The 144179-nt window shown below is 40.1% G+C and overlaps 6 protein-coding genes and 2 long non-coding RNA genes across 12 annotated transcripts; 4 read left to right on the top strand and 4 right to left on the bottom strand.

Moving 5' to 3' along the window:
- Positions 1-24138: 24138 nt before the first annotated feature.
- Positions 24139-53505, bottom strand: LOC120747179. 2 transcript variants are annotated; one of them, XR_005699065.1, is made up of 5 exons: positions 53496-53505; positions 51275-51351; positions 46842-46952; positions 46215-46309; positions 24139-30428 (listed from the first exon to the last, which is right to left on the bottom strand). It is a non-coding gene; the product is annotated as an uncharacterized LOC120747179 (long non-coding RNA). The 2 variants fall into 2 exon arrangements; XR_005699064.1 differs by lacking the exon at positions 53496-53505 and adding an exon at positions 52765-53478.
- Positions 53506-56895: 3390 nt separating this feature from the next.
- Positions 56896-61737, top strand: LOC120747177 (nuclear receptor 2C2-associated protein). Its single transcript, XM_040052848.1, has 5 exons — positions 56896-57018; positions 57166-57256; positions 60473-60578; positions 60694-60761; positions 61214-61737. Exons 1-5 carry the CDS (start codon positions 56981-56983, stop codon positions 61334-61336), a joined length of 426 nt encoding a protein of 141 aa, XP_039908782.1. The 5' UTR covers positions 56896-56980; the 3' UTR covers positions 61337-61737.
- On the bottom strand, positions 61583-64271 carry rfxank (regulatory factor X-associated ankyrin-containing protein). The gene is made up of 9 exons (XM_040052847.1): positions 64029-64271; positions 63845-63949; positions 63621-63719; positions 63454-63519; positions 63246-63346; positions 62371-62496; positions 62186-62252; positions 62020-62100; positions 61583-61931 (listed from the first exon to the last, which is right to left on the bottom strand). Exons 2-9 carry the CDS (start codon positions 63942-63944, stop codon positions 61879-61881), a joined length of 693 nt encoding a protein of 230 aa, XP_039908781.1. The 5' UTR covers positions 63945-63949; positions 64029-64271; the 3' UTR covers positions 61583-61878.
- Positions 64272-64299: 28 nt separating this feature from the next.
- On the top strand, positions 64300-70583 carry borcs8 (BLOC-1 related complex subunit 8). Of its 3 annotated transcripts, XM_040052849.1 has the most exons (6): positions 64300-64451; positions 64682-64794; positions 66412-66476; positions 66572-66679; positions 67795-67882; positions 69179-70583. In XM_040052849.1, exons 1-5 carry the CDS (start codon positions 64415-64417, stop codon positions 67862-67864), a joined length of 393 nt encoding a protein of 130 aa, XP_039908783.1. In that variant the 5' UTR covers positions 64300-64414; the 3' UTR covers positions 67865-67882; positions 69179-70583. The 3 variants fall into 3 exon arrangements, with proteins under 3 accessions (XP_039908783.1, XP_039908785.1, XP_039908786.1); XM_040052851.1 differs by lacking the exon at positions 67795-67882; XM_040052852.1 differs by lacking the exons at positions 67795-67882; positions 69179-70583 and having other exon boundaries at positions 66572-66683.
- On the bottom strand, positions 67548-71871 carry tmem221 (transmembrane protein 221). Its single transcript, XM_040052846.1, has 3 exons — positions 71289-71871; positions 69666-69751; positions 67548-69007 (listed from the first exon to the last, which is right to left on the bottom strand). Exons 1-3 carry the CDS (start codon positions 71588-71590, stop codon positions 68466-68468), a joined length of 930 nt encoding a protein of 309 aa, XP_039908780.1. The 5' UTR covers positions 71591-71871; the 3' UTR covers positions 67548-68465.
- Positions 71872-75841: 3970 nt separating this feature from the next.
- mef2b (myocyte enhancer factor 2b) lies at positions 75842-87060 on the top strand. Of its 2 annotated transcripts, XM_040052844.1 has the most exons (10): positions 75842-76038; positions 76121-76199; positions 80237-80316; positions 81799-82002; positions 82261-82389; positions 82561-82750; positions 83684-83832; positions 84110-84224; positions 84955-85066; positions 85289-87060. In XM_040052844.1, the coding sequence occupies exons 3-10, from the start codon at positions 80263-80265 to the stop codon at positions 85599-85601; spliced, it is 1266 nt and encodes a 421-aa protein (XP_039908778.1). In that variant the 5' UTR covers positions 75842-76038; positions 76121-76199; positions 80237-80262; the 3' UTR covers positions 85602-87060. The 2 variants fall into 2 exon arrangements, with proteins under 2 accessions (XP_039908778.1, XP_039908779.1); XM_040052845.1 differs by lacking the exon at positions 75842-76038 and having other exon boundaries at positions 76045-76199; positions 84128-84224.
- Positions 87061-89890: 2830 nt separating this feature from the next.
- On the bottom strand, positions 89891-95920 carry tmem161a (transmembrane protein 161A). The gene is made up of 11 exons (XM_040052956.1): positions 95785-95920; positions 95216-95319; positions 95047-95130; positions 94766-94857; positions 94426-94582; positions 93811-94026; positions 93448-93591; positions 93230-93343; positions 92926-93100; positions 92657-92753; positions 89891-91726 (listed from the first exon to the last, which is right to left on the bottom strand). Exons 1-11 carry the CDS (start codon positions 95785-95787, stop codon positions 91422-91424), a joined length of 1491 nt encoding a protein of 496 aa, XP_039908890.1. The 5' UTR covers positions 95788-95920; the 3' UTR covers positions 89891-91421.
- Positions 95921-102412: 6492 nt separating this feature from the next.
- LOC120747165 lies at positions 102413-143436 on the top strand. The gene is made up of 4 exons (XR_005699063.1): positions 102413-105376; positions 114675-114850; positions 127917-129411; positions 141191-143436. It is a non-coding gene; the product is annotated as an uncharacterized LOC120747165 (long non-coding RNA).
- Positions 143437-144179: the final 743 nt, after the last annotated feature.

Genomic DNA, 144179 nt, shown 5'->3' with positions numbered 1-144179 from the left:
AGTATCCTCGGGTTGAATCATATTTAGTTTAATCATTATAAACAGATTAAACATATGGCTACACTAGATATGTGGAGACACCTGAAGCTTTCCAGTTTCCACATGCAGTCCCTTTGCAGTCCGGGTTCTCTTGGCCACCCAAGTTTAAGCCGCTGTGGTTGTAAGAGCTAAAAAATGATTATTTAGCATTTCAAAGTCCTCATGCTTCATTTGTTTGGACAGAACTTGAAGACCTAAATGAAATTTAGAAGCAATTAGAGGTGAAATAACATTCAGTTAAGTAACTTAGTACAACTTTGAGACACGTCATTGAAGAAGCTACCAGTGAGCATTATTTAAGATATGAAGTGGTGGCAAATACATCAGAAGATTACCTACATAACTGAGCCTGGACTCTCCAACCATCCCACATGTGTCATCAGTGTTTTTGTCGCGGACTAACCAGTGGGTTGCCAGAATGTGTTTACCTGTACCTGGAAACAAAATATGAGGTGCAACCTTCTTCCAGTCTAATTGACTGTATCCTAATCAGTATTCTCATCTAACCTGCAAGCAGCCACCTCAGGTGTATTTTCCAAAACACCACACTAGTCCTTCAACTATACTAAGCATGTTAAGTGAATTTGTAGTGATGCCCTGGACTCAGGAGTCTTTTGGCAGTTATTTCTTTTGATGTTTCTCTTACTCCCTAAGTAAAACTTTTAGAGCAATATTTTTTTCATCCTTTAAATATAATATTTATATGGAAAAGATTGTCCAGATACGGACTGGACATTTTCTACCTCAAACATATGTTTCACCTCATTCATTCTGACAGCTACAAGATGAATCTCTATAACCTGACAAAAGAAAAAGTCAAAGAGGTGGGATGTGCCATGCTGTCGGGCAATGAAAATACTACTTGTCTGAATTATAGACAGTGGTAAAAGATTGTGAAAACTAGTGGAAAGACGCAATATATGTTGCGACAATAATATTTATAGAGAAATAAGATCTAAAAGAATGAAAAATATTTAGATTTTGGGAAAAGTGCCATTTGAAGTTAAGGAACTATTTTTACTACATCATTTTCTTGTGTAATTTCATTCATTTACTGAGTATAAGAGGTAAATAACACAAGTGTCTTTCTTTATAACATTTTGTTTTGCATCTTGACAAATAACTCCCATATGGAACAGGAACAGCAACAAGACATTTCCATGTCGAGGCTGTGAGATAATTATGCACGGTACTTACGTAGGTACTGTATAATTAATGACAGTGAACATAAAAGTAGGCACTCCAGCAAAATGAGTCATAGTGGAAGCTGGCTGCAAACCGAGGTTTGAGATCAAGGAAGGAAGATTTACATGTTACACAGTGGCCACAAAAAGCACTGAGGAAAGAGAAGTCCTAAATGAGACACAAGAGCAAATTCAAAGCTAATCAAAGGTGACGGTGATCTGTATGAGGGAATTTAAAGCTTCACGGAGTGTGTGTGACGCACTCTTGTTCCTGTGGCGTACCTTTGCTCTAAAGAAGAAGGCATGGCAAAGCTCATTTATCTCATCAAACAATGTTTACTGAAAGAGGAAAAACAAACACTTGGCGCTAATTCAAAGCACATTTCCATGCAGAGGCTGGGTGAAGTGATGGGGGGTCTGAGTAGGAGCTATGTTAAGTAAATGATCATGGGAGGATTTACTTGAAAGAATCAGAAGAGGGAGGGCAAATACAGAGCTGTCTATAAATGGATGAGCGGAGGATCGGTGTGGTAGAGAGAAGTAAAAGAATACAAAACATTTGCCTACTGAGAAAGATGTGCAGGCAGAAGGCACTGGCGTAATAAAGAGATTTAGTGTATTCCTTGAGACAGATTCGTGAGCTGGATACACTGGGCTTCGACCAGTCTGACCCATTAACAGAAAAGATATCCTCTAAACATGTTTGTGGTTTTGCATATCACATTTCTTTTCCTTTTCAATTGTCTGGGAGCTTTGAATCTGACTTCTGAAGCCAGAGACCGATGCTGCATGCCAGCTAACTGCAGTACATGAGCAAAAGAAAGCAAAAAAGCATAGTTTAGACAGACATCTTACAGTTGAAATGATTACAGCAGAGGAACATAATTAGAGTTTGGCATCTAGGTGCCAAGCGTGTCGCTGCAAATATGTTACATATAAAATTGGGGAATGATGAGTAATTATTCACATGGAGCCTGAGTGGATGTTGAGGTGGTAGAGGAGCTGAAACGGCAGCCAACAATGGATGGTAGCAGCACTGGCATGTCAAAGGGAGAGATGAGAAATTTGCAGCTTTAAATTTGATATGTTTTGTGTACATAAGGAGACTTAGACATGCTACCTTTGTCTGGGGTTGCTCAAGTTCTCTGCTTGAGGGTTTTTTTTTTACGTGAATTACAGATTCACATTATCTATAACAATCCGTAATAACTGTAATAATATTGTACATTATATAATAAATGTTTTTGTCTGTAAGACATTCATCAGACATCAAGGTAACTATCTCGAATCCTATCCTGATTTTTTTTCTTTTAAGACTTTTTCTTTTAAAACTAAACACTCATGTGCTTTCACATTAAACTTCTTTCTAAACTTCTTCCTAAACCAGTACACCCTGTACTTTGCCATGGCTTTGCTTGTATGACTGTCAGAGCTTGCTATCATGCATTTCCCAGTCATATAAAAACAACAAAAAGCACATACTTTTCTAAAATACTAGCAGCTCTGCAAGGCTGTTCATCAGCTGCGTTTTGAGTGTAACGTTGACACGTTCACAAAAATGGTAATACTAGACTGCTCCTGTTTGTGGGTATAATTTTTTCACCAGTAAAAGCATTTCCTAAATGGGACAGAATGAACAAACTGCCGCTGATGCCTGGTCTTGACGCCTGGTGAGAAATGTGAATACTGCATGTTACTTAAAGTAATGGTCAGATATCGAAGAAGCTTTTCATTTCCTTTCTTTTAACTGAAGTCTCCAATAGAAGCTCTTTTGATCTTGAAAACTTCACTTTATTGTGGGAAGGGACTACAAACTTGTGAGAGGGGTAGGGGATTAATCATTCTGATAAATTTGAGAGGATTGAGAATTCTACTGTATTTCTGGTAGTTTTCAGTAGCTACAAAATCTACAGCCTGCAACCTTCAACAAATGGAACAAAAGAGGTTGGACACAAAGAGGTTTCATGAACTTAATGCTCACCCTGATGGATTACTAACGTCAAGAAATATTAACTTTGCTGTGGGATAGGTAAAGCAAAGAAATTTATGTAAATACCTAGTCGCCTTTGGGAAATGGCTGGCAGTAACCTATAGCGTATATGATTTGTGTTTAATGGGCTAACACATTCAGAACTACTTGTCCTTAAATATCAACAGTGTTCACTTTCCCTGGTGAAATCACCCTTACTGACCTTCCAAAAGGTACTGATGTGCCAAAGAAAAGCAAACACCTCATTTATCTGGCAGCCAAATGCAAAGAGCAGATGTCACTGGGGGCCTGAGGAGCTGGCAGTTGGATCCACGGTAGTGACAAGATGAGCAGCCCGAGCTCCTGGCTTTAGGAAAAGGCAAAGCTGCTCGGACAAACACTGGTGTTGGACAGCACACAGGCAAGCAGTTTAAAACAGAGCTCGGCCAAAGCTTAAGGTCAGCCAGGTCAGGGGGAACATAAAACCCATAATGAACTGGAGCAAGACCTTTTAAAAAAACACAATTTAAAATCAAATAAAACAAAAACTGCAGCCAAGCCATAATCTTGAGAATTCATTTACAGAGCTAATTTCAGAGTCTGCATTATGAAAAAGGGCTATTAATCCTGAGTGACTTCGTCAGCAGCAGCGGTAGCGGCAGCGTGGTCCAGGGAGATACAGCAGCCAATTAAGGGTGTTTGTAGTAATAGACAAGAAATGACAAATGCTGTGATTGCTGTGAGGTGTGATGATGGGCTGTTAAAGATGTTGGCCTTCCTGAGATCTTGATTGAGAATAAACACCCCAATCAGGAAGCGTGATTGCGGGATCGGCCTCTTAAACGTGCTAAAGTTCAAATGTGACCTTGATTCAGCGAGATGCAAAAAAAAAAAAAGCAGGAGGAAGAAAGAATCAATGATTTCCTTGTGTGGAGATGTAATATGTTTGTAGTAGTCGTACTAAACACAACACACATTATGCATAATCAGTTAGACACATTCTTTACAATATCCATTAGCTCTCCATCTATGTGGAAAGGATTATGGGAAATCAGTAGCAGGTTATAACAACTATTGTTCATAAATTGTGCATTGACAGTTAATAAAATAGAAGTTTATATAAGACTTCTTTCATTTGTAAACAATCAAATGATAATTAATTATAAATAGTAAGCATGAGTCAATCCATGTTTATGTCATAAGCAAATCAGTAAACATTATTAATTATAATTTGATTATGTGTCAACAGTTTTAAAAAAGCCTTACTATTTATTTAATTTACAATGCCTGTAATAAAGTGTTAGCAATGTAGAGACTACAAAGACTGGGAATGATACCAGAAATACCAGCTGATACTCGTACAAGTAGAATTACACATTACTCAATAACCAATTCTTTTACCAGAATGAAATATAAAGAATCATATTATCCCATGTTCTTTAAACCACTTCAAGGTCACTTTAAATCTCAGTTGTAAATTGTAAAGCTAGACTGTGATTGATCCTTTTTAGTTTAAGTGCATATTGACTCCCTTTACCTTAGTCTTAAAGAGTATATTTATTTCTTACAATTATATTTATTGTTGTTTTTTGCACTGAATGGAACCGGAGCCTTGTCGTTTCGTCTCTATATATACTGTACTGCATATAGCAGAGATGACAATAAAGTTTACTTTGACTTTGATAAACTCCTTCAGTAAAAAGTTTTAAATGTTTAACCATTCAAAATCAATGAGATGGTGATGGAAAGCCATAAAATGTTAACATTACATGGTTCCTGGATAGGCTTCCATTGGTTGATAAAACATTATCCATTAAAAACCTTTTAACTTAGGAATCATGCATGATTTCACAATGGCAATGCCCTCTGCCTCCAACGAAATGGTAACTTGTATTTTGGGATACGAATGACATCCAGGCAGAGCTATTCTGAGAGTCCATGTGTAGTTTTTCTGATAGTCTCAATACCAACATTGAACTGGTGTCAGATTGATGCTAGCACGATAGGATCAATGCTTTCGTTTGTTTCTCTCAGCTATGTTCAGTACGTTGTTCCCATTTCATCACACAGTACACATGTCTGTGCAAACTTCCCTTATGCAAGCACCCTTTCCCCTTCCCCGTCCTCGGCTGTGTTTTGCTATCTTCATGTGACTCAGTTGCACTAAGCAGACAGATGCAAGCTTCAGTGAGTGAAAAAAAGGAGCATCACGTGGAGATATGTTGCAGCTGTATAAGAAAATTTCCCAAACGATGCAGAAAGAAATTCTCTACTGAGGTAGCAAAACCAATTTATAGAAATATACGAAAAAACATGAAAACTTTGGAACTTTTTAAAAAAAATTATTTTTTTTTTGCTGGAGTGAAGAAAATCTGAGGGAATCTTTCAGATAAACCCAGGTCGACCCGACTGGGTTTATCTGCCCACTAGCAAAGTCCTTTAAGAGAAGCAAAGAATAACCAGGTAGCTCATATAGCGGTGAAAATGATGATTCAGTCATGACTCATGTCAGATCTGCATTAATCAAAGGTAATTTTCAAAGTGTTATTAGTCATCATAATTGGTACTTCAGCACACTGATTATAAAACACATTCAGAAATTCACATAATATATTTAGCGCACTGACATTTGTTAAATGAATTATTTTATTGGAACTGAAAACCATACATAAACATGAAGTATGAAGATATCCAGATATAATAACCCTTTTGTGTTAAACCTAGTTACTGTTATTGTTATTTTTGCAGGAGACACACCACTGTCTCTTACATAAGCTGTCTTTACAAATTAAAAGTTTTTTGTTTTGTTTTGTTTTTTGTTTGTTTTTTTTTTTTTTGGGGGGGGGGGGGGGGGGGGGGTATCTATTATACTGGGCCTGTATTTACTTGGTATTCAGTCAGCCCAATTTTGCAGTAACACAAGCCAATCCAGCTTATCCCTGATTTGCAAATTTCCTTCTTCTTCAGGATGTAAAGTCAGACAAGAACACCAGTAAACATATGCTGCCCCCAACAGCTCTGGAGGAATTGCAGACTTGGTATGTACACTGCTAATGTCACCTACAGTACAAAAAACGGTAATTAAAAAAACAATTCTGAATGCTGAAATTTAGAAAAAAGTTATTGTAAGAATTGGTTCTGGTAGCATCTTAACAGACACGTGCTTGGAGTATTACCCAGCAGTGATGATGCTACCCACTGGCTGAAATGGCAGTTGGTCTAAAACTTGGAAAGGGAACAATCATAGCAGGAGTAACAATAAAGACAAAGAAGATAAAAGAAACAACAACAGAAAGATTATTGTGGCATGAATGAAAAGCAGAAACAGTGAACAATTTTGACTTTTCAGTTTCTCACCACTGCAAAGAAATTAATGAACATTAAGACATCTGTCTTCTCCACAGCACAGCAAAAGCTAAAGGATCGACGGGGGAGCACAAACGAAAACAAGAGTAGCTCACATTAAAGGTTATATGATATATTGCCGTACCCCAAGTGGGAGTAGACAGCAAAAACATGTAGATATTGGCACAAGCAGCTCTGTAAAGCACCTACCAAAGCACTACGATGACAGGACATTTAGAGCTCAGAGAAGAGAAAATCTAGTGATTTACTGTGAATCTCCAATGGCCACTTAAAATCCGCCCCAAATTGCTCTCCTGCTACTTCAGCATGCGAGCTTGCGATTGTGTGCACACTCTGCATCTATACGTTCTAAGGCAGTGAAGTGATTGCGGGTGGTCTAAAGAAATGTTTTCCTAATAAATCACAAGGGAGCTTTTAAAATCAGTGTGCAGTGCAGTGGGGAGTATTTCTTTTCCCATTCCCTCTGAGAACACCTGAAGCATACCCAGCTTGACTGCTAATGGCTCAGCGGTAAATCACATCACGAACTCGAAAGCCGACTCACTATTTGAAACTTGCAATTCTTGGGTGCTTGTCTTGTTGCAGTCGCAGGCAAGACACACACAAAATGTGCATTTAACAATCAAAAGGCACACACACACACACACACTGACTACCTACCGAGGAGAGTGCTAAGAAATAAACTCCAAAGCTTCAGACAGCGCTGACCCTTTTGGAGAAGCTTTGGGTGGCAGCTAAAGGTTGCTTTAACATGCCTCCTTACTGTTGAGCCTGATAGTTTGACATGGAGAGGAGAGGAATGTCTCTCTGCGATCTTTTCTCTGTGAAAACAATGAAGGTCAGACTAAGACAAGGTCCAATTAGAGCTTGGCCTCAAATACCTGAAGTGAGCAAAGAGAATCTCTGTGTTTTTCTTTGTCTAGAGGGTTTGCATGTGTGCTTCTGACCACGGGAGGGGGTGGCAGGCATTTGGATAGTCGAGCGTTATGAAACCATATGTCCCAACACACATTAAAGCAAAAAGAGGACACCAGTGAGAAGAGACATTTTACTACAATTATTATGCACCGTTTTCCTGGCTGCTCTCCACAAAGCCAATGGACTCTAATGTAACGGCTGGAGCAAGTCAAAACAGATAAGAAGAGTCAGACTAAAATGCGGATAATCTGGTAATGAATGTGTGCACATAATCACACACAGTCCTCAGTGCAGCTGCAGCAACCCCTTTGCAGTGCAAACAAGAGTGCACACAGAAGGGTCCATCACAAACAGCAACCCCAATCAATCTCTGCAGAGAACTGAACGCTTGGGGATACAGTGGCAGTGATCTCACACCAACCTTTCTATCACACACAGATCCACCAAGTCACGGGCATTCACAGTCACTAGAGGTGCCCCAGCAACAGCTCTGGGAGCAGTTGCCAAATTTATCAAAGAGGTCCAGGAGCAATCCGGAGGGCTCCAGCACTTCTGCACCAATGTGTAATTATTAGGACAGTTAGAAAGTCAGAGAGACAGCCCCTTTAATTACAGCTGTGGGGAAAAAATCCCAGAAAGAGTGGATGGGGAGAGAACATAAGGGGCACAAACTGAATGTGGCTTTTTGTTGGATGCAAGAGGCAGGGATGCAGGAAGCCTCAATGACAGAGAAACCAGATGTTGGGGTTGAAGATTTACACTTTGACATAAAGAAAAACAGCTGATTAATGTAATTCCTGTCTGACTAAAGATTGAGTGACTGCAGCAAGGGCTCTTCATTTTCTGCATTTTCCATGCTTTATTTTCTTCTCTATTAATTTAGCAGTGTGACAGTTAATTACAAAACAGTACTGGTATGCACCCCAGCAGCTCATTTTGAATTTGCCAGAGCAGAACTGAAAAGCTACTCTAAGCGCTGAGGGGAATTGGCCTGCAGAGAGTCTGTGCAAAGCCGCAACACGGTAATTGTTTAACAGCCTTGTCCATTAAAATGTGCAACCACAAAAATGGACCTCCACATGTAGTGTGACAAATTGGATGACCCGGTGAGTAACTTGGTTTCGTCATGATTTGGACAGCAGACAACAGAGATTTTATTTCTTTGTTTGATCAGTGCTTTGGAAAAATAAACAGGAAAAGCTATTTGAATTGAAAAATGTTCTTTAAACAAGCTGTGATCTTGCTAGCAATCCCATGAACACTGGGAAAATGAGTTCTTCTCTTCCCAAAAAATTGATTAAATCAGTTCTTCTAAACCAGGAGTCCAAATGCCACCACCTCATACCGTACACTTACTGTATAAACAGTATTATGCTTTCAGTGATATAGTAATGCCATGCGTTATGTTCCCTACTATCCACAACAACAACGCAAGCCCAAACATGCCTAAGAGCGAGTCCATCATTTCAGCATCCAATTACCTAAAATCCAAGTACCTAAAAAGGGAGCTACTTCAATAACAGGAAGTGGCTGGGATACAAGAGGTCAGACCTCCAACAAAGTTTGATACTTTGCAAAATATGAAGGAAACTGTTAAAAGTGGAAACTAATCTGTTTCACCACACAAGCAAAAAAAAAAAAAACATCATCAATTACAACCAAGCTGTGAAGGAGGAGATATGAGCAGCAGGTGATGTGCAACCAAAAAGTAAGTGAATGACTCAACCGAATTTCATATTAGAAGAAGAGCAAATGGTGGATGCAAAATTACTAAATAGTGTTATGGTGGGAAAAGGAGGGATTTAAGTAACTGGTACATCCCAGGTAGAAAGTATTTTTCAAATTCAATGTTATGATGTCACAATATAGTGCATACATAAAATTTCCAGGGAAGGCACTACCTAAGCAGCTTTTTACTTACCTATGACTTATGCTGTGTCACTACTATTGCACTATAGGATGGAAAACGCCATTCATTTTGCTTGCACTACTAAATCCTGCGGGCTGCAATTGCTGATAAAACTTTATTTAGTAAATCTTTCTACATATTTATTTGAAATATCATGATATAATTTTGACACTATTGTCCACTCCTATTAGCCACAGTCCTTGACCAAAGGTTTAACCCCCTGACTTCCTTACCCACACACATGCACAGTTGCCGCTACCCCCACCATCACTTCTACCATCGACTCTAATACCTCAGGGCTTTGAAGGCAGCATGCGTCATAGCTCAGTGTAAAAGCCACTTTGGTGGAGCATTGGCAATCTTATTAAGAACTGCCAAATAACTACGAACTCTACTGGCAGGACATCTGACCCGTTATCTGCATTGCAAATTCAATATTAGGTTGGTGTCTCCAGCATTTCGTTCAGCACCAGCGAAAGAAACAGAGAAGATGTGAAATATCACCCTGGAATCTGACACTGACTTAGACATAGACAAAGACTTTATTAATCCCACCCTGGGGAAATTCACACAATATTACAGCAGCACAAGGGTCAGCAAGAGGAAGTGAATTAGAGATATATTAGAAAAATAAAAACTAGAAAAACAAATAGATTAGAAAAATAGTGTACAAATAAAAAAAGAGTCCTTAGTATTATTTACAAATTGTTGCTTTATGCAGTAAATCCAATTACAGAGAATTTTTCACATTTACTTAAAGTGCAGTGAAAATGATAATATATACAGGTAAATTATAGCAGGTTTCTGTACACTTGTGTGCACTGTACAGTGTGACTGCTGTCGTGATGAAGGACCTGCGATGGCATGGCTGTAACGCCTACTGCTGATGGAGCTGCTCGGTGCCTCCATAGTCTCCTGCAAGGGAGTGAGAGGTGCTGTCCATAATGGACATTAGCTTCACTAACATCCTCCTCTCATGTTAGATGTTATAATTTTACTATCATATATGATTATGAGATAACTTGTAAAAACAGATAACAAACAAATTAGCAGAATAGATGTGTTGTGGTGAATGCCAAGAAGATGAACCCTGACCACATGAAGGTAGCTCTTGGTTTGACCTTTTCACCTACTTTCTAATCCTCTGGCACATTCTGTTTAGCTCAGCATATCCATGGATCCCACTGAGCTATGTGCGCACACACACACACACACACATACACACACACACGTACACAGGAGTGCTTGGATACAGCTGCAATACAGACAGGTCCAAACCTCTCCAGGAGCAGATTTGCTCATGTCGGTGGGTAAACCGTCATGGACGACAAATCCAAGAGTCACCTGAAGGCTGACTTTGGACACAATTGACTAAATCCACCTGGTGAGGGCTGGAAGTTGGCCAGCTGCTGCTGCTCACACTGACTGTTTCCCCATTTATCTGTATCTATATCCCTGTCTGTCTCATATCTCTCTGAATGTTCCTTGATAGTTTTAGTTTTAGTTTTTAAAGAGTACTTTACGAGCCAACTGGTGCACACAAATCTTTGCAGTCATCTTACTTATATGACATAACATATGAAGTGTGATTAATAAAAATACTTTTTGAAGGAGATTAAATGTGACCTTGAATGTAGCCCTTCACATATCTTCAAAAATTTCTTTTGAAGCAATTCAGTGATTAACACATTGGAATCAAGGATCTTTTTTGCTGTGAGGCAAAAGTGCTCTGTGCTTGGAGCACTTCTTATGCTTTTCTTAAATGGTTTAATCTCTGGTTTTCCCCACAAGTGCAAAATACATTAGGTTATTAACTATCTGGGACCAGGGCAAGACCAGGACATTCTCAAGAAAGAGACATTTTTTTATTTTTAAGTTGAACATTCTCCCTCAGACACCTCAAAACATTAGATCGGAACTCCATGTTTACAGTGTTATCATGATAATTCATGATAAACACTATGACAAACAGAGAGGTTGTCATGTCACACATGACACACGTGCCCTCTGGCTTGGAAAGCATAGAGTCTTTCACTTAAAACTACTTGTTCATGGATGGAAACCCAGGTCTCGTTACCAGCATGATCCTCCACACAAAATGTGGGTTAGTTTGAAGCACAAGATGACGTTTAATCTCTGTGGAGGTCTGCAGAGAAATTGCAGAGTGCACAGTGCAAGTGCTCAGAACAGGACTTCCAGTAAGACGCTAATGATAGAAGCCACACTCAAGGCTCCCTGGACATGCCTGAAAAAGATGACCTTGAATCTGAAATCGGACAACTTTAAATCAGGTAAGGCTTTTGACTTTTATGGACCTGTTCTCTGAATTTTTGATCACACCCTATAAAACACAACATAAGAAGGCTTGGTTTGGTCTTCCTGTCAGAGTAGATTTACATATTAAAGTTTAGACTATATTTTTAGAGTGACTTTTATGTGATTGTCATAGTCCAAGACGGTTATATTTTAATCTAATTTGTGAGAGCGTCTGGATTCATTAAAATGAGCAGCGCTGCTTCATCAGAAGAACTGTGAACAAGAGTAAAAGCCAATATTACCACAACAATAAAAACCTTTAAGAAAAATATGATTCACAGTTCTTTGCCTCCAGGGAGACAGACAGGAGGGTTACAGAAACCTATTTTTTCCTGGATGGGGAACAGAATAAAAAGCAGAACTGGTTTATTATTATTTTTTACAATGACAAAATAAACCAACAAGAAACCTTCTGAAGCCAAATAATTTTCCAGAAATCATGCACTAAGGACTACTGAACATAATAGTTTTTCAACATTTGCCTGAATAACACCAAGCAGGGAAAATCACATTGTGTCTTATTTTGTGTGGCTCAAAAGTGCTAACCAATATCAACAGCTGCAGAACTAGAATAATGTGCTACCCACCTGGCAGCAGCGTGCATGGATAAGCTTAACCTGGGTGCAAAGGTTCTGAATAAAATTAATTTTACTACTTTCCAATTCTCTCCCATAAATCCCTGTGATTGGTTTCAGGAACCCCAGAGCTAGATCTGTTATTAGCGAGGAGGGCTTTATAAGTATCATACTGGTGCCTCGGCTTCATAAATAGCCCCACTGTGTAGAATCCAGGCGGCAGGCTAAAGTAGAGGAAGACAGACAGAAATCACTCTTGGTAACAAGACGTCCTTCTTATTGTTCTCCCCACTTATGTCTTGTGTTTCTCAAGCTTTAGTTATGATCTTCCTGTCTGGAAATCAACGAGCAGATCCAGGGGACTCCTCTGTACCGCTACAGATTAAAATCGAACACTTTTGTTGTCACATACAACAAAAATGTGGGTTTCTCCTTTGGGAAATGGAGCACACATGAGTGGAAAACATTGACCATCTGTAGGCTTTCCAAGCACTCCCTGTTTACCAGCTCATCAGAGTCTGACAGATACAGTCTGTACAACAATAATTCCAGCATTTTACAGCTGATATCCTTCAGTAAGACGTCTTTCAGTTGTACACTATGTGCGTGAAGATGTGGGAACCCTGTTGAGTTTTTGTTAAGCAGGAAAGAAAAACAATGAGGTAGACAAAACAGGCAATTCTTCAGGCGCTGTCCAGTGCTGAAACCACAGAAAGAGCCAACAGGGAGCTTTTCATTTTCCGAAGATTAGCTCAGGCAAGGAAATGCAGACATAATGGTAAAATAAGCAGCTTCTTAGTATTTGCTTCTCCTCTTGGGTGTTTTAGAAGGTGAATGATAGAGACATGGGCCAATTCAGATTTACTGATGTGCCAAATGAGTTTAACAAAGGAGGCAACACACTGAACTGGCAAGACAAAGGGGAAAGGAAGGCTTAACAAAAATCCACCTTCAGGAATAATTTCTCCAATCACTGGAAGATACTCAACTGTGCTCCTGTCATTAATTCAGCAGACAAAAACTGTTACCAGATGTCATTACTTATTTATAGTATTTAATAGTGAAAATGCTTCTTTTGAATAATACATTTGGTGAGAGCGCTGGATTTGGGGAGGTGGGGATGGAGAGGTTGACTGATGAATATTCACAAGCTGCGTCTGGAGGGATTGTGCTAAACTACCTTTTTTCTGCCTCTGTGCCTCCTGGGCTTTGTCTGCTCTGCCACTTGCCATGATGGCCCAGCTGCGCTGCTCATTTGCTTGGCGCTACGCACAGTGGCTAGTTCAACATGGTTAATGCCAGGCTATTATATTATTAGCCAAGGCAAAGCTAGCAGCAGCCCACTTAGGCTCCGCTCCATCTGCTTGGTGGTGTCAGGTTGGAGGAATGGAGGGACCCAGAGCTGTCTATCAAGGAGACTGACGTTGTCCGGCGAGCAAAGGTACAGCATTCATTAAACCAATGAAATGACCCTGGGGCTGGGGGAACAGAGGTGCCAAGTGGATCCTGGCCTAAAATGTGATCTATGGTCGTGTGTGCTCAGGGTTCTGCTGCGACACACGTGTAACTTGAACAGACAATAGCAAGCGCACACTCTCATGATCATTTATACAAACAGAATTGAATATGTGCGTAGGCTGCTGTGAGCGTTTTCACTGCCTAATTGGATCCAGGTTATGTACTGTAAGTGTGTAAATTAGTCTCTCACTGCAGGAGTCTTCCAGTATCCCTCCTGGCCCTTCTCCCACCATGGGGGGAAAAAAAACTACCCCCATTTGTAACATACGTCGTGAGCCTACAGCTCTGAACCTTTATCGAAAACACACAAAAGAAAAAACATATTAATAAATGTTCCTTCCCACTGTAAAATTACACACAGCAGGATCACAGCTGATTCATAGCGCCACACTCTTCCAACTACAGGATTTCAAGCTGGAGGCCTTTGCCAGTCAAACAGTCTAACTCAAGCCCAGAGATCTTCTGTACTGATATTGTGCAGTTGCTTGGCAGCTTTCCCTTGTTTCATCCTGTGCCAGGGCGGCTTTGTTTGTTTTAAGCATAGCAGAAGGTTCATTGTAGGAATATTAATGTCTTACATTTGCGAAATCTCTGTAAAAATTCACAGTTTCCAATTTACTTGCTTGGACACTACTCAAGTGCAAAATTGAATTCTGGCCCATTCACGTCTTCCGCTACAAGTGTCTGCACTAAGCTGAGCGCAGCCAACCAGAAAAGACACATTATTGAAATATGTGACAACGCAACCTCATGCAAAGAGCAGATAATGCTGTAAAACTCCCACAGTCTGTTACATCCCTTCTTCATTCTCTTTCTTTCTTTCTTTCTTTCTCTCTTTCCTCTTTCGTTCTGTCTTGCTTTTCTGTCCATGCTCATGAGATGTGATGACAACATTTCCGAACTGCTTTTGGCCTTGACCGCAGTTGGAGAGGAGCCACTAAGAAGCGATGAACCACTCTCTAAAGGAATATTGTTCATCCATTGTAATGCCTCATCACACAGAAAATGTGAAAATGGGGGCAGTGAACTGGCAATGCCACAGAAAAAGAATACCTCTTCTGAGAACAATAGCGCTAACAGTAGAGCCTGCGATCCAGTGCAAGAGTGATGAGTGAGAGTCCAAACAGTGCAGGGCAAGAGAAAGAGACACAAAGACAAACACAGAAACCTTCTGCAATATGCATGAGTGGACAAGGCAGAAAGAAGCAGAGGGACTTAAACAGCAGTTTAATGTGCAGCCAGATACTAATAGTGCAACAGGAGCTGATGATGCCCACATCATCCAACAGCAAAACTCAGCAACTGGAAGCATCGGTGGCCATAAATACACACACACACACACACACACACACACACACACACACACACACACACACACACACACACAATTATCAGATAGACAAAGACCTACACATGGCTGCCCAACCAGTGAGAGGAGAATGTTTTATCTACAATCAGTCACAGAATGAAAATGAGGCTGGTCAGTTTGCAGACCTGGAGTATCAAGGATCACATTGCCAATGCTAAGCCCAAACAGATTCAAAAGATTTGTGTAATTGTGGGAGATTTGGAGAGATGGAATATCAGATAAAAATGGTGCATAATCTGTTTGGCTGAAGACTGCTTAGACAAATTCTAGGTTGGCTGGCTGAGTGAATGTGTGCACATGTATGCAAATACCTGAGACACACAATTATAAGACAGAATAAGAACCCAGCGAGAGTGAGAAAAGGGAGGGAGGGAGGCTAGTAACCATTTCACAAACAGTTTGGCTGAATTTCTGCTTAATTTCCCAGGGGGTCATGAGCAACTCCACTCCAGCTCCATTGCCGTTCTCTGACAAACATGAAAAACGAAACAAAACTTTACTTTCTTTTTCATCCACAAAAAACACTCCTCGCTGCTACACGGGCAAATGAAAGCCATGTTGCCACACAGGACTGAACCGTGGCATGCAGGCTGGGCTGGACCTCCTCCTTTTCAGTCAGTTTGTGACCTAGAGCTCCTTCTGCCAGATGCCAGCCTTTCTTCAATAGAAATAATTGAGAGACCCTTTCGGTGGAGTACAAGTGCCATCCAAGATAATGTCTCAGGTTTCCCTCCTTTGCTTCGCTGACAGCGCTGACAGCCCTGCCTGCGCTGCCTATCGACTTACACCCACTCCAAAAGCTCCCTCTGTCCCCATCTGCCTCACCTGAAGGCTTACCAAAGGAGAAGAAAATGGGATTTTCACTACAAAGAAGTGAGCTCATGGTCATACAGATCCAAATCGTACAGTAACCGGCGCTGTCAAACATCCTTTTGAACATAAGCAGCCTCAAAGGAGAAAATAAGAGGGAACGACGCTTTGCTACATTTATTACTTTTCAACAGATGCTGCATAATTGGACAATTACGACGTAATTCAAACAGACAGAAAACAGCAAAATCGCTTAACTTTTGTCAAAGTGCATTTTGGAGTCTTATTAAAACTAAATCACCAACACAGCAAAACCTAAAAAGATTAATTGAAAAATAGCCTTATGGAAGCAGTAACTAGCTTCAAGCAGTGACTCGCATGCTTGCAAAGACTACACACTTTTGCGATATAAAGCACATTTCTTTTGGTAACAGCCACATATCTTTGTCTTTGAATAGTACCGACAAGGACATTTCCAAATGATGATCGACTTTAAGTGAACAAAATTCGTGAAACACCCATTTCGTTTCGTGGAATTAAAATAATGTTAAATTGACTTAATTTTATAATACAGTCAGACAAATTCATAAATAAATAGATATGCAAAAACACACAAGACTACTCGCCTTCACCTTTCAGATCAAGTCAGGTCCCGTCTACAGGAATGTAGAGCGATGCCGCAGCTTTACAGGAGCGTCTGTGTGATACAGTGCAGGTGGTAGCGCCACAGTCAGGGAAGCTGAACCATCCAAGAGACGCGTAAAAGCCCCGCGAGTCCGAGGAATTTCTGTCAGACAGGGAGACAGGGTCTGTGTCGTTTCGTGTGCAGTGCGCCTGGATGCAGAGACGTGTCCTTGCGTCTTTCGGGGACTTGTCGAATCAGCAGCCGCGATGAGTGGATGAGCGCCAGCCAGAGTGGTGCTCACCTCTCCAGCAGCTGAGCGCTACTGAACAAAAGAGTGCTCCGCAGGCTCTCTATTCAAATAGCAGGAGAGAGGGATGAACGAAGATTGGGGGGGTGCTGGTGGTTGGGTGTGCGGAACGAAGGGGAGGAGGATGATGTGTGAGTGTGTGTGTAAGAGTGTTGGGGGGGGGGGGGGGGGAGCCTTTAGAGTTAAGGTTGATATAAAGATCAGAAGTTTGTACTTCGAGCATCTCTTGAAAACCATCTAATGTAACGCATGTAGACCGCCTGACAAGACGTGTGGTTGCTTGTAATAAATCCAGGCACACAACAATCACAAATCCATTAGTCATTATCTGTTCAAGGAATTTATGACAGGCGGGGAGGGAGAGGGTTTAGTTTAAGACGTGATTTGGCATCTCTGTCCTACTGTAGGCCCCCACAATCCCGTTTGGCCTTTGTCTGAGCGCTGTAATTAATGACTTTAGGGAAAGAATTACCTTGTTTGGCAGCGTAGCAGTGACCTCAACCTGAGATTTACTTGCAATGGAGCGAGCTTAGGCTATCAAATTGGATTAATGCCCAAATTGCCAAGGATTTAGTTGGCAGGCCTAAGCGGCAAACGTTGAATCAACATTTTTCACATAAGAGCGAATCTGACGTGGACATATAGCGAGGCTTACTGGCTTTCTACCCTGCACTGTATAAAGTCTGCGCGGTGGGAGTTTAACATTAGCATAATTACTGTGGTGCTTGTGAAATAATAAAAATAAAAACGGTCATTTGAAAGAGTTTGCAAAAGTGGTGCTTGTATACATTCATGGGCAGTTTGAAAGACCCACTGCTTTGTTAAAGAATAATGATCCCCCGTGAGACCCGTGCGGACAGGAAGATTAAGGCATTGTTCAGCAGAGTTGTATAATTTACGCATAACTGGGGCAGCTTGCATTTTTGTTGATTTTACATGTATATATATTTTTTCTATAGGCAGAGTGCGTTTTTACCATATGCCTCCAGTATTCTTGGCTGCTGTAAAAAGGGTCGCTAATGGAGACCACACGGCATCTAAAGACTAAAGGAGCTGTCCGTGGTGCTGAAGCTTTTGAGCGGCATAAAGTGTGAATAGCCCTGCGTTAAATCCCCACAACTGGAGGGACCTTGTTTCCATTTATACTTGTGCCCCGTGTCTGCCTTCCCTCTGCCTTCTCAAGTGAAAGTGAGCAGCTCATGTTGGACCTGAAGATAGTAAGTATTGAATGACGGTTGCTTTTACTGAAACATAAGAATGAGATAAAGTTCGAGTCTGTTTGAGTCTGTCTTGTGTAATGAGTACGATACATATAAATGTCACAAATTACATTTTGTTTATCTTGCTATCCTCGTGCTAATCAATACACTGTTTGCTGGTTGCATCTGTGGAAAGGATGCATGGCGGGGGTATGGTTTAGGCTGCTGCTTAGATTTAATGACATAATATTAAATCATTGGCATTACCAAAGCATGATTGCATGTCTGCTCGCCAAAGAGCTGGCAGTTATAAATCATTGTCATGCCACAAATATCAAATGCATAGCGAAACAATGTCTATCATCTTTGCTTTAAAATGTTTTTTCTAAGTTGGGAAGACTTAAATCAATATCTTTTTACAAGCAAAACAAGAAAAAGAAAATCTTTAAAAGGTTTCTCCATGGCTCACCTTTTTTCTCCCATTCTAGTCGCACTCACAGAAAAAGACACCTTGAAGTTCAGCTCTTAAAATCATCACACGATGATCAATAAATCATGAAACAGACTTTATATTTAATCTCATCAGACACAGCCAAAAATAAGGTCTTTCCTTTCACAGCAGACCATTAAAGCTCTCTGTTCCTGTAGTTAATGTTAAGTGTGAACGAACATAAGCAAAAGAAATCTTTGATTCATTGTTAAATTCTATTTTTATGATTACACATTACTTTTACCATTTCTTAGTTATTTTATTTTTCATCATTGGGTAGCTGTGCCTCAGGAGGAAGAGTTGGCTATCTCCCAAATCAGAAGGTCAGTGGTTAAATGTGGTCTAAACCAGCTCCATAGTACTTCCAGTACATTTTTTTTTTAAAAAAGGCATTAAATTATTAATTATAGCAGAAGCATAACAAGACAGAGAAAAGGCAATAAGAAAAACAATTCTTCGATGGTACTTAAAAATACTTCACGCTGACCCCAGCTGCTGTTTGCCATTATTTAAATACTTTGTTGACAAAGTATAACTTGAAATTCTGTGGAGCTGTCAGCAGGTTCAAATGCCTCCCGGTCTTTTGGATGGCTGCTTTAGAGGAAAGGGCCATGAAACTACAGCTTCCTCAACACAAGTGTTAGTCCTAGCCAAGGGAGCAACAAAAAGGCCAGAGAACATAAAGATGCAGACAAGACTTATCCAATAACCACAAGTGTTATATATTTGGGAGCTAGCCCCCTGAGTAATTAAAAATTGAGCAGTGTCATAAGGCATATCATAAAATATATTATAAAATAAAAGCCAAGAGTGAGACTTTGGAAAGTATATCATGTATTATCTTCTTTTGGCCAATTGTAATGCTGCAGGTTTGAAGGAGAGACCAGAAAAAGACAGTTAATCAAGAATTAGGAAGTTATAAAGTGACTGTGAGAGAAATGCTCAAATTAGAATTAAAAAATATTTTTGATTGTGATGATGTAATTTTCATAATTCAAATAGGGATGACAAACTGTAAGATACCTCATGAAATTCATAAGCCTTGTTTCTGTGCATCAAAGTTAGCTTGCTCACTATAAAATGAGCCTTACAATCAATATCATTCTTTTTTTTTGAAATTATTTTTATTTGCTCTCAACTTACATTTAATAAACAGGCATACAGCAGATTTTATTTGCAGGCATATTGGGAATATCATTGGATTTCAGAGTTGATGAAAAAACATGAGAGGCAACTCTAATGATCACTGGCAGAAAAAGACTTAAACAACTCATCACTTAGAGCAAATCATCTGATGCTTACAGACAGGTTGCTGATGGCATAATGGCTGTACTGTGGGGATGGCTGAAATCTTTGTCCTGTTCAAAGCAGTGCTCTTCAGCTAATCCTGGCTAAGTGCTCGAGACTATCCTCAGCTTTAAAGAATGGTTGAAGCCAGGCGGACTCTCCAGTGAGTTTGACACCAAAAGGACTGCAGCACCACCCTGAGCCCAAGCTTATCAGATCTCCTCATATCCCGACTTTTCAAAAGGGCAGGATCCTTTGAAGAGTTCTGATGATGGTGGCGATGATTGAGATGATGACGAAGACTACAGAGACATTGCTTTCTTACTCCCTGTTTTTTTGTTTTAATCTTTGCCTCTCTGTTTTTCCTGCTTCTCTGTTTCCCTGAAGGCAATCAAACTACAAATAAGAGAGTAAACAAAGAAATGGTTTATATCGATTCCTAGGCTTTATAGCTGTGGGTAAATGTGTTTATCTTCTGTAGCCACTACATTATACTTAGATTAAATACATATTTGATGGGGCAACTGGAGCAATGAGCAATGCACTGCTTTGACGCATCCTCTGGCAAGAGTTTATTACATTTTGTTAATACCTTAATTAGGCAAAGCATGAGAGAAATTAATCCCTGGAGAACGGGCTTCTTAAAACATTGTCCAGCCACCCCTGAAACCCAAAGGAATAATTAGACAGAGCAGAGAAATGCGTTCGTCCCTGAGAGGATTCTGGGATAAAGTTTACCCCCTAGTCTTTGACAGGAACTGGGCTTTTGTTTGCACACAGACTTAACTCTGAGAGGCGTAACAATCAAGAAGCATACATCAGCTTTAATGACAACAACACTGCATTTTCTATCCCCAGAAACTCACTGAAAACATCTCACGGTACTGTACGTGGGTGAGTATCTCGAGTGAAGTCAACACAAAGAAAAGCCATTGTATTTCAGTTTTAATTAACAGAACGTATATTTGTTTGGCAATTAAAACAAACTGATTGAAGCTTGTTTTTCTGCCACTGAGGAAGAGGAAATCAGGAAAAAGGTCAGCAGACATGCAGACGCCCAGACAGACTTCTGCTGTTAAAGCTTTGTGCTCATTGTTGTTTTCCCATCTTAAATAATCTGTCCTCTCTGTAGTCTCAATCAGACACAACAAATGTGTGTTTAAACTCTGACCCAGAGTGCAAGATTACCCAGTGAGCTACCCTCATCTTTAAAACAGTTACTTGAATGCATCAGTGACTCCATCTGGCTATAAATCACAGGGCCTGTTACACTCTATATCTCTTTTTGCATTCAGTCAGCTTTACATTTATAACACTAAGAACTACCATTTTACATATATTTAACATTAAATCCCAGTGAGATTAAAATCCCCTTTATAAGATAGCCCTGGCCATACACTAGACCTGATCATACGAAATAAACTGTAGCATGTATATAATGACAATCCACAAAAAACAGCTATTTAGCAGCCTTATAACAAAGCCATCTTTTATGTCATTACTCATTATGCCCTTAATTTCAAAAATAAAAATTAATAGTATTGCAATGAAGCACTTAGGAGTTTTTGCTTAAAAAAAACCCCAAAACAAACAAACAAAAAAAAAAAAAAAACTAACAATAGGATGCAAATCATACTGCTTTGTAACTACTATAATGTTTACCATGCTCAATATGTGAAGTCCGAGTATTAGCATTCTAACAATCAGCTCTTAACACAGAGGGAACCGAAGAAAAGTGAAAGCAAATGCAAAAGGATATCTTCATCTGAAGGTGGCACTGGACATTAAGTTAATGATCCATTTAAGTTGTTACATTCATAATGGGAACATCAAATCCGCCAATTCATTTTCTTAACCACTTATTAAATGCAGGCTGCAACTGTTGTTGTAGAAACAGGTTGCACCCTGGTTAGACAGCCAGTATGTTCACATCAAATATTTTTCCAAACAATTCATGAAAAACCACAAAAGTCAACTTTATGGTGCCTTTAGAAAGTCAGGTGTCCTCTCTTCTATCCTCGGTCTACCTGGGCGGAGCTCATCTTGGGCTCCGCCTTTGGCCCATGTACCTGGCCTGATTACTCACGGGCAGCTGATCTGCCTGATTACCTGGCCGCTATTTAAGATGGTAATTCAGCGCTTCTTGCCACTAGTTCATTGAGTAACCTGTCTTAGCGCAGCTCCGGCAAACCTGTTTATCCTGTGCGAATCTCTAGCTTGTTTCTGACCATGTTCTCCTGTATTTAGAATCCTCTGGACCTGTTCCGTTTTCCTGTCCCTGGATTATCTGAGACTGGCTGAGTGGCGAGATGTGCGTGAAGCGAGAGCCTGAGTGACTGAAGAGGAACGTTGCGTGTGTGTGGGGACCTTTTCCCTTCCTCCCCATGGATCCCTGAAAGCCCCGGGCCCTGCACATTGTCTATATTGCACTTGGTGTTTCTGTAAATAAACTGTTGACTTTCATTTTGAAATAAACCTGGTCTGCGCTTGAGTCTGTTTGGACCTGTGACATCATCAGGAAATCGTGAATATCTGTACAAAATGATAAGCCAATCCATCCTGAACATGTTCATTTTAGATCATGGGATAGCTTAATTTGATTTCAAGTTAGTCAGACTAACATAATTTTATTAAAAACCAATAAAACACCGTAAAATGTCCTTTATTTTGGTGTGAAGGCAAGTCCAAGGGCCAAAGTGAAGTTCTAAGGAGATTCTACATTTTACAAAAATTGGGAAGGTCTGTTGGAGTGATTTTTAAATAATGGTATATTCCAGGATCATACCTTCAACAATAATACATGAGTACAAGTTATTTGGATGTGTTACCACTTTGCCAAGGTCTGGGAGATGGCCCAAACTGTTACCTTTACATGAGGGGAAATTTGGTTCTGATGTTCAAGAACCCAGAAACCACCAAGGTTGAAGCCTGTCATAAACTGAAAACTGCTGGAATACCAGCACCACTGTCCACAGTGAAGCCAGTGTGCTCACCAAGAAAGAAGCCCCTACTTGTCACTATGTATGCTGTACAATCATTCCATCCTAGAAAAAGAAACGTTTAAAGAAATCTTTTAAAGCCCCAAATTACTAAGACATTAACGCCCATGATGAATGTAAATTTCTTACCAGAAATGTGTTAGGTCAGACAGCTGCTCTCATTGTTCATTCTAAGCATCTTGCAACACAGTGTCCCTCTATACAAAATACAGTGTTAAGTGCAAAAACACTGTTGCATAAATGGTCTAGATTGACTCATTTGGGAGGCTGATTTTGGCCTATGGGCCATATTTTTAACACCTGTATGTTCAAGTAAAGTTGGTGACTGCACAGACCAAATTAGAGAATTACCAAGGTCAGCAGGTTGTGTTCTCCCTGCTGTAACAACATTTTAGTGTCCCACAGCTAGCGTGGTAACAAATCACAATTAATCCCCAATGGTTTTGTTGCATTGAGTTTAAACTTGTTTAACAGAACACAAACTTTTTGCGCAGCCAACCTCGGCATTTTCCTGCTTCCAATTATTCAGAGAAATCCTCACATTTAAATGGTCACAGTGATGGAAAACAAATTTAATAAGTTACATAAGCATCCTGACAAACTGATGTTAATCTTTAGAATTGTAATACACAAACTCCCACCAGCTGCCTTCATTTAAAGAAAGCTGAAAGTGATGCACATCCAGCCTGAGTAAACAACCAAGTGAAAAGTGGAGGAGGCAGCAGTGGGTTTTATTGTGTTTCAAGGCATCTGTATATGTAAGAGAGCGCATGAAAAGACTTGATGCTGAGTGCATTCCCCATTAAATAATTTTCCATCAACAAATTCAAACATTTCAAGATTTCTAAAACCTTATTCTTCCTTTAACTCAAAATACACACACACATACACAGACTAGCAACAGTACACAGGTAGCAACAGTGATTTGGCCTTAAGCTTATTTTACGTTTGTGCTTGTTTGTTTTGTTTTTTCAGGATAGCTTGTCTCCTGAGGGCCAAACAAGGTAAGAGAGAAAGCAACTCAAGCCTAAACATACAAATAAAGGGAGCACACGCAGGTAAAAATCCGGTATAGCAAGGTTAGTAAATGCCAATCAAATAAATACTCTTTGGTCAATTAGCTTATTACTATTTAGACAGTACTACAGCGCGAATGGTTGTCTGTCCCTGTGTGTTGGCCCCGCGACAGACTGGCGACCTGTCCAGGGTGTACCCCGCCGCTCGCCCTATGACAGCTGGGATAGGCTCCGGCGCCCCCCGCGACCCTGAAAAGGAGAAGCGGATGGATGGATATTTAGACAGTACTATACCTTCACGTATAAGTAGACTAAGAGAAATAAGAAGGCAGCAAAAGGTTCCCGGGCCCAGCTGCCAATAACTTTTTGTTCTCTTTTGTTTATATGGCTTTGTCAAGTCATTAGACAGCTTTCTAGATAGGCTCATCGGTAAGCAGCTAAACAGAGGGAGGGAGTAACAGTGCATGTGCGTCTGACAAATAGAGAGGGATATTTGTGTGTGTCATATGTCAGGGTCACTACTGGTGCCAATCCAGGTCCTGCAGCTTACTGACCCAGAAATGAATGACACTAGCACTAAAAGGCTATCAGCAAACTGCACTCAGTCATTTGCCATCATTGCGAACGACTGCCTGCATGACGGTTTAAATTACCTAATGGATGAAAATGAGAACTCAGGATGGTCGAGAGAAAGGGATAGGAGGAGGAGAGGGAAGACAGACAAAGAGAGGGGTGATGCTGGCGGGGTTTGAAACAGCAGCACCAGGAGAGCTGTTAGGCACCGAGGAAAAAAAGAAGAGTCAGCAGACCAGAGAAGCTGTAAATGAGGGAGTAATGAAGCCATGCAGGTGGGGGCAGGTGATCTATAATAAATGAAGGTGAGAGGGGAGGAGACAAGAGGCTGTTAGCTGGGCTTTGCTTAGCCTATTATAAACAGACAGCCAATCAGAGACTCTCTGACTGACCCTGATGGAAGGCAGGGAGCAAGAAAGGTTTGGTTTGATGTTTAATGATGTTCCCAGTAAAGGCATAACACAAAGAATACATGTGCTTTTTTGCAGCCAGAATCTAGCGTTTTCCTGCTAATGTATTTTATCAGTATCTGTTTTTGTAGGGTAGTGGCAGGGAGGACATAATAAAGGCAAAGCGTCAACATACTAAAATCAATAAGAACTGGGATTAGAAACCATTATGTACAGATTCAAATTTCACTGCAGGGTTAAAACAAACATATCTAAGCCATCCTACACAGGTTTTATTTTTACTGACCTTGTATATTACTCAATTTTTGTTTGTTCAATATTTGCTTTTGTCTCTTTACTAACAGCTGGCATTGCTGGCTATGGTAAAAATACAGTAAACACAAAGTGTATAAGCCCTATCAGTTTACAACTCAAATCCAAAAAAATCAGATTAAAAATAGCGGCATGTGGTCCATGAAGACTGCCCCTTCAGCATTAAACCTGCAAATATCATAACCAGCAGGGGCCAACTCCTCTGCTTGCAAAAATACGTCAACTTGTATAGAAGCCTATGAGCAAAGACCCTACTTTTCTTCTACTTCTTGATTTATTACCTCAGTAAACATTTTCCTAATGAGTTTATGGTCTCAGTTTGTAATTTCAAGCCTTCTTCATTACAGGATATTTTTTATTCTATAAATAATGGTCACACTGAGGGTAAAATAGACGATACAGAAGGGTATGCTTTGTCCTCCATCTGTTTCTGGGTTCCCATCAGACCTATTCCTTGCTGTTTTTCTTCTTCAAAAAAATCAAGATACTGACATTAAATCTAAAGAAACCTAAGCTTTAAAACTGAAGTACACAGACCAACGGGTGAGGTCACAGTGACTACATTCACCTTTTATCTCCCCGTCCCATATGAATCAGACAACTCAGTGGAGTGGACTGATTCATATGTCTGGACCCAGGCAACATGCCATCCATGTGAACGACGTACTGAAATATTCTTTTCTAGTGTCTGTTTCATGGTATCACCTTTTGGTATAGCTGTTTTAGTTTTGGCCTTTGGGATTGTCTTGTCACACAGATATGGTCATGGAGGTCGAGAATGACAATTGCGCAATGTATCGACTTTGAGTGTGTTCCTGTATGTTCTGCTCATGAAATAGGCTTTTATAAGGAGGACATCATGACCATGAGATATTAAGTTAAAATGCCTTTGCCTGGCGGCCAGAATCAGGCAGCAAGGCTAAACCTTTAACTGTGGACTGGACCTTCGTCTCGTTTCCTGTTTTTTCTCCTTATGTTCAGCACTGTAATTTTTTTTGCCTTTAGTGTTTATAGAGTTCTCTTTTCATGTTTGGACTTTGTTTAAATTGGATTTACTTCAGCATTAAAGCTTTTTCGTTTAAGTCAATCAGCCTTTAACTTCCTCCATTTGCGTCCTAACCTTTTTTTTTGACAGTTGTGAATTATGGAAATGTTATGTTTTGGGATGTTTCATCAGCAAACCAGTTTACCAGATTTGTTTTTGTCAAATTCAAAAAGGCATGTGAACTCCATTTGAACAGCATTATTTGTGAAACCATATTTTAGCTGTGTTTCTACCGCCAGCCCTTCTCCAATCTGCTGACAGTTCTCCCCCTTCTGATCAAAGGAGTGTGATCAAAGAAAATCACATCGTGTATATAAATATTATACTACAAATAAAATTAACTCAAACACGAGACACTGCCATACAGATTTTCTTCATATTTTGCATTACAGTGGGGTGAGCTGATATTATTCTTAACCTTTGTCAATGAGGCCTAACAGCATATTGATGATGCATAATTGTAACATTTCCATTAAAAAAATGATCAAGAATGCATTTCCTTCATCATGTGAGTGCTTCTAAGTAAAAGGCTCAGTCAAGTGTGGCCAAAACTCTGTTTTCTTTACTGACATTCTGGCACACTGCTTCAGAAACTGCATGATTTGATCAAAGACTGTATCCTGGGACCGAATTACAAACTTCTATGGGAGCCACTAACAGCACCATCAGCACTGATACCAGTGACTTTTTCTTCTCTAGAGAACACAATATCTTTAGTCTTCTTCATTTCTTTGTACATCCAGAACCTATGCTATCACTTCCTCTTGAAAAGGTGCCATGTCATCCAAGCAAGCAACCAAAAAGGGAGCAGAACTTCTCCACTGCCGACATGCTGTACGGTTTTGAAGACTGACTGTTAAGGTGGAGATGACTGTTTGGTGAAAAAGCCTGAAGTAAATGTGTCTGCCATGGTCCAGAAGGCTGAGATGAAACACAAGCTTTAAATCCAGGGAGCATGCACAAAAACAGTAGGTAGGTCAAATGCCAGTTTTACAGTTTCTTTACAAATATCAGTATACTTGGCCACTCTGAACCTGCTGCCTGAAATAGAAGGTAGAATTGAATATATGTATAATCAATCAGCATTTTCTAGCATTTAGTGAAGTGTTCACAAGCACTTACTGATAATTTTCCATATGTTAGCCCATTAACTAGAAACTTACCAGCCACTTCATTAGGTACACCTTGTTAGTGCAAACACCATTCAGCCAATCACACGCCAGCAAATCAGTGTATTTAAGCATGTCCAATAGAAATGTCCAAGAGAACTGTTGAAGTTCATATCAATAATAGAATAGGGAAGAGAGATGATTTAAGTGGCTATGAACGTGGCATCATTGGTGTGTCAGACGAGCAGATCCGAGTATTTCAGAAACCGTTGATCTGTTGGGATTTTCTTGCACCACCATCTCTGGGGTTTACAGAGAATGGTCCACAAAGCAGAAAACATCCAGTGATCGCCAGTTCTGTGGGAGGAAAATGCCTTGTTGATGTCAGCGATCAGAAGATGTTCTAAACAAGGTATGCAGAAGTACATTTCTAAATACAAAGACATCAAATCTTGAAGCATATGGGCTACAGCAGCAGAAGACCATACCAGGTGACACTCCTGTCTGCTAAAATCAGGAAACTGAGGATAACATTTGCATGGGTTCATTAAAATTGGATAATCACAGATGTTTTCTGGTCTGCTACAATATTTGGATGGTAGTGTGAGAGTTTGGGGTAAACAACATGAAAGTATGGATCCAACCTGCCTTGTATTACAAGTTCAGATTGGTGGTGGTGGTGGTGGTGTAATGGTAGGGGGGAAATATTCTGGGTACACTTTGGGCCCCTTAGTACCAACTGAGGATCATTTATACAGCCTACTTGAGGACGGTTGCTGATGATGTTCATCTCTTGACGATCATGCTGTAGTCATCTTGTGATGGATGCTTCCAGGAGGATAAGCTAAGATCACCTAAAACTGGTTTCTTTAACATGATAATGAGCTCTCTGCACTCAAATGAGCTCCACAGTCACCAGAGCTCAGTCCAACAGAGCACCTTTAGGATATGGTGGAATGGGAGATTCACATGATGGGTAGCAAATCTGTAGGAACCGTATGATGCTATCACATTAATAGGAAATCTCAAAAGAATGTTTCCAGCATCTTGTTGAATCTATGAAACAAAGAATTAAAGCAAGTGGACCCAATACTAGTAAGGCGTATCTAATGAAGTGGCCAGTGTATTTCACATTATTGCCATTGATCTTTTGATATTTGGAGGCTTTAGATTTTTTCATCCATGCAATATAGACCCCATCGTTCCAACTTGCATAAAACTTGGTCATAAAAAATAGTTCCTTAAAGCTCCTCTGATTTAAATTTACATATTAATAATCAATCAAATAATAAAGTGTAATATTATGCTCTGATGAAGATACAAATAATGGTATCCTTCAGTTTTTCTCAGCTCTGCAATGTTGTTAAACATCTTTCATTCCTCTGGTTTTGATTTATGGTCCACAGTTTTATCGTTTCTGATCAAACTCAGCTCTGTCATTAACATATTTCATATATCTCTCTTTCTCGGGACATAAACAAAGCTAAAATGAGAGTGAATTCTGGAATTATAGTTCAAGCCAAGTGATGGAACTATAAGTCAAAATAATGCTAATGTTGCTACATGTCTGACAAATGTGAAAATGGGCAACTTTTGGTTAAAACTTGTTTGCTATGACTTTTTATGAAGTGATAGTAGATCAGTTTTGTGTTTCTGGCTTTTCGTACTGCTACTTTGTGTAGAGTTTAGGAGAAAGAAAAATAACAGCCTTCCATCTCATGTTTTGGTCGGAGATTTTTTTTTCTAACATAGCTAATTAGTACAAAATGCTAGGTAACAATGAAAACTTGAATGTCATAGGCCGCTATAAAAGCACCGCCACTCTATATTTTCAAACTTTTAAATGAGTTGCCATGTATACAGTAAAAGCTATGATGGATTGCCTATTTCGAGTAAGCTTCAAGTCTCAGCAAGTTGATGTATGTATTTTATTGAAATGAGGCAAGTGAATGAGTGACTCGAACGTAGGAAATCAAAGTTATGGTTTGGAAAATGGCCATCAGTAATGCAAAGTGGACATGATTTGCAGTTAATGGACTGAATCACATAGAGCTACAGTTTTGGCCCTTTAATGGTGCAGTATAAAAAAAAATTTATGACATAGATTTATCATGATCGCTCAAAAAATTATTCTAAGTGAGATTTTTTTTTAAAACAACGAGACACAGCTTCACCGAGCCATCCCGAAGACCACGCGAGAGTGATGCTAACATGTTTCAAACTGGGGTTTTGTCCTGCAGTCAGTCAACAGCACTCTGGTAGCCATGTTATAAATCAACATAATGAGGCATAAATCAGCATTAATTAGCATATGGGTTACGGGGGCGCTGTAAGATACATAATGGCAGATGACATATATTCTCCATTATTGACTTACACAGTGCAGCAGCAATCACCACCTCATCTCTCCCTCAGCCTTTCTTCACCAGCTCATCATTATTTGCAATCACTGTAGTGTGTGACTTCTACAAATCGCAGTGTCAGTGCAGGGAACCAGAGAGACGATGCCTGCAACTGTTTTTTCACTGCAGAAGTCTCATCCACGGACACAGTGTCTCTGATGAGGTGGAGGGCAGGAAAGCGATGACAGAAACAATCTGATAAAGGGCTGAGGTACGGAAGTCACAGTCGGCAGTATTTAATATTGCTCACTACACTGAAAGTAATACATCGGACCCCATTGAGAAGTAAAATCAAACATGTTTCTGGGCTTCTCAAAATTCATTACAATACAATTCATAAAGCATCTGTAATAAGTTCTTGTATTTATCCCTTTGTCTAAAGGTACACTTTTCCCTGTTTCTTCTAAATTTGTTTGTCCTGAGTGGTCTCTTCACCCATTTTCCTCTCATTCTTCCCACAGAGCTCATTCAGTCCAGGGGGGCCTTTAAAGAGTTGCCAGTCAACAGGGAAGCAGTACTATCTGTGAAGCTCGGCTACTGGACAGCAAACACACACCGCGTAGAGGCCCAGCAGTGATCTGTCTGCTGAAGCGTTTCCAAACGCCTCTCTCAGTCTGCCACTCTGCATAATCAAGCCTCCAAACACAGCATGCTGTTCCGGCTCCCTTGGCTTGGCTTTATCTGAAAAGACAGCATGTGTAGATAGACCAGCGCAGAGAACAATTTGTACAATTGGTGGCAAGAAAATGAGTGTATATATTTCAGCCTAAAGGCCTGGTGTCCACCTGCAGGGTCCCTCATGTATTGGAATATTGAGGCACTTGGTTCTTTTCATCTCTTCACTTCACAATCTCTAATTATCTCGTGCATATCATTTAACTCCAGCCCTCTTTTTACACTTTTCTTGCATGACACCTTTTTTCTTTTCTCCAACCTCCAGCAATTCCTGCTGCTAATTTAAGCATGTTGAGTGCCTTACATCAGCGGTCCCCAATCCCCGGGCCTCGGACCGGTATCGGTCCGTGAGTCGTTTGGTACCGGGCCACGAGAGTTGAGGCTCAGATGTGAAATGTATAGTTTTCAGGGTTTTTATCGGTTTTCAGCGTTATTTTGTTATCGCTTTTATCGTTTACTCTGTTTTCCTGGGTCTTTTCATGTGTGTTATGAATAAATCTTCTTTTTTTCGGTACCGGTACTAGTTTTATTTTGTTGTATTTATCCGCGACACCTTAAAGGCCGGTCCATGAAAATATTGTCGGGCATAAACCGGTCCGTGGCCCAAAAAAGGTTGGGGACCGCTGCCTTACATTGTACTACATGAATTCCCTAATAGCCACACTGCCAACCACAAAATGTTATATATCTGTGATGTGATGGCTACTTGAATAGTGAAAAATAAACAATCAACTATGTCATAAACCATCAAGAATTTCACATACTCTACATACATCTACCTTAACTTATAAAAAAAAACTTTATACAGCAGCAGAACTACTCTGATATTAGGCATCCTCAGCTGCATTTTATGTAGAACCAAATAATCTTGCTCCACTAGTTTCCATAGAAAGAGACAGGCATAATAATCACAGCCTCTGATGCATATTTTAGCATGGAAAAGCACGCCGGGGGCAATATGAATTTGCTTCTTTTTCATGTTGATCTTTCTCTTGTCTTCTGGAGTCAAATGAAACAAAAGAGCAGCCAAGCTGCTGTTTAGTGCCTTCGTTATGGTGATGTCGTAAAAGAAACGGTGATTGTGTTGCTACAGTAATGTATAATGTCAGCTATCATATAAATCTGTGTAAATGTTGAATTTTAAAAGCTAAAACATTTGCTCACATTTGTTTTGCAAAAACAAATCATGTAATTTCTAAGCATTCATACGGGTTAATGATTCAAACAGAATCCTGAGACTATGAACTGCTTGGATGTGTGTTAAAACGGTTTCAGGGGAAATTTGCAACAATTTTGCTGACTTTCAGATACAACTGTCTGTTCGAGACATTTCTCATAAAGCTGACTGTTCTGGATTTCAACAGTATTACCTGTCATTGTATATCAGCTCCCAATATGATGTCTTACTTTTACTTTCAGTATTGAAATAAAACTCAACTTAAAATAAACCATCTGAACACATTTTGTTCAAGTTACTGCCTTGCATTCTAGGTATGTGTTTGTGCCAGCAGATGGAGAAAGCCTACTGGTGGTGTCTACCAAGATCTGTATTTAAATAATGGACTGAGCTGAGCAGCATTCGTGTCCATATGGTTGCCTCCAGTTCCTCTCTAATGATCTTCCTGAAGAATAAATATCAGGATTTGCAGACATTTGCAGGGAGCAAGTTTATTATAGTTTTATATAGCGCTAAGTATACTCTTCTTTTTACGACACAATGGAACTATGACGGCTCAATAGGCAGCAAAGAAGGTGTAAACCATTTATCTAAGCAGGAGATGACATTTTTAAAGAAACTCACTTTGAAAAACATCTCTGCTTTAAGGAGAAATCTGGGTAATCAGAACATACGCTTCAGATGTGCTTTTTGTCTGTGGCTAAAATGTCTCTAATTTTTCTTCCTTGCATTCACACACATGTACAAACATGCCCAGTATGTAAATACACTCTATTTACATACATGTGCTCCCCCACATTCTCAGAAGTGACATTTTCCTTTTTGTGCGTTATCTTCACAAGGCTTTTGTTCACCTGTCGGTTTCCTTACAAATAACCTTTGAAACTTCCTGATCTTGATCCGATGTGTCTTATATATAAAGATGTGAGTGTGTTGGGAATAACATTTCTGTTACTGACACTGCTGGTTGCAAGAGTATTATGAAAGGTAGGATGATATATATCATTACTGTGCCTGGAGTAATAAATGTCATTCTGATAGCATTGTTATATTGTCCCTTGGTGACTGAATGTCCTATACATTTTAACGCACTTTTAAATCTGCTTCAGGTAATAACAGTGGTAAAGTGTGGGATTTTGCTCATTTTCCACTCTATTCTTGGACTCTTTTAAGCCTCCTCAAGCTAACTTTCCAATGACTGGCTGCCACTGGCAAACAAAAGATCTGATGGTAGGTGGGGTTTCTCTATTTGCAAACTAAGCTGTGTGTCTGAGATGACAATATTATTCATTTCTGGTCTCTATGATGCAGAGTGTAGAAATTCTCTGCAACATAGTTAAAGCAAACTGAAACCTCAGGTTGTTGCTCACAGGGATTACTTCTATATAGGCTGATCTCATTATTTTATATATGATCTATATTATAAATATGACAAAAAATAAGAAAAAGCATGTTAATAAACAGTATTCCGTTTTTTGGCTCTACAGTGACATGATAAAGCATTAACCAATCCTATGTTTTCATGGTCGTAGATATACACAAAAGAAGAGCTTGGTGAAAACTAGACCATCATTTCCACGGCAACTCTGCAACAAAGTAGTTGGATGCACTTTGCCATTGTGACTGCTGTATAAGAAGGAAAGATCGCTGCAAAATTAGTGCAAAGTCCTTCATTTATCCTATAAAAAGACAACTAATAGGGTCACTTTCTTTTGGGATTACAATGCTTCATCCATAAGGCAGGTGCAGTCACTGAACTGAATCACTGACATCATCAAAACACCAAGTAAGGGCATATATTTGGGAGAATAGTCTTCCATCCTTCCAGTAGAGTCCGAACTACTTGGAGAATCAATGCCACGATGAATTAGTGTTCTGGTGGCATGTGTCGGCCCATCACCTTACTGAGACTGGTTTTTCCTTCCTCTACCATCTATGGCAGACAGAAAATTTTATTTGTGACTCAAAAGACTAGATGGACAGAGACAGATAAGGAGACAGAAGGCTCGAGGGAGGCTGAGAGGGCAAAAAGGAGAAAAAACAAAATGCCTCTGGCTAAGAATAGTAGGTGAAGAGAAAAGGTATGGCATAAAAGACAAGACAGAAGATGAGTAAGAAGCTATGTGCCAGGGGACTTGGTTTGGAGAAGCAGAGGGGGCGAAAGGGAGGTAAAAGGCAAAGAGGAAGTGATACAGTAATGGCAGAGGGGAATCTACACTGCAGGTCCGTTGGGGAAAAAAATGTTTTTTATTGGCCTGTCCTGAAAAAGCCCCAGTCTTGCGAGTGTGAATTTCCCTGATTTGTTAAACTCCAGACAACCTCTGCTTGCTGACAAAATCAACATAGCTTTAATCTTGCATGCAGAGCCCTCTCCTCGCACTGTGTTTCACCTCATTTTGGCATCGCCTATCAGGAGAGCCGTCTGGCATGAGGTGCTTGTCAGGGAGAATTAGAATGAGGTTAAGATTATTTTATTATTTTAGGTCTTTACATCACAGTTTAAGTCCCGGGGCTTTTATCTGAACATCAGATATTAATTAAAAACACACCAAATTAATATAATATAACCAGTATTTTTTTACCCCTTCAGATTACAAACAGTATAGAAAGTGGCAGGTAATAAAACAAGGACTTCAGAGTTTTCCAGGTGAAAAGCTCTATTGGCTACATAGCCTTACAGACCATGAGTTTTTAATGTAACATTTTTTTAAACTGGTAGTAGTGGTTAACTTTAGGTTTTCAAAATGTGATCGTTTAGAAGTTATATTTTCCTTGTAGTAGATGTTGAAGGGAGGCTGGCTTGCTTTCACTCTGAAATTGATTTCTCTTTCATCTTTATATTTAGACATGTTTACCTATTACAATATATTAAAATTCGTTTTTAAATAAACTGCCTTTTAGATTTTTTCTTGTAGATAAGCTGCTGCCAATTAAAGATGGTACACATTTTGACTGAACCACATAAACACACTAATATGAAAACCATCTCTAAATTACACCAGTATCTACAGAAACAGATACATGTGCAAATAAAACTAGATGTGTAAAAAAAAAAAAAAAAAAAAAAAAAAAAAATGGAAAAAGAACTAAATAAAGAAATCTGAAGACGATTGTCACTCCATTTTGGTAATACAACTCACATCTACTAGCTCATGCAAGTGGAGAGAATTTGGCTGGAATTTTGTTTTAATTAAATTTTTGTATATTTTTATTTTTAAAACTTTGTTAGATGTACCTTTTCAACTATTGGTAACACAGATATCTAATCAACCAATCACATAAGAGAAATTCAGTGCATTTAGGAATGTAGACATGGTCAAGAAAACCTATTAAAGTTCAAACCGAGCATCAGAATGGAGAATAAAGATCAAATAGACTTCTCTGAGAATAATCTACTAGCATTTCCCAACTAAACTATCTCTAGGGTTTAAAGAGAATTAATCAGAAAACTAATGGCTTGTTGATACCAGAGGTCAGATGAGAATGGCCAGACTACTTCAAACTGATAGGAAGGCGAAAGTAACTTGTTATAACCAAAGTATGTAGAAGAGCATCTCTGAATGCACAACACATCGAACTTTGGAGCAGATGGGCTACAGCAGCAGAAGACTCATTTGGAGCAACAGCCAAGAACAGAAAACTAAGGCTATAGTCTACACTGGCTCACCAAAACTCAGTAACACAATACCAGAAAAACATTGCCTGGTCTCACGAGTCCCAATTTGTGCTGTGACATTTAGATGGTATGGTAAGAATTTGGTGTAAACAACACGAAAGAATGGATACATTTTGCCTCATCTCAACGGTTCAGGTTGCTGGTGGTATAATGGTATGAGGAATATTTACTGGGTACACTTTAGGCCCATTCGTACAAACTAAGGGTCATTTATATGCCACAGCCTAGCTGAGGATTGCTTTTGAAAATGTCCATCCTTTTACGACCAGTGTACCCATTTTCTGATGGCTGCTTCAAACAGGACAATGCACTTTATCACAAAGCTCAAATAATCTCAAACTGGTTTTCTGAACTTTACAATTGGTTCTCTGTATTCAAATGGCCTCTACAGCCATAAAATCTCAATAAAATAGAGCACCTTTGGGATGTGGTGCAATGAGAAATTCGCACAATGGATGTGTAGCTGACGAATCTGCAGCAACTGTGAGATGCTGTCATGTCAATGTGCACCAAAACCGCTGATGAAATGAAATCCCCAAGCTGTCATGATATTGTACCTTGGGGTAATAAAAAGAGAACGTTGTTAAAACTCATTACTGCTAACGGAAGAAAAAAAAACCCAAAGCAATTACAAAGAACTCCAAATCTTAAACAATGGGTGGACTTAGAGATGGAAATATTTATGATGGCGAGAATCACTTTCTTGCTAAGAGATGCCTTTTTACAAAAGTGGGAGCAATTAATTTGCATCCCAGTTGAAATTACATTTTAACTAAAGTAGAGATGGCACGATACCACTTTTTTATGTCCGATACCGATACCGATATCATAAATTTGGATATCTGCCGATACCGATATGAATCCGATATAGTGTTTTTTAATCAACAAAACTGTTTTTTTTAAATAGCTTGCTGCATTTTGTATAAGTTCATACTCAAGTTTAAAACAACAACTACACTAAAGCTATTCTGTTATACCTGTATGCAAAAAAAAATATTTCATAGTTCAGCAATACTGATCAATCTAATAAACTTAAACCTACACCATCCTCCCTATTCTGGTATTTTAAAGAGTACTTAGCGTAAATATTAAGCAACCTAACTAATAGGGTTCCAACTCCCAGCAACAACAAAAATAAATAAATAAAAAATGGGGAACCACCCCTCATCCTCCACCTCATGATGCTTAATCGACGTAATCAACCTTAATTTGATGCAGTGTGAAAAAAAAATGCACAGAAATCAATTATTTTTCAAGAAATATTAAATAGATTCAACATCTTTCTTCAACAAAATTGCAGACTGCACAGATGGTACCTTCCCAAAGGAAAAAGTACTATAGCTTACTAGGGTATATTAGACTCAATAGTTACTATATACAGTAATTGACTTCTATTCATTTTACATCAAATTAAAACTTTGGGTGTAAGATTTGGATAATTATTTATTAAAAGCTAGACATTTTAAATGAGAATAAGAAAGAAAAGTATGTCTTTGTGCCCCCTTTTCCCTGTTAATGCCCTATCGGCCCCCCTGGCTAAACTTTGCTAGATCCGCCCCTGCACAGTTACAGCCGTCAGCTGCGTAGAAAAAGATCCTCGAGTAGAAAGTAATATTAAATACATTCTAACAACAGCTTATCAAGCTTAAACGTGCTGCTGTTGTTCAGCCGCTGGTTTCCTCTTTCTGGTGCAAAGTGGGCCAAAAACAAAGAAGAGAGACGGACTCGCGACAGAAAAGCCGATCAGCTGATCGTTAAGCAGTTTCATGATTGAAGTAGCAGCAAGAAGAGGCAGTCGCTTGTTAAGCTTAAGGCAGGAATGCTTTACAAACATTCAGAGATGGACTTACACACTTGCTTTACTTCTCTCGGGATAACTTTGTCGGAGATGAAATGCCGGGTTGCTAGCGAAGCTCCAAATGCTATCCAGACCACCACAGGTCCCGCATGCTGCAGCCGCTCTATCACCTGATGCATAACGTTCTGAGGTGAGTTACGGCGTGTTGCAAGTTTTGTGAGGTGCTTTCGTGATATTTAATGGATCGGATTACATTTTTTATTTTTCTCCGATATCCGATCCAGTAATTTAGGTCAGTATCGGACCGATACCGATACGTAATATCGGATCGGTCCATCTCTAAACTAAAGAGTGCACTACCTTTCTGTAACTAAAATGACAATGGACATTTGGGACAATATAGTCCAAGAATGAAATATTCTGTTCAATACACCACCTGCTTTTTTTTAAATTTATTTTATTTTTTTTTATTGCAGTAGTACTAAATAAGAAGTAAAAAATAAAAAAATAAAAAAAAAGACATGGTACCAAATTAAAAGAGGCTCATTATTATCATCATCTATATAACCACACTGGCAGCAACCCAAGAGGGAAGTTGCCAGACGTCCATTAGTTTTGCACAAGCGGAAAAACAAATTCTCTGTTATTGGCAGGGAAATATTGTCTCTAGCTGCAGCAATGTGGTTCCATCGATTTGTATAATTTATAAATAAAAGAGTTGTTGAAAATCAGCTACTTAATACATCTATAAAATCTCAGCAGATCTTGGCAGACTTTTCAAACTCAATGACAGCAGGTTCAGAGGTCCAGCCATCATCAGTAACATGGATCTGAAAGTCACTTTCACTCACCAACACATTCACAGAAGGTTTACACAAAGAAAAAGTCAAAATTCAAGGCAAGCCTGTCATGGTAGAAAAGCCATGGAGAGTAATTACACACGTAAACAATCCTCTTTATGAATGACTGTACTTATCAGAGAGGCTCCTCTCTGTTTCACTTCATTATCTGATTTCCAAGTAAAAATTCACACTTAAGACTTAATTGAGGTTATATTCTTAATTGGCTCAGCCACTGGGGGTAATTAAACAAATTATTTCTTTGAAAAAAATCATTTCCATTGGGTAAGTGAGAATGGAGCAATGCCATATCTGAGTTATTGCATCATACAGTGCTGCATAATGTTCCTTCACTAAATTTTAGAGTACAGTTTAAGGTTAGAAAATAAGATCAACCACTTCCATTCATCATTAGTTTAAATTTTGGTGACGGTTTGTAGCTGTAAGCAGTTGAGGCCACTCTTGAGCAGTGCCTCATAACTTTTCCTTCTCTGTCTTCATATCATGTTTCCTCTGCATGTTATGTGTATTTTTTTTTTATTTATGCAAGTACACAGCACATTGTGGAGCTGCATTCAAAATTATGGATGAAGTCTCTTTCAAGATGCCACACACTGTTCTGTTTGATGTTGGCAGAGGAAGACAATTAAGGATGTATAAAATCTGCTTTCTCTTGTCTTTTATTTCCTCGCTCTCACTTTGTATCTGTCGCTCATTATCCTCTGTTGAAACACACATATCTACCGCGCAGCCAGTCTTAACACTGCAGATTTCAGAACAGTTACTAAAATGGTGTTTGACACTAGAATATGCAGTCTGATGTCTTTCAGCTGTCCAAACATATTTCGTACCTGTCAAAACATATAAGAATTTATAAATGAGTCCGTGAGCAGACAGTATCAGAGCCAGTGTCATGACTAATCTTTGCTGGAAACACAACTGCTGATCTCAACAATGTGATATGCATGCTTTGGACCAAGAAAAGAGACACTGCACCATATACACTACCCACATCAAACTGCATATATACATTCATGATCAAACCCTTGTAAGCCCCAGCACTTTAATACACTGGATTTCTAACAGACATCTAAAGTAATGCCGTGCCTTCGAGGAAGATAAAAGAAAAGCACAGCTAGGATGACGGTGTCTGGATGCTGTATCTCATTCGATTTGATAACAAAGCATATTTTCAGTGCATTTTGACTGATGACATTTTCCATTGCTTTTTCTACTAGAAGACCACAGAGTAACATTTATTATTTTGTTTGTTTTTATATTGGAATATGTTTAGATTTGCAACGTAAGACTAGCAACGTAAGAGGCAGTTTCTGAATGCAGGTAGGTATTCTCACTTTGGAGACACTTGAAGTAAACAGCGGGCAAAGCCACTGGTCATGTTTTTGGAAAAGGTAGAGACAGGTAGGTCTTACATAGATAGATCCAAGAGATGAGTTCTTGACCTGAGATTTCCAGAAGGCATGGATCGGTTTGATGGAATCAGGTAAGTGAGTCTGGAAGAATTGCAGCCATGCAGGACACAATCTGGTGAAGGTTGATAGAGCAAGACCTTATATGCAGGCAGGTGATTAGACTGATAAAAACATAACAAAACAGAAAAAAAACAGGTGTGCTGGCTGGAGCGTGGGAAATGGTAAATGGACTGATTCTTATATAGCGCTTTGTTAATAGAAAAAGAAATGTAGGCTCTACTCACTGGGAGTTTTTCCCAGAGCTTCTCCCTGAGCCTGGTTCTGTGTGAAGTTTCTACCTGTTAAAAAGGAGTTTTTCCTTCCCACGGTCGCCAAAGTGATTGTTGGGGTTTATCTGTATTATTATAGGATCTTAACCTTACATTATTAAACACTTTGAGGCGATGTTGCTGTGATTGGCGCTGTATATAAATTGAGTTGAAAATAAGTGAAATCTTAAAATGCAGGGAGTGCATGAAGACTGTCAGTTTGCTCCATCTGGATTAACTGAAAGAGCTGTTCATTTGTGTCCGTGTTTTAAATTGGAACATAAATAAGTAACACAAGAAAAGTCTGGACTATAGATATAGCATTTTAGGCAGTTTGGCAACATTTTTATGCAGGACAGAGATGCTCAATTTAGAGTGGACTTTTACGCGTATAAAAAAATTATATAACAGACTAAAGGACAGAAAAGAACCCAAAGAGCTAGTAAAAAGGGCATTTGAGTGATTATGAGTCACATTTTTTATGTGATCACAGCATTATTTTTGTAGAAATACAAAGACACAAAAGCTCTAGCAGGGTGTATTTCATTAACCAAAGTGTTCTTTTTTGATCACTTTAGCATTACAAGTATTATTACTGCCAGTATTACATCTAATTTACTTTTCATGAAACAACCCTGAGCAGAATTTGAACAAATTCACATGTTCTGTATGTATCTCTTCAACGTTGTATTCACAAAACAGAATTTCAAAATTCTAAATGAGAAGTACTGTGAATATCAAATGCACAGATACAATTCATCTTCGAATATGTTATTTCTAGGGCCACAAACAAGCTGAGGCTCACATTCTGTGAGGAAGGGAACAACTTAGATGAAGAGAAGTAAATAGAGAAAAGACCAACAAAGAAAGCTTAGAGTGTGCTTTTCCGTGTCCTCTTTAACCCCTGCTGCTATAGAAACAGCCCTGCAGTACAGAGTTCCACACATGCTAGTACAGCGAACAATTTTTGTATGACGTACGAGTCTAAATTCAACCAACACCAGATAAAAAGAGAAAATGAAAACTAATGTGTAGAAGTTATTCATCAAGTCAAATACAAAAACATTTAATTGTTTTAGCTTCTCAAATGTAAGACTCTTCTTCTTTGCTTTACTTTTATTTAATAATGTCATTTCCAACAACACATGTCTAGATACCACTTGGCAATCCCCTTCCCAGGAAAAATGTGTATTTTCTGACTGTTTATAGTTCCTGCCAATCCCTAGAGGAAATAGATCACAACACGGTGCACTGAAAACCTCCCTGTGACTGCTTTGCTTACTTGCAGGTTGCCGCATTCACCTACAGTTTACAGAGGCAGAAGTGAAATGGTGAAAAGTATGATGCAAACAAGAAAGGAAACCTGTTTCTCTTCAAAGTAAAGTGTTTGAAGCTTCTTGAAACATGCTGTTTGGCACGACTTTTACTGTGCGTTTCATGTTTCCTTTGCAGATTTTCAAGTTCCACTATGGCTAGAAAATTAGCTGATGTTCATAGACAAGTTAGTGTCTTACATGTAAACTATGGGTAACTGTAGCAATATGCTAGTAACTCATTTCACTGAGTAGCAGCCAACAACCTCTAGTGACTATTTGCCAACTGATTGGAGAATACACATTTTTCTCTACAGACTGGAGGTACCTAGGGAGTTCCTGACTCTAGGCCTGTGTGATATAATATCATGATACTATATATTAGAGAAAAAAGGACACTAAAGGAGGGCAAGATCAGGCTAGTCTTACCTTGCAATTGATAAGTAGTTGCAATATGGGCATGCAGCATCCTTCAGTGTCCCTCGCTCATGATGTTTGATTTCAAAAACCAAGAAAAGTTGAGCTCAAAGCCACACAAAAGACTTCATTAACCAGTGGGTAATGTCACAATGGCTATATCCATTTGTAATATTCACTCTATGACTAGGACTTATGACAAATGCTCAAGGCTGATTTCAGCAAAATAGAACTCTATTTTTCTGTGTATATTATCTAACAAAAATATCCCTGAATAATTTGTCTGTCAACATTGGTTTTGTATCACACTTTGCCTACCATGCACAAAGAGTTGTTAATATTCAATCTTTAGTTTATTACAGAAACTAGATAGCTGTTCTTGGAAGGACATAATATATTTTCAAGGTGTTGTCCAGCATTACAAAAAAGAAATTTGATTAAACAGCATAATGACAGGTGGAAATTGAAATCAACCCAGACAAGGACAAGCACGAGTACACTTGTATGAAGACTGCTGTCCTAAAAGCGATTTGTACCGTCTCATTTAAGTGAATGTCATTCAGGTTGCTAGCCCTTGTAAGGTTTTTACAGCCTGTACAGAGGAAAATAGCCTATGGCCAAGGTGATATGGAGAAGAGGTGGGCGACACTGAGCCAAACAGGTGCAAAGAGAAATGGCCATTACATCCCTTTAAGCTTCTATTACTTGACAATGTTCACTGAACATCAAGAGATTACATTGCCTGCAGTAATAGTTATTATTTTACAGCATTTTGCTGAAGGTGTTTAATGTGAAGCACAGTATAAGAAAAAAAGAGTGGAAATGGCAAGAAAGCTGAATGGTTCTTTCGAGCACTCTTTTTTTCCCTACTTAAAAGAGTTTAAGTGTTGGTGAGGTGGCCTCAATTTGAAAACAGATTCATAACCCGCTTTTTTTCATAATGCTTTTCTCTGAACTACAGCATGATGCTCAACCTCTCGAGAAATCAAATTGTAAACCTGATTTCTCTTTATAATCTTATTTATGAGTAAAGAATGTGGAGTTCTGAAGTTCCAAATCCATCTGTAATTTCCATCCCTTTTTTGTGGAGAAAGCATATTTTTGCTACTTCGTGTAGAAATAAGATATATACAGTTATTTCCTCTTTTTTCCCCCCATGTATCCACCATCCACATCCACCATAAGTAAGTGGGCTTTGGCTGGCAAATACAGCAGTTTATTTTCATTTAATGGAGTTATGGGAACTTATTTATACTGATAAAGAGCAAATCATATTTCACTAGCAGATCTCAGTCCTACTTGGCATTGATGTATTACTTTGGTCAAGACCATTCCCTATTAACTGCATTGGGATTCCAGGTTCTGCACACTGGAAGAAAAAGCTGAAATGTAAACAAATCAGCAGTATTCAAATTTGAAAACACTCCCAAGGGGTTATATATATATATACTATAACAATGTCTTGGGCAGTAATATGTGCCACAGGTAAAGCTCTCAATGACAGAAGGTTTCCCTTTTGGGGGCAAATGCTGCCTTAAAAGAAATGGGAGAACCCTCATGAAGTTCGTAAAGAGTCAACAAAACTGCCTTATTATGTTAGGAATAGGAGCAAACAGATAAAGATGTGTGATCTAAACAGAAAATTGGGATTGACTCACTAATATGCGTGCAAAAATGTTTATATGTGTGCCTGCAAAATCAGAATCATGAAATGTGCACCAGTGTACCATTCGGTTTTGTTTGTACTACTGTGCACATGTTAGTGAATCAAAATCAATATATATCAACCAGCTCATGGTCACTATCTGCAGTCTGCATATGCCCACACCCAGATTTCTCTATACAAGCAAAAATATTTGCCTTTAGGTGAAGTGGAGAAAGAGCTGTTGTAAGAGAGAAGCCTGTATCACTAAGAGAAAAACACCGAGAGGAAGACAGAATGAAGCCTGAAGAAATTAAAGCAATAGTGTCCGAGGAGGAGGCCAGAAAATATGCACCTTTCAAAAGTGTTTCACAGGAGTCAAGATGTTTAAAAAATAACAGTGAAATAACAGCGATTCTAAATATCCTTTCCACTCATGATGGCTCAAGTAAAACGAAAATCCTTGACAATACAAAAAAAAGGGAGAAGACCGGTGGAGACTACCTTGAGATAAGAAACTCACTGCAATAATAAACATCCAGATCCTCCAGCATTTGTGGGAAAGTGCCAAGAAATTAGACTATATTAGACAACATTTAGATAGGATGGGGGTCATCGTTAATGATAAGACAAGATGACATGAGAAAAGACATGACAAGATAATGCCTATAACAGTATGGTTTTACAAAGTTTAAAGTCTACACTAGTTAGCCCTTTTTATGTAATTTAATATCTCATGTGTTCAATTCAAATTATCTTGCTAAAACTGTAAATAATTACAAGTAAGAAATAATAATAATAATAATAATAATACCACTAATAATATAATAGTATTATTAGTAGTATTAGTGTTATTACTATTTTTAGTATTCATTTATTATTAGTATTATCATTTTTAGTAGTAGTATTGCATTTAAAGCTGTGTAATTTTTTTTGACTACTTCCAGGTCTTCTTCATTTGTTCACATGCATGTTCTGCATGAGGCAGTTCTAAATGTGTATGTAAGAGTAAGAACAAACTGACATAGGAACATTTGCACACACGGTTTTCACAGATGTTTTTGTCCGTTAGATCTGTCAATAAGGGTCAATGTTCAGATTTTTTTTTTCCCCTGAGAAACAAAGCAAGCGCTCTTGACACCACCCCCTTAAGGAAAGCACAAAGCCATCTGGACTCAACACAAAGCAGAGGCACCGCACACAAACACATGCGCACAGGCACAATGGTAAGAGCACAAGCACTCACACTCACTTTCTATAAGACAGTTTTTCAGTCCAAACCTTTTTGTGGTCAGAACGTATAAATCCTCTTCCAACATCGTTTAGAAACTTGGCTTTAATAAAAAAAAAAAAAGAAAGAAAAAAAAACCCCACTTCGCTTACAAAGAGGAACAGAAGTGCACAGAATCAAAAATCCTGCATGGCCACCTAACACTGGATCAATAGTAGAATTTTAGTATTAAATAGTGCCTGCTTGTATTCATAGAAACCTAAAGAACGGTCTGGTACTATGACCTGTTTTCTATCTTTTCTAAAAAAAATAACCTTGACAATTTTCCAGTCAAGATTGTGTAGGTTTAATTAATCTTTCTTTACAGCCCAAATTCCCTTCTGTCCCCTAGCAGACTGCTGTTAAAGCATTTGCATAAAATTTGCATTATTCATTGTCACCTGATATATTATTTTAGCGCCTACAATAACAATACTTAACTCATAATGCAAATTACTATATGCTTTACGGCACGTAGTTGTTGCAGGTAGTGATGTAAGAATTTACATCGTCTGATTGTACAATAAAATGCTTGGCAAGTGATACTGTTGCCAGACTATTTAAATAAATAATCCAAATATATAAACACTTGTATTAGCTGAAGAGAAAAATATCTGCCATCTAGCAGTACAGCCAGTTAAAGCAACCAACTCTTTAGTTATACATTACCTAAGGCGATCGAAACCAAAGCAAGCATTCTCCGTTTCCTCAAAAATAATTGTCTCAGTACTGTCACAAAGACCCTTGCTTATCAGTATATTCTGTAAATGAGGTGTGCATTAGTGTGATCACAGATTAAACAACCAAATAAATTCTCTGTTCTCTCTGGTAATGAATGACAGCAGAAAAATTCAGTTAAAAAAAAAATGACCTGTCTTAATAAAACAATTTACAAAGCCTTTAACGTGACATCTATTAGCCACATTAACTTCATGTTGTTTGTTGTCACTGTTTGGCAAGAGGCAAGTGCTTTACGAGGTGCCACAAATAATATAAAAGCTCTTAAGGTTGAAAATAATTCAGCTTCACAACTATTACATATGGCCATCCAATTAAGTGAGTGGAGCACATCTTTGCATTTCCAGTTTCGTCTTCCTACCATTACCGCACCACCTAAGCCTTATTGCAACAGTAACTAGGTTAGTTCTGCTACCTGTGCAATACAGATTAATTAAAACGTCTGACTGTATGTTCTGCAGGAACACCGGAGATGGATGAAGCTCTAAACCATTTCTCCTGATGGATAACAGATTTGATTTTGGATACAGCAGCTAATTAGGCTTGACCAAGGACCCTGTTAGGCAGCCAATATCTTTCTGCATACTGCCTGCCCTGATTATCTATAATGTCTCCAGAGTTGCTGATATTGGGCTCTAATGAATATAGGAAGTAGGTGCTTGCTTTAAAGTACTATAGGGTATTCTTTTCATGACACAGGAGGGCTGGGACTTATTATCTTAAAAACGGTGTCTTCTCTTTTTTGCTTGATAGAAGTATTGCATTTTTTAGGCCTACCTTCCTATTTTATGTCACATAAAAATAAGCAATACGACTGCAGTGATACAATTTGTGCAGATGAAATGAATACCTGCTGCCGCTCACCTGCATACGGACCAGTTTTTTATTACAACTTTTATGCTAGACAGCTCCCTAGCAGTTGCATAATATGCAATGCTTTTCCAATTTAAAATATGCTTCTATTGTGAAGACGTTCCGATGAAAGCACTCTCCTCATCTAGCTTTAACATTAAAGGGACTGACAGAAACAGAGAGAAAGGGAGGGGGAGGGAGGGAGGGGGAGGGGACAGGAGGGAGCTGTTGAGTGTCTGCTGATGGGCTAACTCAATTTCAGGGAACACAATGGAGCCAGAGGCTGATTTCCAAAAGGCAAATTGTCATTCTGGTGAGCAGTATGGCACCTGTCTGGTGAGTTCATCTGCTGTGCTCCTGTGCAGTGGGTGTACTTGGGGGAGGAGGCTGGAACCAGAGGAGAGGACCGCATTATGTTGGGGCCCTGTGATGGGGAGAATTGAAAGTGAAACTGTAATGTGTCTGAAATGCATTGAAATGAAAATTGGGCAGGCTCTTACTGCTGCCTTTGGAATCCATTCATACAAGCACTCAATTGGTTTTGACCAGATTGAGGGGGCACACAGGTGGGGATCGAGTGAATTGACCCAGACAATGATGCTGTTGCCCCGGTGACAAACCAAGAACCCCCTCAGCCCCGGGAATACTGCCACCAGTCCCTGGGCTCTCAACCCCAACCAAACACCCTGCCATACACCCCTGCACATGCACCCATCCTCCACCTCAATTATTTCTTGATCTTACACACTATGAGCTGCTCTTCATGCAGTGCTCCAATTACAAAGCTGTCTGCACAGATTAAAGACGAAGCCCATCTGACAGCAGCTAAACACTTTAAAAAACACACCAACATGCGAACAGTGCCGTGCAAGCAAAACATGTAACCCCATCAACTCACACACACACTCTCACACAAACATTTGTATAGCCCCTGACTGCATGGCATAACAACTTACCTGACATAAACACATCTGTCAGCCCAGCACCTCGACATTATCAGCTGTACACACGCCTACGCACAACTCCCTCACAGCACCCAGCATGTCTTTGCTGTTGTTGTCTGTCACCTTCAGGAGGAAACAACAAGCCGTAATGACAAGGAGAGCTCCTAATTGAAGGTGCAATTTTTCTTAATTGTTGTGGAAACAATTTAACAGGGTTAAACTATGTGGTCCTGCCTGTGTAGGAGTGTAGTCACATCTGCCTGAAAGCTTTTTGCTTTGTTTTTTCAGCTCATGTATCTAACCTTTGCTCGACTGAAGGTCCTCAAGTGGGCTGGTTAATATTCTCTCAGTTTACTGTAAGTCTTTTTTGTGCTCCTATCATTTACTCATCTGTTATGTGAACAGTGAACTCGTGCTTCAACCAAAAATAAGAGAACAGAAGAATGTAGTAAAAAACTGTCAGACAAATTATGACAAATTAGAAGGGTATAAAATGAAATGTAATATATTTGATGTCTATTAAAAAATAAATGCTTATCTGTTGGGTAGTGTATAGGGATGGGTACCGATAATGGCACCGGTTCTGACTTAAACGGTAGTAACCAGACCAAAAAGCAGCGCACATTTCGGTGCTTTTTTTTTTTTTCCTGAGCTGTGATACACTTTAGATTCTAGCCAATCATTTTACCTTTCCAAGAATAGTAGGCGGGCCCAGGTACATACGTTCTTTTAGAGCAGAGCTACAGATTAAAAATGCCCAAGGCGAAGCGGTCAGAAGTCTGGCTGTGCTTCACAGCAAAAGACGCAAACTCAACAGCCTGCAACAAGTGCTTTAAGGTGATACTGTGCAAAGGAGGTAACACCTCGAATCTGATGAAACACCTGGCGACGCATAGCGTTTTTTTAAAAGCCGAGAAATGCACCGTATTTGATAGCTTACTGCAAGACCTCACACCGAGCACATCTACTGTGTGCCTGTTATCAGACCCGGAGTTAGCAACATTCCCCAAGAACCTGAAGAGGAGAGTCCTGGCCCCTAGCCCTGCCAGTGTAGCACCGGTTCCTACCAAAGGAGGTATGTTGTATCAACAGAAAAGGCTAACTTGGTTATCATTTTGCAGGGAAAAAAAAAGAGACTGCTAAAAATAAAAACATAAGAGGTTTTTGGACAAAGTTTGTGTTCTCCATTCTTTAAGCACTGGTTTGAGCACTGTTTAAGCACTGGCACCATTTCAAAAGTACCGGTTTGGCACCGGTATCGGATAAAACCTAAATGATACCCATCCCTAGTAGTGTATAGTTGCCTTGGTTGTTTGAAGACAACAGTGAAGAAAGAGTTAAGTAATAAGCAGTGTGGTTGTTCCATATCATACCGCCCACAATAACATAATTTTCATTGGTTACATCATGAACTAAGGTGACTCAACAGATGGATTGAACTCAAAATCACAGCATTTATGGGCTGGCAAAAAGGTGACGAAAACAATAGCAGAACTGGGTAGGAATTGTCTGGTAAACAGGTGATGACAAATAGAAGTTACACACACCATGAAGTGTGAAGCTACACACACAACAAAAACTCAGAGGGAGATGCAGACAATTTACACAGAAGAGGGAAGTAAGGCACACCTGGGGAACACAGCTGAACAGAATCTGATCAAGGAGACAAGGAAAGAAAAACTAAAAAAAATAATGCACCTAAGATGAGTGACTATCAAAATAAAATAGGAAGTGACATAGAGACTGTGACTAATGTATACAAACTTGACAAAAAAGAGAAAACAGACAGTACAGGGAAGCCAGACAGACATGGGGGCTCGACTGGGGAGGCAGAAAGGGATCCGTAAAGTGATCTGTTTCCTTTTATAATATTGCTATCAAAGAGCATAGCAAAGCAAATACATTTTCAGAAATGTATAGTTTACAAAAACTTAAATCCCAGTTGTCTGTGAAGGTTCTCAGTCATCCAGGTCATCGTAGTCATCGTAGTCTTCAGTTCAGAACAGAAGAAGCTTCTCGGATGAGAAGTGAAAACGTCTTCAAGCAACTTAAAGAAGTCCAGATGCTTTTCTTTCCAAGCTCCTTAGATTAAATCCCAGTTAGATACTAGCTTGCTTCTTGGTATTTATTATTTTAGCAAACACTGTTTAAATCAAACTTCTCTATATAAAGTTTTTGACACACAACACACTGATCAATAATTAATTATATGTTGCGATCAGTTGCACTTATGGAAAAATTTAACACAGCTTTGACTCTTTAAATGAAGATAAAGCTGAAATGACTTTATGACTCTAAAAAGAAATATATGTTTATTTAAAGAGAGTTTTGAAATGCAGCCTCCAGACAGTCTGACAGTCTGTTCTGAACATTTTATATTGAAATTTCCTCGCAGTTTGTATTATTTATTCAAAATGATTCTCCAGAAACTTTACTGAAATATTTAAAACCAGTAACAGTTATGACATGTCTTCCAACATGTTTATCATTACTGGTTAAGTAGTGCCCTTTACCTTACAATATAAAGCATCTTGAGGCAACTGTTGTCGTGATTTACTCTATATAAATAAAATTGAAAAACTGAAATTGAATGTATCTTTTAAATCAAACTTATTCTGTCGATGATGGTGACAGAGTGGACCAAGCTAATTATAATTATTTTTCCTCCTTCATATTCATTGTTTCAGTTCATATTCCTGGGTCCACTGGATTAAAATCTTGCCTCTGCTCTTTAAATATCCGCTGCCATGGTGAATCGTGGTATCAGAGTGCCACTGATGACCGCTTCCTTTCTCTTATACATACGTGCTTAACAAACTGTGAACTGATTAAACTTATTCTGTTCTGGAAACAAAAGCTCAGAATTGCCAATCTTAGAGTTAACCAACTCAGGGTTTATTTTTAAACTCAGAGTTTGTCACTATAGGTAGAAAAAAAACAAATTTGTTTCACCACTTGAGGCAAAACACATCTTTGAGTACAACCAGGTATGAAGAGTTGCAATGAGATGCTACCAGCTGATCATGTGTAAACCAGCAAACATTTTATCCAAACATTGCTGGAGCACTCACTAGATGCGCTTCATATAACAAGAAGAGCAAACAGTGGAAGGAAATCAATGATACAAGATCCCAGGTAGAAAATATTCCATTTCAGCTTTATTATGAGACAATGTTGTGCAGCTCCTGAAGAGCTACAACCCGAAGTTCCTTTGGTCATTGTTAGCTAAAGTGTTACACAGTTATATCATACTTTTTTTTAAAAAAAACATTGGCTACTTTTGTGCTGACATTTGACTTGTGCTGTGTCACTACCATTGCACTATAACGCTGCTGCTGCTGGCACCCATTGCAATAGATTCACACTTTGAATTAGGTAGTCTGTCATCAATGACAGCAGCTCATTGGAAAAGAGGGATGGAAAATGCCTTTCATTTCATTTGCACTAATAAATGCTGCTGTCTGCAAGCTGCAACCACTGATAAAACACTCTTCAATATTTTTTTTACTCACCGTCTTAAATATCACTATTGCAAATTTCCTTGAAATATAGTCATGTAATTTTGAGGCTATATCGCCCACCCTTAATGGGCAATAAAACCCAAAAGATTTCCCAGTGCAGAATGGAACAGCAAAGCTGGGTAAAGCAAAGCTTTTCGACGTGCACATCTGATTGTAATACTAATGCCTGTTATTAAAGCTGCAGGACAGCAGTGAGCACAATAGAGTGTGGGCCTTCTTACTTCTCAAAATAAATTCCTGAGAGCCTTTGTAGGTGTACTCTTTTTTCTTTTTTTTTAAGACATTAGCATAACATTTAAGATAATAATTTTGCATACGACGATGTCAGTGTGTACAACATTACTTCAGGATTGTCACAGTATAACCAACACAGCAAAGCAGCACTGATTCTCCCTGTCATGAAGTGAGCTACTGCTGAATATACCGCTGCTCGAACACCCAGCCTCAGGGGATTTGCAGCAGCTGTAAAACAGCCTTTACTTTTTTTTTGTTATTGTGATGTTGTGACTGTGATTCTCTCTTTTTAATCACACACACTGTTTCCATGTTTCCCCCTGTGACCTCTTTTTGATACTTTCCATCCACTATAAAAGAATTTCTAGGAAAAAGCAGTTGCGGCAGAAATTAAAGGCATCTACATCAGCCTGTTGCCAAGGCAAGTATATCGCTATTCATTATCCACAGAGACTGATTAAGCTTCTCAAGGTGGTAAACTTGGATTACTATAGCTGCAGAACATCACTGTCATCACCAGTAGGTAAATAAAGCTAAAGGATCTGTACTTGCAAGATTTTAGCTTTATCCGACAGCAAGTACTTAAGAACTCAAATACCATTGCTTCATACCAGCCTCCAATGATTACAACAACAGCTGACAAATAGTGCAGAGTGATCTCTGATGATGTAGTACATTGCCTCCTCTTACCTTGAGAGAATGGGGAGGAGGACGGCTTGTGAAGTACTGCTCTGATGCTTGGCTGCTCATGTTCACGAGGTGTATTGCTGTGAATAAAGTGAGACAAAGAGATTAAGAGGATGGGAGGTTGGGTCTTGTATGCAGTGAGACAAACCCGCTGGAATACAGAGTATGAGGATTAGTTCTCCTCCTTGTCTAGACAGCTTGAGCCAAGGAGAGGTGAAAACAGCCATGTGTTTGACTTCAAAGAACAGAAAACAAGCACCAGTTGTACAGTCTTACATGTCAGTGCTTTGTAGACGGTGTGTAATTGCAAAATACACCAGCACCTTCCAAAAACAACAGAGTCTTACAGCTTTCGAATCCGCCTAATTTCACTTTTCTTGTTCTGTTTTCACACTATAACGTGAACCTGTACATTCAAGTGAAATTCCCTGAACTATAAGAGCCCCAGCTATTGCTCAGGACAAATCCCCATGACCTCACCATGAAATGATACACTCTATTGCCTCTCTTCACACTGCCAGATAGTTCTCCAGCCATTACTACAGGCCCATCTCCTTGCTCAGATACGGGTTGTGCGGTTGTGGTTTTGGTTTTGGTGAGACCGGAGTAGGAACAAGCAAGGATGTCCCGTGGTCTTCCAACCACATCACGAGCAAACAGGGATTCTGACTGCTGATGTGTGAAGCAGAAGAAGTCACACTTCATAAATCCCGCCTATCATGGGTTAGAAACGGGTTAGATGGCCTGGGAGGAAGAAAGCACAGCTATACACCTGTATTATAGTGTTTTGTCTTCAGGCAGTATGAATATTATGTTGCTATATCTTGCCATAAGCAAACATTTTCTGAGTAATCTGAAGTGTATGGTGTTTACTTGCTTGTCACTTTGCATTGCTTGTGTCCTCAAATATGCAGTTACATTATATTCTCTTTACAGTACTGCTAGTAAAGTGTTTTAAATCTCTTGTGATACCAGAACTCGACTATGCTCCAGCCATCTCGCAATCTCTCAGCAATTTTAAGCTGTGAAAACATGAATGGCCCCCTCTACACTGCCTGGAAGAGTAACACAAGACAAAGAAGAAAGTGAGCTCTCTCCATGTGTTTATACGAACTCATCTCCAACCCCGAATGAAATTCAACATTGCCTCATAGTGTGATTGAATAAATCACAACTGATTGTGCTTTGTAATGAAGGCAGCGGAGCATATTGTGCAAATGCTCTGCTTTTTAATGACTTAATTAGAGAAACCTCGCTCAAACTGGAGCAGAAAATTTCAGCATGGAGATGAGTGAGAAGCCCTGCCAGAAAACAGCACCATGACTCAAGATCCTGTTAATTGCTGCAGCAGTCGACAGATGTGCCTCACGCTTCTGCCCATTTTCTGCTTTATTAAAATTAGCTGGACCCCAAAGAATGCCAAATGTTGTCTCCCTAAACTAAATGATTTACGAGCACTAAGCACCATCGTGTCACTCTAATTTCCAACATACTCTGCCTGGTTTCTTCAGCTTTTAGGCAGTTGAGCTTCTTAAATCATCAACTACAGGTGTCATCAACTGCTGAACTGAAAAGAGAAATTGAGTAGATCCTTTTGAAGTTCCTGATACGTTTAAAACATCTTCAGTATACACAAGGAATACGACTCAGTCTACAGTTTTCTGACCAGCTGATTATCCCATCTCCCCAAATTTTAACTTTCTAAGCAGAAGTCCAGAAGGTCCATCAGTGCAGACGGTCATCTGAACCAAACAGGCAGAGCTCCATACACTGCAAGTTCTGCCCCAGCACGAATGCTGTGTCCCTCGGCTGACAGCAGCACAAGCATTAATCATCCAACTCATTAAGACAATCTGCGCAAGTGCCCACAGCTCATAAAGTCTGGAATAGACCATAGTGATTCTTTTACCTCCTAGTGTATCGGCTTATTTACCTCAAAACGGTCGACCACCTATTCAACCCTTTCACTTGACAGGGTTTTATGACGTCTAATATCCATCATTCTTATTCACAGTTTACACTTATTTCAAAAAAGTCATTCAAAATCATGTCCACTTTACTGCTGGCAAAATGCAGCACCGGTGAGTGGGTTGTTTAGCCCTTTAAAGCTGGTCGGAGAGGGCACGCCGTTTTGCGTAACTATTTTTAAATCCCGGTAGCACTGCAACCATGTAAGCTAGCAATATTTTTTTTTTACATATGAAACCGGAGGAATTGTACTTACATCTTATGCCATCAGCTTGTTCTAGGTCACAGTTTCCTTCTACATATAGCTTTGCAAAAACTGCATTAAAAGCACTTGCAGGAACAAAAACATTCCAGAAAAAACGCTTGCCGATCCGATCAGCTGTTCTTAACACTTCCTATGTCCATCAGCGCTATATCCGCCATGACCTGCCCAAAACCGGAAGTGACGTCATTCTCGCGGAAATGTAGTTTTTTACCATCAGGGCCTTGTAAGGCTATACTGGTGTTTTTAAAAGTTATGTTTGATTTTATGACTTTCTGTGTCGTTTCTGGGATGCTTAGAAGTCAAATTGCACTGCTGGAAATAGTTTATTTTGATGCATATACTATTTTTTTTTGCAAATTTGCATTATAATACTTATTTTCGTTTTTCCTGCAGTATATAAAAATTGGTGAATTTCAAAAATAAAACTACGAAGACACTCAAAATAAATTTCCTGTGGTGGGAAACTATTTTGTGCAACTTTTTTGTATTTACAGTTTTGAGGGATAAGCCTCTTAAATTTCTCTAACTAGAATTATATGTTAAAAAAAACCAAAACGATTTTCAATTTTTTGGTAGTTTATTGCACTTTTTTGCAATTTATGTAATTACTATGCACTTAATGCATACATATTATTAAAATTTGGTCTATAATGGTTGTATTGGTGTACAGCAACTTGAAATGCTCCCAAAAATGGCACTACAGCATGTAAAAATATAATATAAGCTCTGGCGGACTTGGTTCAATGGTAGGTCTTAAAGGGTTAATGAACCCTAAAGTTTATTAGTTTGTCTTTAGTGTTAAATCACCCAAGTGACACACTGTTTTTTGGCAGGTGAACACTACAAGAAAATCTTATTTTTCACTAACATTGTTGAGTTAAGAAATTGTACTGAAATGGCAAACATGGGAAATATGGCAAAGCAATGGATTTTTTCCCCCCAAATGCCGATGCTCTTTTCTCAAACAAGATCAAACTATTATAATGAATAAAAAATGAGCAATATATGTATCGAGGTTTAAGCCGATTCTATTGTGAAACCTAGACAAGACTGCTGGAGGCGAACTGCAGATAGTGTAGCCTAAATGTTCATCATTCCCAATGAAAAAAAACATGTCTCTGCATGGGGGGGGGGATAATAACAGCATAAAGTTTTGTTAATAGATGTATACTCTGGTATTTTAATGCAAAAGGAACCCTTTTAAATTCTGTGTTTCTCTGTCACCAGGAACCTTGAAAAATATCAGTGCTATTCTCTAGTATCACTGATGGGTGAGGAGTCAGACTTTTACATAGTTGGATCTGATAGCCTGCAGGTTATGGGAGCTGCCTAAGTTACCATGGTGATACACACAGAGTGAAAAGTGAGTCACTGCAGTGAGACCACAAAGCCAGCCAGGGTTAAGCCCAAAGTTAGTTTGCTAGCCACTAATCCTGCCTCGTGGGACATAACCCAGAAACAGAGGCGACAAAAAGTCAGAGAGCAACATCAGCCGCTGAGGTGAAAGAGAAAGCAAGGATGGCTGAGGGAGGGAACACAAGGATTTAAGTCGTATCAGTGACATGAGGTGAAGATAATCCTATAAGTTCAGGGGCCAGAAATGTTTCACTGTGGAAAAAAGAATACTGAGATGTTAGAACGGAGACACGAACAAAAGCTGATTATCCACAAGCGGGGGGGGGGAATCAATGAATATTTTTAGAGATAAGCAGTCAGAACAGCTGCGACAACAATAACAGGTCTCCCCTTTGTCACCCCACCTCTAGGCCACAGTCACTGTCAGGTGGGAACAAATGCACTTTTTCATTATAATCATTAAGCTTTTATGTTGATAGTTAGATGAAGAGATCTAACATATGTCCATCCGTTAAATGTGACTGTAACCAGGAGCCACTCAGTTTAGCTTATAGTAAAAAGAAAAAGGGGGGAGAATGTTAAAGAAACAAATAAGCCTACAGGTATACTTTTCTTATTTGTATAATACCGTGTAGAAATGACAGGTTGTGGGTGTTTGAGAATTCTGTCTGGGCACACTGACTTCCTGGCAATGTCACAGTCTCTAACTATGCTTTTTAATGGATACAAAAAGAGCTCCTGCGGGTTCTGAGGATGACTGGCCACTTGCAGTCCACCTTGGCATTATTAGCAGCCAATGTGGGCACAAGTTTATGGGTCAATGCCATCTCATCACTCACCCAGCGAGTGATTGCCGGCCAGGTGGGCTTCCAGAATGGCTACGGGCCAGAAAATTAGTTTTGATGTGGAAAAATATGAGCACCTGCCAAATTAATTCAGGCAGTGTTTCTGATTAACAGCTTTACAAAAACTCCAAAGATATATTGCACATTCATATATGGATGGGTAATATATTACTGCAGCTTGAAATCACAATTTATTCTCAATCTCAAATACTCAACAGGGTTCTGCAGGAGCTGCTGCACAAACCGGGGCTATAACGTAAGGCTCACAAAGTCAAAGTGTGAGCGAGCATGCTGCTGGTTGTGCAGAGGGTAAGGGTGGTGGTAGTGGTGGAGGAGGGGGTCCAAACCTTATAATACAGTCCCTCTCCCCAGCCCCCTGCACAATTTTCACGGAGGCTGGGTTTCATCAGTTTTTGTATTTTAGACCTATTGATTATGTGCTGTGAAGGGGGGGGGCACTGTGACAAAACCTCAGCAGGAGTTCTCCATCTGCAGTGGACCATGTGCCAAAAACAGGCTCCCTCCTTCACTCACACTCACTCACACACACACACACACACACACACACACACACACACACACACACACACACACACACACACACACACACAAAGAGGGGGGAGAGGGAGATTTGCTCTCCTGTGTTATTGGTTCCCAGGTTATGAAACTGAGATATGGGGATATGCTCGCTAATAAAAGCACTGAGAGGCCGATATTGGTTCTTTTATAGGATTATCCCATCACCCAAACACACCTTCATCTTAACACACATGTAACATCTTTGCCCGTTTCTTGACGTCCTTGGGAGAAAATCTCAAACCCGGGTTAATACTGGCGGCAGCTCTATATTTAAGTGTAGGCCATTTCTAGCATCTATGCCTCATCTGTAGGTTGCTGATCAATGCCCCCCGTCCCAATCGATTCTCATTTCTCTGACCTTTTGCGTCTCGCCTGGGAGGACAGCAACGAGACCTGGGGGGACAAACAAGAAGATGAAGAGCAGTGCAGCCTCTCACAGGCCACGAAGAGCGGGATCAACTTTATTTTTTTCTGCGTTTAATTATTAATCATGAGCGCCCGGGACCTCAGATGAAGATTAAGAGACTTAACCTCCAGCTCCGTATAGCGAAAGACTGTCGTCTAAATATTTTTGACGGAGCGAGACTTCCACCTGGTGGTAGGAAAGAAAAGCGGTCATGCCAGAACGTCACAGTCGTAAAAACAACACAGCGAGGTTCCAGCGCTTTACGGCACGTTGTGATTTGAAGTTTTGACATGGCTTCCTCGTTGCTTTGCAGCGAAACACAAAGCAGGTAGAGAAAAAGCAAAACGAGAGAATGAAAATGAGAGAAATGTACTCACCAGTGCATAGATAATGTACTTGGCTGTTGTACGTGTTTGGACGGCAGCCTGTTACTGGTCCTTGAGTCGTGAATCTTGTGTTTCTATTCTCATTTCAGAGTGAGTTCAGTGCTAAACAGAGATGTTAAGCAGTATGGAAAGAAGTACATGTTTGACTGCAATGAGGAGACATGCTGGAACTCAGACCAGGTAAATACAAATATAGCAATGGACCCGTTCCTCACAACTTATTGCTAAAACTGTTACCAGAAACCTAAAGAAAGGTTCGTTTAGTCTGCCCTTTAGTTTTGAGTTGCTGGAAGACTGTGTAAGATGTAGATACAAACAAATTGCAGTGCTTTGCAAAGTTCACAATTCTATATCGTGTATTTTCTATAGAACAGAAAAACACCAGAATTTTAAACCGGAACCCTATTTTACTGTTTCATTAAGAATAATAGCTCATTTTAAACTTGGTGACAGCAACATTTCTCTAAAAAAGCTGGGACAAATGTAAGTGGTACTTACAAGAAAAAAAGAACATGAAGCTAGTTAATTGGCAACAGGTCAGTAACATGGCTAGCTATAAAAACAGCATCTTAGAGAGGACGTTTCTCAGAAGTAAAGATGGACAAATAATCATCTATATGTTGTGGAACAATTAATTTCAGAGACTAGTGTGAATATATGGTCATCATCTAGGGTACATAATGTCATTGAAAGATTCCGAGAATCAGGGAAATTTTCAAGGAGCATAAGGCCAAAAATCATTATTGGATGCCCTTGATCTTTGGGCTCTCAGGTGGCGTTGCATTAAATGCAAACATGATTCTGTCATGGAAATCACTGTATGGGCTCAGAAATCACAGTGCGGACAAGTTCGTCTTGTAATCCACCAATACAGGTTAAAGCTTGATCATGCAAAGAAGCAGCCATATGTGAACACTATCCACATAACTGCCATCATCTCTGAGCCAGAGCTCAAAATATGGGTTTATATCACATGTTTATTTTCTCAAGACTGGACTTCTGCAATTCTCTCCCCTGGCATTAATGAAAAGTTACACTCTCATCTTCAACATGCTCAGAATTTTAAGATTTTACTGATTACTTCCCAAGCTTTCCTGGGTCTGTCCTCAAGCTACATAGCAGAGCTACTGACCCCATATAAGCCTGCTCGCAGCTTGTGATCCTCAGGTGGGGCCCTACAGGCTGCTTTGAAAATCAAGATTTAAATCGAAAAGGTGACTGTTTTTTGCCATCAGGGCCATCTCGACTTTAGAATGACCTGCCTGAGAAAATTATGTTTATAGACTTGCTTTTAAATGATTCTATTATGCGTTTTATCTCTGGTCTTTCATTAATTTTATTCATGTTTTATGCCTTTGTGTTTCTGAGTGTATTTGTTATTTCAATGTCTGTCTACCCTTATAGTTTTATAATTATAATAACATTGTTATTATTATTATTATTGTTATTATTATTATTATTATTATTATTATTATTATTAAGAAGAAGAAGAAGACGATCAGACCAATTTAACAAAGAGGGCAAAACATTTTACCAGATCTTAAACTCCCTAACAACTTTAATTCATTTCCATCAATGCATGGCTCATCTAGTACTCATCATGTAGTACAGTTAGTAACTGTACTACAACTAACTAACTGTACTACATGATCTGCACAGTGGTATGATACTGGTTAAAATTGTTAAGCTATCCCCAGTTGTTTATATTTTGCTTGGAAAATGGGGGGACAAGGGGCAGGGATTTATTAAAATATGTGCAAACATATATACAAATGCAGGAATAGTCTTCCAAGAATTCTCCAGGTTTCAAGGATATTCAAAGTTGTGTAGTAGTGTTTTTTGGGGATCATTGTCATGCAGAGAAATGCAGGGTGGCTCAAAATCTGATCTCACGATACATTTCTGTGTTTATAATTCCATCAAGTTTAAGAAGACCCCAAAACCACTGGCAGGATTGCACACAGCATGGATCGTGTAGACACTCACTGTAGTAACTCTCTCCTGACTTTCGTCATACTTTTTAAATTCATTGCTTAGAAGACCCGTTGCCAAGGATTTTTTTCTCTTTCTGATAAGGGTTAGGTGAAAGCAAATGGATCTCTCAGGTCCTGGGCCACGTCTTTGCTGGATTTTTTTCCTATTGAAGATTTGACTTTCAGATACTTTTGGCCTGCCATAAATGGCTCTTTAGGTCTGTGGCTTCTTATTTTGTCCTTCACTTGTTCAGTTTCCCCAACATTTTGATACACTGCACACCATACTGAGATATGCTAATTTTTTTAACTAATAGTATGTGTGTAGATTCTCAGTCATCCAGATCATGTTTGTTTTGTTAAAAAAGAAAGCAATCGGACTTTAAGCTTATTGAAGACATTTCACCTCTCATCAAGAGCTTTCTTTAGTTTTAAAATGAAAGGGTGGAGAGTCCCTGGTATTTAAATCCTAGTAGTAGTTGTCCATTAGGAGGTGGTCGTTGACCCACTGTTATTCATGTGCATCATCACAAAATGATCATTTTTATCTTGACTTTTGATGAATTTCCCAACTTTCTATGTTCTTATATTTCTTATTTAAATGCTTTTGTCTATAAAATGATTAAATGCCCACTTTGTCAATACATGTTGTGATTTGTGTAGGAAAAAGCCTGAAACATGTTGAATTTATAATAAAAAAAAAAAAAAGATTGACACAATTCTTGATAATCTAATATATATTTTTATAAATTAATTAAAGGATTTCTATGTGCTATTAATTTATGCAACTTATGATTGTACTTCTGTCCTTCTTGACCAAGACACTCTTGTAAAAAAGATTCAGATCTCAAATTATTTTTTTCTGGTTAAATAAAGGTTATTAATAATTGGGGCGATCGTGGCTCAAGAGTTGGGAGGTCGCCTTGTAATCGGAAGGTTGCCGGTTCGAGCCCCCGGCTTGGACAGTCTCGGTCGTTGTGTCCTTGGGCAAGACACTTCACCCGTTGCCTACTGGTGGTGGTCAGAGGGCCCGGTGGCGTCAGTGTCCGGCAGTCAGTGCGCCCCAGGGTGGCTGTGGCTACAATGTAGCTTGCCATCACCAGTGTGTGAATGGGTGTGTGAATGGGTGGATGACTGGTTGTGTAAAGCGCTTTGGGGTCCTTAGGGGCTAGAAAAGCGCTATACAAATACAGGCCATTTACCATAAATAATTATAATCTGCTTACATGTACAGCATTGTGGACCCCAGGAAGAATAGTTGTTGCTGTGGCCATAGTTAGTGGGGATCTGATTAAAGAACGACTAAAAGTTCCCATATTCTTGGCGACAGAGACAGTTATTCTCGGCATCCTGTTTTTCACAGGCAAATGGATGTTATGATGTACACATCTCTGTGTCATTATGAGTATTATTTTTCTGACAGGGTGAATGTCAGTGGGTGTCCCTGGAGTTCCCCAACTCTGTCAGAGTGTCAGAGTTAAAGGTCCAATTCCAGGGAGGATTCTCAGCAAAAACGTGCAGACTGGAAGGTAAATCCTGAAGATAATATTAAAAAAATGACTTCCTGATTAAAATGTTTCACTTCAAATTCAAGCAGTAATAATGAGATAATGTAAATTACTTTTCCACTTGTGCTTTCTGCAGGTTGCCTAAAAGATAAAGACTTTACAGTGCTCAGCCATTTTTACCCAGAGGATAACAACTCTCTTCAGATATCCTTTTTCTCACTATACTGAATTTTCACAAGGAGATTTGATTGCATATAGGGCTTCGACCAATCTTTTCCTTAAATTATCAGTCAAGTGGGGAGCCATTGTTCTTTTCTATACTCCAAATTAGCAGTCACTGCTGAAGTAGCTATAAATGTTATATTTAACTATTTAATTTGTGCAAAAAATATTGTTCACAGCCACTGATGATGCTGTATGCCATTAAAAATATTTAAGCTCAGCTTATTCTATCAAGTAGTTGATGGTGTTCCTTTAATAAACATAATTCTGTTATAAAACATCAGTCTTGGTGTACGCCAACAACAGCTCAAAGCTGTACCTGTCACTACAGGAGCATGGTGCGTTTCCTGCTTCATAAAAAGCATTGGACAATATTTTCCTGGACATGCTTTTCATCATTACCACGCTTATCTTGTTCTTAACTCCACACCCACAGCTTTCCCATACAGGAGGCCTCTGTAGTGGACAAAGTAAAAATAATGTTTGAGAATAGTGCTGACTTTTTTGGGAGAGTTATTGTTTATTCCTTGGATGTCCTGGGGGAAAAAGCCTCCTGACCATTTTTCAGTCCTCTCATGAGAGAGAGGAAGTGACCCCCGAGTGAAAGTACAGGATGTAGGATGGTGTGGTGGCACTTGGGAAACATGTCATCTTTGTTGCCACCTCATGAACTCTTGTGAATGTGGCCTTTTTTGGTATGAAAGCTTCGATGACCTGTCATACAGTGACCCTTTGCACATTTTGATTGTGCACTTGTAATCTGCTTTTTATACCTTTTCTGTGCCTTCAAAATTAAAGCGCCATTCCAGTATGAAAATAATTTATTAGAATTTTTTTTTTTGGTCATTCTTCAGCCAAGCAAAATAATTCAGCTGCACAACTGTCACATTTCAGTCCTTGTTTGTAAAACATTTTGAACATTGCAATGCATATAAATGGAATAAACAGGTTAAAAATCGCTGTTTATCTGGTAAATGTTTGTGTATGCAATAATCCGTTATGACCTTAGCTTGTGACAGACATTTTTGTGAAAACCAACGAAGGTTTAAGATCAGCTGAGTGTCACACTGGCAACTCCATTAATGTATTTTAATAAGTGTCATGTTGATGGCTTGTAGAGTTTCAAGATGTGGTCCTCCAACACTTTCTGGACTATAGGAGAAAGGAAGTAAAAATCTTACCTTAGCAACACATTTTTATCTTAGTTTTTCAAAAAAGAAAATGTGCATTGTATACCTACTTTTCTTATGCCCAAGAGCAACTGCCAGCGCCATTGGACTGTATCCAGAGTCAGACTCTATGGTCATATCTGCTCCTCTGGCTAAATTAGAGAGCGATAGGAAATTAGTGACGCAATTTAAAAAACAATTCTAGAATATATAATGACTTAAAGACATGCACTGTACCTAGCAATGCCTCTACACATTTGATATGGTTCCCTCGTACAGCATAAAGAAGAGGAGTTCCACCATTCTGAGAATAATATACAGTGTGCAGTAAAATAAAAATGTTAAAAAATATAGTATTTAGATTTCTTGCTCCTTAAAAATGATAGATTTTATGATGGAAAGTCATAAATTCATAACTATACCCAGTCATAAGTGTTAATGTCCACTCCATGTCTGAGGAGGGCTTCAACGATGTCCACATATCCTCCAGAGCTGGCCAATGTCAGGGCGCTTTCTCGCTCCCTTGCAATTGTTTTGGGGTCTGCACCCTGGAAGAAAAAACATGCATTAACAATAAAGCACGATACCATTTCTTCTTTTGGCTGTTCCCTTTATTAAGGGAATCTTAACCTGTCCCTAACGGCCATCCCTCTGCATGTCGTCCCTCACTACATCCATGAACCTCCTCTGAGGTGGTCGTCTTTTCCTCCTGCCTGGCAGCTCCATATTCAACATCGTTGTCCAATATATCCACAATCCCTCCTCTGCACATGTCTAAACTATATAAGTCTTCACCCTCTAATTTTGTCTTTAACAAAGTTAGAGAGGTAGGGCTGAAAGAAAATATGATTTATTTTGAGATTTGAAAACAGTGACCATTTTTGTTAACACTTTTTATCATCAGTATGATAATTTGGCTTCTAACGGACACATTTTAGAATAAGTTCATTTTCTTTCTAATTAATAAAAGGTTTTTTTTTTAACCACTGCCTCTCATTCATCTTCTTAATCACATGTCATCAGTCTGTTGCAGTGAGAAATACATCCTATATATGGCCAATCTAGAGTCATTAATTAACCAAACATGCATGTCTTTGGCCTGGCAGGGAAGCTGGAGTACCCAGAAAAAACCCACGCAGACATATGGAGAATATACAAACGCCTTGCAAAAATACTCCAGGACCCTCTTGTTGTGAAGCAACAGCACTAACACCACACCATTGGGCCACCCAGCTGCCCTTCAGTAACTTATAACTTTTGTGTTCTTAAGTACCTATGTGCATGCCTTATTTCTAACCTTTTCCAAGAGAAAGTCCACCACTGCTTTCTCTCCAAACGCTGCTGCCCACATGAGGGGTGTAAAGCCTCGCTCATCCTGACTGCTAAGCAATGAGCTGTCTGTGAGACAAAAAAAAAGAAAGAAAAAAGGATTGGAGTCCTTAAGTAGGATATTTGTTTAGTTGTATACTGGTAATAAAAAAAAAAGCTTGTTAGAGATTTCTCACCTTTGCTCAGGTGTGCAGCTACTTGTGAAACCTCACCTTGAGCTGCAAGCTGATGTATGGACAGAGCTGATGGGGGTAGAAAAATCTCAATAAATGAACATGGTAAAAATAAGATAAAATAAGTACAAATGTTTCCCTAACACCTGAGTATTTTTATCAGATCTTACAGTCTAATGTTGCCGGGCGTACTGTAACCTCATTCCCACGCTGTTTGTTGGTGAGAGTGGTGGAGTGTTTGAACAAATCATCATCCACCTCCATGCTCTCTAGAGATATAATCAGATGAACCACAGCCATGTGAGTGGAAGCAAGACATTTACTGTTCAACTGATTATAACAAGAACCTAGAAATCAGGCAAATTCAGCTGTTACACAGAGCAGGATAAAGTACCATTGGCTTTTTCATCTCCTGATAGGGATGGACATGCATTAGCGTTAGATGGCTGAACACGTTGGCCATCTGCAGCCTCATCATCACCTCTGCCCTCCATGATCGCTGCAATAAAAACAAATAATCTGGTTTAGCCATGCAGAAAAAGTTTTTTAAAAATTAGGCAGTTCGTAAAGCCACTCACCACATTTAGCCTTCCAGTCCAATTGCGCTAACTTCCTTTAAGGAAAACTGAAAGTAAATAAGTTCATATCACATAATGGATCCTGCTAGTCTTCGATGTGTTCCGATAGTACATTAGCCGTCGTTCAGATGATTAGCTATTTAATAATCCCGTTATTTTCAAAACAGGCACTGAAAACACGTTTGATTCAGCCTGTGTAACGTATCACCGCATCTGGCACAATTTCAAGGGAGAAATGTTTTCTTTATTTTTTTTACAGCCCATATTTCTATCCGGAATGTTGTCCTGTGACACACTACAACGATAATACGGAAGAGGTGGGAATCAGGTGACACCACTCGCGTACAGCTGAATTGTAGTTCTGACAGTAAAAACCAGACTGCATTATGGAGGACCAGGAGATGCAACTGAAAGTCAGAAGGGGTAAAAATAAATAAATTAGCAAAAAATAAACTCGCGTGCAGCATAGCTCATTGTTGCCTTGATCCACTGCTGCCCCCTCGAAGCTGTTAGCTTCATCTAGCCACTAAGCTAATGCATTTTCAGTATAGAGTCGCAGGGCTCTGATTTTGGCTGTTTTCATCATTTTGTTTTAGCTTTCAAACACGGGCCATTTGTTTTATGCAATTGTCTTCCCTTCGTTTACACTACAGTGACTGACAAGTTCACGGAGAGCATGTACGTCCTGGCTAACGAGCCGTCGGTGGCTCTCTACAGGCTGCAGGAGCACGTCAGGAGGTCGCTGCCAGAACTAGTCCAGCACAAGGTATCGTTTATCCTCTCGATGACATCGCATTAACTCTGCTTGTAACACATCTAAGCGAATGAAGGGAAAACGACCTCTGCCAGGAAACTTTATGTTTGGAAACAAGCGGCAGTCTTTACTGAAAAACCTAACTGATGACTTCAGCAGATCAGAGGTTGGGGTGTTTACGTTATTTTCTCAGGAAGAAGAAAAAATGGCATTTGTATTTAGTTATTAAAGGTTGAATAACACCCGATTTTGAAACGTCTTCTTTGGGATAAGTGATATTCTTTAGGTATATACCCTCACCAGACACTTTATTAGGTACACCAGGTTATTACAGGTTGGACCCCTCTTTTATTTGCACCTGCACAATTAAATATTAATTTCCAAATTTACTATCTACCCTTTTTACTGAAGCCTTAGAGGCCTTTCTGTGAAACTGTCACCCACTTTGATAGTGAAGAAAGCCTGTCACAATGACTTGCGTTGCAAAATATATTGTCCCGTAAATAACAAATTAAAGAATGTTTTCATATATGTAAAAAGTAAAGCTGCAAAGAGTAAAGGTAGTGAAGGTGGCTGAGTGTAAATACCTCGGGCCAACTATCCAAAGCAGTGGACAGTGCACAAGAGAGTTGTAGAAGAGGGTTGAGATGAGTGTCATGGATGATTTGTGGCAGAAGAATAGCAGCAAAAGTGAAAGGGTACTAAGTCCTACTATGTTGTATGGTTTGGATATGATGGCAGTGACAAAAAGGCAGATATTAAGATTTTTACTGAGAGGATTAGAAATGAGTAGATCCGAGAAACAACTCAGGTTGAGCAATTCAGGAAGCAAGGATGAAATGGATGGATGTGTGTAGCGGATAGAGAGTGAATATACTGAACAACGGGTATTGAATATGGAAAGAAGTAAAAGAGGAAGACCTCAGAGGTGGTTCGTGGATGTCGTGAAGCAGGACATGCAGGGGGTTGGTGTGACAGAATTATGGTAGCGATATGGTGCAATGGAGGCTGGTGATCAGCTATGCCAACCCTTAAAGGGAGAAGCTAGGGAAAAAAAGAAAATTATACATCAAAAGACTGTGTTATTTCATTGATATAATTCTAATATAATAACATAATAATCCAAATAAACTATTTTAAAGCTAGGTGAACCTTTAAAATACCCTATATAAATTCTTGGCCTAGGTGTTGCTGTGTTGTGTGCGATCAGAAATAACAGTAGAACAGCTTTTTCTTTTAATTTTAAATGCATTTAAAAGCAAGCACTGTGTCTCAGTCTTGTTTTATTCATGACTTGGATACATACTTAGATTCGTGGAAAAAATGTAACTGGCATTGCTTCAGTTAAAACTGAGTAATATTTATTTTGTGTTGTTGGTAAAACATATCCTTTGTTCTGCTCTTTTTCCTGGAAAAACATGTTGATGATATGAACAGTTTCCCATAATGTTTTGATGTATGCTCAATAACCCAGGTAAGAAAATCCCAGAGAGCTGACAGAACCAACTTTCTGGGAGTTTACTGTAATGAAACACAAAACCTCACAAGTATCATAATGTCATTAGTCGCTCGCTCTCTCTCTCTCACTCTCCCTCTACTGAGTTTTAATGGGTTTCATTTCTTGTACAGACAGATATGCAGAGCTGGGAGGAACAAAGTCAAGGAGCCATCTACACTGTAGAGTACGCATGCAGGTGAGATCACGCATATTTAAAAGCTTTCATAAAAGTAGCTCACCATCCACCTGCCCTGACTGTTAATACTTGTATTGATCTGCTGGCTTTTGCAGTGCCGTGAAGAGCATGAACAACAGCAGCTTATATTTCAAAAACATTGACAGTCTTCTCCGTCAAGCCATCAGCATGAAGGAACAGATTAATAATTCTCAAGGGCGCAGGTAGGAGGCGGCAGTGAATGTGTTCACTGAGACATGGTGGTGAAAAAGCGCAACGTTGTTTTGATCACACTGAATGCTACAAAGTGGCTTTAATCTTCTCGTTAGTAGCAGTTTTCCCTCTCATTTTTTAGTTGCGCTTTACCTCTAGAAACATGTTACGTGGACATAACCTGACTCCATCTATTTTTTTTGTTTCAAATTCAGAAACTTTAATTCAAATGCAGAGCCTATAAGGGACAGGAAAGCTTGACTAGTTATAACAGCCATTATCATACACACCTTTGCTAAAATGCAGATCTCTACAATATGCTTTTTATCATCTTTATCACTCAAATATCTAGGTAATATAACAAAGTTTTTTGCTTTGTCTTATGCTTATGTCAGTATGTACTTCTCACATTTTTTTTAAAATGAGAGATAGTCACTGAACAATTATTGTTATCAGTACTTAATGTAAATACGTAAAGCCACAAAAATTATAGAATATTACTTTTTTGATAAGATCTCCAACGTCGTTAAGGCTATAAAAAATATACTTGTGGGTCTTTTTATGTTCACATTTTTACTCCCTCAGTATCTAAAGGATCATTCTTTTTACGTATTTGGGGTGACCATGGCTCTGGTGGTAGAGCTGGTGTCAGACGATTAGCTACCAAATGGAAAGGTGGTGGATCCATCCACGGCTCCTACAGTGTGTTAGTTAAAAGCACTTAAGTGAAAATAAAAGCACTGTATGAATATGTGTGTGGTTGGGTGATGAGACTTGGAGTAGAAAGCACTTTCAGTGTTCAAATTGAAAGTGCCAGTCCATTTACAATTTACGTAACTGTTTTTTACACTACATCATATCGTTCATCATTTGTTTTTGTTTTTATTTATTTTATTTATTATTTTATTTATTATTTATTTTATTGTATCCTTCATCTAATGTAATATATCATTTAATATGTTGCTTTTCATTAAAGTTTGTTTCTCCTGCAACTTCAAATTCGTAATCCAGACATTTCTGAAGACTTTGTAGTTACTAGAAGCGTCATACTTTCTGTTTGATTTGTCTGTTGTTTTTATTTTATTTTCCACCTTTTTTCCCCTCCCACACTGACAACTGCATGCAGCTTAAATGATGTGAGTCCCTGTCCCAGCCCCACTGTCACTGCTCCACATGCCCCATCCACTTCCTCATGACAGACAGAGGTGTCCAAGGTTAGTAGTTCCTTCAGACGTTACATTATTAGTATCTGAAATTAGTAAAATTAGCTTTTCAGATAACAGGCTTGTGTGTTCAAAAAGTTCTTATTTGAATTATATATACTTCTAGAATCAATTTATTTAATATTTATGTGAAATAATTTTACAAAGCACATAACAAAACACCTCTGCACATTGTGCACATATTTGGCAAAAAGCAGATATATACAGCAGAATAAAATATTTACATGATTATAATATGAGCGATAAATTCATCAGCTTGATATATGGATGGCATTGGTGTGCATAATTTGGAAATTTAGATCAAATTCATTAACGTGAAGCACTACATTTTTTCCCCCACCAGGTTAATAATACTTTTGTAACCTGTGTTGGAGAAAAGGAGAAAAAAGTTGCTAAAGATACTTTTTTTTTCTTCTTCCTTCTTCTTTCTTCTTTTGTCTGCAGTCATTCTGGATAAACTTGTCGAATGTTGACAGTATTACATCTGCACTGCACTTGTTGTTGTCACCATATAGTATTTGTAGGTCATTAGTCTTTTCTAGCCACCGATGCAAACTGCTAATCTTATTTTATGTCACACGAGAGTAGAGTCTTTTGCACAAATCCCTGACTTTCGTGCAAGGACGCTCCTCATCTCATTGTTGACCCCATTCCAGGGTTTAACCTGGGCCTGTAGCAAACCAGATTCAGTAGACAGTGTCCTGTGCATTCGGGGATAGCTGCCACCACTGCTGTAAGCATCTTTATCACTAGAGTGGCCCTGTGAACCTCCTGTAGGGGAGTACTGCTGCTGCTGATATTGTTCTCGCTGTCTCGGGTCGCCACATTGAGTGAAGGCGATATGATGCTGGAGGTGAGACTGGCTGCGAAGGATCCGCGGTTTGTCCACTCCAATTTTTAACTCGCAGGGCCGAGAAACTGGTGCGCTGCTACTTCCGTGGTCGTTACGATACAGGGTGTCAAGATGGTCGCTGTGATAGTGCTTCCCAGTATGGGAAGCTTTAACCAGAGCGTGTATTACAGCCACCAGCAGGATCAGGATCCCAGAGGAAAGTACACAAGCACTTGCAATTCCAGTCTCCATCTCGAATATTAGGAGCATAAAAATGGACATGGCTGCCAAGAAAGAGAGTAGCAGGGAAAAAATTAGAATTTGTATGTGCAGAAACACCAAGTGCTTTTCTCTGTAATCAGCTAACAAGTTGCACCTCTACTGGGCCAAATAACTTAAAGCAGAACACAATGAGTGTTACAGTTTATATTACAGTTTCCTATGTTTTTCTGCAGGAAAAGGACAATGGACTCAGGCATGCTGAAGGAGGTGGGAGAAAAGCACAGCTCTGGGATGTGATGCGACTTCCTAAGTTGGTGGCGTTGCCTTTAAAGTCTTGCCCTGCTACCTATTGACTGTGGCTGAAGTGGGTTCAGAAGGGCAACACCACCTCATCACAATAGAGTGGCTGCCTACACTGACCCCCCACCCCCCGTACAAGCCTCTCAGTGGAACAGAGCATACCAGTGCTGCTAGGTTCAGCATTAAAAACACTTAAGTCATGGCTGCTCAAAGAATGCATTGTTCTGTTGGACTCACTGGTCGGTTCAGGGAGACAGCAGCACTGCTGTTTTGCCACTGCTGTTGAAAGTCCACTGCACAGCCAATGTTTTTAAAGTTAGTTCTTTTTTTTTATGTGTTTGTTCTGTTTAACATTTTGCCAGATGGTACAACATATGCTTATACAAAAATACAGATCCTTTTTTTATTGCTCAGGCTTACCTATTAAATAGACAGAAACCCCCAGACAGAAGAGTCCAATAGCCACATGTCGTACAGCTCTGCTGTCCAGAAGGAACCAATCTGCTCTGTTAAAAGAAATCTGATCTGTTTAGTGCACAAGGACATTGCATTACTTAAAATAACAACAATATATTTTGTTTTGTTTTTGATATGTTCATTTTCTTTGCTACATAATAAAGTTATAACTTTTTGTCCTGCAAAATTAGGGCTATTTGTTTGTTTATTTTTATAAATGCTTGGTCATTTGTGCCATGGATTTAAAATTTCTAGGAATGTCTCCATTGTCAGGGAGGTGCTGTGGTATGCCGTTAGATTTGTAAACCGACGTGGGAAAGGGCCAGCTAGAGGCTGTGTGTTGGGTACATAATGAGAGGAAATCCATTGTTTAGCTGGGATTCATAAAGGGTTAGAGAGGTGTGTGTGTGTGTGCGGGGGGGACCAACAGCACTGCAATGCGGGCCTCTGCACTCTTGCACAGGACACCCATTTTATCCTTTTGAAACGATGTTTTCTTTGCACGAAACCTAATTGGTACATTTACTATTCAAGATAGGACTGTGGTTTGCAGGGTTAACAATTGAAAAACATGTGGGCACAAGGAGAAGTGTGACATGAGCACCTCGACAGTGCACTATCCTCAAAATAGGAACCCATATAGGATGTTGTGCAAAGCAGCAGTCTCATAATAAGTTACCGCACCTGAAATGTTAAGCTTTTTGAAGCAGCTGATCTTAATTCCATACTTAGATTAAGTGTAATGCTTTGCACCTTATTAAAATATATGTCGTCATGTTAGTTTTACACTTTGCATGTGTAAAGGAGAATGAAAGTAAAAGTTGAAATAATCTGCAGCCTTAAAACCTTGGACAAAGTTAAACTGAGATCTCTTACACCCTGCAAAACACAAAGAGGGAAATGAAGTTTAGTAATGGTGTGTTGCATCGTATTGGATTTATTTGGCACGCATTTAAGGGTTTTTTTGTTTTTCGTTTTTTACTCTTATTGCCATTTATTTCGTTTTTATTTAGTAACACATCACATCACCCATAAGTGACTGAGACAGGACTCTCTTCTAGACACTCTAAACCCACCGGCACAATGTACATTTCAAATTCCTTTAATTTTAAATATGTTCATAATGTGTATTTTGTAAAATAGTGAGATTGTCTATTCTTATTTAATTCACTTAATGTACAGAATTCACCTGCTTGCTGCAAACATGCTACTACTGCACTTTCACCTAATGTATATATTATATATAATGTTCTTATACTTGTATAAGTATGCATGTGACAAATAAAGAACCTTGAACTTTGAACCTTGCTTTGCGAGCAGTACTCGACTACTTTAACAAGGCCTAGGGGTGAGGGGGCAAAAAACGCGCAGTGCTGCTTCAGAGGTCGCCTTTCTGGGTAAATAGTGGTTTTCTTAACTGTCAAAGGTGTGTCACAACTGACCGGAACTGCCTGTTTGAAAAAACCGGATCGAGATTAGGAAGGAAAAAAATGGAAATGAGCACAGTGGCTTTGAGTGCTACCACAGCTGCAGGTGCTGTCTAACAGGTGGTCGAAAAGAAATGCCTTAACGCGCAAGAACAAATACCTTTCTGTATCCTGTTCTCCTCTGCAGACCTCGGTTGAAAAATAGCTGTGGAGGAGACACACAACCACAGAGCTCAAGTTGAGAGTGAGGGACAGAGCGGAGAGCACTGTGGCCACTGGCAGCAGGACGGCCCAGACATGAGCGGGTATGACCGAGGAGGTGGACGGGGGTGATTCCTTCACCGCCGTCTGCTGTGACTGCAGCTGGAAAATCAAAATCACCGATAAAACCGACATGATGGCCGATAAAATCCCCAGTAAAGACAGAACAATTAAAGATCGCTGGCTGTACTTTTGCGTCATGATTATCTTTAAACGTTGGTGGTCAGATTTCTCCTGGAAAAGGGGGAAAAGGGTTTCCTCGGTTCTTAGCTCTTAAACACAATCCTCCAGCGATCCTAAAGTCCAGAAAAGTGCGCTTGCATTGCGGTGTGAGGATAAAGAACGCCTTTCTTTGCACTTCGGCAATAGTTTGCCTGTGTTTCGTGGAGTGCTCCGCAGTCCGGTCTGAGCATGTGATGGGCTTTAAATCCCCAGATTAAAAAGTTCGCAACAACAATGGACTTTTTTTCTCTCTTGGATCAACAGAAACAATGCCTCGACGTGCTCAAGGGAGACGCTGAGCTCACTAAATAAAGACAAAACACCCCGAGAGAGTAAAGACATATTTCCTGTTATCCCATTATTAACCATTAAAACAGGTTTTAAACTTAAGGTGTGCACAAAAATGTATGCTTTTTTAAAAATATATATATATATATTCTAATCAAGTTTATTTCTTGATATTTAAATGTAGGCAGTGTAGATATGATGATAACAGGGCTGTGTCTCTTTTTAGATTAACCTACTTCTGCTGAAGCCTCCTGTCCTCATAAAGTGATTAAAGGATTACTGTATGTCTTTTAAACAGGCAATTGATTGTCATAAACAAGACACAGAAATAAAATAAAAAGATATGCAGTAAGTTAAAATTAATTATACAAATAATAAGAATAATATTAAAACAAATGAAGGAGGAAAAAAACTTGTCTAAAGTTATTCTTGGGCATGCTAAATGGGACCATGGCAGGTTTAGGGGAATTTGAAAAAGGATAACCACCCAAGATAACCTCTGTTTAATGCGAATATTCTTGCCACTCTTAGTTCAGCTCTGCAGAGGATGAATCTAATTAACTTTTCACAAGTAGCTTTGGAAGTATGCACAGCTTGACAGAGATGCGCCTAAACTCTCATCTGCCCTTCCACTTTTACGCCCACTTTTATTGCCTTGTATAAAAATAAATTACATCTCCAGAATTTGATCAAATTAATATTAAATATTCACACACTTCATTCACATGCTGCTGGACCACAAGCACCCTGACATACTTTTAAGTCCGTGACTTGAGTTACAGAGGCCTTATTGTTCTGTTAGAGGTTGGGGGTTGGTGGGGAGTGGTGGGGAGGTAAAGGTGTAACCCTTATTCTGTTGAGATGCAGATAAGACTGTAGCTATAAAGGTACTCAATGTGAACAATTGCTCTCACACATGTAGACTGACCATGAAGGCTATTTCTGAATTCGACAGCCTCACCACATGCTCTAAAAGGGTCGCGGCTGATCTTGTCGAAAGCAGAAGTGAGAAGTTTCAGGAAAATGAAAAAAATGGACTTGATACGGAAAGTTCTCAAAGGGCAAAGGCACCTTTATCTTTCTGCTGCTTCTCTCAACTTCTCTTGTCTTAGACATTTATCAGTAATTCTGACTGTGTGAATGTGAACGCAGTTCAGATTCCACCTTCAGTGCCTACACCGACGGCAAAGCTCTCGCTGTGTTTAAAAGAAGAATGCACTTTCGCAAACACAGCGCATAGCAAAGACATAATTTCCCCTTTGCTGCAGGTGATTAGCTTGCTTTATTTACAGATGGGGATTTGCTGTATTTGCCGTCAGCACGATTGGGCCCCACACAAATGAATCCTGGAGGTGAAGACTGTGGTAGCCTGCAGGGATGTTACTAAGTATTGCATCAGATGCACAGTTTAAGCTATCTCTTGGGATCTCAGACTGTGCATGTGTGCTTGTGTCACTGCATCTCCATGTCTGTGTTGATGTGTTTGTCTTTGCGTGAGAGAAAATAGAGTTGTTATCCACACTTGCAAAGATGATCTGTGCTAATAAATTGCCACCATATTATATTTAGTACATTGTGTAACAACCCCAAAATAGTTAATAATGCAGCTCATGCAGTGATTCAGTTATTAACTCTAAATATACCTATTAAGCTGACAGCATGTCTGCTTTCTGTTAGTTTTTTTCTTTGCTTTGATCATTCTCTGTCAGTTTCCTCTCCTTTTTACACCCCATTTACTTTCTATCAATACTACCCAGGTTAGCTGATGAACATATATCCAATGACATCAGCTCTGCATGGGCTACAGTGCACATGGCACTTATGGAATTCTGACTGAACGATTTTACGTGCCATGGTTGATTTGGCAAAGGGGAATGAACAACTTATGAGTAAAGCATTTACAAAATAACAGCACGGATGAAGTTAGTTTCAGTGTTTGCTAGTTATAAATAAGTATTAGATGTCACATTTAGGTGTCACCGGGATCTATCATTTACTGATGATATGGAGAAAGTGGGAACATTTGAGACTATTGACTAATATTCAGAGATGTGCCAAAGGGTATGTCAGTGTAGTTAATGCCTGTCAATATGAGGCCTCTTCTGATGTTTTTGAGCCAGTATTCACAGACATTTGCTTCCAGAATATTGCTGAGTTAAGTAATTAGCTCTTGTGGTTAAGGGCGTCAAAATTCAAATGAAGCCTCAAGAAAAATCTTATAGCATTGCTATTAAATCAAGACATGCTGCTGTAATTAAAGAAGTATTTTTAACATCGGTTGTATGTTTTTAGGCCAGTAGTTTCCAAGCTCTTGATGTACAGCATCATAAAGAAGGGTGTCGAGTTTTATCTAGGTAGGAAACAGGAAATAAAACAACGTAAGTTACATTTATTTTCTGTCCTTTTCCGCTTTCTTTGCCTTTTTTGAGCGATTTGTTTATTTTTGCATAGCTCCTTGTGCCTCAAATATTCAGGCTAGACTAAAATGAGGAAATCACTCTGAGCTGCTCTCAACTTGAAAGCAAACATTGCTTTGAGCGCTGATAATGTTAACTATGCCCTCGTCGTTCCAAATTTTGACTTTTCATCCAGTATTTTGTATTTGCTTTTTATTTCCACACCTATTTATACATAGTTACTGCCTGAATGCTTGATTTTTAAATTACTTGATGTACGGACAAACAGGCACAAACACTAAAAAGACTCTTAATCTTAAATAACTCATTTTGTAGTTTTAGAATTGGCTATTGCAATTATGTTGTGTTTAGGCTTTTATTGGTGTAAATGTGTGATTAGGTTGTCACTGTTTCTATGGCAGAGAAATGTGTAAAGGTTGAATTAGTGACAGGCCACCACAGACTCTGGTATTGAGCAATGGCCTGTGGCCAGTGTTCAGGTTTGCTGAGCATAACGCAGTGTTTCAGTTGGTACTGTGCAAATTGACTTTAATGCAAAGAGATATGTGTATCCCGATAAACAGTTAACATTTACTGATGTATCCTTTTCCCATAACAGCAGCGAAACACCATAGTCAACCTCCAATAGCGAAGTCTTTAATTCATCAGTCACAATAACATTTTTATGTCAATACTAAAAAAACGAAAAATTCCTTCCAACCAAAGAGGCCAAAATGTTTAAATATTTTTATCAAAATGACCGTGAACTCTAGAAGAGTGTTCCTCAGAATAGTTTTGCTCTATTCTCATTGCTGAATGACTTTTGGATCAGCCTGTAATTCTTTAGGTTCACTGACTCTGCTAGGGGCTGATTTTAAAAAGCACATTGTATCTTCTACTTTTTAAGGCAAAGCAGGATTTACATTTAAGGGGATTTTTTAAAACAAAATAATAGCAAATATCATAACAAATATCTACCATATCTACTGTAGAAACATAACATATGCCTATTCTTACTGTGTGCAGTACATTTAGTAACAGAATCTCACACCTAATGTTGTGCCTTGCATTGTAATTGGGGAAGAACCGCCATACACCTCAGCTATGCTCCATGCTCTTCTGCTTCCTTCTGCTTTGCGTTCAAATGCTTGTACGTTTGTTTAAAAGTAAATAAATCTTATCATTGTCACATTTTCAGAGTTGATGTACTTTAAAGTCAGCCATAGCACTCCCATTTGCACAGTATATCAAATTCATGTGACTCACCCCTCAATTTAAGTTTTGCAGAATCCCATTAAAGAGATTAATTCAAGTCATCCCTTAAATTTAGCTCATAAAATTTTATTTAAAAATTAAAAAAAATTAATATATTTTTGTTTTTGACATTTTGCAGGACATGTTGTAATGTCCTGCAAAAACCTTGTAATATTTTGTGGTACATGAATGAATCACAAGCAAAAATGCCCTTTAACCATAGATATATACATACATTTTAAAAGATAACATTAGAACTAAATTGCTTCATAATGCAAATCTTGAAGGCATAAAGGACTTTACGCAACTTTTGCTGGCACCTTATAGTGACGAATGCGTTTATACGCGGAGGGGAGGTGGAAGAGTGTGTCCAATAGCATGGCCGAGGAGGCGGTGTGTGGTGACACACACAAACAGAGCGAGAGGCGGGCTGTAGCAGCCAGCTGTTGGAAAGCAGCGCTCCTGAATCATCCGCAGCTTCTGCATCAGGTGAATATTTCTGCATCTGCACAAGACCAGAACGCACAACAAGACTCTCGACGCTCATTTAGTCATTTATGTTTCCTATCAGCAACTATTCCTGTTTGACTGGTCCTGATCGAGTGGGTGAAACTAAGAAGTAAACAGAGAAAAAGAAGATCGAGGAACAGGTGAGATCAGATGCTCTATTTTTATTTTTAAGCACGTGTTGAGTTTCTGTTTTATCTTCTTATTTCGGTTTTTAAGGCAAATGAGCGAAGCTTCCTGGGGTTTCCTGTGTAGAGCATTGCATGACACAGCTGTGAGTAAAGTACCTGTTGCTGTGTTATTGAGATGAGGCTATAATAGACAGGAGTGCTTGGCAACTCGGGGACAGACGGGCTATTCTTAAACTGTCTATTTGAAATGACGTCAGCAAGTTATTGGGAATAATTGCCCATAAACGGGTTTAAGCAATGCATTTCTACTTCTTTTTAACTTTTATGATTATTATTATCATTATAATAATAATAAAAAAAATAGTTATTATTACTTAATTCTTGCTTGGCTTGCTCACTGTGAAAAATGAATCAGAGTCCTTTGAAAGCAAGCACATCCCATGAGTCCATTCTAAGTAGACTGCTTCAACTTTTAAGAAGAATCTCGACTAACTTTGCTGTTATTAGAAACAGATATAGATAGATATCTAGACAGACAGATAGATAGTTCTTTCATCCCTTTACCTGTTGTCCTTAGTCTAATTTAAAGCAAGCATTACTGATTCTGATGTCTTTAATCTTCTGACATTCCTTTGTGCTGGACATGTATCTTTTCCCATTTTTAATGCCCTCAAAAAGGTAATCCTCTTTTAGTGCGAGGTGTGGCTCATCTTCACAGATAGTTTGAGAGGATGTCAGACTTTCTAACCTTTTGGAAGACTAAAAAAAAACCTTTTTTCTCTATTTATGGAAAGATCAAATGTTCAGCACATGCCTGCATGCAACATTGCTACTCTGGCTCTATGAAAAAATATCAAGGCAATTCAATTATACCCAGTTAAAATTAGACAAATATTTCCTCGCTATTGCACTGCAAAGGCCCGATGAGCACATGAACCATTTGACCCCAAAGGTGGCAAACAGAGACATATACAGCTAGGTATACTGCAAGATAAAAATAATAAAAAGACCTCTTTTGGTTACCATGCTAGCTATGCAAAGCTTTGTCGAGAACTATAAAGACTAAGAAGCAAAGTGTTCCCCTGGGGCCTTTATTTTATGAGTATGCTTCTGTTTTGATTTGAATAAGTGAGGCTGTCACTAAGACTTCAAATTTTTCAAGATTTGGCCTTCACCTTTTTTAACTTTAGTTCAGAAGGATGTATGTATATGCTCTAATACATACAGAGAGGGAATGGGTGAAGACAGACATCGGCCCACATAACACTGGCCTTTGATATGACATTCACAAGCTGATAAAATGACTAAAGCAGTGAAAACAACAACCCTGTTAGATTTGATTCACACACTGCTTGCAACAGTTAAAGCACATTATACCCATATAGTACAGTAGACATTTTAGGTGTTGCTTCTCTTGTGATCACCATAGTTGTGTAACTAATGCATTCACAGAGCAAAACATGAAAAAAATAGTTTAGCAAAAGCAAAACCCTTTTCTCAAACCATCTTTAATTATCAGTATTTTAACACTACCATTATGTATCTTGTCATATTTAACATTCAGTACTGCGTAGAGAGCAGGGCAATCTGCTTTTTCACCATAGAAGAAACCATTAACCTCCCTGGCTAATATGCTTACAAGTGTTTATCATGTTTTTGAAACATTTGAAGCCACCATGCTCTGAATGACTCATGGAAAGGAAACCATTGAAGCAGAACCCCCAATACTCTACAAATGCCCTACTTTTTCCCCCTTCTCATTCATGCATACAGTTCACTGCAGCAAGAAAACATGTCGCGCGATACATATTGTTAATGAGCAACATCAGCAGTGCTAATAAGACCAATTAAAATTACCTTGATGCGCAGGGTTTTCTGTACATGTGCACTGTTGTCCCAGGTAGTTCCCCGGTGATTAGTCAGACGATCCCGGGGTAAAGCAAAGCTCCTGCTGCCCTTGTATGTGTCTGTGCTCAGTGTTTTCCACTGTCTCACCTTTGGGAAGGTATCTGTCAAAGGCACTGTCCTTCCCTAGAAGCCTGAGGCTCTGGGGAAGGTGTGCATGTGCTGAACTATTGGACGATGACAGGTTAGATGATGATTCTGTTTTTCATTCATGTCCATTTGATGGCAAATGAGACAAAAAGGAAGATTTGCTTGTTCCGTTTCATGTCCACCTTTTCCCCGAGATGTTCAGTAGTTGACCATGGAAATGAAATGTCACAGGCAGTAGGTGCATGCTGTTTTTTGTTTCTGTGAATGTGCAGACCTCAAATGGCAGTTGTCAAATGGGAAAGTATCCAGATTTAGCTGTGAGGCACAGCCAGGCTTTTCCTGCCCACCTCGGCCTTTAGGCCTTTGACAAACCTACCAAACCACATAGATTTTCTATAGCTAACTCCACGCCGGTTTGCTGGAGGGGCAGCTATATATACCCAGCTAGCCATAGGTTTTAACAGAGCTGTCAGCAGCTCTAATAGTTGACATTTGGTTGTATTTGAGAGGAGCGGAACCTTCGGTAAAACCCTGTGATAAACATCTTTCAGCCTTTTTTAGAACATATGTCCCACTTCCCTCTCTTCTCTACATTAACATGCCTTGATATGAGGTGAAATTGTCTCACTTCTGGTCCAAAAAAAAACCCAGAACAGCTTGGCCTGGTGTGAATTCTTTGTGGTAGTTGAGTTGTTAGTTAGACAGACCAGTGCTGGTTTTGTGGTTCTATTTTTCTGTTGTGCACTTTGTTTTACCGTACAGACATTGGCAAGGATGAGTTTGTCTGCAGCTGTTACTTTTGAGGTTTGTCTTGGCTCTGCAACATATTCAACGAAGCAAATAACGCAAGACTTTATAAGGTAATCGTAAGGGCAACGAGGTGGACTCTTCCAGACATGCCCCAAATTTCTGTGTGCCAAGCTTATGTTGAAGGACAGCGGGCACTTTAGGGGTCGTGGGAACATGGGCTTCATATCCGCTCAGGCACCATCAGGAGGGGCAAGCAACTAAATATAGAGAAGTCACGACGTCTAGAATTAGGGGGGAAAACCAGTGAAAACTCCTCTGGGCTTTAGAGAAATACTGTATGGCCCAGTCAGAAGAGGCAGACCACCACTTAACACAGTTGTTTTACTGATAGTGAGCATCAAACGGAGACAGCTCATACAGGGAGCAAATTTATGGATACATTTGATTTAATGTTGTATTTTCAGCAAAGCCATCTCTTAAAGCGTCAATGTAATTAAACATTCAGTTCCACGTTTTTCTGCTTTGTTTTTGTTTCTATACAGCAGGGATGGGGGGCATTGTTTTCTAGCCCAACAAAAACAGAAAAACCACGGGTGTGAGTTTCAAAAATGGACATTCTCAAGCCAGCCACGTCTTTGCTATCTGCCCCTGAAAATCCTGTTTTGTTTTGTTTTTTTCTGACCTGGCCGTGCATGAGAGAAGAGTGGGTGGCTTTTAGCATTAGCCATCTTTCAAGAACACACCGTTTTCCTTCTACTGTTTGGTTTCAGCTATTGCCTGCTGAACCTTTAAAAAGAGCTATGGACTGTATTTTTAACCCTGTCTCTTGGGGCCGCTTGGTGCAGTCAAGCACTGTGCTGTTGGCCCAGGGGTAACCCAGACTGTCAGGGTGTCATTCTGTGTGGACTGCTAGCCCCACAAGAGCCACGCTAACTTTAGACCGCATCGCTTCATGGTGGTAAAAATAAACACCCTCGCCCCACTGAGGGGAAAGGACTTGAGTCACTTAAAGCAAAGGGATGACATTTTCCCATCAGAATTGTATTAAAGACTGAACATTTATTCTATTCTTATTATAATATGTGATCATATCACCTCAAATTTGTTACAGTAATTAATAATTAGTTCAACTGCTTACAAATGCAAGCTTAAGTATCGAGGTAAATCGTTTTGTGATCTTCGAGAGTAAAGGTTCATTTAATGTTTTAGGTCATTTCATTGGTGCTGATTTTCACACATTACTGCAAATGTTTAAGTATGCTGTTTTATTCTAGTATAACACTGATTTTCACTTTGTTTGACAGGTGTTAGACTAAGAAGAGAAGAGAAAATGGGAAGAAAGAAAATACAAATTTCTCGTATTCTTGACCAGAGAAATAGACAGGTGAGCACACATCGTTTCATGTTACGCACACACACACACATATGTTGTTTTAAAAAAAATATTTCTCAGTAAATATTATCCAGTCCTACTAAAATTATAGTTAACTGCAGGAAGAATAAAAACTTCATCCAGATTATTTGAACAATCAGATACATTTTCTTGTTTTTTAAGTGTCAAATATTATTACAGTGTGAACGTGTGGGCCTTTTCTCTAGTGTAAAAATTGTATATCAATCCAAGACGTTTAAAGACATCGCGCTGATATCTCAGGAAATGTATCAGGCAAATTTTTAACGTTTTCCTCTTCCAGATATGTTTTAGACTCCGTAATTAAGTGTCACTTAAGCTGCAAGCACTGAGTTGCAAAAATAGCGGTACATGTTTCATGCAAATGTGCATGTTATGTAGCCGACGCTGTGGTTGTTTGTTGTCCAACATTGCACTGCAAATATTTAAAACATAGGTTCACTGATTGAAATGCAAATGCAAAGGCATGCAAGGATGACTATTAATGAAATATCAAATTACGATATTTATACTAGTGTGAAACATTATTAAAATCGTGCAGTTTACAACATCACTAGCATTCAATATTTTCTACCCAACGGTGGTAATAGCAAATATTTTGAACGTAAGTGATACAATAACCTAAAGCTGTGAATTTATCAAAAGCCTTAACACCAGTTAAAGTGAGATTATTTTATTTGACAAAAAGACAATCTTTCACACTGAACAAAAAAAAGGATGTGAGCGTGCCGACAGTCGACACTAGATTAAGGAAATATTATTAAAATTTAAGAACTAACAAGAAAACACACCATTAAACAGAAGAGGAACTGCTTATCAGTTTGATGCAAAATGAATCATGACAGCACCGATTACATATACAACATAGTACTTACATCAACTTATGGCACAGGAGTCACACCGCTCTGCAATACCACAGACAGATATTATCATTTGTACAATACTGTGGCATGAACAAAATTGCTTGCATCATATTTATAGCCTATTCGTGCATTAATATTTGTTCAAATACTACAATTCCATGAAACACCCTAAATATTATTTGAAGTTTTAGCTGTGTTAGGAAAAACGCATGATATGCATAGTGAGTTTGTGTACACATCCAGAGCTCTTATTTAACTGTTTTCAGAATGCTGATAAACACAATTTATTTCTCATATCTGATCTTTTTGACTGAAAGTGTTGTGGTGATAAGGTTTGTGTATCTGAATGAAGTGTTTGGTGATTGAACGTGTTCTGCACTGTAAAGTCTCTCTGGGATATTTAATTTAATTTAATTTAATTTAATTTAATTTAATTTAATTTAATTTAATTTTATTTTATTTTATTTTATTTTATTTTATTTTATTTTATTTTATTTTTAATTATCCAACTTCCTTAATTTGTCATGCTCACAACTTTGCAGAGTTAACTGGAGGGAGTTAAAAGTGCAAACCTGTTTTTCTTCTGTCACAGGTGACCTTCACCAAACGTAAATTTGGCCTGATGAAGAAAGCTTACGAGCTGAGCGTGCTCTGTGACTGCGAGATCGCTCTCATCATCTTCAACAGCACGAACCGTCTGTTCCAGTACGCCAGCACAGACATGGATAAAGTTCTGCTAAAATACACCGAGTACAGCGAGCCACACGAGAGTCGCACCAACACGGACATACTGGAGGTACTATTTTAGGAGCTTTTTAAAAAGAAGTATGTGAAAGCTTCTCATACGCAGCTGATCTGAAACATAAACCAATTTTTAACAGAACATGCAATTATTTGATATAAAGCCTCTGGAAGGATATTGTAAAAAAAAAAAATTGGAAAAACAGGTGTTGTATTTTGAGTGAAAACCATTTCTCGTGACATTGTTGTGGTTCGAAACCATTGTGCTATTGTTGCCAGTAATTTTCCATGTGCACTTTCTCTTCTGCATCAGACCCTGCGTAGGAAAGGACTCGGACTTGATGGCTCAGAGCTTGACAGTGAGGAGAGCATGCAGGTGGCGTCAGACAAGTATCCTCTAAGTGAGGGCATGGATCTCTCTGTGGCTCGCCAGCGCTTCTATGTTAGTGACCACATACTTACTCCTTACTCCGTACTTACACTCAACACGCACAGACCAAACACAGACAAACTGACTTCTAATTAGAATTCTGTGTTACGAAAGCATCTTTAATTAACTGATCTTTAATCCATACTGTTGTCAAAATTACACGTTATGTGTTTTACTCTTCAGGGTCCCTCTCTGCTCTCGCCAGAGGCACAGTTCCTCGTGTCTGCAGGTTGCGAGAATGGTTTTCCCAATTCATCCGGATCCGGCATGACCTCCCACAGACCCCCGAGCTTTAAATCTCTAAACTCCAGATCCAGCTCGGCCAGTCCTGCTGCACCCCATGCACACACTGCATTCATGTCTCCACACTCGGGTTAGTCTCATTAAGTCCTATACCAGAATCATCATAACTACTAAGGGTAGTATCTATTTGTGTATGTCTTGTGTTTGAAAAAAACACGTCAGTTTCTATTGCATCTATGTATCGCTTTTGACAAGTTCCACAAATTTTGGGCCTTTGTCAGGCTCATTCAGGCTCATTTGTGAGTTATTTGTGTTTTTTTAACGCTTTCATGACGAAACCAAAGTCTAAATGATTTTTTAAAATTTCATCTACCACTACAAATAATCTACCAGTATTATTCTACCTTTAAACAGAGTCATAGCTTTTCACATGAAAATCCATGAGCCACTCTTCTAACTTCTTGTTAAATGCTTTCTGTAAAATTCGTGTGTACTGTCAACCATCTGTGCAGCTGGCTGTGAACTCACAGGAAGTGTGTGTGTTTGTGTGTGTATGTGTGCTTGTGCGCAGTCGGTCTGTTATGTGAAACTGGCCCTCCAACAGTGTAACTGCAGCTACAACCAGCTCTGTGGTTTCTATTCAGAATGCATCACACCTGCCTATCATGTCAGCCATCATACAGTCTCTAACTATTTGGATGCACTGGGATGTCATTAAATACTGATCACTGACATTTTTAGTGATTCTAAATGCACTGCTCTGTTTTATCTAAGATTTGACAGTGATTGTTGGTTTACATTGCGTTCGCAATGGACTCTGTCACATGAGTTACAGTATATTCAGTACAGTTGCACATATTATAAGTATTCAGACCTGCCTGGTGTCTCACGAAGGCTTGATACTCATTCAAAGGTTAAAGGAAAAGAAGAAGTTCTTTTTTTCAAAATCACACTTGTATACCGCAACAGAGGGAGGTGATGATTGTATCACAAAGAATAAATGACAGTAGTGGAACGGGCTTAGATCGCTTTTCACTTCCTGCTCCTTTTTTTTACTGTTTAGGTATCGGCTACTCTGTGTTTTCCCATGGCAACCTCAATCGAGCTCTGGACATGAAAAGCCCTCCTCCTCTGAACGTGGGCACTGAAAACCTGCGGGCAGATGGTGCTAATCAGGCCATGGGGGCCACACGTGCTAACCACAACTCCGCTGTAAGTAGCTGTGCTATCCAGTGTGATCAAAACAAATAGGTGTCAGTGCCTCTAATAGATGTCGTACTGCTTCTAAAAACTAAAGTTCTTAATTAAATACCAAAACACATAAATAGTTCTGCAAACTTGGACAAGAAACTTCACAGGTTTTTTGACTCATTCACACCTCTCACAATTATAATGTTCACAAGTTTCATAGTGTTCATACACTGACTTCACTATATCAGTACAAACTCAAGATTTCCAGTATGACTGTTTCCCTTTCTCTGATCATCAGAGGGGTCTTTTATACCAGGGCCTGCACAGCAGCAGCTCCATGGTGGCTATGGGGAAGGCAGGGCTGCTGAGTCACAGTTTGGGAGGATATGGTCTCCCCTCCCCTGGAGCCTCTGGTATGTCATCTGTGTTCTGTTACTATAGAAAGAAAGAAAAAAGAAATATATGAAAAATATATGGCAACTAACAAAGTAGTCATACAGTAATAGCTTGACATGTTAACAGGTTATATCAGAGTGTTAATGCCACTCTCATGTCTGTATGGCAAAACTAAACCTACCACACATATACTCTCTTAGCATAGCTTAGGATAACAACTGCAAAGCAAGGATACTGACTGACTGTGGTGCAGTTCACTCCAGAACCTCATTATTAGTGCACAAACCTTGTGTAAAAAGGTTTGGAGTTTGTGCAGGACCAGGAGCTTGGAGAGTTTCAGGTGGTTTTCTGGTGAATTTATCATGAGAAAACATTGCCTTTCTTGCTAAACCCAGGCAGGAATTAGTTCCACAGAAGGTAAAAATAAATAAATAAATAAATAAAGAAGAAGAAGAAAAAGAAAGGGAAATTTTGTTAGGGTTTTTTTTACACTGTTCCAAATTAAGCAGAACATCTTCTGACTCTAACTTCATCTCTAGTGTACAGACATGAGTGATGGGAGGTTACAGTCTTCTTATCTTGTGCTCATCGATAAAAACTACAAAGGGTATTTCCCAAAACGTCAAACCAGCCTTGCTGTGAAGTTTATCTTGTCTTAAAATGAAACCATTTTATTAAACTGTATCTTTTCTCCTGTTTCCACCCCTGTCCTCTCCAAATCGATGTATATCTATTCTTCCTTTGCAGAGTACAGCCAGCCTGGTTTTTATCACTCAGTCAGTTTACAACGAGGAACAGTAAACCCCTGGCAAGCGGCGCAGCCACCTCAGGAGCCTCATGGGCCTCATATAAATCCTGTGTGAGCATATCATATATTATTCTAGACATAATACAGTAAATCCACTGTATATATAATTTTGAACCATTAGTGATAGTTGACTCTTAAATGCCATGTTCACAAGCAGTTTTGACTGTCTTTAAATTATCTTCAAGCTACTTCTAGTGCCCCTTAGCTGTAACTCCAGGACTGATGACGTGTTTCAATCCAAATTCATTTCCTCCACCCTCTTGTTGTTTTCAGAGGGTCCAGCGGGGGATGCTCTTTCCCCTCTCAGTCCTGCACTCCAACCTCTCCGCATCTGCCGTCCCTCAACCTCAACATCAAATCGGAGCGTAGCTCTCCTGAGCACATGGCCTCACCTACCTCCCCTCCTCTGCACCACCTCAGGCAGCATTCTCCAATGAGCAACCCCGATTCAGCTCGTCATACCCCTCCAGATAGCCACCCAGCCAATGGCACAAAAGAGTTTGCCAAAACCAGCTACCCACAAGACCAAGAGGAAGGAGGGCAGTCGCTCCGGCAGTTAGAGATGAGCGACGGCTGGCAGAGATAGCCAGCTGCTCCGCTCTACAACCCACTCTCAGTCAACATCTGTCTTCAGACAAAACCATAAAGGGTCGACGTATGCCTCTCTTTGTCTCCTCAAACAGAGCTGGTCTCTCCTGGGCAGTGGAGAATTCTTCTCTGCATCACTTGCTTGATCCCATGAGGAGATAGATGCATACAGACTTTTTGCTTTTTGTTTGGTTAGGGTTAGTTTTCTGTGTGGAGCTAATGTGAATCAAAAGTACAAGTTGGAAATGTGATTGTTTTCTTGTGACTTTGTTGAAGTTGGGCACAGCAGCAGTGTGGGACCAACTGAATTTCTCTGAAGTGCACATATGGAAAAAAAAAACGTCCATACATATTCAGCTTTCAAAGCCAAAATAAAATAAAATATTTAAAAAAAAATAGGAGGTACTAAAAAAGTAGCTTGACTGGGGTTTTATGTGATAAGGTTACACAACAGGGCATTTAATTGGATACGTTCTTAAAATAAAAGTTTTTTTTAGTTACAGTTTTTCCTTTTTCTCCTTTCAGATGTGAAAATACCCTTCGTAATGGAATTTTAATGAGAGAAATCTAGGTATGAAAGCCACCGTCTATTTTTTCTTTAACAACACATAAAATTCAGCTAACGGGAGGTTTCTTCTGTCTGAATTATTTGTTTTGTCCAGACAGTGTTTTATTGCTGTTGCTTTACAAAGCACATTCTCATGTTAAAGCAAAGGCATCCTTTGTAGAGAAACAAAGAAAAAGGAAGTTTCGCTCTGAAAATATCACAACTTAAATCAGACTGCCGTAGCCTCAGATTGTCTTCCTGTGTCTTGGCCCCACATCTCTTACAAATGATTCACAACAAAAGAAGATATTTGCAGAACTGGTGGGACATTTTGCAGCAGTATCATCTAAAAAAAAAAAAAAGAGTTGAAAAAATGTGAACCCACCCTTTTAAGATTCTGGGCATCAATCTGTGTCAGAGATTAGGTCAATGAGCTCTTTGGGATGTAAAAATGGTTTTCTTTTTCAAGTGCTGTTTTGTTTTTGTTTTTTTAAAAAAAATCTTTAGTATTGTTGTAATATGATCATTTTATGTTGTCAGAAACACTCACAGCAGTCTGCTAAGACCAAAGTGTTTAATTATTGTCCCTCTGCATTGCACACAAATACTGCAACAGCCCAAAAAGGATCTATTTGTCTTTATTTGGTCGATTTTTTTCTAAACAGCAGCAATCATGTGCTCTTCCTGAAGGGCTTTGTGTAGTAAGTGTTTAGTGTAGATATTCCTGCGTTTATGATGTGTTAAAACACGAGACAAGCTGTAGTAGATGAGTCCAAATATCCATTCATTTGTTCATTTATTATCCGGGTTTCATTTATGTATACATTTACTTTTTAATCTTGTGCACTGGATACCTCTATGTCTTTTAGTTTTGCGTTTTCAGTTTCTGATCTTCAAATGACAAAAAAATTAAAAAAAAATAAAATTTTAAAAAGGAGATAATTTTCATTCACTGTCCACAAGGGGTCGTCTTATTTCACACTTTTAATCTGACTGAGACTGGTTAAAGTGTAGAGCAGTGAAGACCAGCCTTAACAGGTAATTCTTTATCTAATAAATCGGTTAATCGGCTCATTAAATTAAACTCCTGCTAAAATCCAGCTTGTGGAGGTTTTCAAACACAAGTTCCACTGTCGATTTATCTCTCTTTTCATGATATGTGGATTTTTGTGGATTAATATTAGCATGAAACATGAAAAGCCAAGTTGTCAGTATTCTGATGTTTCTGGTTGATTTTTTAAACACGTATATACATACATATTTGCTGGATGCTTCACTAACAAAACAGAGGCATTTTTTGACATTTTTTGTGAATCATTTTAAAATAAAGACTGTTTACTTTGTGTGTTTGCCCCAGTCTGAGTTTTTTTGTTTTTGTTTTTTATTTTATTTTAGGACATTCAGTTTATCATTTTTCTCAGATGAAAAAAATGTCATAATTAATTAATTAATAATTAATAAATTAATGGCATAAAAGGGAATCATTTCCCTCTGTTTTTATGTACATTAATTCTGAAAGCAGGTAAAGTGCCCTTCACTGTGTAGCTTTCATGTGTCCATTTATTTCATTTTATTCACCTGCATTCTATCTTTTGAATACACACACACTCCCTCATTATCATGTCAGGGCCCTGTCAGGCAGCTCACCATGCACCCACCAAACGAGAGGAACAAAAATAGACCACGCAAAAGCCTGGAAACCTTTATTTCTTCCAAACAAGACAAAAAAAGGGGCACAAATAGGGTCATTTCCATAGCTGGTTGTTTCATAGTAACCATGCCAAAATGTTTTCCTATGCTGCCTCTATGGAGAATTGACCTGCCTTTTCACGGTGGGCGCACACAGAGACACACACACAGTATTGAGCTGTCGTCTCTCCACCTTAAATGACGAGACTTTCACTGGGGTCATGTCTGGTCTGATGAGACTAGACCAGGCCCAGTCTGTAAGGCATGTCTGGGTCCTATGTATATACACACACACACACACACAGACATACATTCTAGCCTCTATAGCAACCATAGCCGGCCATGGCTGTCTGACTTGCCTTGTTGCAGTCCATAGAGCAGACTGAAGGGGCCCGAGGCCTCCAGCACAGATGCGTAAAAGTAATATCACCATTCAGTTCATGAGGCCAGGCATTCTTACAGGCCCACCAGAGAGAAGGGTGAGCTTGACTCAAATTAAACCGATGTTCCACAGCAACAAAAACATTGTCCTAGAAATTTTTCTGCATTCATACTGAGATGTAGGATTTGCTAACTGGTATGCTCTCAAATCTGTTTGCTTCTCAGTGGCTTTGCGATTGTTAATGTCTTTCAGTTGTCCATATAAAAAGACAGTGAGGTGAGGAGCATGTCGCTTCTTTTACTGAAGGATGCTCACAACGTTTGACTGGAGGAAGAATTTAAATCATGTCAGCTTTTAAACAAGGAGCCACTCTCTTCTCATTATTGCAAAAAGCTGACGTGACAATTGACTGGCATGTGATTTTGAAGGTTTTGATGTCACAAAATACATGTGAATGATTTAAACTGCACTGTCAAACAGAGATTATAAAAGCAGTTCACTGCATAAAATCTGTCCATTAACTGGATTATTTTGCTGCTACAGCCAAGCTCATCCACCGTAAACATTTCTTCTCAGAGTCCAGGGGGCATTAGGTTCATAATAATTACCAGTGATTAAAGAACGATCTTCTCAGGAGGTTGGGGTCAGAGATCAGCACCCTGCACAGCGACTAGACGCTCCATTGTCATCCACGTCTTTTGTCAGTGGAGTACCAGTTCTTTAAAAGGAAATGTTCTATCTGTAACATCTCCCACGCTCCGTGGTGGAAGGAGGAATTAACGGAGAAAGTCAAAATGACGTGAAAACAGCAAATCTTTTTATTAGGACCACACATGAAAAAAAAAAAAAAAAAAAAAAAAAATCAGGTTACAGCCAAAGTGTTGCACAACATGCATTCAGAAAATCTCCTAGGGGAACATTTCATATCAACTTCACAGTATAATGATATCAGAGCATTCAAATACGCCATCTAAAGAAAACATACTAATGATCAAAACCATCCACAAAGTTAATCAATGTATCATAAATAAAATAAATAAAACACACTGATGAAGACTGATTCAGAGAAGGTTTTGATTAGTCTGACATATGCATGGCTGATTGGCAGCAACAACAAAACCTATGAAGTAAAAGAGGCGATTAAGACACTGCAACTAGCATGTTGTTCATGGGTAGTGTTTGAAAATTAATGGGTAAAACAGAAATGTACCTGCAGTGTTCACTGCAGAATATCAGCTTGTTCTAAATACACATGAACAGGGAGGAAGGAGATTTCAAAACATTCAAAATCCCTGAGCTCCCAGGCACTTCAAGATAAAGAGCAACAGCTCCACGGTGTTTGGCTTTCAAACACTAATACACAGCCACACTGCATTACACTCAGTCGGCTCGATCTGAAAATTACGCCCACACAGAAAAACAGGAAAAAGAAGCAGAAAAAGACACACACGCACACATACACACAAAATCAAAACAACACAAAACCAAAAAAATAAAAAATAAAAAATCCCCCCCAAAAAATAAAACTCAAAAAGTAGCACTCGTGAATCGGTTCTTTAAGGACTGCAAAGAGTCCCTCGCAAAAATATGTCTTATTACTCAGGCATTAAAATATTCATACTTGTCCTGGTACCTCCAAATATCATAAATGCAGCATTTAACAGTGTTCCTTTGAAAATGAAAAAAACAACAACAAAAAAACAAAACTCAGTAACACTGGCATAGATACATGTGAGAAGTTGCAGAAAAATGTTCTATTAAAGAAGTTATTAGATAACACTGGGGTCTGTATCACAAAGAGAGCTCCGTAGGTAATCCAGCAGCATTTGGGATTAACTCTGGTTTAACATCATCACAAAGCTGGTTCAATTTTAGCCTCAGTAAATAACAATGGTAACCAACACTGTATGATTAACCTGCTTCAGGCAGGGTTACCTTTCAGGAAAACAGACTTTAACAAGTCTTTCTGGGAAAAGAGAAAACAAAACAAAAACTGGACTCTTCAGTATCCTGACAATTACTGAGCACTTTGCATTTAAAACAAGAGTTTTAATAAACAATTCGTATACCAGTTTGTCTTACTCTCATCTAGGGTGAGGCAATTATAGCTGCATGTCAAGTAAGCATACGGTTACAGGCACCATTCATTAACAGTTAAAGCAAATGCACTATTTTGGTCAGATAAACAAATCAGATTTGTTTTTGTTAATCTTTCAAAATCCAGAGGCAATTCCTGCAGAATTCCAGGTTTTATCAATGCAATATCCAAATTAACTTGCTGGTGAATGTTTTGAACCTGAATGTGAACTCTGTCATATTTCATTACAAGACTATCACGGCCTGCATTAAATTCACTGTAAGAATAATGTGATATCAACTGACTATAAACTCAGTCAAACGTATCCTTCATTTTTGTGAATAACAAAGTTTGGTTTGGCAGCAGCGTGAACAAGGTGGATGAAAGGTGGTTACTACTGCATATCAAGTAAGACTAAACGCTACGAGAATTTCACAACACCAGTAGTGTGCGTAATAGGCGCTACACACCTAAAAAGACTGCACAGTTGACCCTTCTAACGCAAATAGTACAAAAAAGGGGAAAAAAAAAAAAAAAAAAAAAAGGCTTTAAGTTTCACTTCATATTTTTCACTTTGTTGTATGCGCCCCACCTGCAGGGACTGCCCCAATGTCTGACAACTACTTTTGCGTTAACCAGTGTGTAGAAACACTGCACTATAAGGCTGTAATAACACCTGCGCTGACATATTTTTTAATGCAACATAATTTTCTTCATTTGAATTATCACAGCTATCATCAGTATCGGTATATGGTGCCACCTTCTGGGCCAATTAAACCCAGATTTTACTGAGCCAATTTAGAATTAGCATTGTGATACATGTTAAGGCGGACTAAACTGCAGTTGATTTGTGATGCAGACCCCACTCAGTTTCTTTCTGTATATTTGTGTGTTACTAATGCCAGAGTCCTGCTGGTCTCAAAAAGTTACAAGGTCAAAAAGTAGTAAATATTGCAACAGACAGCATCCAACCTTGATCAGTTACAACCAGAAAGATGGTGCAATCCAGCTGCAGTTCTATTTTAATGAAATGTCCCCTCTGCTGTCTGCAGGCATCCTGTGCAACAGCATAATATGAGCTGATTGCTGGATGTATAGAATTATGGCACTCCATTTTCCTTAGTTAGTTTTGCATAAGGTACTGATGGAAGTAGATGCCAAACAGAGAGCTTATGACCTGGCAGGCAGCCACCCACCAGGTGAGAAAGGCAAAAAACCCTCTGTAGAAAAGCGGTGTGAGGACAGATCGCAGCGCCGTGAAAGTCTCTGACAGTCGAGCTACTGTAGCTTGGATGTCTTCCTCCATGTCCTCCATCCCTTCTTCATCTTCATCTAGAGCTCCAGACAGGACAGGTGCAGCTGTGGGCATGATGATTGCTGGTGTCACACCAGGAGTATCCTGGGCACCTGTACTCCAGGAGAAGTCCCCTGCAACAAATAACTGGTTGTTATGTTTCACTAACATTCAGACTGCTAAATTGTACATTTCCAGGGCGGAATATAGTAAAAGTCTAATTTATTTCAGGGGGGGCCTTTCTACTTTATTAGGGTAAAAATTAAGAATAGACAGGAGGGAAAGAGAGTGGGGGAAGACACACAGGAAAAGGCTGCAGGTCGGCGTCTAACCCGAGCCGCCGCATTCAGCCTCGTGGTGTATGGTGGCTTGCTCAGGCTGTGAGCTAAATTGCCACCTACAAAAGTCTATTTTTGGATCTGGTTTTTGGCTGGCTAATTTTTCATTGATTGCACTCTGATGCGAACTAATTTCCAATTAAACCTCATTTTTACCGTTATAAGAAACAAGATCAAATGTGACAACCGAGGCAAAATTTGCAACTTCCCATTTATATCAAGCGCCGTCACTTCTACCACATAAAATAACAAGTGACATAAAAGCTAATAGCTAATTAATTCCAATTCCATTAGTGCCTTCTTGTCCAATGCCAATGATTATCTATGAATGCAAAAATGCTCCACTCTATAGCATGACTCCAGGACTGCTGGTATTTTTGAAGTTAACTTTAAGAGAAATCCGTGAACCTTTTGTTCATCAAAAATATTAGGTTGGCAGTATTTATGGATACAAACTATCCACTTCAGACATGCTGAAACTATCAGAAATATTCACTTTGGTTTATGCGACAAAACTGCCTGGATGGAGCTTCAGGATGCAGCACACACGGCCCTCGCTCACTAGTGCTCTTAGCAAATTGGCACAATCTGACATAAGGAGCAGTCAATTTAAAAAATGGATTAATGTCTGACTAATTTCCAGAGAACTTCAGGCCTGTGAAAGTCTACATGGTTGAGAAAAAGTTCAAATATCAAGATGTGAGTTTCAGTGAGCATTTTACTTACCCAGTGCCTTAAGTGACAGTGTTGAGAATAGGATGAGCAGAATTGGAATCAGATACTGAAGACTAACTACTGTCAGGTAGCAAAACACACGTGTAACCTAGGAGTGGGAACAGAAACTTTACTCGACACAGGCACTCAAGTTTTTATTAAGAATTATCCTTAAATATTTAAACAGTTTTTTTAAAGTTGTTTTTTATTAAAAACTCTCAATTTGTCTGTTTATAAGATAAAAGCATGCAATACTGAGAAAGTTTAAAACTGCATTTGACCTTTCGTTGGATGTCAATTGCAGCAATACGTCCTGCCTCCTTTTTCATCTGCTCTACCCATTTTTGAGCTAGGTTGAGGTAGGCCTGGAGGTGATAACGGGTGAGACCCAGCCGCAGCACACACGACACCACGATGATCCAAAGACGCATGCTGTCAAATGTTTCGCTGGATACTCTGCAAAGAGTGAAGTTATCAGAGATTAGCCAGGTGTCCACTAAGCGCTGCCTAGAAGAATTCTTCTATTTCCTGATTGGCTACGAGAAGCTAGAACTAACAATCAATCAATCAGAAATGAGCACTCACAGAGTAACAGAAGTCTTTCCCATAGGTGCATTGGCCAGGAAGTCTCTTGCAATGGGTTTCACCCACAAAACCAACACAATGACTGGAGACAGAAAACCCATATGCAGCAGAATCCTGTCAGGAAACATTAGGGACACAACTGAAAGAGCAGAGTAGAGCTAATGTGTAGTAATAAAAGACATGAAGCACATGCTATTTTTCCATATAACAATTCTTACTGGATGAGTGGACGGTCTGAGTTCATCTGCACCGCATCTAAGTGAGTTTGAGCCAGCCGCAGTCCAGGGAAGGCCAAGAGAGCTCCGATGTAGGCACAGACAGCAGCCAAACCAAGCTTCACTGTCAGCTTAGTCACTGGGATTCTGAGTTTAAAGCAACCACTAACAGTAAGTGACACCAATATTTAAGAAGGGCTACTTCCAGCACAGATATCAAATACAGTCGGGCTCATTCCTGTGCCAACTGAAAGATGACTCAACTCATAAGATTTAATATAAATCAATTTTACTGCAACAAGCATTTCTTTAAAGACAACAGGTCAATATTTCAATCAGAAGTAATCTTTTCATGGAGATACGTACGACCAGTCAGCGTAGCCCTGCTGTTTGACAAAGATTTCCAAGTTGTCAAAGAGGCTGGAAAAACCCGGCTCTAGGCCGAACTCCAGGTAGTCCTCTCTGACAACCAACACTAGCATGGCCACAAGCAGACACAGAAAACCAAAGGCAAGGCACACTGAGCGCTCACCACCCTCCTCAGAGCGGAAGTAGTGGCTCATTAGGGTGTGAAGGGTCTTTCTGTGGGTCAGATGGTAAAGGAAACCAAATAAGAGGTGTTAAAAAAAAAAAAAAAAAAAAAAAAGGAGCTACATATATTTCAGTGATAATTTACCTTTAGTTAAACATGTATAAGACTTACAATTTGTAAGACATTTTTAATGTTTTTATATTAGTTTAACACTAGTAGTGCTTGTATTCCTAATAAGAGATTAAACATTAGCTGTAGAAAGAGATTATTAGGATTTTAGGTTCATTCAGTACTATAGATAGTTACCAACTCATCTTCATTGATATAACAGCTGCCAAGAATGTGGTGGACATATCAGGATCTTCAGTCAGGAAAACATCACAAACTAATCTGGCTCTAGATATATTCTTTCTAATCTAGAGAGTGAGTGTTTTACATTTGAAGGATACAGACAGAAAAGAACAGTCAGGACACACCAGATGGCTCCAATATTAACCTCTTTGCTGGCATCTACCACACTATAGTAACACTCAGTGAAGAGGAAAACTCCGGTTGCATAGACTGCAAAATCTACAAGCCACTGGTACTCCAGGAAAAAGCGCAGCACTGAAAGCAGAAACAAGAACAAAAAAACAAAAACACAATCAAAATGAGAATTTCAATAAAGTTTCCATGCAGTGTAATATGCTGCAAACCACCGGCGGGACTTAACAGTCAAAGCTGGGCTTCGAGTAATATTTACTCTTGCACAACATTACTGTGATGTGGACGAAGAAGTGTTTGTTTTACCGAGAGCGTCAATGACGTTGACTGGCGCTTTCTCCAGGTGAAGGTCAATGTCTTTGGGCACAGTGAGCGGCTTATTCTCCCCATTCTGCCGCCTATGAGCAAATAAAGGATGGGGAAAAAAAAATAACAATGCAAGCCTGAAGCATGAAGAAACGGATGGGTGAGAAACACACTATAACACTGTCATGGAGTAACACTAGAATCACATGATACAACTTTATAACTTCATGCTATAGCACGCAGTGGTCCTGCAGCATGAAGCACAGCCCTCCATTTCCCACCTGTCTCTCCTGTTTTGTTTGGGCATCTGCTTTCCTGCCAGGGCACACAGCTCTCCCTCTGAAGGGTGTTTGAATCGCAACAAACTGGAACAAACAACAAGCACATGTGTTAAAGCAGTTTAGTGCACTGTGTGAATTACGTAAAACCTGATTATATTACTGACAGTACCTGCCGTTGCAGAGGAGCCAGCGTGCAAATGAGCAATGTGGAGCCATCCTCTGCATTATGCTGGCGGCCAGTAAGCTGACCACAAGCTGAACTCCCATCAGCGCCTGTCAAATTAAACACACGCACTGAGTTTCCACCGTGCACTTGAGTGCATAGCGTCATTTTGTATAATGATGATGTAGAGAGCACGAGCGCCTTGTCTACAACAGTAAGGACTCCGCAGCAAAGTTTGAAGAGCCGTAGAGCTGGCTACATCACGGTTTGTTTACATATAACAGTCTGTGGCAGAAGCTAACTCACGTAGGACATTAAAGAGATAATAGCAGGAAGAGGTTACGTTCAACAGCACTAAGAACACGATACGCTGGTAGCCGCTGCAAAATGAATGAAACTGAGCAAATGGCTATCGTGCTAAATTTAACTGGAGGTCCACCACCTGTCAGTACAGCTGGTTAGCATTAGCAAACTAGCTCTAACTGCCTCCGGAACACCTAAAAAGCGCTCGTCAGTGGGCTTCCCAGCACTCTGTAAGAAGCTGTTTTTATATATAAGACTATAAATGAAGTTACCATCTCTTCTTCCAAACGGCGTCGTTGAAACGAGAGTAACTAAAACAGCTTCTTCTCATGCAAGAAAGTCTTTGGCATCTGAACCTGCCGACATGTGGAGCTGTTAAATGTCCCGGATGTAGTCGTGGAGACGGGAGATGCCTTCAGGTGCTCCGGGAAAGAATCGTAAATCTGAAATGTGAATCCCCATATGCCTCTGAGGTGAAAGTCAATCTGGAGGTAAAAGTGTATTTTCTACTAATTTTTTATTTATTTTTCTTAATTGGTTAACCTTCAGAGAAAACGAACCATTGTTTTCATAATCACACATTCAAATTGCTAATGTTGAAAGATTTTCTTTTTATCTAAAGAGTCACTTTAGATAAAGTGAACCATAGATAAAGTTAGCCTGAACCATTCTTATATTTTGCTTGTTTTATGTTATTGTATTTTTGCACAACTTTGTTGCTTGTGAAGCTCGCACACAAGAATTTCACTCACATGTACTGTACCAGTGTACCTGCACATGTGATGTGACAATAAAAGTGATTTGATTTGAACACCCAGGTAAAAAAAAAAAAAAAAAAAGAAAGAAAGAAAGAAAAGAAAAGTTGCGGCCGAGCAAAATTAGAGCAGCCTAAGCCTACTGCGGGCAATCAGTATAAGAACTGAAAGGTGAGAACCCTTGAGAAAGAAAAACAGTATAGGTAGACAAAAATACAATTTCTACTACTCCTGCCCCTTCCTTTTTACCTCTTTAACATTTTCAATTACTAATATTAAAATATGGATTTTGGGGATTTTGTTTATAATGTAGCAATTATAATGTAGCAATTAGGCATAGTATTTCACTTTCGCAACTTTACTGAAATCAAAATAACACAACAGCCATACTGTTGAGTGAACATTTTCCGATTACAACAGCCATAATCGGAAAATGTTCACTCGTTCACGTGAACATTTTCCGATTTTTATGAAGGCATCAGAATAACAATGCTTTGCTCTTAGTCCCCTGATAGAGACAAAAAAATGCCACTGTGATAGTAAAAATATGATTGAAAATATGATTGAAAATTATTGCATCATTTCCCCCGGTTTTACGATTTGAACATACAAAAAATAATAGTGTGAAAATGTCTGTTAATTAATACATATTCTGCAGTATAAAAATGACAAACAATAAGGAAACTTGTAAAGAGGTTTTGCTTTTACTTCTCATCTCTAATTAAATGTAAAATTGTACCCTTCATCTTTCCTTGTTATTCTTCAGTGCCCCTTAATGCCTCTGTGTGATCCTTCTAATGATAATCTCCAGGTTTCATGCTTCCACCATCATGCATCTTAGCATTTCATTGGATAAAAACAAACATTATGCAGATTGTGAAGCTTAAAGTCTCTGATATGCTCCTGTTACTCTCTGATTTGGTATTAAAACACTAAACACCGGGGAATGAGTAAAGAAGAGAGCACACTTTCTGATGCTATCATGTTATTAAAGTATTATTTTCCCATTTTGATGGGTAAAAGAAACTTTACTATACCAACACAGTTATCTTCAAACCTGAAGACAAAGTGTATGTCTTTGCAATTTGACAGTGTTTTAACACAATCTGCAGGCATCGGAATACAGTAAACAATGAGTTGTTTGGGACCTGAGACAGTGCAGGAAACAGCTCGGTGCATCCTTCATGGGTGGTATAGTTTGTCTCTGAAGTTCCAAATGATCGTACACCCAGAAACATATCCACGCTTGGCCTGAACATGCATTATAATGTCAGCTCATCCCATCTAAAGCCCCCAACAGTGCCAAGTATTTCCAGCAGCATGCCCTCTAAAGATCTTTTTCCAAGACCCATTCACAGCATTTAAATCTGTGTTTAGCATGTGTGTTCATGTTATTTGGCTGGTCTCCTGAAGCTGATTGAATTTCAACTTTCTGCTAATTGGTGGCAGCCCTTCTACTGAAGATGTGCCTGATCCTTCGCCCTGTGAATTTGGGTGCGAGAGCATGGCGCTTCAATAGGAGCTGTGAATTTGATCAAATGGAGCTTTGTGCAGTGAAGCAACAGCATCTCTCGTGGGCATGTATGAACCATCAGGCAAGCATCTGCAAACATAAATCAAGTGAAATTAGTGGTTTAACTCAATATCAAGCTTTGCGTGCGTGACTGATGTTTATGATCCACCTCCAGCCTCCACCTTCAGGCAATGCGTTTGTGAGATTAGCGAGAGTTTTAATTCGAATTTCACTTTTGCATATCAGCTTTTAAGACATAGAGGTATTTGTTAAGCCATCTCTTGATGCTGCTGGGTTATGAAATACACACTGAGTCATTTCTGGCTTTGTCTTTTGTGGATAGCACAGCATTCATAGATCATCCTGACATTGTGCAAACTCTGACTTTTCCAATGCCTACATCTGGCATTGATCACAAACAAAAGGAAATAGTAATTTCTTAAATATTTTCTATATTTTCCGAGACATTAAAATGTAATTCAGACCCAGAGAAGGAATGTCTCTGTCTGGGTGGAAAACACGTCCATCATTATCATCTTTGACACAAATGCAAATCCTTCTTCCTGTGTTAGCCATCTGTGGTTGAAGTGCTGGGGCAGAAATTACTGAGGAAAATGGACACAAATAAAATGCAAATTCACCACAGACTACAAGTGGCTCCCCTCCCTCTGCTCAGATTGGGGGGCCTCTTGGTTCCCACACCACTTCCCCGTGTTTCTCCCAGGGTGCTGCTGGGATACCGACGGCTGCTTCTGAGCCTGCAGCAGAGACGCAGCCCTCCCATTGGCTTGTCTTTGTTCACCCTCATGCATGACATTCATCACCTGATTTGAATATATGCAAATGTTGCAATGGTGCCCCGTCAAAGGAAACACTCCCCCCACCACCTCTCTCGTCTCCCTTCATTTTCCCCGCTCTTTTCCTTTTTGTCTCTTTTCCTAACTGCTGCCTCCTCTGCTGTGTGGGAACCAGCTACGGAGGGCCAGATCTGCTTTGTCACATGGATTTATTTAAAAGAGTAGTGAGAGTCATGATTGTTAATTACCAGGCATATATTATAAGGACGGTTACACTGCATCTGTTAAGGCGATTCACTGCTGAGGCATTATCTTTTTAAAAAACCTGATCCCACATCTGTTTCTACAGTGCATACAAGCCAAACACTGTCATAGGTGTCAAATATAACAGTCTGGTTGGTTATTTCCTTTCAGAGTGATCAAATAGCTTTTATTTATCATGTACATTTCTGATCACTCTCCATTAATAAGAAAAAAATGCATTTCTTTGAACCAGCCTCAAGGAACTTAGTATCGCTGCAACAGGAGAAGCACAGATGTTGCATTCAAAATGGCTCTGTGCTTGAATGCAGCAGCCATACTACCAACATGCACCAGCTCAGGACCAAATATAATTCAGATCATTAATATTATTATGCACACCTGTGCCTCTTTTACCTGCCGTTATTTGGCAAAACGTGTCTGTGAAGGAGGTTGATTGGAGGAAGAAAAAGAAAATCTAAGAGAGATTACTGACCAAAACCATTTAATGAGTGCTCTTTGTAAAAGCTTACATGCTATAATAAAAACAAACTGTAGTCCCACACCTGTTGTGTCTCACCCACAAATGAAGCCTTTGAGATGCGTATTGGCCTTACATCTGCGTATTCACTGACCTATCATGGCCGTCTGTTTTCAGATTCAGAGACAAACACGGGAGAATTGGCTCAGCTTGATTCTGCTGCGATGCGTTAAGCTGTTGCGCTGGCGTCTCCTCACACGGTTTCTGGATTTGGGCGACATGAATGATTGCACACTTTAGATTGTAATTACGCAAATGTACGACGCTAATTCTGTTTCACCGAGTGCTTGTGTTTCCGGCAGCATAGATGATCCCATGGATCATCCACTCGCTCGCATGCACAGATGAGTGATGAACAAGTACACGCAAAAAAAAAAAAAAAAAAAAAAAAAAAAAACACGAGAAAGCTGGTGCTTGAGGTATTTTTTTAACCTCTCTTTGCCAGAGGAAACGACAGTTACACTCAATTAACCAAAGATGAACCTTCAGCAGCTCAGTTTTCTCAACCACTACTGTACTCTACCACTACATCATGTACTCGGTATAAATTCTATGAATCCGAAGAATATCAAGTGTTAACTGGACGCACCTCTTTTTTTACTCCAAGAAAACATTTCTTGGGGTAATATTTTGTCAGCCCCATGGGGGAGTCTTCTTACTCTTGGAAAGAAATTTCCAAACTCACATGCTCATTGTGAAACGTTATCACTCAAATTTGTTGGTACACTAGAAAAAATGTCAAACAGGCAAAAATGTATAGTTTTTTTCATTTAGGAAAAAAATTAAATAAATCTACCCCCCTCCCCTAATTTTTATCTGCGCAGTCACATTTTCTAAATGACAACCGCTGTGCTTGAACTTGACCGACGGAATTGCCTGGGAAAAGAGGCGCGACTTTGGCCCTTTTGCTCTCCTCCTTTATGGAGTGGGGGGCTGCTAGAACTGATGTCAGCGCTCATTAGCATAAACTCCAGCCTGTTCCCAATTAAACCAGGAAAGCAGCAAGACCGTTCCTCTGTTTTCACATGGTGGAGAAAGCATCAACATCTCTTCCTCAGCCTGAGGATCAAGAACCAGAAGCAGGTGATGAAATGTAAGTTGAATGACTTTTCTGGTTATCAGTTTCTTTGACATGTAAGTTTAGCATTTGCACAGTATGTTTTTTTTTTTCTTTTTCTGTTTTATTCTTTTTCTTTTTTTTAATGATCTGATCGCTTCTGTGTTGCATTCATGAACGTGGGGTTTGTTGATGTTGCAGCGATAAGTGCACGTACCGCCTATGCTGTTGTGTTATAAGTGTGTTTCATGAGTTGAGTGATTGATTTTATCAGTGCGATGAAACTGATTTTGCTTTAGGTCAGTTGATCGCTTCAGGGCTGTGTGTAGGTATGTCAGCCCAATGCAAGGACCTCTAAATGCCTCTCACAGATATTGAAAGGTTGGCCACCAGATCTCAACTGACACAGGATGTAAGTGGGTCAGTCTCCAAATTGCTAATTAAGAATTACATGCTGTTAAAATAATTGCTTTTGTCACGTGCTGCTATACAAACAAACAAACAAACAAACAAACAAGCTTCCTAGCATGGATTTCACTATCAGTGAATAATTCTCCCATCAACACAGCAAACGTCCATAACTGAGGAAACAAAAATATATTATAAAACATCACAAACTATTCAATGTTGCAAATAATGTGATCAGCTCAAAACTAGAGGAGCTCACTGCGCTGAACCTTATCTATTTATTTATCTGTCTCTTTCAGTTGGACAAAAGTCAACATGGAAATTTCAGAGCTTTTCGTGCCCATCATTTCTTTTTCCCCCAGACATAATGATGCTAATACTTATAATCTGAACAATTCAAATTTGTGGGAAAACTCACAAGGCATTACTTTTAAAACTGCCAAATTCATTATTAATTTAGATATGAATGTTTTAAACCCTTTTGGAGAATCAGAGCTTTCCACCAACCCCAAAACAACTTATGACAATTAACTGCAGTACTTAGGCGCTAATTTAGGGGCATGACAGACTGAAGGACAAATATTGGCTTCCTGTTGGTCTTCATGTGTGACCTTTGACACCGCTGTTTCAGTGTCAGGTCAGGCCTCTTTGAAGAGCGGCCATTACAATTCCCAGAAGTGGCCACTTGAATCGGTCACTTATTAACGATTGAACCCAACAGAGTTCAGTGTGGTCATGCATGATGACAGCCATACAAATTTGACAGGAATGAATGATTTTAAGGGGAAGTTGGATGCAGTTTAGGAAATCGTGAATTATGAGTGCAAGAAAACTAACTTTTCATTAAGCTTTTCAGTCTGTAAATTAAACAGATGAGATTCATATAAAGAAGAAAAGAAATCCCCAGTTTTGTGAGCACCATTGAACGTACCTTATAAATATGACTTTGTGAGCCGATTAATAAATAGATTTTTTTCTTTTAGTCAATAAATATATTTAGTATGTTGTCCAGGTAATTTTTTTCCAAATGTAGGTTTATGCAAAAATTAAAATAGGAGGAACTGACACGACAAACACATGTTGAGCTAGACGTTGCTACTCCCTTGGTGAATTCGATTGTCTTTTACCGGTGATTGCACCACTATTCGATTTGCCTGACCTGTGTAATTTTACCGTATTTGAAAACCATTTTTAAACCTCTACTTTCTAAAGCACTCATTTTTTTTATTGCCCAAAGATATCAACTCTTCATTAAAAGGACAACTAAACCTCACATTGTGCTAAGAAAGGGACAAACGTTTAATTCTTTTTTCTCCAGTTGTCCTACATGTCCTGCTCGTCGATGTAAATTTAAAAAAAAATCTAAAATAATCTCAACAAATTTCTTTAAACTGTGTGTAGATTTGCAAACCTTCAGTATAATTGCCTCTAAGGGATGTATTTAGCATTTACACGTGCATATGTGTGTCATTACTTCGTATTAATGGAAACGCTTTTCTACTGCAGACAACAACAACAAAAAACAACACAAAAATATGTAACAAGATACAACCGTTCTCCTGTCTCTATAAAATATTAGACTCCTTTGATATTAGTTGATTGCGCATTCTAGATATGATTTTACAGCTTACTTACGTTGAAAACGAAGACACTGCTGCTCTAAAATATGGTGACTGCGGGTCATTCTGCTAAAGAGATTACGCAGTTTCATGCGCTCCTATTTCGGTTTGAAGCCTCTAAATTTCAAAGCATTCGCACGAAGATCAATCACGTTTTTCTCCAATGCTGCAGAGAATAATGCCCTGCAGACAATTCTGTAGCATCATGTAGGCCTGTGCATGGATATTATTCAGTACCACCAATTATGCAACGAGGATTTTGATGATGAAGTAACTAATATTATGCATCTCCATTAGAGTGACACTAACGATCTTCAAATTCTTTGTGCGTGCTTTGTAATGTGAAAACAAATAAACACAAAATATCAGGCCTATCAGTTACTCCTGCAATTTTACAGTCACTACATCTGCAGAAATCAATAGTTTTGATGCATCCTATCGTTTCTATTCATGGCTCTATTCCTGTTACATTGATGTCACGGGGTAATATGTCGTTTTTTGTGGTTTGCAATGTGCTGTGGACGTAGGCCGGAGATAAGAAGCATGCAGGCCCGAACAGCAGCTCTGAGTTTGTGCCGTTAGGTGACGCTGTTTCGGCTCGAATGATCTGAACTACGCGGCAAAGAAGTGCGGATGTGCAGGCCTTATTAAGGGCCACAGTTATGAGATTACTGATTCACTTTGATTTAATTGACCGCCATTATACACTTGGAGATGTGTGGATGCTTAAGGGGAACCTCGCGACACTGTTAATATATTTAGAGAACAATAAAGGGACATATGATTTATAGTCTTTAATTGTAAGAGCCCTCATGATCCACGGGCAGCTGTGACCCAAGTTAATTTGACTGCAGGACTAAATATTAAGAACAAAAATAAATAAACTCTGGTTTCTGTTCTAAATTTGTGTATGGTCTGCTTGCTTCTATAAACTGGAAAATGCAGTTTAATGTCGAACCGTATGTCTGATTTATATTCATAACAATTCTCTCGCTGCTGTCACTATACTTCTGCTAACTCCACAATTAATAATGATAATGATCAGGTTTCCTTGGCTTGAGTTTAAATTGTGACTTTAAATCTTGCTTTGTATTTTTTACTTGGTTAATCTTTTCTACTTTTCTGTTGTCTTAATTTATAATTTAAACCAGCCAAATAATACATAACTGCTTTCCCTTTGGCCTATTCTTTTTAATCTTCCTAAATTCTGACATTTGGACAGTTATATTTACGCACACACTTGTTTTTTTGGGGGGGGGGGGGGGGGGGCAGATTGCCGTTTAGAAAGTCAAAAATGTAAAATTTCTTCTGGGATTAATGGGTCCACACGCCAAACATGTTTTCAGATAAATGCAGAGGGAATAAAGCCGTATTATAACAGGCATCCGTGTTTTGAACTCGTGAATGTTAACCCTGCGTCGCACACGCAGTCTATTGGATGACACATTTGGAAGAATGTACCCCATCGCTTGACGTAAGCACGCAAAGAATCACGCTCGTTTCCGCGGCTCGTTTTTGTACCTTTTACCCTCGACTCTCCTCTCTGTATGTTAGTATCTGCAGTATGATTTCGTTTTCTTACAGACTGAATGCTGCGTTTTTATCAGCTCTGATACCGACATCTGGCACACGAGTGTTCACTCGTGCGCTCTGTTACGCACAGAGGAGAAGACGTAGCACCACGTAAAGCAACGTGACCCACTGGAGCTCTGGGGAAGCATCAGCTTCTCCTTGCGCTGCTAAGGCTGCGGCAACAGCACATCACACATCGCTGCTGTGTGCTCTTCTCCTTTTCTTACAAATCGTTTTGCTGTTCAAGCGTTTATCCTGCAGTGCGCCTTTAAACCCACGGAAACGTGTAAATCTGCGGTCGCTTTTATTGTGCTTTGCTGCTCGGTGTGGCTCGGTGTTCCCGTACGCAAGATGTTGTCACAGGTGCCTCAGTCAAGCAATGTGTGGAGATCACTGCTCATTCCAGATGTCACTACCACCGCTGCCTAAAACAGATTGTTTTGTTGGTTTTGTTTGTTTATTTGTTTGTTTGTTTGTTTTATTTTTTGTCCTATACTTCTGTATATTGACGACCATGAGGAGGCAAGAGATGGAAAGATGAGGCTGGAAGGGAATGGAGGCTATGAGCATATCAATTCTTCGTGCAATATAAAACCTTCTGCCATAGAGTATGCTACTATAAAAAGCAGGGCGCCTTTTACCCTGTCGTTTTTTTCCCAGTAGACCAAAATTTGAGGTCTGCGTCTGTCTCCAGTTGATTCTCCCTGGCTCCTTTCTCTCCTCCGTCTCCTGGGCTCTCTCACCAGCAGCCACAGAGACTGTGCTTTTCGGCTCACCACGTATATCAAACGCTGGATGCAACTTAAAGAAAGAGAGACCCGTCATTCAAGCATAACAATGGATTTCACAATGGTCACCGAAGAATGTTTGAGTTTCTGTACACGTCGTGCACACCAGGCGTTATGTTTGCAAGAGAGAGAGAGAGAGAGAGAGAGAGAGCGAGAGAGAGAGAGAGAGGGAGAGAGCGAGCGAGAGAGTGAGAGGAGGGGACCGGCGACGCAACATCACCGCATACTGTCATCCGAGGCTGGTGAGGAGAAAGCAGGAGGATGCTGGCAGCAGTATCACCTCGGCCTTGGCTTGTGTCGATGCAGAAGTAATGGCAGTGATTTTTTTTTTTTTAAAGAAAGGGAAAAAAGAAAAGAAAGTCATGAAAAGGAAAAAAAGAAAAACCACTCTTCTTTGGGTTTGGATCAACTCATTGTGTAGATTTACTCTCAATCTGCGAAGGCTTGTTCATCGATTGGCTGGACTTTGGGCTCTTAGAGTTTGGTTGCACTTGAGAGATGGCCGATAGAAACTTGAATTAACGCACTGAATGGACTTCAGCTGGAGATGTGGGATTTACTGAGTACACAGCTTGTAAGTATGTTTTTAATATGATTAATTTAAGGTCATGTAGTCTTAACCTTGAGACTCTGGGGGGAAAGGTAGCTCGAGTAACATATTTCAAAAGCACTATCGCTAAAAGCAATACTAATACTAATACTTCTACTACTACTATTACTACTACTACTAATAATAATAATAATAAAAATAATAATAATTGTATGTAATAGTATTTATGTAAGTTAAAAAAAATCATGCAGAAATATAAATGCACTTTTCAGTAAAGGTTGCATAGTGGTTCAAGTTAAACTGAAAATTTCGCTGTCAATTATGGTGAGCTCTAACTGATGAGTGGCAGCCGGCCCTTCCATCCCATATTAGCGGGCCCATCCATTGAGCGCTGATGAGGCGGGCTTAGTGGCCCCAGAGCTGGCGTTTATAAAGCAAACAGTTGTGTGATTGTTAGCAGAGCCTGGGAAAATGTCCCCTTGGCTGGGAGGTGGAGGGACTTGACGCCAGAGCCTCTTGTTAAGAAGACTTGTGTGCTCCCAGACAGCATTGTGATGCTAATGAGCACCAGCACGTTGTTGAACTTGATGTTGACTTTCTTTCTTTCTTTGGGAGATTTTTTTTCTTTCGTAGTCTTCTTTTTTTTTTTCTTGGTCACTTGTTTGTGGGAAAATCTTCTCTGGGGCTACAGCGTGAAATTAATTAATCAGGCCATTGCAGATGAGTATATAGAAACAGAAAATCGCAGAAACAATCAAATATATATATATATATATATTATATTTCTTTAGTTATAGTATTGTTATTTTTTTATTTCTTATTTATTTATTTGCCAAAATATATTTTGGCAAAATTCAACAAGGCATTCATTTGCAATCATTTCCAGGACTTACACTATAAGAGATTTGTTATCTCTCACAGATGTACTTAAAATAATAGTTTCATATATAACAATTGAAATCTAAATATTGATATATGATTGCTCGCTTCGTTATTTAGAAATGAAATAGTTTCATTAGTAGAGTTAATTTCTTCATATATATATATATATATATATATATATATATATATATATACATATATATATATGATTGTTCTCCTATTTTCTTTCTTTCACCATGCAACAGGTGCAGGACTTCTGTAAATTGTCTGCCATCTCTACTTAAAACATTAAAACACACAATTTTTCCGCATCATATAAAATCAGGCTTACAACACTGCCGCTTTATTTGTTTCTATGCGATAAGTTTTATTAAGGCATTTCATTTAAATTCAGTACACACAGTTTCGCTGCATAGAAAAACTAAACTCAACACTACAGCTGCCATCTTCATGCGTAAAATTCGGGCGTAAATCTGGCATTTAAGTATAATTATAGAGTTAAATTGCGGTCATATTTATGCTGTGTTTGCGTGTCAAAACAACACATTTAAATTAAATCACATTAAAACGCAGGGAATTCATGTTCTTGAAGTCTGTTCGCAGATTCATATAATTATTCAATTCATAAATTATTTTATTCTTGTCAGAAAACAGATTTCAGTACTGAAAAGTTGGTGTGTAACCTCTCGATTAGAATTTCAATGTCGTTTTCCCCCCACGTTTGTAACTATGTTTACTTAGTTTTAATTTCAAAATATTCTTCCCTAAATTTTATTTAGTCTCAGAGCTTTCAGATTTGCTTACAAACCCGTAATAGTTCAGATTTTTACTTTTTCTTTAAAAATATCAACGACAGTGGCAATTAATTTCATTCGTTTCAGCACCATGGACAGAGACTCCCCTTTTCTCTTTTTCTTTGTGAAGTTCAGTCTTTGTACTTTTCGTGATAAACATTAAAATTCAAACACACTCTGCAGCTTTGTTCTTTTAATTTACTTTTACTTTTTTGTTTTTCACCTTTTTGCTATTATTTTTTTATTATTTAGTAGGGAAAAAGCAGAAAGAAGCAATCATTTCACCCCTTGATATCACCGAATCCATACACCGTAAGTCATATGTGACTTTAGCAAACGGTATAAACAAATCACCCCTGAGAGTGTATTTTATTCTAGTCTATTTTATTTACTTTATTTATAGTATAAAGGCTAAAACGGAGAGGTGATAAGGATAAGATGGGGCATGAAAATAGAATCGAATAGGATAGAACAGAATACTCTGAGTGAAGGTAAGAGGTTCAATTGGTTGTCCTGAACACCTTTACTGTACTTCATGTCTGACAGGACGTGACGCAGTCAGGGGGCGGGCTCAGATGCATCAACTCGAGCCTGATGAAAGCAGAACTGAGAGTCAATCAGAATTAACGCACAGTACAAGCATTTTATTTTAACAGAGAAAGACAGAAAGAAAAAGGAGACACAGACGCACACACAATGATAGTTACGACTTACGCTGCAGATAATGCGATTTTATCCAATTCTCAGCAAAGCTTTTAATTCACTTATTTCCAAAAGAATAACAGTTATTACTTTTTTAGATAAAGAATAATTGGCTTGTTAAGTTAATTGAAAAATTGAAAGTTATAGCATTTTTAGTAATAAAAAAAAGACAAACAATAAAATAAAGCATAATAAAAACTATTTCCTCATATTTTAGTGTCGTAAATTCGGCGCGTTGGTAGTTAAAGAAAAATGTGAATTTGTGGATTTTTTTTTTAATTTGCACATATATATATATATATATATATATATATATATATTAGTCCAATAACTGTCTGCAACTCTTTCTAAAAAGGTACATCAAAAGAAAACAGGAATAGCTCATTACAGTTGAAATTACTGTAGGAGCCACCCACACACCCACACACCCAAGCACACACACACACACACACACACACACACACACACACACACACACACACACATAAGGAGAGAGCGAGGAGGGGGTGATTATTATGAATATACTTTTGAATAAACGGTTGTGAATTTTATGAAGCTCCATCTAAAACACGCAGCGTTAGCTGAAAGTGACGAGTTAACACATTACAGGCTTTTACTGAGATTGCACGAAATCCTACGTCTAATGTATTCCTATTTATGTTTTTGCGTACACTGACGCTTTGTAGTCATTCTCTGCATTTTGTTAATTTGACCTCCAGACAATCACCTCACTGAAATTATTAACTAAAGCTTAAATGCTGATTTCCTGAAACCTAGTAGTTATAATCAAAATAAACGCATAGAAAATGGAACAGGGCTGTAAAAATAAGATGATTTGTAATTAAAAAATAACGCTATACTGCTTAACTTAACGGGCTTTTATCCAAAAACAGACTGCAGGCTGTTATATCTTTCTTCATACGAGCAGACTTCCTGTCTTTACGCACAGGATATTTAGGGATGTCCCTAAACACGGACAGGTGTATGCTGCCCATGCAGATTCATGCATTCATGTGACTGTGGTGGTGTTACACACTGTTGCATGGCTATCTCCATTTCTGGTTATCTTTTTTTTTTTTTGGAATAGGCTTCTGCTATGCTGTTGTTATTAGCGATGTGAGGAAAGCACAGTACATGATCTGTAGATTGACAATAGAAAAGGAAAATAATTAGCCCTTACATTGTTGAGGGAAATCACCTCCTAGTAGATTTTGGCAGGGTCTTCGGACTTCATATTGAGGTCCAACAACCACTCCCACAGGCGGTATCTGTTTATTATAGCGAATAAGCTTAATGGAAGCTGTTCTGGAAAACATTGTGTCTACTCTGTCTTGAACTTTCATTACTCCGTGTGTCCGTTTTATCCACTCCATATCTCTGATGCTAACCCATGTGTGCGTGCCAGTGAGCATACCTAATTTCGCGCGTATCCCTTGGCAGTCTGACCCCGAGGCCCCGGAGCGGCCCTCCGCCTCCTGCTCCCCATATCTGACACTGCTATGCGCCTTCTCCTCACTCTCGCTTTCTCTTCCTCGGGCTTTGCTGCGGCTTGCTTGATATCCCACATTATTTCTCGTGTATTTCTTACGTGCACATGGTGATGTTCTGTGTAAAATGGGCTTTGTCTTCGCGCGTGTCGGTATCCCACATGGTCGACACGCGGTATCACAGCTGGACATAGCCAAAGGAGGAGGCTTCAATCCCTATCTGAGACTGGAAGAATATCTCTGCCTAGTGGATTTTAATATTGCTGCCTCTGAGCAAGGTGTGAGCGTCCGATTATGGAACCTGCTCTTTCAAATAGAATCTGTGAGTATGTTGTGTATTATTCTCAATTCAGCGTGACCTATCTAATCTAAAATTTTATGATAATTAAAATAAAAGTAAAAATAATGCAATTAATTTAAATTATTTACCTTATTTGCTTTGATTTACTTGGGCACCATTAATTTATTAAAAAAAATAAGTATTTGTACCGCAAAACTGGCTTACTGCCTTATTAAAGATGTCGATTTACTATTTCGTCCTGCCTTTATATTTGGAATCCATCCCCCCCCCCCCCCCCTAAAATCTAGCTCGACGCGCTTATCACGAGGAAAAGTAGCAAGTTCGAGTATAATAGCCATGTGTGGCTGATTATAAAGGATTATAAAGGCTTGTTCGTCCTGCTGTCACAACATGCTATAATCCAGAACACACAGTAACATCAAGTGAGGCGGGACTTGTTCCACTAGATCATGTTGTTGACATTTAGCTGGAAGCTCGTGTGCTGTAGGTTATATAGGCCTTTGGAAGTTTGTCTTGCTTTCAAACAATTCATGGATTAATTCACTCAACGAGGAAACTGTGCTCTATGCTCTGAAATGGGTCGATATGAGTTGGCATTTAAAAGAACAATAAGCCGGTTGTTTGTGAGTTCTGTTGGGAAAAAAGCGGACGTAGCATCGTCTCTTATGTGTTGTGTTATCGCTGTAGGAGCCAAAGTTGGACATTAATAGTTGGTACATGTATGCTATATTAGGGCATAGAGCCGGGTTTCCTGTTACGCCTGTCCATAGATGACAGGTGGATGTATCATCATCCTCCTCCTGCAGCTGGGTGACTTCACCCTGCAGATGCTCCTCAGGACTTGTAGTAGGAGGAAGTTCAGCAGTGTTTTTGAAGAACGGAGATGATGAATAGTCCGCAGTTTGATTGCTACGAGGTAGGAATAGGCTCGGTTGAAAATAAGACAGGTTGTATGGTGCCATTGCTGTTTTGCCTCTGAAGCACATGTGGTGATTGTGGGGATGTAAACTATGGCTTGCATGTTCCTTTCTTAATATTACTTGTCCTGCTTCTGTATTAATGCCTTTTCAGTTTGGAGCTGTCTGGTGATGCTAGGCTTGTTCTGAACAAGCCATACCGTAAAGATCTTAATAAAACAGGGTATTACCTTGACTGTAACCTGCTTTGTGCATGCGCGCATTTCGGTGTGTACATTATATAGAGAGAGGGAGCGAGAGAGAGAGGGGGAGAGAGTGAGAGAGGCGTGCGCATGCATGCAGGCGGAATGCAATGGCTCCATGTGACCACAACACAAGCACCTCCGGCGGCCCCTTTAAGAGACGTGGGTTAGTTTTTCTCTTTGGTTATCTAGCTGTATGAGTTTATGTAATATCATAAAGCTAGAGAACCGAATGTATAAACTAATTCTGCAGTCGTCACGGCAGAGCGAGCCGGAACCGGACCGAGAAGGGGGTGCTGCCGGAGCGGATGGATGCAGCCTGCACGGAGGACTGGAAGCCCGCGGCAGCGTCCGTGCATCGCACAGGGAAACGTATCCCATCTCCTTGGACGTGCACCGGTGCAGAGAGGAACATGGCCTCCAAAAAACGGATTCATGGTGCTATATTTCTTTCGAGAAGGATGCGTGGAGTGACAGTAGCAACCGGAGACAGGCTCCATTCATAGAGTGATGAGGAGGAGGGCGATTCGGCAGTGGTGTTCATGCTTTGGTGCTTTCTCTTTGAATGGAACGTGCTTGCCTTGTTACAGTAGCTAAGGCTGGTGTTTTAGATAGGTTTTTTTGTTTTGTGTTTTTTTTTTTTTTTTTTTGCATTAACCGTGTAGTTATTTCGATGCCGATAAACAGGGGAGATGAGGTGAGATGAGCACGAGCTGTAGCTAGAAGAGGCACCTGATTGGAGGGATCTTGAATGTCACGTGTTCTATCAGAAGCCCCCATGTCCCCTCTCTGCTGGCCTGTTTGTGTAGCCTATTGGATTTGGAAAATTGTATTAAGAATCAAAGCTTCTTATTGGTAGCAATCTGTTAATGCACATTATTGTATTTTACCTTTAAAACGCAGGTAAAATGCAGGTGCGTCATCGAGCCATGTCACATCATGCAGAAGTACTCTGTTTAAGAGGTACACTCACCTTTATGTGCTTCTGTTGATTCTGATGGCAATAATCCATCTTTCAGATACATTAAGAGTGCTTAATATATTATACCTATAGGAGTAAGGAGGAGGATGTGTAGCAGCTCATCAAAGTAATGTGTGACAGGTTATGAAGTGGAGGAAGAAGACACAGATGTTTGTCAAAGGGATCATGTTGTATTCGTGGATTTAGCATGATTGATGTCCTTATCGGGAGCATTTTAAAGCTTCACAGACACAGAAAACAGTTCAAAACAACAGCTCATGCTTGTGCTGAGGCCAGGAAAGCACAACGTTGTGCAGTTAAAACAAAGGCACATTCTGGTTTTGATGGTGAGAAAAACAAGCGTGCTACATTGCCACTAAGTTGTATTTTCTCTGTTAAAATGTAGATATGACTGAGCACTCTGGCCTCTCACAAATCACAGCATGATTTGATTGCTGATGTAGAGTAGCAGGCCAAGCAGAGGGATTTTGGGAGGCAGCATCACTGAAAGGCAGGGTCAGCTGGGTCACCCAGACTGGTTTTCAGGCTTGTTTCATAATGCTTTTTGGGGTGCTCATTATCTGCTCATTCTCCACTCAATCTGAGTCAGAGTGGAGCTGCCACTGAGTGACAGGATGTTCTCTGTAGTGTGAAGCATATGGAATTTTAAACAAGCCAATTCAGTGCCATAGCTGCTAAATCTGTGGCTGCTTGCGGCTCTGCACCGTGGAGAGTGTGTGAGTGTGTAGCAGAACAGAGCCTGGTGCTACTGTTGGTAGGCCCTGGCTTATACTGCGTCACAGAGCAGGGCAGGTGCTAGCAATGGACCTAGCTAGAAGATGTCTGTGCCTTCTCAGTGAGCTGTGCTTTTGTGGTGTCATGCTGCTGTACGTGCGAGTCGGTATTGTCTGTGCATATTAGTAAATATGTGCCATTCACACGTAAGGTTAGAAATATTAGCTCCCTGCAGTTGTAATTATGATAATATTAGTGTGTGCTGTGCAGTTATTGTTCAGTTAGTGTAATAGAGTCTGGTATTATGCAAGGTTGCATGGTGTCAGGATATCCACAATGTGAAATCAGTACAAGCTTATTTCTAGGTGAGACATTTTTATATAAAGAATTAAGACCTTCAAATGAAATCAAAGCCACAGCATTGTGATTTGATAAACCCAGTATTTGAAAAATAGTTACGACTTGCGGACAATGTGTGCTAAAATCTTTTTTTTTATAATTCTCCTCTCTTCTATTCATTTAACCGATAATTAAGCTGAGGCACTTATAATACATCATGCCCTGTCATCTGTGTGCTATAACAACAGCACCAGCCTCCCAGCTTCCTTCCAGCTGTAGTAGAATTTCATGCATTGCTGAGGGGTAATAAATGGAGGATATGGGGAGAGGCCTTTGAGATTGAAATGCAGTCTGCTGAGTGACTTAGAGGCAGGCTAGACGTCGGTGTTCCCACATTAATATGTGTCTGTCTGGGCCCTCTCCACCATCAGGAGGAGGCCCTCAACACCAGATGGAGCCCAGTCTAGTCTAGTCTAGTCTAGGTCTAGCCTACAAGCACCTGCCACATGGCTGCATTAAACTGTCCATTGTCTCTGTGATTTCTCTATTTGTAGGCCTATTTGAATCTCATTTATTGTTTCACATGCCTGGGTTTATTCTGCATTATAATGGCAACATTAACAAATGGCACAAAGTTGTGGTGAGACTAGAGAGAACAGGACTAAAAAGACAGGACTGAGTATTTTGTGTAAGACAGAGGGGGGGGGGGAAATTCTCTTTTATGCACAAATGCATGCATTTCCAACCAAATCTATCATGCCTATAGCCTTTCTCACTGAAATGTAAGCCTCCAATTTATCAACAATATTTTTATGTTTTAGCTCTGTGTGTTTCATAAGGGCAGGCAAAAATTCTGGGACAGAGCAGCCATGCTGTTTATTGTCCATCATTGTTTTCGGTTTACAGACCTATTACCAAGGTAACATCCTTTTCTTGAATAATTGTGAGCATTATTTCAAGTTACTATAATACGTTTTCCCTTAAAAAATTGCTTACATTTTTAAACTTCAGATTTGGAAAAAAAAAAAAGTTAATATTATGATTAACATTATACGTTTGCCTTGTTTGTGGTCTTTGTGATTCAACATTGTCTGAACCCATATTCCAGCTTTATCAGCTTTCTATTATCGTTTTACCTTGAATTGCAGTGGCCTATATAAACCTCTTCTCTGAACTTATGAATTCTGGGTTTGGTAGCCTAGCAACAGCCTCTGACCCATGCAAGGGAAAGAGGAAAAAAATTGAAAGGCTGACATGCAGGCTTTAAACCCGCAAAGGATGTCAGATTTTACTGGATGTAATCTTTGAGTATTTTGTGTAATCGTTTGTGTGTGTGTGTGTGTGTGTGTGTGTGTGTGTGTGTGTGTGTGTGTGTGCGTGTGTGTGTGTGTGTGTGTGTGTGTTTGTTGAAGAGATTGGTGTTACAGGCAACTGCAATAGAAAAACATAAGAAACTTTTCTTGTAATTCTAAACAGGTAAAGCTGTATTAGTAATCTGCATTACTCTTAACATTTAATACTGTAGTATTAAATAGAGGTTTTCTTTATATTAATTTATATTAAATACATAAATGAAATTCATTAGAAATGAGGTGGCTTTTTCCTTGTAGCTTTGCTATATTCCTGCTCCAGTTCAGGTATAAATATTGTTTTTTGAAATAAAGTGTTGCTGTATTAAGAACCAAAGCACTAATTGTAGCTGACAATTTAAAATAGAAGTTTGATAGTCTCGATTCGATTTATGAATCAAAACTTAGGAAAAAATATGCTGTGATACTACTAGGAGGTCCAAATTAAAGGGTTTTTTTATTGGTGTAACAATCCTCGAATATTTTCTGTGAGAGCGTGGGCAAAAGGTTTATGGTGGTGAAATTAAATTGTGACCTGGGCTCAGGTAGATTATGACCATGACCTGCTGCAGGAGTGGGCCCTCTCTCAACTTAACGCTTTATGTTTTTGCAGGAATCTGCGCAGTGCAGAGTGATGGCAGTCACACAGAAACACACAGACCTCACCAGCAGGCCTGCGCCTGGACCTACAGGACAGCAGAAGGTCAGAGGGGAAACAGCAGCCTCCTGCCCCGAGGAGCAAAGGTCACTGACTGGGTCAGGATGAGGCTTCATCACTGTAGTGCAGAGGTGAGACACACAGTGCTATGCTAATAATCTGTTTTTGTCAACGCACTTGAACTTGAAACAGTTCTAAACTACCCTCAATTAATTCCACATAAACAGATGAACTAGTTTGCTTGAAAACTTTACATTTATAATGTACATTGAATTAAGTCTTCAGAGTATGACAGTTTATGTCTTCACGGAAAAGCGGTGAGCTTTACATTCTTCTCATTCTTCACATACACCCTTTTTGTTCACTCATTTCTTGCCCTCTGCTTAATAGTGCCTTATCCAATTTGTTAGATTCTTCGGATTTGGCAGATAAGAAGGGGTGGCCACTTGTATAATCTATATTTTAATTCATGTGTCCACGCTCTTTATCCCTTTAAACATACATAGGTGGGGGGCCTTAGCCTGTTGTGTGCATAAGGTGTGCTCATGTGGAAAGACTTTCAGGGTGGCTAAGTCCCTCACTTCACTAATTCTCCCTTTTCATCTCTCTCTCTCTATGTCCTCCTCTTTCTAGTTGGCTCTTCTTTGGTCTCTATAACACCCTTTATTTTCCTGTGCTCCCACAAAGAAATACTTCTTTCTTTACTTCATTATTATTATTATTATTATTATTATTATTATTATTATTATAAAAGCTAACCCTTTTTCACCCGACTGGTAGAATTTTTAAAAATTTTCCTATCCAGTTTCTTGCATAGTTATTGGTTATTTTAAAGGAAAATGTGTGGTTCACTGTTTTGTATTTTTCCCCTCTATTAGATGCTCATCACAGTATATATCCTACTGTATCGACAGATATTTCTGGCTTCGGTTGCCAGTTACTTTGCTACCTAGTTGGCAAAACCTTGCAAGCTATGTGTTTTATAATGTTGCAGATGATGGAAGGCTGAAACCAGATGTAGGTGACTCACCCACTTCCCTCCCCACTTCCTCCTGAGTGTCGAGTGACATGACAAGATTACCTTCCCTATCCTAACAGTTGCTATAGCAGGCCATCAAGGGTGAGAACGCTGCTCAGCTCGTGCATGTTCAACCTCCTGCAGAGAACAAAGTAGACGGAGTGATGGAGGCAGTACTGGAGAGGGAAGCAGAGGGAGATGAAGCCCCTTCCATAGAGATTGAGGGCCGTCATTGGGGATAGACAGAAGAAGTGATTTTTTTTTATTTCCCTCCAGGGTTAGATGAGCGTTCTGTGACATTGGCTTAGTTCTATATCAGCATGCCCCCCAAGAGAAGAGGTTGCGTTTGAGAATCAGACAAGGGAAGATCAGAGGAGATTTCACAGCCTGTGGCTATCCTCCTCCATAGCGTTAGACCACCTCTTAAACCTCCTTTGCTTTGCTTCAACTCGATGAGGGCTGCCGGTCTACTTAGTCAATATCATATCCACGAACTAGATAAATCGATGCAAACAAGCTTTGGCTGGACATGAGCTTTAGAAGTAGAGGCATAGCTACAGGCTAAATTTGACACAGAAATGCATCAATCCAGAAGTGACACTCTTCACGTCCTCTTTGTATTCATAGCAGCAATTAAGAGCTAGCATGCACCAGCGTGCATTCATGCTGTGTTTTCCCCTCACAAAACTCCCATACACATTGTGCATTAGTTGCAATTGTTCCATAAGCAAGTGCCGGTGGGAGCATGTGTGATTTCACACATTGCAGTGTTGCTTCCACAGCTGAGCACTCTCATGTATATGGAAAGACTTGAAGAGAGGGAAGCAGTAATCCGCTCATTTACAGTACCTCAGATCTGGTGTGCCTTCTTTCTCTTTCTCTTAGTTTCTCTCTTGAACACGCAAACACACATGCACACACACACACACACACGCACACACACGCACACATGCACACAAACACACGCACACACAGACACCTCAGCATGTCATATCTCCTCCTGCTCAAACCTCCCACCCCCCTCCTCCATCCCAATTCAGGCTCATCTTGCCATCACCTCTCCAGCTCCGCCACCCCAGAGAAACCAATTCAGACTGCAGCTCCACACCGTCATGGCATGTTGGCCAAGGGAGATGGAGTCCTTTCAGGTTCTCGGCTACAACCTCCCTCCCTCCCTCCTCCCCTGTCGCTGCCCCCTTGCTGCTTCTCAACATTTCCTCAACATGCCTGGTGTAACAGCAGGGTAGCTAGACAGCATGATAGGACTGCTCCTGAGAATCTGTTGGAGTTATTCTGCACATTATGTGACCTTTTAAAGTTTCTACAAAATTGCATGTGGGTGTGTGTTTTTTATGATTCTGCTCTGAGCCTGCCGTTGCATGGTTAATGCTGTCAGATTAGTGAGAGTGTTAGAAACAAATGAAGCCTGCATTATGTGTTTAAACAGACTGATTGTGAGGTTTGTCTGTAATAGGTTATCTTTATTGGCAAAACCAAACACCTACCTCCCACCCGTGGCTTCTTAAAGTTGGCAATCTGCTCCTAACAGCCAGCTGTTTGCTGGGAATATTTTTCCCAGGCTTTCTAGATTTGTATGCAGAAACTGCGCTACTTGGCTGTTCTTAAAAGTTGATTTAAATTATACCCTCTGCATTATGCGGCTTGATAGGAAATAAATCTCTTCAAGTGAATACACTGGATGGAGGGAGGTGGTGAAAGGGGCCAAATGTGTGTTTGCCTGGGTGTGCGTCGGCACAAAGGTTTAAAGTTGTGTTAAAGTATGTTAACTGAAATTAAAGTCTGTGCTGAGGGGCTTGAAAAAGGAAAAGAGAGAGGAGGATATGGGTGTCAGGAAAACAGAATTGGGTTTAAAAACAAAAAAACTTTAAAAGTAGAATCAGCCTCTGGGAGAAAGCTGTCCATGTTAAAATTATGTGTGATATTAACTGTTAAAGAGTTCATATAGTTTACATATATGTACATTTACTGTATAGTTTGGTGCGTGTAGTACATTCAGCAAATATAAATTACCATACAAGTTACTCACTTTGCATTGGTATTTGTTATTCTTTACCTCCTTAAAGCAGAGAGGCCTCTGGCATCTCAATGTGCACTGGCTGAATGGTGGCTGTATTAAAGATTGGTGGTGGCGAGGGTGGTGGGGTGCAGCAGGGTGACGAACAGAGCGCAGAAGGGAGGGACAGGGGTCCACTGAAAGGCAGCGGGCTGCAGAGTGAATAGGAAAGGGGAGGGGGGGGGCATTAGTGGCGGAGGCAGGCTGGGGGTGGCGGGGGGCCTCCATTGGTTCAATGCAACGGCCGAAGCAGCTGTGAAAAGAGGTCTCCCCTTTTTCCCACGCCCAGTACGACGCAGAAACCCTGCTTCAGCCTGCCAGGGTCAAGTCACATTTTTAATATATACACTGGGCCTGCGGACTCTCACAATGCATACGCACAGCTCATTTATTTTATGTATGCACACAGACAGACACACACTTGTATGCACACAGCAAGTAGGCAGCCTCTCAGACGGCGACAGAGGTGGGGGCCAGGAGAGAGTATTATGACACTGTTTTCTATCCCGCTGGAACCATTGTTTCATCTTGCAAATTAACAAAGTGCGAGTGCGTCCACAAACGCACATGTGCAGATACCACCACCGCATTTGTGATCCTCTGGTTTATAGGGGTTTTTTTCTAACAGAAAACACTACACTACACTACAACACTACAAAGATTTGTGATTTTTTTTAAATTCCTACATGTTGATTTTGTTCTTTTTCTGTCTCTCAGTTCAGGCTTACATGCTCATGAAATTCCCAAAGTCCTCCTCGAATAGCTAAAAATGCATTTTTCTTTTAGTGTGTTCACTCTCATACCGACCACCACACTGCAGCCCCTTTCTTCTCACATGTTTACGTCTCGGCCGCCATTTACAAACTATAATCGTATTCCAGGGAAGGGGATCTAAATTCTTTGTCCTGACAGACACACCCCCCCCCCTTTTAAAAAACATACCCCACCACCACAACCCAGTGCCAGATGCCCTTCTGTATTGTATGGGTGCTGGGGGCAGACAGGCAGGCAGTCCCCTTCTTCTGTCTGTCTTTCTCTCTCCACCATGATGTCACCCGGTGTGTCTGTATGTCTATCAGGGCCTCGACGGGAACTTAAGTGTGGGAAGGGAAAGCATTCAGGGTAGGAGGGGTGATGGTGGTGCGAGAGGTTCAAGGAGGGGTTCAGGATTGGTAGGGGGGGTTTTTTTAGGGAGGAGAGGTGGGGAGGTTGATGTGTTGGGAAGACAGTGTCTGCCCTAAGAGGTCAGTTAGTGGACTTGAGCATGGAGCAAGTGTGTGTCTCTATGTGTGTGTTTAAGGGTGGGGGTGTCGGGGGGTTCTCCTAGAAACTCTAAAGCAAAGTGGAATTTAGATGAATCTGTTCATCTGTGTCTTCTACTAATTCATTCTGGAGTCCAAACTCCTCAGTGTTATTCTCACAAAGGGCCTGAAGAGAGAGGATGTGAAGAAGAAAAGGAACGAAAAGCACCTTTTTTGTTATTATGAATTCTATCAAGTACATTCACAATTGTGCACAGATGTAGAGGATTCAAGGCAACGTGACAGCTTAAGCATAAAACATGTTGTTCTAGCATGTTGAGAATTACATTACACAAGTGTTGATTACCGAGCCGAATCACTAAATGAGTTTGATCAAATTCAAGTTCTTTTAATAATATTTCCTTCTGATTTTTAGAAATGTGGGAAGGGAAGTGCACTTGTAGACCTTCTCCAGTTTAGTTTGTGTAGGCAGTTTTTTAAAAAAAAATATGAAATGCAAATGAGGTCAGGTCAGGTTTTTTTGTTGTTTTTATAAAAGCTGAATTTTATTACAGTGAATTCCCTGATCACATTTAGAACTTCTAAAATTCTGAATCCAGACTAGACAAATATATCTTATTGCAGAGGTTTAACTGCTGGACACAAGCAGTTAACTTTCCCGAGGCTATATCCACACTAGTATGTATTTATTTCAGCAGGGTGCTTTAAACACAGCCTCGATCAAGAAAAGCATTTTAGCATAGTATCAGAAATAATCTGCCTTTTTCCTGACATGCCTATTTACTTACAACATGACTATTTACTTATAAATGTTGGCGTAAACATGAAGCAGAGTGTTGGTTACATGGCAAAAATATAACTGAGGATGAACAGCAATGGAAAAAAAAAGTCAGACTGCAAATATTTTTGGAGATTTTGTTATTGAAAGTGACACACAAATATAAGGCAATGAGGGAAAACATACATAAAGATTTATATGTGGCAATATATTAAAGGGGCACATTGTGCATTACTAAAGGAAGCCATTGCAATGGAAACCACACAATATAATGAATAATGAGATCACTAAGCCTAGCTGCAATGTTTCGGCCTCATTTTTGTGACCGATTAGACCCAATTAGGACGCGAACATGTGTGTCTATTCCTGCATATATGAACTAAAATGTTGTTTTTAAAACTAAAACCAGGTCAGCAGCAGTTACAAATATCTCTGTTTTAGAGGTCTGAAATGCTGATGTAAACTTAGCAAAGTTTCAAAATGAAGATGAATTAGTATGGATGTACTAAAGAAGTCCTTTGTGTCTTGCACTTCTCTTTGTCCTGGATTTCCACATTACGTCATTGTAGGTTACATCGTGGTTTGCCTCTCAAATCGGTACATGGTCACTGTTAACTCAGATTTATGCTGAGCTTAAAGAAACTTTCCTCATCAAAATGTGAAAATAGCCCTTTAGAGACTCGCAATCTGCAATCTGAAGCTCGACTAGCCAACTGAAGCAAGATCTTTTATTTGAGGGACGTTCAGCTGTGATGTTGTCATTTATTCACTGTGTTATCAGCCAAGGAACTGAAACACTAGTTTTAGTTTTTAAGGTTCATATAAACAGCTTAGAAAACTCATTGCTGCATTACTGTCAGTCTAAATAATGGAATAATGTTATTTTTCTTGATTCCTGAATTGGCTTTATAGAGAATGGAGATTTTCATCTGACAGCATTAATGTGATATTTACAGCCCACCAGCAGACACAGACAACAGGCACCTTTTTCAACCGGTAAACATTTACTGGGACACAGATGCATACCTTTGTCATTCATCCCCTTTCTGTTTGGTCTCCTGCGTTTGTATTTCTTCCACCTCTTTGCTCCTTCCATCTATTGCTTTAATACGTTTCCCATCTCTGTCTTTCTCCTACTCTCGCTCTCCCTTTCTCTTTCTGGCTGTGTGAAGAGGTGATAGTATTGGGAGACAATGGGGAAGACTCACTTAATTAGCTGGACGAGAAGATGCATTGTGGCAATTACCGTGCACAAAGGGAGGGGAAGGTATGGCTCTGTAATGCGCTGCTGTCTGTATTTGCCTGGCTGTTGTAGCCTGGAGTGCAGGCAGGTCTTTATAGGGGAGACTGAAAGCAGTAACAATGGAAGACAGGATGTACTCCACATGTAGAGCCATTTCTAGTCCTTTTACAAACAGGGACAATAGCATCTACAGTCTCTTAAAGGCTGGAAATATAGAAACTGTATGTACTCTACTGATGGATTACTGGGCTCTAAATGCACAGGTCTTGTGGCTGTGTGAAAACTAGCTATCCTGCTTTGCATCTGTGTACAGATCAGTTGTGCACATTTCACAACACCTTTTAATAACAATGCTTTAATTAGATATTATCATAAATAATTTACTGAGGCTTTACGTACGGTTGTATGCCAATAAATAGAAAAAAGAGGGCTGAACTTCTAGACAGTCTTCATAAATGATCTGCAGATACTTTCCTCAAAAAAAAAAATGGAATCGGCAAAATCCAAGGGGTAAAAAAAAAGGCCTTCAGACAAAGTATGCGTGGATCCTAAGTAGACACACAAACCTCATGGATACACAAAATAAAATCAGTCAGTTTAATTATCCAAAAACTAAAAATAGTTTGGGGTAATTAATTATTTCAGCCAAACTAGTAAAATTGAGAAGCCTGTTTTTGTTGACAGTTTCACGAAATTCTTTAACACTGTTGCTTTTAATTGTTGGATAATGGTTGTCAGCTTAAACAGGCATAGTACCATTAACTAAGAGGAGGAGATTTAGATGCCAGTATGACATAGCCTTCAAACCATGCACTTGATGATGATCCCATTTCTGGATATGGGAAGTTGGGAAGTTGTTCTTCTGATGTGTATTTAAGTTAAAATAAAACATAAAATGTCCTGTGTTTATTGCTGAATGTTCTAACAACACACTGAAAGGTCTTTTTTTAATATATATTATATAATATATATAATATATTATAATATATAATTGCTTTAGCTTATTCAGGTTACTGCTAATAAATAATTTTTCTAACTAATCTAGATCCCTCTACACCAACAACAACTGCAAACATCCAATACAGAGGTTCCATATGTCATACAGAGCAGTGGATGGGCTTGCAAAGTGTAGAAACTGCACAGAATTCAGATTTTTTTCAGTCAAATTCACTACTATTCCTGGTGTGAGGATGGTAAGCACAAGTGGAAACGTATGAAAAGTTCTGAGCATTTGCAGATCTCGACCAAGTTGGATCACAAAGAAGTAATATAAAATTTCTGTCGAGCTCCACAGCGAAGGTTTCATGATTTTGCAGGTCCACTTCAAACACATGGAAATTATAATGCACTTACTATTACAGTATGCTGAAATACTGCTGAAGTTGCACAAATGATTTGCATATCTCAGGCTTATCGTGTGTTCTGTAAATTGTAGAAAATAGTGGCTAGTTCACTGAATGTGAAAGTTTTCTAAATGTTTTTCTACTTATAGGGAAAATGTTGGATTTCTTTTATGTGATTTTACTGGTCTGGCCCACATCGCCATACAATATATTTCATACCCCCTGTTTGAATACAACATAACAACTTTGAATTTTCTTACAATCACCTTCTTAATCTTAACCTAATGATCTTGTAAATCCATCTCGTTGGGGCCCACCCTACTACATTGTGGGTTTTTTCATAAACGTTACTGAAACTTTAGTGAAAAGATTTGTCTACCACTTAACCTGGTGACCCAAAATCTAAAATATTTGTAATGAATTGGGTGATAATCAAAATCGACAGTCACAACTTAAAAACTCTAAAAAGTGAACTTGACCTTGTTGGGTGGCAATGACTGTATTTATTTTCCTCTACTGTTGCCCATCTGTCTCCTTCCTTTCTATTCCTGATTGTCGTGTTGCTGTGTACCAAACTGGACATGCTTCTGCTTTCTATTTCTGACTGGCTATGAGTGGGCCGCTGCTTGGTGCCACTGAGTTTTTTTGTGTATCTATGCGAGTGTGTGGATGTGCAGGGTTGGGTCTAGCGAAGAGCATCCTCCTCTAGTGGAGTGGCCTGAGGGGATTTCTTTCATGAAGTCAGATAACATCCAGGCGACCCCCTCTTCCCTTTTTTATAAGAGTTCTTTAACCTTGATAAATGAAGTAGAGGCAGGAAGGGAGTGAGGGAGGGTGGGAGGAAAAAGTTGCGAGCTGTGTTGGGGGATGAGGCTGTGATGGAGGGAGGAGAGAGAGAGAGGGAGAGAGAGAGAGAGAGAGAGAGAGAGAGAGAGAGAGAGAGAGACACCAACTCCCCAGCCGGCTTGCTCTCAGGATCAATAATGCTCGGAGAGCTGCTGAGCACTCCTGTCTGGCAGCTCTACCATAGGGGATGGAAGGAATCAGGGGAAGAGGGGGAGGATGGGAAGGAGGGAAAAGCAAGAAAAGAAGTGTTGAGAAAGCCTCTCTATCTGCTTCTTGTCACCCTATTTTGCGAAAGAGGGGGAATTGAGGTGGATGGAGATGTAAAGATAGAAGGAAGCAGAGAAACACAGATGCAGGGTGGAGGGAAGCTAAAACCAGCACACCTATCCAGCTAAACCATGCCACACACCTACCTGCCCACCCGCCAGGGAAGCACACACTCCCGCACACACGTACACTTAGGTCTCCTTTTGCGTAGCCACAAGGTTACAGAGTGTCGATACAAACGCGCACAGCCCTCTGACAAATGGGATTTGGCATGTTCAATCAACAGTGCTGCCAAATCCCTGTTGTTAAGTGTTGCAGAGCCATATCTGTCTGCAGTGGGGCTAAGCTATGCTACCTGGGCCCGCTAACTGTCCCCTAAATATCCTCCATTAAACTCCTCGGTAATAGAATTATCTGCTGCATTTGTCATTGGATTTGAATGGACGTGTGTGCTGTGGCATAAATAGTGGGCAGAGAGGGAGTTGTCACTTTGCGCACCTGTTATAAAAAAGGCTTTGGTACCTCCTCCAGCAGTGCCTCCAGGTCATCTGAACTCTCTTCCTTTTTTCTTTTACCCTCTTTTTCTTGATTTCCCTTCTTGGAATTTAAGTCTCTGGTCTCCCTCCTCCTGGCCATCTCTCCTGGCCTTTTTCCTGTCCTCTGTTAGACCTGATCCTTTCATCTTCTCTCCCCTAATCCTGTGCTAGAGAAGCCACCCCACACCCCCGCCTCGCTTCCCATTGCTCTCTTTTTAACTCCATGCCTCCTCTTATTTTAGTGTGTCCCTGTGCCCATTGTGTCTCTTTCGTTTCTTCTCTTTTTGCCTTCTTTATCCACCCTTTTATCATCCCTGCCTCTATATCTTCTCAGTCTCTCTCCCTGTGTCTTCCATATCACCCCTTCTCCTCTTCTCTTACCCTCGTCTATCCTTAATTAAGTTAGAGATCAGTTGACTGCCCCTATCATTGGTAGAGAGCGGGTTGGTCCTCCCATCCCAGGAAGGGGGTGTATTGTCTGTGCTGGTTGACCAGTGTAATCCTCCTCCAGGGACAAAGGGCACTACCCTTACTACCTCAGCCACCCCCAAAGGGCATTAGCCCCCTGATGAGTGCCATGCCCTGGCCTCCCCCTGCCATCCTGACAAACCAGCATCATACCGCTGGCTCTTCGCTGGTTTGGCTGCTGAGACTGAATGCAGATCACCATGGCAAGGATTTGTGTGTATGTATGATGATATCTACAGTTAAGTGTAGATAATTCATATATCATGTTCTTTCGGGAGGAGAGTATTTATTGTAGGGGTACATTATAGGGACCCTTTAATCCATATATTCTACATGGACACATCTGCTGTAAAACCACAGAGTTCTACTCTAAACCTCTACACAACCCCACATACTTCGCTCTCTTCTTCTCTTTTCTCTTTAACACACACACACGCACACACGCACACGCTCACACAGGGAACAAGTAGCTAGGGTTGCTATGGGAACGGTTGGTCAGAGTTTACCAGAGGGGAAACAAACAAAGTACTGTTCATGAGAGCAGGTTGTTCTGTGCAGAAGGAGCAGTGATACTCTGAGAGCAGGTGTATGTGAAAGTGTGTGTGTCCAATTGTGGGCTGCGTGCTATCATGTCTGGTAAGTAAGTGATTAGATATGTGTGTGAAAACATTCATACTGTAACCTTTCACATTTGCATCCTCGCCTCCTTTTTTACTACGCCTCACCTGTGTTGGAACGGCTGATGAGGTAGAGGGTGACCTTCTGATTAGGAGGTTGGTGGTTTGATCCTGGGGTTCCTCCAGACTACGTGCCTGGGGATCCTTGACATACCAAATTCCTCCTGATGGTGTGCATGACAATTGCCTTTATAAAGGCATGGAATAAAGCGCTGTATGATAGTGTGTGAACGGGTGAATGAGGCTTGTAGTAAAAAGTACTTTAAGTGCTCAGTTAGGTTGAAATGGCAATATAGAAGTACAATTTACCTGTGCACTACCTTCATAAAATATTTGAAATTCTCAGTAAGGATGAGAATCTCAGAGTAACTCGTGGTATGATATTTAAAGTTAACATGATACAACAATTTTGCAAGAAACCTGCAGTAGTGCGTCTGATGAGTCAAATTGTCATGGGAATCAGTTTTGGATACCTGCATGTTTTTTTTTTATTTGTTATATTTGGCACCGGTGTATTGATTACATATCAAGAGGAAGCCAGTAAAGTATTTATCCCACTCCTGCTGCTCAACGAGCCCATGTGGCAACACAGCTTTCAGTTAATTTTAATCAGAGTAATGAATTTATATGAAAAAGCAGAAAATACTCTGAAACAGACAAGAATTTTCATATTCAATTCATCTGGTAATGTCTGTCTTTCTCAGTTAATCATTTAGAACATCAAACAACAGTAAAGATTTTGATTGTGTCCAATCAGAAGTTGGAAACCTGTTAAAACAACTTTAATGTTAAGACATGAAAGAGCCGTTTTTATTGAGGGACATCAAGGATTAATATTTTCTTAACTCCTAATATCTGAGAGTGGATGAAAATGTGTATTTCTTTTCTTAAGCTGTTATTATAGGGGAAATTACTTAACATTTTTAACTTATTTTGGAGGCAAACTTGATGCTAACCTGTCTCTCTATCCTATCCTATCCTACTGGTCTTTCTGTAGTTAAATAATCGAATCTGAGTCGCAAGAGCAACAGCTTTTGCCTAATTTTGGTCATTTCCATTTCTTCAAACATACGAAATGCATCTAAACTCTGAAGCACCATGCAAACCTCAATTTTTCTTTCCATAAAAATGCCACCATGCAATCCATCTAGGTCCCCATCCCCTTTAATGTCTCTTTAGCCCTGCACTTGGCTGCTTGAGTAATATTTATTGCACAGTCTCTTTTAGCCTCAGTTTCTCCTTTTTATTCATTTCCCCCTGAAACAAACAAGTCCTGTGCCGCAAGGCAAAACGCATCGCCCCCCCCACCAACCCCACTACCTCCATCAGCCTTCCCCACCTTCTCCAACCCCTGCCCTCTTTCCTTCAGCACTGACAGATAGACAGACATACTGTTCTCTCTTTCTTTGCCTTTCACCTCTCAAACCTCCCTCCATCCATCCTGCCTGGACGGGTACAATGCAGGCGCTCTATCCTGCGGCAGGGAGAATGCAACCCTGAACTAACAATATCACCAAGGCTGCCTGAATGCCGCCGAGTCCCATTGTGCTCTGTCAGAGGGGAGTTAACACCCATGTCTGAGCCCAATGAATAGTATTATTGTGTCTGAGACATACACCGCACCCCGGGTCCCCATCCATGTCCCCGAACTCAACTCGCCTCCCCTCCCAAACTTGGCTCTCTTGTCCCAACAGTGTAGCCCCCCTCTCACGCCACTCTTGCACCCCCTTCGCTCTTTCCTTAACAGACAGCTCTAACTTCCAAAGCCTTGCCGGCCCACTGACTCTAAACCTCAGCACTTTACTTCTCTATTCCACTGGCAGTCAGCCCATGGGTTTTAGTCTGGTTTTTAGAACTGCAGAGGGGCTAAGAGGGGTAAAAAGAAGGGCTGTAGTGACTCTTGCAAGAGTATTTTGCAGATTGTGTGGTTCTGGCAGCATGTTGCAATGTGAGGTAGTGGGGGTTGAATTTGGCCATAGCTCTTTTTCTGTTGTGGAACACAATAGGACCATGGATCCTCAAAGAAATGTCTCCCCCCCCCCCCCCAACTGCTATTATCATAAGAAGAGGGCCGCTCAACCAATTTAAATAATTCTGGATGATACAAAAGCTGAGATGTTTTGTTTGGCAAGGTTTCTATAGAGCACCACTGGTCTGGCCAAAACATTCCCATTCCTTCACACTAACTGTGCCACAAGGTGGTGAAATATCCTGTCAGGTTTAACATTACTTTTGTTATTTATAATCATTAAGGGCAAATAAATATTACATTTTGCAAGCCTGTGCTGCCAAAGGAGCAGGAAAAAAGCATAGCTGTTAAAGACAAACTTTTCCCGTAAATATTTTTAATGTATTCTATTGACGCAGGGGTGATTTTTATAATGGGCCCACTCTTGCTATATTTTGCTATCTGCAGCACATCAGAATCTAATAGCTGAGAGTACCTTTGGCAGGCAGTATCTCACTGCCTGACACACTTAACTCTCAGGCCTCAAATCCCCGCAGTTTCTGCTCTCTGAGGTTAGCAGGTTCATATTACCAGCTGAGTGAGGATGCCAGAATCCTCACCCCAGACTTCTTGCTGATCAAAGACCAGGATTGACATTCAGAGTGTGTAAAATCCTAAAAGTTAAGATTAACTTGTTTTTTTCTCCATCTCTGTCTCTGGTTGTTTGTGTACAACAGGAAGAGGAGAAGGAGGAGGAGGCAGTGGAGAACGAAAAAGAGAAGCAGAGTGGGTGGAAGAATGGAAAAAGAGAAGGATAGAAGCAGTTCGAGGAGGTGGTATCGAAGCGGGTGAACCCAGAGCAGGTGAACACAGCTGTGGATCGCCATGGGCTCTCTGGCTGCCTTCCTCCTGTGGCCCCGGTGCTGCATACAGGGGTCCCGGTGAACCAGCAGGGGCCAGCCAAAGCTGCGGCAGAGTGGGCAGGCTAGGCCAGCCAAGCCAGGAGAGAGGCAGGTGAGGCGGGTGAGCCGAGCTCTCATTCCCGCCGGCTACGAGCCTCCTCGGCAGAGTGGAGCAGCGCGGAGTAGCAGAAATCAATACAGAGGAGAGAGGCTAGCAGAGGTTGCCCAGCACCGCCTGCAGGCCTCGGAGCCCAGGGACCAACCACCAGTGCTCCCAGCTCCTCTTTCCATCTCTCTTTCTATCTTTCTCCAGCAGTCCCACCACCATCTAGGGCCAGGGCCCTAACCTTGGAAGTGCCCCACACGCTGTGTGTGTGTGTGTGTGTCAGTGCACGCACATGTGTGTGTGAAACAGAGAAAAGGGAAAGGGAAGAGACAGAGAAGCAGTCTTTGTGTGTGGTTCAGCTGGAGGGTTTTTACTTGGTCCAACACCACTTCATAAAACTTTGTCAGAGAGACGTGGAGACAGCAGGAGAGGCAGAGAAGAAGAATGAGACAGGACGTCGAAGGTCTCTTTTCTTCCACCTGCCTCCCTTTTATTACTCATTCCATCTTAACCGTTTGAATAAGGATCTGTCTGAGCAACCTGCTCAGTCCCACTTCCCAGCACAATATTCCTAAGATCTCATGAGCCAGGATGAAAGGACAATTTGAACTTTTTCTCTCATCCGCTATATCAGACACAACCTGTCTTTTCGTCTTAGATTTTCTTACCCTCACTACAGCAGCTCCCATAAGAGGATATGGCAGTGCAGTATTGATCTATAAGGTGGAAGAGAGGAAGGCGGGCCTGGGCTTTCATACCTCTCTCTCACTATGTGTGGGGAAATAGCACCTGAAGTCCACTTACCGCTGTGCAGCAGGGATCCCATGGCAGCACAAGTGAATGGCTGCTAATTGAATGAGAGATGAAAAAGACAGTAGTTTTAAAAGTGCCATGCCCTCAATCGTCTGCCTTCGTTTTCATCTGACTTTTTGTCTCCTCCACGTACGCAAAAGTCCTTCCCCACACAGACACTCACTATTCAGATGTTTAAGCTAAATTGCCAAAATAATCACAAATGAAAAGCCGGTTTGACATCAGCGTGAATGTGCAGACCTTTGTACAAAAGAGGGGAGAAACAAGTCGAATTTTTATCCAGCGATAGTGAGTGTCACGACACAAAAAGATACTGTACATGTCTGAGGGCTGGAATGACACTAAAGGACAGGTGGAGAGTTTCCCAAGAATGCAAATGTGCGGTGATTACGATGGGATTCTTATTTCCTGGTGAGTACAATGTCACGGTTTCGTTCTTCATTTTTATTAACACAAGCCGCTCTGTTAGTGTGATAACCATATTGAACTAAACTAAAAGATAGCATAAGATACCATCTCTGCTCGGAGGACCACGTGTGTTTTTCAAGTGAACTCAGAACATGTTGTGTTGTAGATGATCTCCACAGTCTGCGCTGTGATCACACTGTCACCGACTGTTGGAGTAGCTCGTTGTTGTTGACTGTACCAGGCAGGGCATTAAAGCACAATTCCCCCTCGCCTGCCAATCTCCTGGCACACACAGAGAAACTGGCGCCTCTCTACATCTCAGCCTGGCAGCGATTACAAAATGGCCGATTCCTGTCTGCCAGCTGTCTCCCTCAGCCAAGATGGCGCTCACTCTCTTTTTAATGCCCGCTGTTTGCCATCTGCCCTCTAATTGTTAACGGCTATGCAAATATCTTGTAATTGCCTTTGCATGCGCTTGATACTTAACCCCTCCCCATCGGTTGTAAATAATGGCGGTAGCGTAGACGGAATAAAAAGGAACACAACCCTGTGCGGTTGCTGATTGAATACACAGCAGGAACAATTAGCAAATGAATGTTGCCTGTAGTTGCTCTGCTCTTTACTTCTCCTTAAGCTCACCTTATTCTGCATGCAAATCACCGATGCTGTTGCTTTTGATGCTAGCTGAAAAAAATAAAGCGGCACCTCGTCTTTCTGTCGCATTCAGAGACGCTCATGTGTCTTCTCATTGTGCCATATGTGGCATCTGTGGTTGGCTGCATAACCAGGGTACCCTGCCTCCTCTGACAGGCAAAGCCCACACTGTAAAGGGGAGCAGGAGCGAGGGAGAGGCATAACATAATGACCTCATTAGCATGCTCAGCACTCCCTGCTATAGGCCCTGGTGCGCCGCTGCGCCGTGGGACCCACCGGTGTACGCCCTTCTCACAGCACTCAGCATGCAACATTGTGTTCTCCCCACACAATGCGGCGCTTCATACAGGCTTTATTACGCCTTGTCAAAGCACAGGGGGATCAGGGGTATCAGTGCAGAAGCAGCAGGATACTCGCTGTGTACGTGGAACAGGAGATGTATTGGTGCTTTATGGTCTTAATGTGGTGTTAGCTGTGCTGATGGATCCTCTGTTGCTGCTGTTGTGCATTGATATGTGTGTGTTTATGTTTGTGTGTGTGCGTCTCTGCGCCCCCATACTTGTGTGCGTTTGTGTAATTGTTCGTTTCATTGTCAGCTCCCATGGCATTCGTGGCAGTTTTCACCTGTCAGTGCTAATTATTGGAAAGAGTGATCTGGTGAATCATCTATGTCCTGGAAATAGGCTATCAGCCACCCTGCAGACCTGCTGTATGGCATCTGTTGTCGTTCTGTAGCAGCGTAGCTTTTAACTTCACAGTGAGGACTGTAGGGTGACACCGCTACATATGGGCTCGCTCTCTCTCAAGAATATGACAAGATGACAGATCAAAGCATACATATTTACGTTTTTTTTGTTAAGTCGGAGAGGTTTAAGCCAACACTAAAACAAAATCGGAATTCTTTTTTCTAGATAAATCATATCTCTTAATGAATGTTTATTATTGTGAGATCAGACACAAAAGGACACATGCTGACAGTTAAACGTAGGTTTTACAGTAAAATAATTCACACAACTATTAAAAGCATAAAAAACAGCAAAAAACCCAACAACAATAAGCACTGACGTACAAAAAATAAAAATTGAAGTACCGTGGTTGTCCCCAAAATAATTTTTTTGAAATCTGTGGTGCGATTAGTGCTGAAAATTTTAATAGTGTAGTAACCACTGCTGTTTTTTATCCCTCCTCAAAAGGCTGGTTCATCCCCGTTATCATCTCCTCTATCAAACTGAGGCAGTTTTAATCAAGCCTCTGTCTAATCAGTCCACAGTGACACTGATGAGACTGAGGTAGAGTGGAGCGGGTTAGGATAAAGAGCCCATGCTAGCAGTGGTTAGCCTAGGTGGGGTGACGCTACAGTATCTTTTGTGGGGAAACAGGCAGTGGAGAGGACTGAAATCATCTCTCAGCAGGGAGGCAATAACAACCGATGCAAGCTAGATTGAACTTTTTATAGAAATTTTTGATGATGTTCCTAGGTTAATAATTTTGTCTAAATTCTTGCTTTGGAATTGAAACATACCTGGGTTTCAGAAACGGTGTAGAGGAGAGAAAATAAAAGAGGCAGAGCGAAGAAAATCAGTTTGAATTTGTTCAAATCTCTCATGCAGTCTTAAATATGGATGTGTGTCAAGTGTTTCAAAGAAGAAAGAGAGACGCGACTGGATCACGAGGAGCTGAAAGGGTGGGGCCATCGTATTTTTCGAATTCAAAACTGCAAGGACGACCATATGGTATGAAAAGCAACCGATGAGCACGATACCTCACCGCATATGCCAGTCAGCCATCATAAGTGACACACGTACTGGCTTATGGAAACATACTGTATGAACACACACACTTTCATGTGTTCATTCACGCTTACTCACAGAAAAAAAATGGGGAGGAGGGGGGGGGCTCCACAATGCCATCCCCTGCAGAAAGCTTTTATGTTAATCACAGTTAGGGCCCTGTGTCTTACTTACAGTGTTGCAATTATGCATAATTCAACACACAGACAACAGGCAGGACAGTACAGTAGACCTTGGTTTAGGCGGCACCGCCTGTGGTTGAATGTGAGACACTAAATTGAGCAGAATAACAAGACTCGCCTTTTTCTTTTAAGGCTAAAGGATATATTGAGGTTCCAAATGTTTTCATTTAAATGTTTTTTTTAACTAATATTCATGATTCAAATAACTATATAAAGTTTCTAAATTTAAACATTACTAAAACTTTATATTAAAATCATTCTTAATAGATGATTTAACATTTTATTTAATCAGAGTGAGATCTGCTCAAATACACGAAAGATCAGCATCACTACTGTAGTCCAGCATAATTTTCCCTAAATTGCATTAACTGAGAAGTTTTTAGGGCATTTTTTTTTGTGCAGTCTTCATTGGAGTGACTCTTATGTGGACTGTTCATTTGTGTGCGAGAGAGTGTCGTTCACTCCACTGCAGCTTTTCTCATTCTGACTGCCCATTGCTTTTTATTTGCTTAGGTATTGATTGAATGTGGTGCACCCTCTGAAGTAATAGTTGCTGAAAGCATTTACAGCCATCACTCAATTTATCCTGGCCAGTTTCACATGTCATTCTTTTTCTGGTTATGACCAAACAAATAAGTCATCAGTTCTGTCTAAGATCAAATTATTATTCAAGTCGAAAATGAAATGCAGACACATGTGCGCCGAGGTTGCGACAGTAGGCAAATTTGCAATTTTTATGTGCATTTTGTGCAGTTTTTTTCTTTACTATGCTCAAATGCATGAATTTTATTTTGCAGAGATTATCGAGCTGAAGTGATCACGAAAGCTTCCAGCTGCAATTATTTCCGTACATTCATGTTCAGCAGAAGACTGATCTCTATTCATTTCAAGAATTGCAGTTTTCTATTTAAATGACAGCCATTATTTCCTAAAAAGTGAGTCGTTTAAAATATTGAACCTCTTTCAGTTATAACGATAATTAAGGTAATTGGTTGAACAGGCTAAGATCTTTTTCGGGCCATTTTATTTGCCAAGATACACTTGATAGACCAAACTAAATTCACTTCAATGATACTCAAGCAAATTCCTTATGTGAAACTACCCTTCTTAGGAAGTAATTTCTGAGTCAAGTGCTGCTGCTGTGGTTTCCTCAGAGCTGCAACACTGAGCCCCAAGTCTGATTATAGACTCAGGGAAAAACAGTCAGGCATTTATCCAAGTCACTGATTATGTCATTTCAACAGGCTGCAAACACTCAGACTGGGTAGACAGCTCTGAGGGGAGAATTATGAAGCCGGACTGGAATGGAGGCTGTATGAAAAGGAAATGAAAATGGAGTAGTGCTGTATGTGTGATTAAACTGCCTGCTTGCCGGCAAAAGGCCACGCTGGTGTAACACAGGCCTGAGATTTGGCCATAATGAAAATGTGAAGGTGGTGGGGTTTGAACCCTCTGAATGATGTGTATGAGCACACACACACACACACACACACAGACACACTCTCTGGTGGCTGCACATGAGTTATATAGTGTATGTATGTGCTCAGGTTGAATGGTTTATATGATGGCCCGTTAAGAAAGACCACAGATGTAATTTGAGACACAAAGCACAGAAGAATAATTCAAGGAAAAACATCCTTCTCCAGTTAAAGAAAAAACAATTTAAAAAAATAAAAAAAATTGTAGGTGACATGCAGATTAGACCACCATGCCCACATAAATATTACATTTAACCATTTAGATTCAGAGCCAGAATCCCAGTCATGAAGCGTGGGAACAGACTAAATTAGGAGGTGAGGGGTCCGTGCGGTGGAGGGGGTTTCGGTTAGTTCACGGCCAGACACCCCAGCTGCACTGACTTCCATTCAGAAACAGGTTAAGGAGGACCTCAAAGGTCAAGGTTAGAGGGGGTGGGGGGAAAGGGGTCATCACTGCAGCATAGAGCAATATGCGTGTGTGTGTGTAGGTGTGTGTGTGTGTGTGTGTGTGTGCCATTCATCTGTCGTGCGTTCCTTGCTGGCTGGTTCACTTGTCTGTAAGCTGACTGCATGTTTGCTTAGTTTATAAGCTGCTTCTTATTGCCTCGCTCCAGGGACAACTTGAACAGAGAAGCAAGGGAACCCAACCCCCTTCTGTCAGCCTCTGGCCAGTTTCCAGCCGCCCTGAGCCAAATCGAGCCAGAAATCAGACCTGCAGCCTAGTAAACCCCCTGGTCAAACAACCCCCAGTGAAACGCAGTCAAACCTAGTCAGACACTTTGACAGCCCCCCCCCCCCCCCCAGTCTGTCTCAGTCTGCTGCCTTCTGTAATTTAGCATGTTGGCTCAGGATTAATCAAATGTGCATACCTTAATCAGAAATATCTTTCATTACATGTCACTTTGGAAAGCCTTGAATGGACACATGTAGAAAGAAATATAATTATGAATTAGCAAATTTAATATATATATAGATAGATAGATAGATAGATAGATAGATAGATAGATAGATAGATAGATAGATATCATGTGGCATTTTCTTAATGTAGCCAGCCATCGATGCCAAACTTATCTGGTTTGGTATCGAAATGCAGCAGATCACTGCCATTTCATTAAATCATCCAGGAGGTGAGTCCATGATCATGTGGCACATTAAGCAAGTTATGTTTGACATAAGCAGTGTAACCCCTTTAAGAGGAGGGACTGCAGCACATGAGGAGAGGAGAAAGACAGGATGTGGAGGCAGATGAGGAACAGAGAGGACAGTGGAAGTGAGGGAAGAAATGGAGAGAAGCAGAGCCACAAGCTAACCCACCCTGCGGTTGCCTGCTTCCATTCTTCATCGGGTACTTATGGTTCATTAGACTGTCTGAAAGAAAGACCCGCTTTCCCTCATCACCTCAATAGACTAGTCCCCCTCTCTCTTCCATAGCCTGGAGGGTTCTCCTACAAAAAAAAAAACCTCCCATACCCTCGTTTTCCTTCTCATTTCTGCCTCCGTCTCTTAATCGTCTCAACTCGCCCTGAAATCAAGCTTAGTAACAGCAGTTTTGTGAGCCCCTCTGGTCCACCCCCCCACCCCCTGCTTCCATCTCCTATCATCCTCCGATCCCCACCAGCTCCCCTTCTCTGCTCATTCACTCACCTTGGTCAGACACACCACCCACCCACTGCTTAAATCCCTATCAGCATGTCAAGTAAATGTCTTCCCAGCTGGGGTTGACGCACACACACACAAACGCACATGCTGAAATATAAATGCACTACACACACAATCTTTTGCTTGCTTCTGGGGTTTAGCCTTCCTCCCTGCTGACCCTTTTCACCCCTGTTTTGCTCTCTTCCCCTTCCCGCCGACTTTCTTTCCCCCTCTGCCTCTCCTCAGGCACCGATCTGACAGGATGGTTTGGCTAGCTGACTGTATGTGCAAGAGGTTTATCACAGAGCTTCACTGCACTCCTTCTGTTGCCTGCCTGTTTTTATTTTCAAAATTAAAGTGCTTTCTCCAAAAGCCACTCGGTACCTTAGGCCATGCTCACCTTTACATCCCATCTTTTTGATTAAAAGGTTAGTGGAATCCTATCCTCTAAATTTGTTACAGTAAAATCTGGTCAGTTTATCTTCTAATACAATCTCCAGCTGCAATATCTGGGCTGTGTGTTAAGAAATAGCTCTCATATCTGCCATATTTTGAAGTCGCTCTACTGCAGAATACTTATTTTTTCCAGAAGGGATGTAATATGAAGCCAGGAATGTTCTTTAACACAGGTTTTTGCAATTTTTCTTTGCAGATTCCTTTTTCAGATGAATACTTTAAAAAAATAATTTTTTGTTATTATTTTTGCATTATATACCATAGTTACATCTATCACTAAATTGTTGTTGCTGGGAGATTTAGAAATATATTTTGATGAAGGCATCTATGATTTGAAGAGATCAGGTTCACCTATCGCGAGAGAACCTTTGTTTGTTTGCAAATGGCTGCGGTTGTTTATCGTAGTATTTAGGGAATAAGAGATTTCCTTATTCATCTAAATTGTCACAAACCTAGTCTTGATCTAATCTCCCACCAGCTGAAGTCTTAGCCTCCTGGGTTGTAAAAATAATTTGTGCAATTTGAGTTTGTTCATATACGCTGCTGATATCATTAACATACAGGGGGGACAGTCATTACTGAGCTCCCAGCAGACCGCAAAACAAAAATCTCACCCTGGTTCTTCTCAGAATAAGTGACCGTTTCCCGTTTGAAGCAACCCCCCACCCTTTGTACCACATTTCAATCATTACGCTGATTTTTGGGGACAATGACGAGCAAAGGCGCATTCTCAGCAGTGCCTCAGTCAACATACCACAATCTTTATGTAAATGTATTCAGATGCATTCTCAGCCCTCTAGACCATCATCTCTGCTGGGTGGATGTGGTGGAGGCTGTTCAGTCTTATCTTCTCCTGTAGCAGGCTGAAAAACGCGCAGCACGGTTGGTGAAGCATATTGCGAGGTGGACCCCTGCCAACGTGCCTGAGAAACCCCTATTAAACCCTATGTTTATATTGGGGCTGTGATTTACAAATGTGCGTTTTCGTGCCTTAAGGCATGTGCACCCCCTATGCCGTTTTGCTTTTTCATCAGGCGCACAGCAGACAGCAATAGAATAGCGAGGACGGGGTCCTTGCTGCGTGTGGAAGGGGAGGGGAACAAGAGAGAGATAGAGAAGTGTGCGTGTGTGCATTTTCATCTTATTAGGTGCTCTTCTCTGGAGCTCGGTATTCTGCTCATATTGAGATATTTCCTGAGCATGCTGACACAATTATGCACGCCAAGCGACTGTGTACGGCTGTGCTCCTTGACTCCGGTTCATCTCTAATGCTCTGAACTTGACACTCGGCAAGTTCATTGTTATTCATTTCACTGTCATCCAGGGTGCCCTGCGAGACTGTCCAAGTCTCCAGCCTAGGTTGTCCTGGCAGGACTGTGTTTGTCACACAAGTGTGCACACACACAAACATCCACACAAACCTATTGTTTCAGCATCAGGATGGCTGTAGTCCTCCGGGTAAAGGTGTGTGCTGACTGGATCGGAGGATGCAGTGAGATGGTGCAGTTTGTCTGTGACTTAGTAGCACCGCGTTGAGCTGCAGCAAAGTTCAGATCTCTGGTGAATAGGCGCAACGAGAGCAGATGTACAGTTTTTCTGCGTAGGCTGATATTTGTTTCATTGAGGTGAGGAGTTGGATTTGAAATATTAAAATGTCATTTTGTGTTTGACTTCAGCTTTTTCGTTTTTGTGTTCATTTTATGTCACCAAATTAAAAACCATTAAACCATTTCTCACTCAAACACCCTTAAAATAAGTGTGTTCTTTCCCCTCTTGTTTTCTTGCCCTTTACTGTCTCCTTTCTAGGGTTTTTTTTTTTAACTTTCTCCTTCTGTCACTAGAAAACCAGGGGCTGCAGTTTGCTTAGCCGAGTCCATAAAGAGGCATCTTAAAAAGCTGTGTTAACAGACCAACAAAGCTTTAAATGTGCCCCCCTCTGTGAGAGGGTGGTTCCCATAGGGATGTGGCGTGGCGCTCCATTGGTAGGCTTCTATCCGGCTTCTCATTCAGCCCAACGCTCAGTCACGGTCACTTATGGTAGGAGGAGAAATCACACAATTCAGCCTAGGCCTGATCCAATGACATGTTTTTTTAATGAGGTGGCTCTATGTCTTTGTTTGGGCACCAAATTCAAGTCCAGACCTGAGCAAGTCCTGCTGAATAAGATGCAAGGCCATGGCCGGGCACAACTTAGCACACAAAAAACCCACAAAGAGCTGAGCTTCTGTTGAGCTAGTGAATAGGTCTCTACTTTCACACTGCTCCTCTGTGAACATGACAAGCAAGCAGGGCCATACTTAATTTTAACTTCTTATTTCTGATGGGAGTTTTAATGTAGCATTTGTTGTCCCCTTAGCTTGAGGACAAGCTCAAAACCCTTATATATATATTTTAACAGGATTCAGTGGCACTCAAAGGAATTGCCTGGAAGCTAATTTTACACCTTCTAGTTATTTTTTCCAGGGTCATACACCAACGGATTTCTTTCTTTTTCATTTTCGCCAGCCCTGGTGTCTTTTTCAGAAAACGCCACACCATATATCACACATATGTGCATTTGTCATACGGCGTGTGTACATCTGCAAGCATGCCAGGCGCTCACTGGTTTGTATGTTCAGGGGTGAGGACTGTCATTAAACTGTCTGCCTGCATCACTAGACTCAACCATCACCCAGGCTGGCTGTCCATTCTGCTTCATGCTAGGTCTTAGAACAACACACACACACACAGTCAGATTCACTTGGCCTGTAGCCAGGATTCACATACACAAAGCATACAGTCTGCCTCTTCACATTGATATGAAAGATTACATTAGCAAATACAGATATTTTTATGTTCATGCTGCACAAGTTTCATTTTAAAGTTTCATTTTTTTTATTCAAATTTCAAGCCAAAAAATTGAAAAAAGTGATGCTTCATAGATTTTTGATTTTTGATTTTTTGCAGGAAAAACTCTTTGAAAATATTAGTTGTGGTCATACTCCCAACCTGTCCAGCTTGTGAAGCCCTAAAATGAAGCGGTGTCCATTTGTGACCCCCTCATAATAAAAGAAAATTAAATGAAAAGGGATTTTCCTTTTCAACATGTTTTTAGGTCAATTATTTCATAGACATATAGAGGTAAAAAATAAAAAAATAAAAAAAATCTGTTTCTTCTCTTTAACCAGGGTAGCATTTTTTTTCTGTAATGTTTAATAGGTTCATAAGGCCAGGTTACCACTTCCAATTTCAACAAATGAAAAGAAAAACTAAGAAAATTTTGTTACTTAAAAATGAATAAAAATGTGCATATGAAAAAAAAACCCTTTTAAATGTTTTGCCAAGTTAAGCACACTACAATAAACCACAGTCTGCCCACTGGACCTGTGTGCCCAAGTGCTAAAGCACCCTTAAACCCTCTCATACAGCCAACCCATCAGCCGGGCTACTTGTCTCTGATTTAGTCCGACTCTGTTCTTTGCTCATGTTCAAGGCTGTGGTAATGGAGAATTAGTATGCAGAGAAGCAGACAGACGGCCCTGTGGATCCAATAGGTAGCCAGACTGGAGAAGTAGGCTGGAGTGGGGGGAAAGAGCATGTTGTTCACTTCTCCTCCTTCTATCCTCCCGCTCCCCTTCCATCACCCTTTCTTCGCCTCGTTCCCCATGCCCTGTCCCAAACCTTAATGGGACGTCAGACGGACAGCCTCGCCTGAATTGAGCAGGGACAACAGCCTGCAACCCCCTTGTTGTCTTTCCAAAAAAAGAGACTCCCCCATCCCCCTCTTTCCCCCATGCCCCATTTGCTCTCACACGGCTAGCACCCATAGCTGCTCTCCTCAGTTCTCAGGGCTATTGAAGGGGTTCCAGACACCCTCCACTCTTCAGCCCCTCAGCCTAACTCTGCATAAATTAGACACGTCTCCCTGGTGCCTCGTCAGCCGCTCGGGGCACGCCTGGCCCCAGGTCTGCCATCTTCCAATCTGCTGCTCTTGCCCCCCCTCATGCTGTCACCTTCTGTCTCCCCATCTCCACCATCTACTGTATTTTATCAGTCCTCAATCTTCTTCTATATCATCTTGAGAATTGTGTCCAAGTTCTTCCAAAATCACAGTCACTACCCCTTCTGCTTCTGCTTTTGTCAATTTTCCACTTCCTTTTTCTTCTTTTTCCCCCCCCCTTAAATCCCCTGACACACTCACTCCTACCTAACCCGCTTTATATTCTCCACATTCTCTCTGTCTGCTTTTCTTATCCTGCTAGCAGTTTCTTATCCATATCTACCAAGCCTTTTCCTCTCCTCTCCTTTCCTTTCCTCTCCTCTCCTCTCCTTTTCAGCCAGGATATTGTTTACATCTGTCTTGGTAATCACCGACAGAGCCTCTCTAGACCTCACAGATGTTGCAATAATACAGGGGATTAGAAGGCTTAACACTCTGGCTTATTTAGGGAGTTTTCCCGATGGCGTGGTAGCGAAGCTCGTCAGCTCTTCTGAATTTGACCTTTTTTCTGTTTCACTCACTTGTGCCGAGATCCTGCAGTCTCTCTCCTCTTTGATTTGTGATTTTTTTTCTCTCTCTCTCTCTTTTTTTTTTTTTACAAGAGTCAGGCATGCTGATTTCTTTCCCAGATTGGTCCTCTGGGCTCCCAATTCCAGCAGATACACCGGTTGTTTGGTTTAAATAACAGCTAAAATACTTTATATACTCTATGACAGGAAGGACATGCTATCTTTTTTTATTCACAAGCCCTTTAATCCGGTGTCATAGTAGCTACCTTACATACTGTATGAGTTTATCCTTGGCATCCTCTAGCCTTGCAAGAATAACAACCCAGTGTAGCTAGGTAGCTATGTGCTAGCTTCTTTCGTTGCTCACTATGATGAGGGCTGGACCTCCCGCGTCTCCTCTGGTCTCCTCTTTACTTCAGCATTGAACGATAATTGGATGGCCTTCTCAGACTCAGCATCTCTGCTGCCCCTCTCTGCTGTACAACGCCACTCGTGTTTTATGACCAAGCAAATCCTGCATCTGAGACTGTGTGTGTGTGCGCGCCCGTTTGGGTCAATGTATTTCTGTCTGGATTCTAATCCCAAAGGTGATATTAGTCTCATAGGGGGCAACCCTTCCCCCTTAAGCGCGCGTGTGTGTGTATCTGTGTTTGTGCTTCAGGCATTGGGGTCAGCCAGGAAGCCCAGACAGGGCTCTATCTTGACCTCTGACCCATGACTGTCTGCTTGCTCAGGGGTCATGCACATTCGCGATGCAGACAGCTGATAGACGCACAAACAAACGGACATGCACTTGCCTTCATGCGCCCTCCCCCATCTAGTAAACATTAACAGTTTGGTATGTCTGGGGTGATGATGACAAAGGCAGCATCATCGTCACTGCATATCTGCAGAGAGCTCATGTGATTTAAATAAAGTACATCTTCATGTGAAACAGCTCTTCTTGTTGGTGGTTTTCTGCAGAAATCCCCACATGCTTAATTAACATACACTAAAGGACACTTGGAATTAGAAGAATATTTCACAGTTTATGCACAGTTTATTGCATTTTCTATTCACTAATGAGTCTCTTTTTTACATGTTTGTATCTTCACAGATGCAGTCAGAAAAGCCACCGTGAAGATAAAATTGACTCTTGAGCTTCCACCTGAATAACAAAGCGTGCACGCTATCTGTAGCCAATTTCTTTGAACACATTTAGCCTTGGCCACATATGGAAAATGCCACCTCTACACCTGCAAGAGCAGTCACTTAGACACACATCATTAGAGTCTGATTATCCTCTGTCTAGGCGCTCGTCTTTGTGGATGGTAACAGGTAAGTCAGTGCTGCTTCTAAAAGGTAAGTTTAGAGGTTGAATCAATTTAAGTGCTGTCTAAAGTGTAAAATGGAGCTTCCGAATAATATTTTCCAAAATTAGTTTCATTAGATATGAATTACTATATTTGAGACCAATTTTAGGTCGGAGATTGGATGAGACCACAAGGGGTCTTTCTTTTTCACTCTGTAATTTACATTCAAGTATTTGATTGTAAAATCATTCAACGAGAGTTTGCTGTTGTTGAATTACTTTCCTCTTTGCTGGTGCGACATTATGTACACATGTATATTTAGAGAATCTTTTTCTATAAAGAAATACGTTCATCACAAAACACTGAACGATATTGCAAAATGCCAAGAGTGTTGTTCTAATGGGATATTCATATTTTGAATAAAGTTGATCAATTTGTGAAATGAAAAACTGCCTGTGTTGGGTTTTCTTTCTACTGAAGTATCATTTTTATATCTGCCAGAAATGTTTGTTTTTAATAGTTGTGATTATACCTGAAGCATACAGTAAAGTTATAGGACTGATCATGTTTCATATTTTCAATAATGTCAAATAATTCAATAAAAACACAAACAGCAATAATTTTGGTATTACTTTCCAAAGCTTGATATGCCTTATTGCTCACTGGAATTTACTTTGCCAATACACTATGCTCGCTCCTAATTACTTTTTCCAAATGACTTCTCTAACAAATATGCTCTTTAGTCTTGTTGGGGTCCAATTTGCTAAAAGCTACAGTTCCCAGCTGCTTTAGGAAATCATTTGGCCTACTAAAAAAAAAAATCTTCCACTGTGGGTTTTGGCCACTGTTATTTGTGGCTAAAACCCACAGATAGAATCAGGCTGGGAAAGTTTTGAGAGGTGTTTAACAAATTTCTGGTTTCGCCACTTTCACAGGCTTTAATGACAACAAACACACTGAGCTTGATCCTTTAGCACAGCACAACAAAGCACAGATGCTTCATTTTCTGAAGCTATAGGAACCTGTTTATTTAGATTACTCTGATTATTCCAGCAGTGGCTGAAGGGTTGGAAGGGGAACAGTTAAAGCAAGTGGCCTAAATCTGTAGTGTCAATTAGGTGCCTTTGTATGTGAGCAGCAGGGGTGTTGAAGCGAATTGCTGAAGCTGAAGGAAACTCTGAACAATGATACACATTTATAACCACATACACACGCATACACAGGCATCGGTCCTATTTTTGTGGAGATCACACCTCCTTTTGTTTTCCCTCAACAGCCAGTAGAGGCAATGCCCCAGTGCCCCCAGTGTGCTCCAGTGCTCTGGGTGAAATGGGCTCCCTGCTCTCCTTTCAAGCCCCCTCCCCGCACTCTCCCCCAACCATGCTGTCCCCTCGCTCACTCCAGGCTTCCCAGCCCTCGGCCTCCCCGTGAGTGGTCCTGACCTGAAATTAGGCCCAGGCAAGCCACCATGGCCAGACCGGCATAAAAGGAGATCTGTGTGTGTGTGTTCGTGTGTATGTGTGTGCACCATGGCCCTGAAAGAAAGTAGGAGATTATCCCATTCTGTGTGTCCAGTCACCAGTGCCGTATTGACCACAGTGGGCCACCCAGGGAGCGTCCAGCCAGCCGTGAGATGGCCTGATATACATGCTTACTGGCCGTGCTAGATTCCCTCACTCTCACCGGGGAGAAGGCCGAGTCCTACTGGCTGAACTCTTTCTAAAGACACTGTATGTGAAGTGACCGACCGTGCACAGGCACACACACAGCTGCTGTCATACACATACACACACATGCATTTCGTCGTAGCCTCTGTACAGTGAAAGACATTGCCATCAGGTCGTTTTCTGTGTCCTGTGAGGCGAGGCGGAGGTCATTGGGAAGGTGGAAAACCTCTTTAATGGTGGCAATGATACCATAACACCTATAGATAGAGTTACGGATCATGTCACATAAAGTCTGTATACAGGTTACAACTCTGACAGCGAGGCCTGCTCCCTCCTGATGGCAAATGTGAAGACAAGCGTAAAAGCACACACACACACACACACACACACAAAAGAAGGTTGTGTAAAAAAATAGAATTGGTTGTTTTTATTTTACATGTAATTACATTTATATATTTCATCAGCTTTGTTAGTCATGTCTCCTTTGAATCATTGTGAAATTTCTTGTAGTGTTCTTTTTTCTACCTTTTTATGGTTTCAAATATATCTATAGTACTACATGAAATACAATTAATAAACAGATCACAGAAAAACATTAACACAGCCACGCAAGAGTTTATTAAAAGTCTTTAAAACCTGACCAACACACTAATTTGTTAGCTCATTGAGTTGTAAAAGCAGCCCTTTATTGACCTAAGTAAAGCCTCCGGGGCGAGCTAATTGTCTTTTAATAGCTCAGCTGTTTGTTTGTCAATGAAGAGTCTCTAACATCCTGGTTGTTAGCGGAACAAAGGCCTGTAACAGCAGGACAGAGCTGCACAGAGCTCGGTGGCTAGAAAAACAAATAAACAATTTTAATGCCGGTGTGAATTTTATTGGTTTTTTTCATTGCATGTAAACTGTGGCTAAGAAAGCATTTAGATCTTTGTTTATATTCTTTGTGTTAATTCCATTATATGTGCTGGAAAAAACAAACAGCATCAACATTTTAAAGCTTTGAATTGTATATTTTAATGAATGATTGAAATTATTTTATTTTAGCACAGAAATATTTGAATTACTATCATTTTTCTCCATCATTTTGGAGCGCATTGTTAGCACCCTTTAAAAAACACACACAAGCAAG

The sequence above is a fragment of the Simochromis diagramma genome, unplaced genomic scaffold, assembly GCF_900408965.1.
Source record: "Simochromis diagramma unplaced genomic scaffold, fSimDia1.1 OVJJ01000419.1, whole genome shotgun sequence".
Lineage (NCBI taxonomy): Eukaryota > Metazoa > Chordata > Actinopteri > Cichliformes > Cichlidae > Simochromis > Simochromis diagramma.
This window is presented reverse-complemented; position numbering and strand designations above follow the sequence as displayed.

Excerpts from the sequence above, each read along its gene's own strand:
- LOC120747177 (XM_040052848.1), top strand. The coding sequence starts at position 56,981 with ATGGCTTCCTCGTTGCTTTGCAGCGAAACACAAAGCAG. Across the intron at positions 57,019-57,165 it reads TGCAGCGAAACACAAAGCAG|AGTGAGTTCAGTGCTAAACA; the intron begins GTAGAGAAAAAG and ends TTCTCATTTCAG. Across the intron at positions 60,579-60,693 it reads AAAAACGTGCAGACTGGAAG|GTTGCCTAAAAGATAAAGAC; the intron begins GTAAATCCTGAA and ends TGCTTTCTGCAG.
- rfxank (XM_040052847.1), bottom strand. The coding sequence starts at position 63,944 with ATGGAGGGCAGAGGTGATGATGAGGCTGCAGATGGCCAACGTGTTCAG. Across the intron at positions 63,520-63,620 it reads ACGCCCGGCAACATTAGACT|CTCTGTCCATACATCAGCTT; the intron begins GTAAGATCTGAT and ends TACCCCCATCAG. Across the intron at positions 62,497-63,245 it reads TGGACTTTCTCTTGGAAAAG|GGTGCAGACCCCAAAACAAT; the intron begins GTTAGAAATAAG and ends TTTTTCTTCCAG.
- borcs8 (XM_040052849.1), top strand. The coding sequence starts at position 64,415 with ATGGAGGACCAGGAGATGCAACTGAAAGTCAGAAGGG. Across the intron at positions 64,795-66,411 it reads CAGAACTAGTCCAGCACAAG|ACAGATATGCAGAGCTGGGA; the intron begins GTATCGTTTATC and ends TTTCTTGTACAG. Across the intron at positions 66,680-67,794 it reads AATAATTCTCAAGGGCGCAG|CTTAAATGATGTGAGTCCCT; the intron begins GTAGGAGGCGGC and ends AACTGCATGCAG.
- tmem221 (XM_040052846.1), bottom strand. The coding sequence starts at position 71,590 with ATGACGCAAAAGTACAGCCAGCGATCTTTAATTGTTCTGTCTTTACTG. Across the intron at positions 69,752-71,288 it reads GGAGAACAGGATACAGAAAG|AGCAGATTGGTTCCTTCTGG; the intron begins GTATTTGTTCTT and ends TTCTTTTAACAG. Across the intron at positions 69,008-69,665 it reads GGTTTCTGTCTATTTAATAG|CCATGTCCATTTTTATGCTC; the intron begins GTAAGCCTGAGC and ends CTTTCTTGGCAG.
- mef2b (XM_040052844.1), top strand. The coding sequence starts at position 80,263 with ATGGGAAGAAAGAAAATACAAATTTCTCGTATTCTTGACCAGAGAAAT. Across the intron at positions 80,317-81,798 it reads TTGACCAGAGAAATAGACAG|GTGACCTTCACCAAACGTAA; the intron begins GTGAGCACACAT and ends CTTCTGTCACAG. Across the intron at positions 82,390-82,560 it reads TGGCTCGCCAGCGCTTCTAT|GGTCCCTCTCTGCTCTCGCC; the intron begins GTTAGTGACCAC and ends TTTACTCTTCAG.
- tmem161a (XM_040052956.1), bottom strand. Across the intron at positions 94,027-94,425 it reads CTGACTGTTCTTTTCTGTCT|AAAGACCCTTCACACCCTAA; the intron begins GTATCCTTCAAA and ends TCTGACCCACAG. Across the intron at positions 92,754-92,925 it reads CAATTGACATCCAACGAAAG|GTTACACGTGTGTTTTGCTA; the intron begins GTCAAATGCAGT and ends TCCCACTCCTAG.